Raw genomic sequence first — 144,179 nt, 5'->3', positions numbered from 1 at the left:
CAGTCTTTTTTTGCTCTTGACTAGTAGCTGTTCTGCCTGAAGTTGAAGAACTCAGATGCAGATATGGTGGTGGTTTTTTCTTTTATTACAGTAAGAGACAGCTTAGGCGACACATAAATTAAATTTTATTATTTATTATTTATTATTATTATTATTATTATTCAATTCATGAATCTATCTACGCATACTCGGCATCTCTCTAGAACTACCCAAGTGTGACTTTGCGACTCTAAGACGTTGGCTCAGCAACCGCTCCCCAGGTCCACTTAAGTTGCGCGCACCAACTATCAATGCTAAGAGCATGCTCGTAAGCAAAGGCTCCGCCTTAATTGAGTCTGTTGAATCTCCCATCTCATTCACCTCCTGGCATGAGGTGAAGGCGGGGCTTTGGCCACTTTTTGTCTTCCCCCTCTGATGAAGGGGGGCTATTAACCAACAGTCTGGGTGTGGGAAGGGGGGTGCGCTCAGCTGGGAAACGTCTGATGGGCCAGGTCGAGTTCCCACAGGGGGTCTGGAATTGTGGGGGCTGAGCTGTCAAGGACGGCAGCTGGGGTGCCTTCTAATTTCATTCTACTACTTGGCCCCTCCCTGGGTTGTTCTTCCCAATCCGTCCTCATCCTCTGCCTCGCTCTTGTCTGTCCACCCCCTCCCAGCAGGGCTCACGACATCATCCCCCCTCCATGCCAAATTCCCCACCCACCCTGGAGGCTTGAGTTTGTTGGGATAAGCTTCATAGAACTCTCTCACCAAATCCGGTGCGTGGACCTTTCCTCTGGTCTGAACTCCCACCAGTGGATCAAATACTGCAGCTTCCCTCGGCGCCGGTGAGAGTCAAGGATCTGCTCCACCTCATACTCCTCATACTCCACCTCATACTCCTCTTGCCCATCAACCATGACTGATGGGGGATGGGCATCGGGTGGCTGACAGGGGGCTGGTGGCTTCTCTGGAGTGAGCAACAAAGAGTGAAACACTTGGTGGATCTTCATGGAGGTGGGGAAGCATAGGCAGAATGCAACCGGATTGACCTGTGCCTCTACTTTGAAAGGCCCCACCCTCTGAGCCTCTAACTTATGGAAAGGTACTCTCATTGGCAAGTAGCGTGTGGAGAGCCATACTTTATCTCCCACCTGTATCTCGGGGTCAGGCTGGTGCTGATGCTCAGCAATTATCTTGTAGGCATGCTTAGCTCTGGTTAGTTGCTCCTATAACAGTTGTTGCATCACCTGCAACTCTTGCACAAACTCTGCCAATGCAGGAATGGCCAGGGTAGAGCTGGGAGTAGGGAAAGTATGACAGTGATAGCCAAAGTTGGCAGAAAATGGTGTCTGCTGAGTAGATGACAGAGTTATTGTAGGAGAACTCAGCCAGGGCAATAAAGACACCCAATTATCCTGCTGGTAGTTGATATAGCAACAGAGATATTGCTCCAGGGTGGCATTCACTTTCTCTTTTTGTCCATCTGTCTGGGGGTGGTGTGAGGATGACAGCCTTAACTCGATCTGTAACAGCTGCAACAGGGTGTGCCAGAAACGGGCCATGAACTGGGGCTCCTGGTCCAGGACCAGACTGGTTGGGAGCCCATGCAGCTGGAAAATGTGTTGAAGGAATAACTGTGTGGTGTCTCTGGCTGTCGGCACACCGATGCACGGGAATTACTGAAGGCACCCACAATCACCACAACAGTAGTTTTCCCCTCATACACACAGGACAGGATTGGACACATCTCTTGGCGTCATGCTTTATCCTTGCCCACCAGAAGTCACTTGTGACTGCCTGTAAAGTTTTAAATACTCCAAAATGCCCCACAGTCAGGGAGTCGTGACATTGCTGAAGAATTTTGGCTCAGATCTGCCCTGGAGCCATGTACAGGGCTTCATAATGGTGAAGCATCCCCCCACTCTGGGAGAATCCTGGAGCACAGTCCTGGGGAGGCTGCTCCAGTTCCTGTACCCTTTCCTGGGTGAAAGGCTATGACCATGGTGCAGTTCCGTAAGCTATGGATCTGAACAGGCTACCACCACCAGCTTTTCCAGGGGTACGATGTGACGTAGCAGGGACTGAGGCCGGCCTTTATTATACTTCAGCTTGCAAGACAAGGTGTCGGCCTGGCAGTTTTGTGCCTGGGATATGTAGTTAATGTGGAAATGGAACCTAGCGAAGAACTGTGTCCAATGCATTTGCCATTGGTTCAACTTGTAGGCCATCTGAAGACTCTCAAGGTTCCGGTGGTTGGTGCGGACCTCCACCTCATGTCCAGCCCCTTCCAGGAGGTGCCATCAGGTCTTGAATGAGTTGCGGATCGTTAGCAGCTCCTTTTCCCAAACAGTATAGTTTCTCTTCACACTAGTCAGCTTCCGCGAAAAGTAGGTGCAGGGTTGTAATTCCCCCCTTTTGGGGCTGGTTGTAACAACACTGCTCCGACAACTATGTCTCCACCGTGAAAGGTCGGTGGAGGTCTGCATGCTGGAGTATTGGTTCTGGGCAGAACAATAGCTTTAGTTGCTCAAAAGCCTGTTGGGACGTGTCGGTCCAACAAAAGGGGCCAGGTCCTTTTAGGCAGTCTGTTAGCGGGGCCATCATGTTGGAGAAGGCAGCGATGAAACATTGGTAGTAGTTGGCAAACCCCAGAAATTGCTGTAGGTCTTTTTTGGTTTTGGGGAGGGGGTGCCAAGAAAGCACACAACACAGCTTTCCCGGGTCCATCTCTACACCTGTGGAGGTAATCTGGTATCCCAGGAAGTCCAAGGTGGTCAAGTCGAAGCCACACTTCTCAAGCCGGGCATACAGATGATGCTCTCTGAGTCTTTGCAGCACAGCTTGCACATGCACCTCATGCTGTTCTGGGAAGTCAAAGTAAATAAAGATGTTGTCTAAATAGACTATCATAAAGCGATCCAGGTAGTTCCGGAAGATGTCATTCATGAAATTTTGGAAGACAGCTGGGGAATTCAATAGTCCAAATGGCATGACCAGGTATTTGAAGTGACCATACCGGGACTTGAAGGCAGTTTTCCACTCACCTCTCTCCCTGATCCTGATCCTGACAAGGTTGTAGGCTCCGCGCAGGTCCAGCTTTGTGTAGATATTGTCCATTCGCAGTCACTCCAGCATCTCATTAACAAGGTGTAAGGGGTAGCTGCTGGGGATGATCTTGTTCAACTCTCAGTAATCATGACAGGGACATAGCTCCCCACTTTTCTTCTTGATAAAGAATAGCAGGGCCCCGGCAGGAGACTTGGATGGTCCAATATACCCCCACTGCAGGTTAGCATCCAGGAACTCCCTCAATGACACCAACTCTGGCTCAGACAAAGAATATATGCGCCCAGAGGGGATGCTGGCCCCCAGGAGCAAGTCTATAGCACAGTCATAGGGACAGTGGGGTGGCAACTGGTCGGCCTCTTTCTTATCAAAGATGTCCCAATAGTCTTGGTACTTTGCAGGCAGGGAAACCTCCTTGGGCAGGGAACACGGCTGCCAGCATTGCTGGGGCAGCTGTTTCCATAGGCTTTCAGTGCTGCTCGCAATAGTCCAATTGGAATGTCAAAGATGATAGGATCGTGTTGAGCCAGCCATGTCATCCCTAGTACCACCGGGAATTGAGGCAGGGTGGCTAGATAGAAGGACAGTCTTTCCATGTGCCCTGGCAACTCCACTCACAGCCCAGTTGTGGCCTGAGTGATGATACCCAACGTCAGGGGCTGCCCATCTATGGTTTCCACAGACAGTGGAGTCTCGAGCTTGATGACTGGAATGCTGCGTCTTTTGGCAAAGTCCAAGTCCATACAGTTGCTGGACGTGCTGTTATCTGCAGACACAGCTGGATGAGATCTCATAGGGTGTCCATCTGCAGGGTTCATGACACTTCATCTAGGATCTCGCTGCTAAGGCTGTAAGGTAGCAGTACATCAGGACAGACTCATTCCAGTCCAGCACTTGGGCCAGGATCTGAAAGGTGTTAGTATAAGCTTCAACAGAGTTTATACCCTGCTGCAGAATTCCCAAGTGACAGGCCACAGTGGCCCTTTGCTGAAGGTCTCAAAAAAATTCCGCCATGGCCTCCATGAAGTTGTCAAACTGGGTTAGCACTGGGTCCTTCCGAAGCAACAGAGGTGTTACCCACTGGACTGCCACTCCCTCCAGGAAACTGATGACAAAGGCCACTTTCAAGAAGTTGTTGGGAAGTCGAACAGCCTCATGTGGATATACAGCTCGCACTGAGCGACAAACGTAGCAAACTGCTCCTTATTCCTACTATATGGGGGGGGTAGACCCATAGGCATCTTGACAAGGTGCAGGCATTGGTGGGGCTGGAGCAGCCCCCTGCTGCAAGGTTGCCACTTGATTCCTGAGCTGGTTCACTTGCTAGCGCAAGGTCTGGTTCTCCATTCAGAGGGTCTGGGTCTTGGTTCAGAGTTGCTGGAGTTCAACTAGCATGGTCTTGAAGGCACTCTGGTAGTCCTCCCCTATCTGGCTGCTCGCTTCCATCTCTGTTATGGGGTCGTTGGGTGGAGGAGGTGGTGAGTCAAACTGTCCTGTCTGAAGTTGAAGAACTCAGACTTAGACACTGTTGTAGTTTTTTCTTTTATTGCAATAAGAAACAGCTTCAATTCAGAGCGCTTCATGAATCTATCTACGCTTACTCAGAACTAATCATCTCTCTAGAACTAGCTAAACATGACTTCGTGACTCTAAGACATTGACTCAGCAACTACTCCCCCTCCCTGAGTTCGCTTAAGTAGGCTGCTGCCCACTTGCACGCGCATGCACCAACTAACAGTGCTGACAGTGCACACATAAGCAAAGGCTCCACCTTAACTGAGTCTATCGAAACTTCCACCTCATTCACCTCCTAGCACAAGACGAAGGCAGGGCTTCGGCCACTTTCTTGTCTTCCCCCTCTGATGGAGGGAGGCTACTAACTGACAGTCTGGGCATGGGAAGTAGGGGTGCGCTCAGCTGGGAAACATTTGACAGGCCACAGGGGGGTCCGGAGTTGTGGGGGCTGAGCTGTCAAGGATGGGTGCCTTCTAAGTTTATTCTGCTACTTGGCTCCTCCCTGGGTTGTTCTTCCCAGTCCAAGTCCTCATCCTCTACCTCGTTCTTGTCTGTCCACCCCCTCCCAGCAGAGCTCATGACATTGGCTAACACTGGTTTCCTACACTAGCAATCAAATAGTGAGTTGTACCCAACAATGGCTTTCTATTCATGAATGAGTCTTAGATGTAGCAGAGGCCTCCATTAACATAGGAAGTGTCTGCAAATGGAAGAGAAGGGGAGGCAATTTTCATTGAGTGCCTCATCTGCCTTCAGCCCCCCTTGAACTATCTTCCATGCTAGTTTGGAGGCCTCCTCAACTCTCTGGAGCAGATTTTAAGCTGCAAAGGAAAGGGGGAATTGGTGAAAATCTCCTCCTCTACCATTAGCAGAGGTGTCCACATTATCGGAAGCTCTTCCATAAATGGAAGGGTGCAACTGGATTTGTCCTACAGAGAACAGCTAGAAGGCACAAAAAGTAATGAAGCTGAAGAATTCCAGTGTTTCCTTTCCTTTGCCCATCACAACTAGGATAAAAAGAGAAGCAGCCACTTTTTAATAATGGGGTGCTTTAAAAAACAGTCTCTCTTCCCCACCTGCACAATACATATGGACATCCGGTCATTTTATGAAACCTGCAATCTTTGCTGCTGTTGTTTGCAGATTGTGACAAGATTTTTCTACAGCGAGGAAACCTGAACATGCCTTCCACTCCCCAAATGTTCCGCCATTCCTACATTGTCTGTTTCCTATGCATTGTGGAATCCACACCTCAAAAATGTTTGGCAGATGAAGCCTCATAGCTCTGTTTTTCTTATGCGAGCTCTGCTGAAATTTCCTTTGCTCAGTATGGCCTGTTCATTTCCAGTCCTAATTATACGGTTCACAAAGGAAATAAAAATAGAATGTTACATGCACATCTCCAGAAAGAGAAGGAACACCACAATACATGACTAAAATATTAAACCCCATAATATTGCCAGTCACTTTGCATCATATTTGACTGCAGTTTAAAAATGAATGCCTCTGTTCAGAATGCCCGACTGGGGAAAAATGTACCGCCTGCTTCTGTTATCTGTCAAACTGTAATCATCTTTGGTTGAAGTCCTCTAACTTCTACTATTTAGCTGCGTTTAAGAATATAATATAAATATACAAGTTGAACCTGCTACAAAATGTTGTGGTGTGAAGTGCTGTTCCACAGGATACTCCATTCCATTCCCTCTTACCTTAGTTTTCTCTTTCCCCATTCCAACAGTCAGCCAGCATTCTGTGTCCACTGAGCATGCTCAGTCCTCAATTAATTGTGCATTTTTCCCCTAAAGATTTTTTTGTCTGCAAGCCTCTGAGTTCCCACAAGGCTGTTGATACCTCCCCTCTCTTGTGTGGATGCTACCAATTGGGTTCCATAATGACCCCAACTCAGAGAATTGAGATGGCTATTGGTATATAGACATGCATTTCATCTTAGATTACACATAAAGAATTCACTGAAAAACTAAAAAGTAAGCTCAAGAGGCCCTTGCCAGTCACAGCCTTCTGTTCCTGAAACATTTGTGTATTGTAAGATGCACGTGCTTTCAAGTCCAGGTTTTCTCAACTGGGTAGCTGTAGAAAATACAGGTCTCCTATTGAGTTCATATTTAAACTTTAAACCAATGAAAATTTACTTTTAATATGAACATAAATTGGTTTATGCTAAATAGTTTCTTCTCTTGCATACATAATTATCTACAATGCTTTTTGTTAAAAAAAAAATGAGGTGCTGGTATTCATATCTTGATAAAAGAGCTATAGATGCCAGAACAGAATAGCTATTATGGGCAACAACAAAAAAAGAGGTGCCGGTACTCCATACTGGCGAGTATCATCTCTCTCTCTCCCTCTCTCACACACCGATTATCCACTTCCAGGTTTAGCCTGCATAGGAATTGTGATAGGGTTGAATCTGAAGATATAGCTCACTTTAAGAATGTGTAAGAATGTTTTTCCCCATCATTTTTATATAGTTACAAAGAAATATTGTTTTTGCTGATGACCAGCTTTCATCAGTAACAATGGAATGTTCAGAGACAAATTACAAGACTGTGCAGCCAGCCAGCAGCTAGCCCACTCCCACTACCCATTCAGTGAACAAGTTAGCACACACACACACACTCACTCACTCACTGGCCTCCCCCCTCTGGCAGCAAGTAGTGAGAAAGGGCTTTAATGTATGTACAACAGTATGTTCACAGGGATCTTTGTCGCAGTCAGGAAGCTTTATCAGTCCAGGGTTGCCAATTACATGGAAGAGCTGTAAGCATGTGAGGGCCTTTCTAACTAACATGACAGAAGCTCTGCTGAAATCTCCAGCATGTCCATGATGGACATGGGGCTAGTGACTGCAATCTTCACTATTTGCATATGTGCAGCGGGTCAGGGGATGGACACAGTTCACTTACACAGCCCATAAGCTATTGACAGCAGCAGGTGAAGAAATTGGCACAATGAGTGCCTGACCTGCACATATGGAAAAGATACATAGTTCGAGTACCTCTCATCATGGCCAGCAAAGTTCTCTTCCAGAAAGGTATCATGCCAGGCATAAAGCTATGTCTTTGGATATAAGCCCTGAATAAAATAACACCATAAAGACATCAGAATGGTGGCGTTCTAAGAGCTGAAATAAGTGGTTAAAATTTGGCAGCAGCCATTTTGAAAGATGGCATCTAGAAAATCTTTTCCAGACTATGGTGATGTCTACCAAGTTTTCCTGGGTCTCTTGTACGTGTACTAGGTGGTTTTCTTGGTTAGACAAATCAGAACTTTTTTTTTTTACTGCTCTTCATTACAGGGACTGGATTATGATAAATGTGTTATAGACTAACAGACTGATGGATCGGTCATAAACAGTAATTCAAATGTATTAACACTACTAATTAAGTAGTTTAGTAATGCAGTAGTACTCACTTGGATTTGGGAACAATTTCATTTTTAATACACATATTAACTATCCTGATGTTTTTCATTTATTTTCAGTCGCTCTCACCCTGTTTAACCCGTCACTTAAAAACCTGTTTAAAGAAAGTAGTAAAATTTGGTTTGTACAAAGATTTACGGAGGGGCCTCCAATTATGTATCTTGCCACAGGCCCGGTGTTAGCTGTCAGCTGCCCACAGATGCTTTGCAAAGGCGAAGAAGCCACCAGCACTCGGCTGTAATGTAGTTTGCCTATCATTTTTAGTGTTCAGTGGCTGAGCAGCCTTGGCATAGGGTGAACCTCAGCCTGACAGTAGAAAGAAAAAGGCTTGAAGTCTAGGTCTATATCTTTCTGTCACTCTGTTGTCTATAACCTCCAGGGAGTCCGTTTAAGCCACAATAACTGATGACTCATCTTCACTCATGATCAGTGTTCCTGTGTACTTAAGTTGGCTGCTACTTAGCTAACCATACACATGCATGTATGTGCATGTATAACCATACACACACCTGTCCTGTGTGTCTGCCTCTTGGCATATGCTTAGCAGCAACTCTTCAAAACACACACTCAAAAGTCTACGTTGGAGAGTAGATTCAGAGTTTGTTTCTATAAATTCTGTTGGCAAAAGTCTCCAAGGAATAGTGTTTAAGAAAACAAGGACAAGAGCCCCACTGGATTAGACTAAAGGTCCATCTAGTTCAGCATCCTGTTTTACACAGCAGCTAACCAGATGCTTCTGGGAAGTCCCCAAGCAGAACATGAGGGCAATAGCACTCTAATGGTGTTGTTTCCCAGTGACTGGTATTCAGAGGAATACTGCCACTGTTACTTGAGACAATCATATACAGTAGGGCCCCGCTTCCCGGAGCTTCGCTTCCCGGCGTTCCGCTAATGCGGCGGCTTTGATTTCACTTTTTTAAAGCCGATTTTGCAGTTTTGCGACATTTTGCGACATCTTGGCGTCATTTTCGCATGACAGCACCATTATATTCAATGGGGTTCCGCTTTACAGCAATTTCCGCTTTACAGTGGGGGTCCGGAACGGAACCTGTCGTATAAGCGGGGCCCACCTGTAGCAATCATGACTAGTAGCCATTGATAATATGACTAATCCCCTTTTCAAGCTGTCCAAATTGGTGGCCATCACTACATCTTATGGCAGTAAATTCCACAGTTTAATTGTGTGCCATGTGAAGAATTGCTTCTTTTTGTCTGTCCTGAATCTCCCATCACTTGGCTTCAATGGATGACGCCTGGTTTTGGTATTATCAGAGAGGGAGAAAAACTTTTTTTCTGGTAGAAAACTTCTCAGATCTTCTGGTGAAGCTGAGGTGTCTATAGTCAGATAATGTTGTTATGTTCTTTTGATAACTTCACTGAGCCCTGAATATCATCCATCAATCAAATTGGCACTTGTAGTGATGTCAGTCTCTTGGCACATCTGTGTTCTCAGGACTACATCTCTTCTTGTTAACAGCTTGGTGCCTATCAAGGGTGCTGGTCATGCAATCTCTTTTAGAATACTCAGACTTACATTGGAATTATAATATTTGGCTGAGCAGGCCCTAGCCAGCTGCGGAGGACTAGCCTCAGAGGGAGGCAATGGAAAAACCCCTCTGAATACCGCTTACCATAAAAACCCTATTCATAGGGTAGCCATAAGTCAGGATCGACTTGAAGGCAGTCCATTTCCATTTATGTTTGATGTATTCCAGACATCCCCCAGTCATTGTCTCTTCAGCACCATGAAGCCCTTTCCATAAGCCCTAGAAAGAGAAATTCATCCATACCTCACACCAACACATGCACTACATGCTATCATAACATAAACCACTCTGTTATCAATGGTCTTGGGCAACTAGCTGGTTCTATAGTGTAGATAAGCAATGTAACAGACACTGCACTTTGTTTTGCAAACAATATGGAGAAAGTTATAAACATTCCTGGCTTTATTAGGCACCTAATTCCAAGCACCCACCATGCCAAACCACCCAGTGGCTCCAGAGGTGTTGCTGCACAGCCACCACTGCCTCACTCGCCTGACGCTGGCCCCCTCACATCATGAGGGCACCTCCCCCCCACCAGACCTTCTTCCACACAGGAGGGAGTGAGATCAGTGGAAAATAAGGGAGAAATAATGTTCTTAGCTATATAAGTTGACAATACCTGAAAATCACATGGATCCAGTGCCACCTGTGATATATAGGTGAGATGTAGGTGAGGGTCTTGCACTGTTGCTCATGAATCATCTTCATTGGGAGATCTAGAAATGAGGTTTTGGCACTGGCTGCCCATTAGCTACTGGACTAAATTCAAGATGCTGGTACTGTTGTAAAAAGCCCTTTACAGCTTGAGACAAGGGCATCTGAAAATTGGCTCACTGTGCTCTGCAAGAGAGGGCTCCCAGCAAATCCCATCTTATGAAGAAGTCCATTCCATATGATATAGGAATCAGGTCTTTAGTGTTGTGGCACCTAACATTTGGAATCCCCTCCCGTTACATATTAGACACTGCCTCTGTTGCCTTTTTGGCGCCTACTGAAGATCTTCCTCTTTCTACAAGGCTTTTAAGTGGATATCTTTATCCCAGTCTCCCTCTGTACTGGAACTATTTTTAACTGTTTTTTTTTTCAAATGTGGAATTGCTTTTAAATGAGTGCATTGTTTTTGTATCTGGAATTGTTTTTAATAGTTTTACATATGTAACTGTTTTTAGATTTCTTTTACAATTGTAACTTATTTTACTTATTTTAGAATGGTATATTTTATTACTGTAACCCGCCTTGGGACCTTGTGGTGGACAGCTAAAGGATCTAAATAATAAATAAAAAGATAGAATATATAGCAAATAAATTAAATAGGTTATCAACAAACAACTGTTGCCACATCTGAATCCCAAAAGGTTACAGACCCTTACTACATGATAATGGTGAAAGATACTGGTAGTCACTGTCACATCAAAAAAAGTTCCAGAATCAGTAGATTCTGAAGAAAGCACTGACAAGAGCAATAGGAGACATATTTTACTCATCTATTTGTAAGTAGAGGTTATAAACTAAAGCAGGGTTTGGGAACCTTAGGCCTGAGACTGAATGTGGCCCTCCAAGCTTTTCTATCTGGCCCTTGGAACTCTCCCTAGGCCACACCTCTCATCAGCCCTGCTTTGTACCTCAGGTGCTTTTGCCTGGCTAGAACGCTTCCTTGAAATCTAATGTTTCTTGTTTGTCTAGAAGGAGAATACAGAGGGGTGTGTGGGTGAAGATATTAGCCTACTGTACCAAGGTAAAATGTACATTCAGGGCCGGTTCCAGGTTTCTGGGGGCCCTTGGGCACAGCGGGCCACTCACCACCACCACCAGTGCCAGACCTGGTCACCTCTCACTGCCTGTCTTTGTGGTGGTGGCGGCGGCTCGCTGGCACTGCTATCACTTCCTCCTCCTCAGCATCACATCCATCCCATGGAAGCCCAATGTGTTTCTCGTGGTGATGGTTGTGGAAGTGCTCCTCATGGAGCACCCAGAGCCTTCAGCCACTGAAGAGATACGCAAGCATTGAGTAGGAGATGGTAGCAGTAGGCCCCTGCAGCAACAAAGACAGGTGGCAGGAGGAGGTGACCAGGCCTAGCAGTGGTGAGGGCCCTCTGTGAACTCCTGGGCCCTAAGGCCAGTGCCTGACCTGGTTGTCTGCTGGTGCCAGGCCTGTTTACATTAATTGACCTACCCACTTTTGCTACCAGCTCCACCCACCACTGGCATGTGGCCCTCAGAAGATTGCCCTGAATGGAATGTGGCCCTTGCACTGAAAAAGATTACTTACTCCTGACCTAAAACCACAGTCATTGTCTCAGTGACATGCCCTCTTTTAAAGAATTACTCAAAAGGCTAAAAGAGTAATGCAGTGGAACCTGCAGTTGTAGAGGGATACTTTGGTTTTAATAATTGGCCTGGAGGAACTTTTCCTATCCTGAGTACTTTTATTTATCACATGTGTGCATTTTTAACATCTCACAAGAGATTTCAGCTTTAAAAAAATGTGCAAATATGTATTCTTTCTTTAAAAATGGTAATAATTTTACCCCTTTTTGTATAAAGTAGTAGTAATGCAATAGAATAACTAAAAGCTTATTTATTTTTTATGGATGGTCTGAAGAAACTTAAGCTGTTTTCTTTCTTTGAAGATTACATATTGTGGCAGCGCAGTTTACTATAACTTTTTGTCTTATTTATTCCTGCTTTTGGTAGCATAAACTGGTAGTGTTAAAAAAACCCTTTTCTTGATACGGGAATCTTGATAGATATGGTCAGTTGTTCTCTGCAGTAAGCCAGTGCCTGGATTAAGTGCCATGTATATTTCTCCAAGAGTAATCAAACTGAGAACCAAGAACATTTTGCATGGCTTCTGGAAAAAGGTAATTGCAATCTACATGTTGAAAATGTGAGCCAACTTTCATTGAAATAAACCATTCAAATCCATAATGAGCATCAAAGATATAGACATAAAAGGCAATGCAGTAAATTGTAGTATGAAATAACTGTTTAATTATGTCAAATTCTATATAATTTGAGAGGTTACCTCCGATATGCGTTATTTAAAGTTACGCCTAAATTCACTTCCTTTTCTGAATAAAACATTGTCTGCGGCAAGTCATGGAACTGATCAGACCTCTATTTGATAATTTGGAACTTTAAAATGACTCACAAACTTGTCTGTATTTTGCTGTTCCCTTGTTGCAGGGCAACAGAAGCACCATGTAAGGCTGAGTTACCATACCAGACCTTAACTAGGAAAAGGGCATAATGGAACAACTTTAATTAACGGAATATATGAAGACATGCTTGCTGTCTTTGTATATTACAAACACACAGGGCAAAGCTATTGATGCATTTATAGCTTGACTAAGTGAAGCAAACATCAAGGCATCATTTGTATCCCCTTTCATTCCTGTCCTTTGCCCCCAGGCTGGATTGGCAAGGAGAGGATCACAGAAGCTGGTACAGGTAATCAACCACCAGTTAGTCACATCTTTGTGTTCTCAAAAACACTTTGCTCTGGATTGCAGGTTCAAGAAGACTACTAACTTGGGAGGGGTGGCAAGAGTCACAACCATGTACCTCAATTAGCAAAGAAAAGCATTTAAAGAAAACTCATCAATGAACTGCTCTTAAATGAAACTACAAGCAAAACAAAGAGGGAATGGGGAGGGAAATTTTTTGTAAATTGTTTTGTAATGATTGAAATAGTTTGTTTTTATGTTTTATAATTTGCTTTAAAATATTTTAAAATAAAATAAAAAAGCAACTACTGACTTCCCATTGGCTTGGATTGGCATCTTCCTAATATCACTACCTTTAGTACTCATTAGAAATGGAGAAAGAGACTTCAGAGGCTTCTAAACATGGGGTAGCTAAGCATCACAGTAGTTTGCCAGTAAACCAGGTCCACCCTATATTCTTCCTGGTATGAATTGTTACCTCCCTGCCACCCACATCACCTTCAATGAGACATCTGGAGAAGTGGGAAAGTGAGGTCCATAAGGAACAAGGTAAACAGAAGGAGGAACAGAAGTCACAAGCTCAGCATCCTGAGAGTGATCCCAGGTCTAGAATCTTGAGGAAAATCCAAGACTTCAAAGTCTTCCCGGTAGAAACCATGGGTTGATCCTTGACTTCCACATTGGAAAATGGGCAAAGGTCATCACAGATTTTTTCTTTGGTATCCATTACCATTTCTTTAAAAAGATAAATATTTGCACATATTATTGAGCAGCCAGTCGTCAACAAACACATTCAGTTAATTATCCAATCACTTTGAAGATTTCTCATTGCAATTCAGAGTCAAGCACAACTTTCAATGTTCAACTTCTGACATAACAAATGCTAGTAACTGATCATGTTCAGTTCAAAACAATCTTACACCACCTAGGTTTCTGAAATACTTGGCATACTAGGTGAGACCTAACCAAAGTTAACCACTGATTTCAAGGGGAGATGTTTAAGCACATACTTAATTTTCTTATTGAAATAAATGGAACTAAAAGTGTGAACTCAGTTGGATCATGCCCTCGTTACACAGGATTATACTTAAACAAGGCTGGCTACCTATGAGTAGCTTACAGCCCATATAAGGCCTGTCAAGAGTTTTTTTGTGTGTGTGGCTTGCACACTCCCCCCCACCTTACTGCGACAAAATTAATCTTTTTTTTTTTTAAATCATTTTTATTTTTTCATGGTTTTTTATAGACATTGGGCTTCTGCAAATACCTTCCGCTATAAACTAAGTAATTTCAACCTCTGTACACCCCCAATTGCTCCTTTATCTTGTTTTATTGGGGAGAGGGAAAAACTGCAGTGGATAAAAGCAAGCAAGTTGGAAGGCAAGGGAATATTTTTTTGGGGGGGAGAAGTAAATGAAATGAATGTGGGTGGGGGGAGAGAGATTTACATCATAACTTTGGGGCATGAGCCCTTTAGTGTTTCAGAGATGGAAAGAGCATCTTACATGTGCACACTTGGGGGTGATTTTTTCCACGCGGGTTGTTGTAACATTGTGTACAGGTAATTGTTGTATGAATGGTTGATTGATATGTTTGAGGTAAGTGAATGATGGCAGTAGTAATATGGAATGGATGATGAGTGGTTGTATGAGTGTGTTATGTTGGTTGTCATTTTACTAAACAGCCACAAGAGTGGCTGTATACTATAGTCAGCATGGATTTTCCTCATTCCGCAATGTTAAATTGAAAATACCCCCATACCATTCTGATGCTTTCCATAAGCTCATTTCAAAACAAAACCATACAAAATTTATAGTCCTGAACTCAGAAACGCTTGCTTAACAACCCTCTCAATTTTCAATACACAAAGCAGTCAGAGAGAATCGAAAGTTCAAAGTGTAAAGAGAGAGAGAAACCAGACCCCTCCTGGACTTTTTTTCTGAGTTCTCATAATTGGTTGAAATTCATTAAAAATCAGTCATGTTCACAAAGTACCTGTAATCCTATTACTGATCTTGCCCCATACTCTGACCTTTATCTTCTGTAGTTTAACAGTTAAAAAAATGCCTGGCTGATTTTTAATTAATTTAAGAACCTTAGCATTGAAGTCTATTACAACATCGGGCATGCTCAGTAAGAACCAACTGTCAGTGTTCTAAAAGTCAGACTCACCGCTGCTGGGCTTGCATAATCAGGGGGCCACACCACACCAGACCTTTATTTCACTTCAGACAGGCATGGCTTCCCCAAAAGAATCCTAGGAAGTGTAGTTTGTGAAGGGGGCTGAGAGGAGACTCCTATTCCCGACAGAGCTCCAGTGGCCAGAGTGGTTTAACAGCTGCTCTGATTGAAGCCCTGTGAGTGGAACAGGGCATCTCCTAGTAACTCTCAGCACCCTTCACTAAGTACACTTCCCAGGATTCTTTGGGAGAAGCCATGACTGTCTAAAGTGAAATAAAAGTCTGGTGTGGATGTGGCCAGGGACAGGTTTGGTTTAAATTTGGGTGGAAGGCCTCTTGTGCCTGCCGTAGAATAAAAAAGTGGGGAAAACCCTGAAAAAGAATACTGTTCAGTGTTTTTCTTTTGGAAAGGAAAGGGGCTTCCCCACTGCCCACCCATAGAATCTTGATAGAAATATCTGTAGGCTATAGGTACGTTCTTAAGCTGCAAGGTTTTTTGCCTATTAGTGAATATTATACTGCCTTGCAACACTTTGACTTGTATATTGTGCTTATGGGTCATGGCCCCTTTCGGAGGACTCCTCCGAGGAAGAGGCAGTGACGCCTGACCCAGAAAAAGGAACAAGCGGAATCCCTGAGGACACAACTCCAACTCTTCCCCAGTTGGAGAATGTACCATTGGTTCACCTGAAAGGTGATTTTCATAGGAGGTATCCCATCACTGTGAGTTGTAGCTCCACCTATCCTTGCAAAGGCAAGAATGTTTTTGAAGTCAAGACTAGGGGCGTCAGGCCCCTCCCACTCTCCAGTTCATTCGCAGCGAGTCTAAAGAGAAATATCTAAAAATACAATAACAAGGCCAACAGGCCTGCCAGCAGGAAAATAACACAATAGTAACATTCATAATGACGTGACTCCAACATAGCGAAATAACAGAACTAGCAGTCTTGACTTCACTCTAAAATTTAAATATAATAGCGTAACAGGAATATATAACACATGAGAAAATATCTAGTCATCCTCCAACTGGGAGGGTCGTGATGGGATACCTCCTATGAAAATCACCTTTCAGGTGAGACCAATGGTACATTTTCCATAGGAGGTATACCATCACTGCGGGATGTACCAAAGCAGCCCATACAGGGCGGGACCACCCACATGCTAATCCTCGTTAAGAACCTGTTGCAACACTCGTCTGCCAAAAGAGGCATCAGCAGAGGCATAGCGATCAATTTTATAATGCCTTATAAACGAGTGTGGGGTAGACCAGACTGCAGCCCTGCAAATATCAGCAACAGGAGCGTTGGTAGCAAAAGCAGCCGTAGTAGCCACTGACCTAGTTGAATGAGCTGTTATGCTAGCTGGCACTGGAAGCTTAAGGGATTTGTAAGCTAAGGCAATACAAGCCCGCAACCAACGGGATAAGGTGGAATTAGCTACTTTATGCCCTATAGAACGTGGGTTAAAGGATACAAACAGAGACTCAGTTCGTCGTATATCCTGGGTCCTAGACAGGTAGGTCTTGAGAGCCCTCCGGACATCCAACGAATACCAAGCCTTCTCGAGAGGATGGGTAGGATTCGGGCAAAAGGAAGGCAAAACAATGTCCTGGTTGCAATGGAAAACTGAATCAACCTTGGGACGAAAGGAAGGATCAGTCTTCAGTACAACAGAGTCCTTATGGAAGACGCAGAGGTGGCGAGCAGAAGACAATGCGCCCAACTCCGAAACTCGTCTGGCAGATGTGACTGCGATCAGGAACAAGACCTTGAAGGACAGCATACGTAGAGGCACAGTCCTGATGGGTTCAAACGGAGGGTGTTGCAAAGCCTGCAGAACCTTCGGCAAACTCCATGAGGGAAACCGATGGACAGCAGCCAGAGATCGTAGGGCGACTCCCCTCAAAAAGCGTTTGATGAACGGATGTGAGGAAATAGTCACACCAGAAGAAGAAACTGATAGAATAGACGACAAAGTCGAGGCATGTCGACGTAAGGTGTTGGGTCTAAGTCCCATCATGAAGCCGTTATGGAGATATTGTAGCACCTGTTGCATGGTGGCCTGGGATGGATCGTGGTGGTTTGACTGGCACCACTTGGAGAAAACCACCCAGGTATGTTGATAAATCTGAGTGGTAGATGGTCTTCTCGAGGCCAAGATAATATCAATAACAGCGTCAGACAGGCCAGCCGACCTCAAATGTCCCCGTTCAAACGCCACACTGTTAAGTTGAGACAAGTGGGGTCCTGGTGCCATACTGGACCCTGGGATAGAAGGTCTGGCCTGACTGGGATTGTCCAAGGATCCATTACTGACATTGCAAGAAGGTCCGAGAACCACGGTTGGCGTGGCCAAAATGGTGCTATCAGTACCAGCTGTGCCCTCTCGCTTCGCACCTTCCTCAAGGTTTTGGCTAACATTGGTATTGGAGGGAAGGCGTACAAAAGACCTTCTGGCCACGGTGTTGATAGCGCATCCACTGCTTCCGCTGTTGTGTCCAGGTATCGGGCAAAGTACCTGGGAAGCTGGCAACTGCGACTGGAAACAAACAGGTAGATTGAGAATGCGCCGAACCAACACTGAAGACGATGGAAAATGGCTGGATGAAGTTTCCATTCTCCCAGAAAAACCTGTTGTCTGCTGAGCCAGTCTGCTGTCACATTCCAAATCCCTCTGAGATGTTCTGCTTTCAGGGATTGTAGATGTTGTTCTGCCCAGACAAAGATGAGGGAGGCTAAGTCCTGCAGAGGATGAGACCTGGTGCCCCCTTATCTGTTCAAATGTGATTTTACACACGTGTTGTCTGTTCGAATGAGAACATGGTCCAAAGGGAACAGAGACTGAAAATGAAGTAGAGCTAAGTGGACAGCCTTTAGCTCCAGCCAGTTGATGCTTTGAGTCTGCTCTGCGGTGGACCAAACCCCCTGAACGTACTGGGAGTTGCAGTGGGCTCCCCAGCCGATGAGGCTGGCATCTGTGGTTACAACAGTTCTGTGGGGTTTTCTGAACGGCATGCCCTTGGAAAGGTGTTGGGCCCTCGTCCAGTAGCGGAAGGAGAGGCGCAGTGCGGGGCTCAAGTGAACTTTGCGATGGTTGGAGCTGGCAATGTCCTGTTGAAAGGGCAACAAAGTCCACTGAAGGTGACGAGTGTGGGCTCGAGCCCATGGCACAATATGGATGGTAGAGATGAACATTCCGAGCGCCCTGGCTAGAAGCATGACGTCTGCGGATGTTTGTTGCATCAGGGACCTTGCGATGTTTGTGATGGCAGTGATGCGATCTGGAGCCAGAAATACCACTGCCTGCAGGGTGTCCAACATCGCCCCTAGATGTAGTAGGCATTGGGTTGGTTGAAGATGGCTTTTGTCGAAGTTGACAAGCCAGACGTAGGCCTGCAAGACATTGAGGGTGATCGTTAAATAATGAGCCAGCTCTTCAGACTTTGCCCGTATTAACAGATCATCCAGATATGGGTAGAGATGAACCCCTTGAATTCGGAGATAAGCCACTAGAATGAGTAGCACTTTGGTAAATACTCTTGGAGCAGAGGAGAGGCCGAACGGCATCGCTCTATATTGAAAGTGCTGGTGGCCAAAGGCAAACCGAAGAAACTTTCTGTGGGCTATGCAAATGGGCACATGGAGATACGCTTCCTTAAGGTCGATAGAAGCCAGGAAGTCTCCTTCATGCAGACTCTTTGTAATGGAGTGGAGTGATTCCATTTTGAACCTGCGATATGTTACAAAACGGTTGACGAACTTGAGGTCCAATACCGCCCTCCATGACAAATCTCGTTTAGGCACAGCAAATAGGAGGGAGTACACCCCTTCCGACCTCTCAGTTGCGGGGACTGGCTCTATTGCCGCTATGTCCAGGAGGTGGTGTATAGCTGTCTGCATGATGCTGTGCCTGGCTCGTGCCCTTGGACAAGGGGACGGATGGAATCTGTCTGGTGGGGTCGCCCAAAACTCTATTGCATAGCCATAACAGAAAAGCTCCCTGATCCAGGAGATCGTAGTGAGGCGCAGCCACTGGTCTCCAAAATTAAGTAATCTGCCACCAACGGGAGGTGCATTAATACTGCTTGTGTTGGCGAGGCCCTCCCCTATATGAGGACGATGAGGTACCCCTGCGCCCTTGGTACTGACCTCTGCCCTGGAAACGCCGGTTCCAGGATCCCCTGAAGGAATTGGGGTCATATGATCTGAAGTCGCGGCCTCGTGCTCCTGGCCGCGTTCCTCGAAAGGGCTGGTTAGTGCGGAAGGGAGGAAGTCGCCTGAAAGGCCTGTGGTCGATGTTCTTGACAGTGGCCAAAACCGGTTTGTGGGCGTCTTTGGGATCAACCAGCACTGCCTTTAGAGCTTCCTCGCCAAAGAGTAGAGATTCGGAGTAAGGAGCCCTAGACAGATTCATTCTGGCCGCAGAGTCAGCTTGCCAGTGGCGAAGCCAGAGGGTCCGTCGAGCGACTATCTGAGCCGTCATGGCTCATGCCCCCAGTTGAGTGGCATCCAAAGTGGCATCAGCCACAAACGCTGCTGTCTTACGCAACTTTATCAGTGACCTTCTGAGGGAGACAGGATCCGGGTTAGTGTCCTCTAGAAGATCATCCAGCCCCATCATAGCTGCTCTGGAGAAGACGGAGGCTGATGCGGAGGCACGCATGCAGAAAGCAGTGGCCTCATGATTTTTGCGGAGGGCGAAGTCTAGTCGTCGCTCAGTAGCGTCCTTTAGTTGGGATTCTCCTTCCCTGGGCAGAAGAGATCGTGAAACTAGGCTAGCGATCGGTTCGTCTATGCCAGGGACGGCTAGCTTGGTGGTAAAGTCCGGAGCTAGGGCGTAAAGCATGTCAGCCAGGTTCTTGAAGCGGCGAGTTTGGAATGGATGAGACCATTCTTCAGAGGCCAGTTTGGCAATGGGGTCCGGCACCGGGATGTAGTGCTCAATAGGTGCAGGGGATTTGAGGACCTTGGCCCCTTTGATAGCTGGAGTGGTAGATGTTGAAGGTGCAGCTTGGAGACCAAGGGTGTTAACTACCCTGCGTGCCAGGGGCTGATAATCTGAGGCATTAAACAGGCGATACGATGTATCCTCCTCATGATCCGAATAGTCGCTCCAGTCATCTCCTTCAACGTGGTCAGTGAAGGTTGACTCCTCCCCATACGAAGCTTCGTCAATACATCTGCCTCTGGCTACATCAAAGGGATTTGGGGAACAGGAAGGGTGTGCTTCATGACACGCACGTTGGTCCATAGAGCATTGAGGTATGGCAGGGACTTGTGGTGGTGACTGCATTTGGGTGAAAAATGCCAGCATGGCTTGAAGTTGGAAGAGGAAATCAGGGGACGGCAGCAGCCCAGTTGTGGTAGATGTTTGTGCCTGAGTGGCTATTGGAGCAGATGTTTGGGACGGTAAAACGGAGGGAGGCTGGTTAGGCGAAGGCTGAGTGTGGAAGCCAGCAAAATCTTCCTCGTCAGAGGAAGCAGCAGGGGAATGAAGTATATCGCTTATGTGTGCCTGAGTTGCTGTGGTAGTGGTGGGGGTTGGCACAGAGGCATAGCGTGGCTGCTTTGGTTTGCTATGGCTTGAAAGATGTTTTGTCTTAGCCATTGCTTTAACATGCTTAGGCTTAGTCGCCTTAGAGTGTTGCGGCTGGGCTGTTTGTGACATGCCTGGCTGATCTGGCATCATATTGGCTGTTTGAGACATGCCTGGCTGTTCTGCCATCTTATATTCACTTTGGGTGCAGTACACGGCCACAGCGGGGGCAAGATGTAGGGACCCGAACGGGCACAGTGTACGACCACAGAGGGGGTAGGATACACTGGCAGATGGCTAAGTACATGGCCACAGAGGGGGCAGGATGCACTATGGTATCAGCGTTAGTATTGTAGGCTGGATTTCAGACTTGGTACACGGCCACAGAGGGAGCAGAATGTACAGTATAGACTTCAGGCTTGGTACACGGCCACAGAGGGGGCAGAATGTACAGTATAGACTTCAGGCTTGGTACACGGCCACAGAGGGGGCAGAATGTACGATTCAACAGCTTGTGCAGATTGTCACAGTCTCAGCACACGGCCACAGGTGGGGCAGAATGTACAGTTCAATTTGTGCGCAATATCAATGTTCTCAGTACACAGCCACAGCAGCAGTATAGAGCACAGCCACAGCCTGAAGAGACAGCCACAGAAGCAGAGTGCAGACAGCGTAGATCACAGTCACAGTCTTGAGATACAGCCACAGAAGCTGTAGAGGTCAAATAGTAGCAAGGGGCAGCAGCAATGGCCGCGTGGTAAAAGAACCCTTGTATGTTTACAGGTTCCTAACTGCCCCACAACAATCAGAGAACAGGCACAGTTTAGGGGAGCAGCAGCAGAACTCTCAACAGGAAACGCCCTTTTCAGAGGCACGAGATTCCCCACTGGAGGTACACACGAAGTCAGAAGTGTGGAGTTCAGACAGCCTATTTTGGGGGCAAAGCACCTCAACAGTCTGAAACCATAACCACCACACTACATACAGCCACAAAGGGAGAATGAAGGACAGGGGAAAACCCTAAAAGTCAACAAACCCAACTACCAAACTGTCCATGTCTTGGTTTACTGACAGTTCTTATTGTATTCTTCTTGTTCACCGGCCAGAGAGCTAATGCTAGTAGGGCGGTATCAAAATTTAACAAAATAAATAAATAAATAAACCCTGGCAGCCCTCTATTTATTAGTACATGAGAGGGAAAGAGGACAAACAAAATGGCGCCCGGGGCAGGCGCGGGAAAATACAATGAAAAATGGCGGACAATGGCGAAGGGACAATAGCAGACTGAGGTAGAGCAGCTCGTGCTGCAGCCACGGGGTCCATAAGCGAAGTCGCGGCGCAGAACACAAAGAGGGAACAGCTAGGAAAGAGAACAAAAAAGCCGCAGTCGCTAAAGCAGAGCGGGAAGGAGCCGCAGCTGCCGTCTGCAGGGACCGCTGCGGCATGAAAATGCTAGAGTGAGGCTCAAGAAGACAAAAGCCGCAAAAAAGAGAGAGAGCCGCAGCCGCAGGCTCTCAAGGAGATACTCCAAAAAAGGTACTGCCGTGAGGCGAGGAGCCGCAGCAGAACCCGGGACGGGAACAACTCAAACGGCCAGGTACTGGAGGGAGTAACGCCGGGAGCTGCAGCCGCAAGCTCCCGCTGGGAATAGAGAGAACGCAGCCATGGTCTCTCTGACGGCCATTGGGCGAAAGGCTGGGAAATCAACGGCCCGGCGAGGGAGACCCCCCCCAAGGGAATTCCCCAGGAATGAAAAACGTTAGATACAAGACAGAGGGAAGGGAAACACTCGGTAAACACACAAGTAACAATACCTCCACACCCTGTCAGACAAATACAGCAACAAAAAACAACACAGAAACTTAGCTAAAGCTACGCTATAGAATATCAGACTTGTTCGTACGAAGGCAAGAATGAACTGGAGAGTGGGAGAGGCCTGATGCCCCTAGTCTTGACTTCAAAAACATTCTTGCCTTCGCACGATAGGTGGAGCTACAACCCGCAGTGATGGTATACCTCCTATGGAAAATGTCCAGGTCCTGGCTGAAGCCTTTCAAGCAGGGGATAACAGGAGGCTCCCCTCCCATCTGCAGAATGAAGATGCTAGCAAGTATCACAGCAACGGAGAAGGTCGGGCCGTTTAAGAACAAGCGGCTCTGAGAAGTTGGGAGACTAATCACCTGCACCTGCCTAGGAAATGGGTTTTAAAAGGCAGGTTGTGACTGCAGCAGACTGCTGACTACGTCAGGTGTGACCTCCCCGTGAAACGTAGTTTGCAGACTCCAGAGCTTTCAGACTCAACCCCTGGCTTCCTGAACCCAGCTTCCCCACCTTGACGACGCTTTCAGACACTGCTACTGGTACGGTTGTTAGAAGCATTCCTTTCTCCACCGGCTCCTGTTATCTGCTGGCCTTGGCAGATTTACGGCCCAGCTAACTGCCAGCTGATTAGTTACAGCCCAGCTCCCAGCCCCGAAGCTGACACTTATGTATATGGATATTGTTCACGTATTTTGTATGTAATAATGTGCTATGGTTTTCAGTGTACCTTGTGTGATAGTAAGCAGACTATAAATGGAAATTGTCATCTTGATGTGGGAAGTTAATGGAATGAAAACAAGATGGTGCATCAATTTTCTCATTACTAAGTGCTATGTTCAGTATTCATTAACTCCAAATAGTCCAAGCAAGAGTTTCAATGGAGGCAGAAAACACCAAATTTAATCAGTTGCTTTTAACATTAGCAACACATAATTCCCAAAATATATTTTAAAAAACCAGTTAGACCAGAGGACGCTGTGGTGCCCAAAGGTGCCAGTAAGCTCACCAGTAGCTCCTATTACACCTGTGAATGGTCCCAGTAAATATCTGAGGGACTGTTTGCTGTTCCTGCTCAGTTCATGTTTGTACTGGCTCAGCTTCTCCTACATTGAACTTGCTCTCTTAAACATTCCCACATTTCACTGGATGCCAGGACTGGACACCACATGCCCATCTGTTCTGAACAGGAAGGAGATACACATAACTTCTGTGAATTAGTGAAGTGTTAGCTGATGTAGGTGATTTGTTCCCCATTGATGAGTCATGCCCGTACCATTTTGTGGTCCTCTTTTTCTGCTCCTTTAGGTGTGTCAATCATTGTGTTATGTCATTCCTCCATGGGAGCCATTTTGTGTTATGCCACACACTCCACACAGCAGCAGTTTTGTGACTGATGCCCATGACACTTTCTCAAAATTCCAAATGTGCTCACTGGCTCAAAAAGATTGGATACCCCTGCATTAGGTTTAAGCCATGCATGCAAAATCCATCCCCTAAATTAGAGGTACACAACAAACTTGTTCTGTCAGTGCAAGGATTTTCACTTGTGCAATGGAACTTTCTGCCCTGCTTCTCTCTCCATGAGTGTCTCACTCATTCCCCAAATCTGCTGCAGGGTAGTTGGGGAAAATCCCAGAAGAGAATTTGAGGGGCGAAGAAGGGAGAGGTCCATTGCACAAGTGGAAATCCTTGCACTGACTCGGTCAAGCACAACATGTTATCATATGTTCATAGATACAGTCCAGATCTCATAACAAAGGCAAAAGTAAGACATAAAACTTCAAGTTAATTATTCATGACTGGGTGCCAGAGTTGTGTCACTTAAGGTGAACTACTCACAATATCTAGACAAATGCAAAAACATCATTATGGCAGTTGTTGACTGAAGAGTTTTCAGTTTCATGGCAGACTATAACTAATCTGTTGTGCTTTAAATCTAAGACATTAACAAGGAAATGCAAAACATGCATTCTCCAGGGCCCTGATAAAGAAAAATAAAGTTTTCACTTTAATTTAAGGAACACAGTAAAGCTTTCAAGTCATCTAGCAAATAACTGGAACTGCTTGTAACTCTAATCATAAAAGGCATACAAGCACTAAGTAAACTTGCATTTATTGATACAAGTTAAAACCGAGCAAGTCCAAAGAGACTTTGCCAACGTAGCATAAGAATGTAGAAGTTGGCTGTAAGAGTAATCAAACGGCAAAACTGCCATCCAACCATCTTTTGAGAGAATCCTGGTTGCATTTTTCTTTTTGACAAACCATTGAATTCTAAATCAGAGAAATTGTACTATGCAGGTGGCTGTTTTCATGAGCTTCCTTCATTTTTTAAAGTATTATTTTTTGCATTTGTTCTAAGTCCCTGTTTCATATCCTTTTTTTCTGCTAGCTGAAAGGCAACATCCTCTTTTTTTCAAAATAAAGTGTTCTGGGGAAAAAAGTTTATTTGGGATTCAGTTTTCAACATTAACTTGAGACCTAAGCATTGCGCAGGAATGGTGAAATGGCCATAAACAGAGTTAGGTGCTACCTGGCCCATCTATAGCACTACAGTAAATCAATGCCTACAATATCTAAAAGCAGATGATTAGATTTCTCATTGTCAAAGCCAATCTTTTCTTGGCAAGACAAGACCAAGAAAGATCTTGATACCTCTCCAAAATAACCGTGTGGGTGGATGTGTGGGTGGGAAGAATCTAGTGTCTGTTATATTTTCTTCAAAAAAGTAAAATTTTGTCATACTATCTATATTCATTCAGACTAGTATTGACTGTGCTTAACAATGAAACAGGTGGCTGTTCTTTGAGAAACACAAGTCCAAAGCTTCTGCAGGCATGAGGAACTAGCCATGCACAGAAAACAAAAATGTTGCTTCCAGTTAAAATGGGGGAACTAAGACTCAAAGTAGGACATAGGCCAGGATCCAAGCAGCTGCTTAAGGCTGCAATCCAATACATGTCTACTCAGGTCCATTAGGTTCAATGGGACTTACTCCCAGGTGTGTATTGGACTTCAGTCTAAGTTTATGAAATGATTTTTTTACTTTTTTGCTTTAAACATCTGACCCCTGCACCAATGCATTCAGCATTTTCTTTATATAAATTCCCCTCAAATGCCATACAACATGGGGAACTGCTGCTCAAAACGCAAGGCTAGCCCTAAACCTTAGGCTCATGACTGTTCTTTGGATCCCTGCCATGACTTACAGAAATCATATGGGAACTACAGTGGAGCCAGCAATTCACCTAAATAGTCTCTATTTGAATCCAAGGCTTTGTAAATGACTTTTTTGAAAAAAAGGCAAATACACAGAATGGGTTTTGCACACTTGTATTTGCCTGTGGTTTAAAAAAGTAACGCTTTAAATGTTTCATAAAAAGCAACATGAACGTTGGACATACTTCATAGCAAGCCATAGCTAGCTTTCACGGAGCAATGAAATCATACGGAGTTATCCAGTTGGCTTTTTAAAACTGACCTACAAACACTTCAGTCTATTAGAGATGGGATTCACACATTCTTGCTATTCACAAGGCCATTGGGTGCTTCAAAGCTTCCATCAAGCATGGAACTTCTCATTAGCATTTCCTACAGATATATAGAAACAGAATGGGAGACATATTTGCTCATTTTAAACATTACTTCATAAACAGCTTAGTTCATTCCCTGACAGATGCAAAAAGCAAATGTCTCAAAGACTGCATTCCTATCAGTTCCAAAAATGATTTGGTAGGCAGGCATTGCCAAACCAATTCTAAATTCAGAATACAAATGTGTTTTGTACACTTGCATTCTTCTTTTTATCCTGGCCTACTTTCAGGAATCAGAATAAATTATTTCTTGCAGTGAACTGTGTTTTTATCTTCCAAACTGTAGGCCTGTAGTACAATTTATAAATGAAACACAAACTAGCAAAATATATCCTTATATTTTATTTTAAAAGTTAATGTCAAAATAGAGTTAACAAACAACCCTTATGTTAACTTACATTAAAATGTTATCTTCCAAACTGCTTAGAGGTCTAAGGTATTAGGTATGCAATACTAATTGAGATATAGTCCATGTGTAGCTTCCTAACTGAGTATTTCATTGTCATGTGCTGCATTTTGGCAAAAAGCATGTACAATTTTCACATCTACAAGTATCTTTTGTATGGTAAACATATTTTGAAGGCATTTATCCACAAACACAGGTTGAATAGGTGCACACTGCCATCTAGACAAGGTTTTGAGAGTAGCACAAAAGCTGAAGATGAATTCCAGTCATCCATGCTATGAATCTACTTCTGTTTTAAAGTGCAGGAAAAATGTAAAAGAATGATTGTCATCAGAATTGTATGTTAGCATGTAAAATGTAATGCTTTTGAGTGCTGAGATAAAACAATTTAGAAAAATTCTATTTTTCTTTAAAGACACATTTATTATATAGAAACTCACATTTTTAGCTTTGCATTCAATATAAAATCATAACAGAGAGTAAGAGCCAACATTAATCATACTCAGAGTAGAACCTTGACTAAAGTAACTTAAGCCCATTGATTCCATAATCTATTCTGATTATGACTTAGTTGGATACTACCCAGAAATAACTAATTAGCGAATCAGACTCGCAGGAGTGTTTCTGTGACACACCAAAATATTTTAAAGACAAGAAAAATTACAGATGTTAGTTATATGCATCCATAACGTCCTGGCAGCAGATGCTTTCTGAGGGGCAAAGGGAAGAGAAATAGAATTTACTAATATTTGATTAGAAGAAGAAAAAAGTACTCCTCCTAGACAGCAGAATCAGAGGAGCACTTCCAGCACTATACGAATAACCAGGACATCCCAGTTATTCCTAAGCCTACTAGTAAATTAGAAAAAATCATCATAATTTTGACACATAGTATGCAGGCAGCTATTGCGCCACTACAGATTTCCTTTTATTTGGCATATGACTCCGTTCACATGCCTTCCAAAACAGTCATTTCAAGATGGCTGCAATACAATTATTTCATACTCTCTCACTGATTGCTATTACAGTCAGCAAGAATTAGGAATAAACAATAACAAAAATCAGGCTATACCTGTCAGTTCTCTCAGATCTACAAAGTTGACAGGACAAAGATCCCTTTCACTAAGATTCTAATTGGTTCAACAATGAAACCACTGCACTAGCATTATCTGCCTTCAGGCCCAGTAAATCATGATGTTTTATAACTCTGGTCTGCTGTAACAATATCTGCTTTGTGAAATATCTTAAGCACTAGATTGCTTATACTACAGGCTTCAAATCTTAAAAAACCTCATAGTTCACACTTTACAAATTTTGATGACACTCAACACTAAACATACCATTAGCTTAATTGTTACCACTTGAAATGGCCAGAGTTATTTCAGCATGCAGCACAGGAATGGAAGAGGCCCTGGCTCCTTAATGCGGGTGAGCATGGTGAAAAGGGGGGAAAAGTCTGTTTAACAGCTCAAGTATTTCAAGGTACACTATATATCCATTATGTTTGAAACTTATGACCATCCTCATCAGTTACACCAAAGTACATTCTTCTTAAAAAGCGTTAAACAAGCAAACTGATTTGAGAATCATGTTCATTTTAATTTTGGATCACAGAGTGTCTTACAAAGCCAACTTAAGGATACATGGCTTTTTTAAAAAAGTGTCAGCTTATATCATTGACATAAGGGGGTCTAAAATAAATAAATAAATGCCAAAATGTACAACCACTGTCAATATTATTTTATACACAGAGGTCTATTGTTAAATCAGTGTAAACACAGATTTATTAATTAAGGCAAAAGAAATTGCACACCAAAGGTTTCCTAATTACAGTAGGTGGAATCCAGTGCTGGACACAACAGGGCTTCCCCTCTTCCTCGCCTCTTCCTGTGCATTCCCAAAATCTGCTCCAGAAGATATGCAGGGTACTGTAAGGGAGAGAAGTTCCGTTGCGCAAGTAGATTTTTTTGCGTAAGTAGAATGGCAGCTTTGGATCTAACCCTCCATCTTTACTGAGTGCAACCCAAGACTTAATTGATATGGTATATTATTTTAGCACCCTCATCATGTCCACAATTAAAGGGGAAGATTTTCCAGTAGTCACCTGCCCATTCTTGATTCTGCAGCTGGCAGAAATTATAGCTTTTGATGAATAGCCAAGATGAGTCCAAATTAATGCATTTGAGAAAATAATTTCACATACTTCTCTACATTTTTTTAAAAGATCCCAGTTTATGCTAATAGTTCGGTAGCCAGTGACTGCCTTCTCTTCTTGTTCTTCTTACCTTTGTAGAAACAAAGGACAGAACATATTACAAACAAGTAATGTGAAAATATTTCTACAGAATTTCAATATGCATGCCTATAAGCATTTAGGTTGCAATTCTATACAGATTTAGCTGTAAGTATGTCCCAATAAACACAATATGATTTATTTCCAAGTAAATGTGCACATATTTCATATATACTACTGTATGCAGCACATGAAATCCTGTTCACCATCATAGGTTTCTATATATACACTTTAATTTTAAATCCAGTTTTCCCTTAAGGACAACAGGTTACATAACATGAACAGGCAGGTGCAATCTGTAACTTCTAGTGAACGGTGGTCTTTATTGGAGTTATTTACAAAGACATACATGTCTCATTTTAGAGACACTACCTTCACTGAAATGTTCTTTGCTATGTCTGGAGACAACATGTAAACAATTTTGCTTCTTCAAGCTTGCTGCTTGAAAAAGAAAGCTGAGATGGTGCTTGTTTAGATCGGCTTATATGTAGATACTTCAGTCTGCTCTTCTACATAGCCAGCTGTCTATGAGCAGTTGAATTCCAATCTGTATGCCAAGAAATAAGTTAAAGTCTTGCAAAATCATGGTGGTATCCACCACCCTCAATGATGAAAGAGAGACCTCACACAGCATTCTTTCTATCGAAATGGACAGCAACATTATTCTAACAAAGGATGGAAGGATGTGCTGATTTCCTATATGACTACAGCCAACATATGCAGGGAAACCCAGGAGCAGCAATGTTACTGAGAAAACCTGCTCCTATGCCTCAGCCCTGACTGATAGGAAAATGGGTGGTGGGGGTCCATAGAAACCACTGACTATGGTATGCCACAACTACAAGAAATACGATTGCTGCTTATTGTTCTGGAAACTAGCCAAGAAAATGAATAGTATCTTTTTAAATAAAAAAACTCTAATTTTAATTTGGAAAGAGTGTTGTAGGCATTAAAAAAAAGGAAAATACTGCTACTGCACAGGAATGGATTGGGACACAGAAATGCAAAATTACCACCACCACAAGGCAAAACCTGTGAATGCCTTTAACTAACCCCACTTCCAGACTACAACAGCAAAGTAATACCTTGCTGTATTGGAGCCAAAAAAAGGAAGAGTGCTATGTGAGTTTTCTTACTCATTGTCTGGGATTTAGTTCTCCTATCTCAACCATGCATGTCTAGGGATGACAACTGTTGGAGCTGTCAAAGATAAAATGGTGGGATTTACCTTGCTTTGATCTTGCCCTTGGGTAATCTCTATTCGGCTAGAAATATCAAATGTAACATTACTGGTTATACTATCCCAGAGACACCAAAAACACTGCTTTTTGCCCATTTAAAAGAATGAAAGAAAGCTGATGAATCAGATCTTGAACTTTTGAAGTCTTTAATAGCAAAACCTAGGCAAGTCACTGCTTGTAAGTGCAAATCTTCAAAGTCTATTGATATAACGCAATGACATAATAAAGTCTAAGATATAGGATTTTTAACTAAACTTATAAAAGAAATAAGGGTGCCAAATAGATCTATTGAATGTTGCAGTTTATTTATAAATCATTGCAACATAAAGTTTGAAGACAATGTTCACCCTTGCATTTTGTTTTCATTCATATAAATTTATTGATGTAATTAATATATAGTTTTATACTAAGAATATGCGACGTTCGTTTTCTGCTTCTTTTGTGTGTGCGTGCGCGTGATGTAGATTCTTTGTAGTTGTAGTAGTAATAGTAATAATAATAATATCTTCTTTTTCCAGCTTCTTTGTGGATATTTTATAGCACTTATTTATCATCTATTTGTTTTCTTATGCTATGGGTTTTTCGCTATGATTTTTTGGTCTTAGCAGATTATATTGCTTGCAGTTCACTGCTGCTCTACTGGTTGACTATGTAGAGGTGCAATAGTGGAATAGATGAAATATTTTTTTCACCACCATCACCACCATGCAATAGACCCTAAACCAGACTTTAGACCAGGGCGAGGAACCTTTCCCAGCTGATGGTCCATTCTGATAGCTTCCCCCATCTCTACTGCCCATTTTAACAGGTGGTTGGGGCTGCCCACCTGTTAATCACCTGACATAACAATGACATCAGGTCACCCAAAGTACATTTTTTTCTTCCCAAGCATGGTTTTGGAGCTTGCTGTAAGCACTAATCCCAGTGGGCTCTCAGCTGATCAGCACTTACCACAAGCCTGAAAAGGGGTGTTCTGGGGGCATGTTGGAGGAGGGGCTGAGGGGAGCCTTAAGCAACATCTAACCCTCATTCAGCGCACTTCCAATCCAGGCCTAAGTTACACTGGGAAAAAGATCAGTCTAAGAAAATAATTACAGTGGAAGTCTATGGTGCCACTTACTCCCCAGTGGGGGTATTCATGAGAACTGGCTTTTACTTTCCAGTCCCTGTACGTAGCTTCCAGCTGAGCCCATGTTCAGCCGGCTTTGAGGCTCCCGAATGCAAGATGAATGCTGTGAACCTTCCCGCTGGCTCCTCTTCCACCAGCCCCACTTCCGCCAGTTTCCCATGAGTTGGATTGCTCCGCCCGAGAGAATTGGTGCATCATTTATCACAGCAATCTGACCTAGTTTCAACAGCCAGAAAACATGTGGGTTTGGAAAGTTTTGGAGCTCCTGTTAAGAGAGGCCCTTTCTACTAGCTCAAGAATATTTTCAAGTTTAAAATAAGAATTAATCCTGCTGAATTCAATTATATTTATTCCCTATAACATAGAATTAGGATTGCAGGCTTGGGGCTTCAGCAATTAAAAAAAAGATCAAGATTTTACTCTAACACTTTTTAGGCTTGCTCCAAACTATCTAGATAGATTTTTTTCCCCTTACCTGCATGATCAATAATTTATCATTTTTCGAAGTGCATCATAGCATTTCCATTTGTCTGGGATATAGAATGGCTCAAAAATGTGAGGAAATGGAGTGTCATAACCACACACTCTTGAAATAGGCGCTTCTAGATTCAAGAAGCACTCCTCCTGTTAATCAAAAGAAGAAGAAAGTGAGTAATGCCAACAGTTTTAACGGTCATTCTTGACATTTTAATACTCATTCAACTATGCTTGGGTGAAAGTCCTGGAATTTGAAAAACACAGTTAATTGATGGCATTCACCAACATAAGGTTTGGTGATGACCATTTTCAGGGGCTTTTACAAACTACTTCAGAGAATAGATCTATCAGATTAGCTTTCCAAGAACATTTGGATAGCTTTTGATGGGCAAAATATGCTAAACTAGATGGAGCTTGAATCTGACGCAACAAAGCAATTTTCACATTCTTATTACTTACATCTGTATTGTAATAAACTACACGTATGTTTCACTTAGTGAATCCAAACAAATAATTTGCAACTGAACAGATATTCCAGAAACAGTATACATTTCTTATGACACTTTAAAACAAAGCATTACTGCATGCATATGCAAATGTTACATACTAAGGGACTGTAACTCGATACACTGAGATTAATTCTGAAACATTTATTAGCTAAAATTAGTAACACAAGCATATTCAAAAAAAAATCTTATTATATATTAACACACATAGGTGATGGGCGGTGGCTAAGGCTCCCAGATCAGAAACTCTGCAGACAGAGGAGATTGCCATGAGGAATGGGCTCAAGTTGCAGGAAGCCAGATTTCGACTGGACATCAGGAAAAACCTCCTAACTCTTAGAGCCATACGACAATGGAACCGATTACCTAGAGAAGTAGTGGGCTCTCCGACACTGGAGGCATTCAAGAGGCAGCTGGACAGCCATCTGTCAGGAATGCTTTGATTCGGATTCCTGCATTGAGCAGGGGGTTGGACTTGATGGACTTATAGGCCCCTTCCAACTCTACTATTCTATGATTCTTATCTCCCTATGCATTTAGTCTGCCCCCTTGTCCTCCTCTCTGTGTGACATATGGAAACAACTCATTTCTTGGACCTCATACTTAAAGAAGCCCCTGTTGACACTTTGAATATGTGTATCTGCCTCCCTACCTGTGTGTGTGTGTCTGCCGGCCTGCCAGCCATAATATATTTGTGCGTGCACGCTTGTGTATCTGCCTGCCTGCCTGTTTCCACTCTGCTCTAGATGTGTGCAGTCTGTGTTTTCCTCTCTGCCAAGCCGGTGTGTGTGTGCTCTGTGAGTGTGCGTGTGCTCATATGCTGGCATGTGGCCCTCAGAGGAGTGGTGAACCCTCAGTGTGGCCCTCGAGCTGAAAATGTTTGGCTTGGCTCTCTCTTCTCTGCTTTAAGCTATTGTTTTAATATAGGTATGAGGAACCTGTGGCCCTACAGATGATGTAGGACTACAACTCTCTTTACCCTGGCTACTGGCATGCTGCCTGGGGTGGAAGGGCATTGGATATTTCAAAGCTTCAGGAATAAAAGCCCTATGAGAGGTAGCTGGACAGCCATCTGTCGGGAATGCTTTGATTTGGATTCCTGCATTGAGCAGGGGGTTGGACTCGATGGCCTTATAGGCCCCTTCCAATTCTACTATTCTATGATTCTAAGAGCACTTTGAAGGAGAGCAAGTGTAACAGAACAAACCACAGTTATCCATGCCAAGATGGTCGCTGACCTTGTGGAGAGAAACATGATGAACAAGGTCCCGGTAATTTTTATGCCAGAGAAATGCAAGCTCTCGGCTAAAAGGACAAGATAGAGCTCAAAACCTTTTCTCACAGCTAGCAGGACAATATAGAAACTGAAACCTCCCCCCCCCAAGTTCTTGTATGAAGGAGATGGATGGAGATTCAGGCCAGCAAATGACAGGGGTATGAGAGAGGTAAACCTAGAGAGCCCCTTGCACAACTAATGAAGGCTCAGCCTTCTCCAGAGGATGAGCTGGATTGGAATGAAATGAATTGAGACTAAAAGACCAAAGGATGCCCACTTAGTGAAGGTTGTCCTGGAAACAAAATATAAGAGATGACCAAAACCTACTGACACAGTGTTAGGCTTCAGCCCCATCTTCAAACCAGGAAGGATGTATCCCTTGAGAAAAACACCACTTGGAAGGAGTGACCCATGACTTCTGGTAGGATCCTGGAGAACAGGATTGTAGCAATGATTGCCCTAGAAGAAACCCCCAATGACCTGACTGCTGTTGCTGAAATGACCAGATGCCGGAAGGTTGCCTGGGACTGAAGACATGGCCTCGTTGGCAACCTCCTTGAATCCATGATGGACAGGCTCAGGAGAGCTGTACACTGTGGCTAGCAAGGTCAGTACCAGACGGGAATTCATTCCATCCCACCAGGAGTAATGGAGACCAGGCATAGAGCAGACTGCATGACCAAGGAGCCAGAAAAATGTTGACTACCTCTGCTTCCATCTTGAGACAACTAGTGAAGAAGCGGGGAAAGCTGTGTGTTGTGAATCAAGACAAACAGATCCGCAGACAGACACCCGAGCCTACAAACAACCGGTGGAAGACCTTGTTATGGAGTCTCCACTCTCATGGCCCCAATTGTTGCCTGCTAAGCTAGACCACTCCGAAATCCATGTCTCCACTGATATGCTCCTTGGGCAGCGCGGGGGGGGGGACACGGCCTCCTGGCGACTTAAGGGGAAAAGGAGAGAGATGCTAGGAGAGAAGTCCCAGTAGCCGCAAGGCTGGTGGCCAAGCTTGACAAGGAAGGCCAGCTGAATTAACACAACATTTTTCTTTTAACAACAAGCAATTAAGGGAGATAACAGAATACGTGACAAAAAAGAACACAGAGACAGAGAACACATTAAGGAATGAACTCAGAAGAGCTAAGGCAAAAGCATCCAACCTAGGACAAAGGCAGGATGGACTGGGATGAGCCAGGAACGAGCATCAGAAGTCTTGACTCCCATGCATTCCTGCCTTTGGACACTAGGTGGTGCTAATACCCTCCTGATTGCATGCTATCTGGGGGGTAAAGTATTTTACATTAGGTTAATTTAAGACGCCAGCTGCACTAAATAAATAAATAAATAACTGAGTTGCTAGTCTAGCTTTCTTCCTGACCTATAAGCTTTCCATTTTCCACTTGTATGAATATTTTCACATGGTAGTGCTTTAAAACAAAAAAGAAGCAATTCCCATATGCATTCTGAGGTGGAAGAGTCACATGAGACGACCATGTTAGTAACTAAATCAGCTCAGATTTGGGATACAGAAGATGAGCTGATTGCAATAAAGTATCACAAAACATTTGATTGTCTGGAAGAAATAAAAATAGAAACAAAAACATCTAGTTGCAAACATCATTGTCCAAAATACTGGGTACAGTAGGCAAGTTCTGCAAGTAGCATAATGCATGATGAACATATTAAGGAAGAAATTGGTAAATGAAATCCAAATTCACAAATATCCCAATTTTGTATCTTTTCTACATCACAGCTTATCTATAGCCCTTTTATTGCTAGAATTAATTGCACTACTGGGTATTTTTATAAGCAGCACAAGCGGGATTTTTCTTTAAAATTTCTTCATTATAACACAAACATATGCCAGTAAGTTGTTTTCACAGACAGCATTCATATATCATTATCACAGGTAATGGTTTAAAAAAACAGGTGGCTCTTATTTCATTGCTCCCCTAGCACAAGCAGGAGCAACAAAAGATCCCTGGCCTAAGCATTACTTCTAAAGCAGGGATCATGGTTTATTTCATTCTAAACAAGCCCCAATGTTAAGCCAAGGTATGCTGGACAAATGCTACCTTGAGTACTCTGGGACACTGTAGCTGCCTGGTTTTGGGGGGGGCAGGAAGACATCAACACCAGTGGGCCCAGCCAAGGTCCTGGAGCATTGGCAATTGCCCAAAGATGCCAGGTCCAAAACACTTTACTGATTGATTTAAGTGAACCTTCCAATATAAGCTGATATTTTTAGTGAGCTTTATAAGGTATGTTTCTTAGGGATTATTCACACAAGAGCTTTATGGCTTTCCACCATAAAAGCAATACTGGAACAATGGAAGTACCATGCTACATGAAGTCTGCACAGCACATCATTTCTTTGATGTGGGTTGCACCATATATTCGGAGTTGCTTTATTACCATTAGCACATGTGACCTCCACATGAACATGACCTTATGAAAAATCACACAAGGAAACAACTTCCTTTGCACATATGTTATGTTTCTTCATAAAGAAAACAAGAAAAATCTGAATGAATCTATTTCAGTTATTGTTATCTATGTTTAGCATTAACCCAACCACTTATCAGATTAATTGTGGATTATATTTTTCCTGGATATTTTTACCAACACGTTTTCCTTTCAAACCAATAAAATTAGCTTCTAACACTATATACTGTTTCCAAGATTTTCTTTCAATTTCTTTCTCTCTAGTTAATAAATCTACTCAGTAAGATTTTATATTTTTGCTTCAGTTTTAGTGTTGTATTTTCTTCTACCCAAGAATATTGATATGAAACCCACAATAAAATCATATTTCTGCTGACAAAGTGAAATGAAATTAGAAAGTTTGCTACTTGTTATTTTAAGCAATATCATGAAAACAAAATGTATTAAAATCTGAAGTATTTATATTTACTTGGTAGAATGCAGCATAGTTATACGTTAAAAACTCTAAGGCAGTTCATTCCACAACTGTCTGATACTTTGGCAGCAAATACTTCAGGATTTGTTCCACGCCTGCTGAAGGTTTTCAAATTGAGACACCATGCTAACAATGGAAGTTAGATGACTGATGAAAATTAGTAGTGAATAGCACAGTCCTAACCATGTCTACTCAATTAGATCAATGAATTCAGTGAGGTTACTCCTAGGTAAGTGGAGTTAGGATTGCTGCCTAAGAAACTGAGCTGTGCACCAGGAAATCCCCAATCCCAATCTTGCTTCTACCACAAAGTCCTAGGCAGTCTTAAGCAACAGATCATCAACTAGGGCTCAACCCTTCATCTATAATATCTACACTAATTTTCAGGGAGCAGAGGGAGCTTGAAAAATCCTGTTCACAGTACAGAATCCCAGCCATTGGGTATAAGAATACAGTTGTGCAAATGTAACATTATTTTAGGGGACAGTGGAATTAAAATCTGAGCCCATAACCCAATGGAAGATAAACATGTGAAGATAAGTATCAGTCTACTGAAGGGCAATCTCAAACGACATATTATGAATTGCAACAAGGATTTATCCTAGAACACTTTTCTTCCCATTTCCTCAATAATTTTAGAATAGCTATATGTTCGACTACTGTTGTTGAAACACCCACGTTAAGGAGGAGGGACACATAAAAGGAAAAGGCTACCACTGCATTACCTGGCTGAATATAATATGGTATGTATGCTTCAAGTTAGATCCCTGCACTGAGCAGAGGGTTGGACCTGATGGCCTTATATGCCCCTTCCAACTCTACTAGTGCCATTCATCCAACTGCTTTAAATGCAGAGTAAGAAAGAGTATCCCAAACTACCAACTTCTCATGTTCTATGTGTGTAGAGACCATGAAATATAAAAAAAGATAGGACAGAGGTCAGATTTAATCTTGATGGTTTGCAGGCATGTTGTAATAGGATTGCCAATTTAATTTAATATAACCCCACAGACAGTAGCATAATGACTTTACATATTTTGAAACACATTTTGAAAACCAAGTCTGTTTGTAGTGAGAGCTATCTTTTTACACAAACAGACTTATGGCATTAGAACATGCATGTTTCTTAAATGAAATGTGATGCTAGCCTTTTAAAAAAATAATACACCATCCACTGCTAGCCACCCAAGGGGCCTTCCAGGAATTAATTGCAGAAACTTGGGCTTGTCGATAGTTCCTTTGTGTGACAATACAGAACAGTAAGAGTTTGGCTGTGTTTGGATGAGCAGCCAATCTTCAAATACTTTAGGATTCATACGTTTAAGCTTTCCAATAAAAGCATGGAGCTTTCAAATTATTTTTTTTTCAAAATCACCATCTGAATTGTCCTTGGACTCTCATACACACAAGCTGTTTCTTGTATTCCTTTTGGACTACACTGGTGCTATATATCAGCTGTCCTGCTACAATAAATTATAAAACTTCCGACTTGAATTAAGGTGATTATTTAAAGTAAAACTAAAACTTCAAAATGATTAATTTTCAGGTACATCTGAATGCCTGCAGTAACATTTTAAAACAGATCTCAGAGAAGTTACTTGTATGCAACATTTATTTGCTTTATTATTTAACTTTTTACTTCTGTGTAAGATGCACTGCATTTCATGAAATACATTTCTGAATGTTTGCATCTTTATATATTTTATAACCATTTGTATTTATTTTTAAACTATAGTGATGCTTTCAGATGCTATGGCAAATGCAAATGAAACAAAGCTATGCAACTTTTGGAGTTATTAAAAATCTCTATTTATTTATGCCTTACTGATTTTTTCCATGGGAATTCCACATTCTCACATAAAATATTATTTATACAAACCAGAGATTTGTTCAATATTATTATCCTCAAAGCTTGATCAAATTTTCAGTCTCTGAAAACAAGTTTCCAGTGTCAACGTACTGAATCTTTGGTGAAATAGTTTCCATCCAAACACATCTGTTCTAAAATGTAGGCTAATATTCTTGTTAAGCTTTGTTCATCATTTTCTGAGTTCTAGAAATAGGGGGGAAAGTTTACTTTTCAGAAAATAAGTAACAGAGCAATCAACTTAGTGGATCTTATTTATATCAAGAGTATTTATGTTACACGACATTTTATTTCAAGAAGTCTAACATTTAACTCTTATTTAAACCCTAATAACTTTTAAATTCTAAAAAAATGTGGTTTTATAGTATTAACTTGATCATGTGAAAATAATTAGCTACACATACAATAAATTAAGTTTTGCATATACCACACTAAATAAAATGCCGATGTATGCTTAGCTATTATATTGTTTTAAGAATGCAATAAAAAAAGAACCCCTAGCAATGAAGAAACTTGGTTAGCGCTGAGTTGCAAGCTTTGTTCAGCACTGAAATCTGGAATTCTCTTTTCTTGAATTTATGACAAAAGTAAAATTGTAGACTAGAATCTAGGATTATATACATTTCATTACATTGAAAATCAATCAGACTAAATATGAAGGGAACATTTGAATTCAATCTGAAATAGACCAATTCTGACAAGAAATGCTTTCTGAAATGCTTAAACGAAGCTCTGGACATTAAGTGGATACTTATGTCACAATCAAATACATCAGCAAGTACAGTCAGTTCCTGACAGCATATAGCAATTTGATTTAGGCTCAACTGTCTAAAAGATATGCAGCAACATATTAATTGATTTAGTTCTAACCACTTTTGTACAGAGGAAGCATCCTTGCAGATGTTTCAGAAAATAACAAGTAAAGAACAATGAAAGACTGAACTCGCTGTGAACAGATGTTTAATTAGAAAAAACGATAAAATAGTGAAATTATTCCGTTTGTTAATAGAACTGTAAATTGTTGTTCTATTAGCACCTACAGAATTATCACTGCATTAAACATTCTAATATACAATCCCAAAGCAGTAAATCAATAAATGTCATATTAATATATCATTATTATATAGCATTATTTAGATCAAAGGGAGCTACTTATGAACTAAACACTTCAGAGCCAAAAAACTGCCATGTATAAGGCCTGAAAATTCATGTCCACCAAAAGGTTTCAGTGTGAAACTAAGTACAAAAATAACAGTTGTGCAGCTGTAACGTTTCTTTAAAACATACCTGAATATTAACACACATGATCATAACAAATGTTTACTTAAGTTGATTTATATTGCCACAGATTAGTTTTCAATACCTAGTATAAAGAACGTTCTTCTCTGCTTCACTGAACTTGTTTAATATTACTCTAAATTATATGTGTCAGTTTGAGCAATACCAGAGTCCTGTATTGGCAGATCTGACCATTAACATAACATGTTTAGGCCTGACCGAGATGAGAGTAGAGTGCATCTAACACAATGTCCTGATTTTTAAAAGGCTTACAAGCCTGAACTGTGACCAGCTCTTCCTGTACAATCCATGTTGAAGTAAGATGTGAACCAACATTAGAAAATATAACAAAACCACTCTTTAGCACAGTGTACAACAAAATTAACAGAAGAATATATCATCCATCTTAATGTTGACTACTAGACTGAAATTGATTACAAGGCAGATTTCTATCATACATAAAAAATGTAAAGTGGGAAGTGCTTAAAACTGAGTTTAAGAATTAAGAGTTTAAGAATACACTTTAAGGAAGATTCGAAGTGCTGCAACAGACAAACAAATCTAATTAAATCACCAGGTATCTTTTTAAAGGCAAGTTGTGTACAACTTCAGCGAACTATAAAATCAATCATTAAAAACTAAATAAGAATTCCCAGGTAAACCACCATTTTGAGGGCTAAGAAAATTATTCATAGTAAATGCCTAGCTACAAAAGATTCCTTGCACATGTGTCTTAAATAAACCGTATGAAAAATTTGAAATAAGCTATGATTGGGGATTGGATGTTTTTATTGTAAAAAACAGAAATTAAACAGTCGTGTTCTTATTATATATGATATTTACTATACTATTCCCACAAAATATAGTTTAAACTGTCTCTGTAATATGGACTCTGACATAATAAACATTTTCATCAGCCATTTTCTTGATAATACTGATGGTTAGTCTAGATATTGCTGCTTTTATCCTTAAAGACTATAGATTTTGTACAAAGAGTAACATGACATACAACATTTAAATGTAGTCTGCTGAGTGTATGCATGTCCCTAAGAAAACTGATACTGTTTGTCTCAACTTCTGCACCAATTCTCAGTGCCCAGCAAACAAAAATAAAGTTTGAGTCTATTCTACTTTGCTTAAACAGGTTCAGTTCAAGAAGTTTAAAAATCTCATATCTAAATATGCTATTCTTTGTGAGAGATTAAATCTGTATTTATGGTTAGAAAAAATGTGTGAGTGTGAGACAAGAGACAATATGGAACAATCGAGGTGCCTATCTGTGATTAGATGTGCCTGCTGGTAAGTATCCCAGCATGCTTGCTCAAGCATTGGGCTAATCAAAACTTATTTTGAATGTATTGTTTATGTGTCAGAATCATCCTACAAGGGAACCTACAGAGGTTTCTCTTAGTAATTCCCCCTCAATCAAAATGGAGAATTTCATTAAAGTAGTACTGGAGAAATTTGTTGTTAATTTAAGCTGAGTTGGCAGCTAGAGCAAAGGTGGAACATGGACTTTCAACAATGTTTATTTTCTTTTTATTAAACAGTTTAAATGCCTTTTTCCTTTAAAAGCATGCTACATTCCAAGTCCTCAGGATTCAGCAGGCAGACAATTCAAGTAAAACTATCAGCAGAAAACTATTTCTGAGTCTGATAAATCTTTGATCCGGATCTGCTGTACAGCAGAACTCTATGAAATGGATGTTTCTGAATGCAGAAGTGTGGGGAGATCTATTCCTGCTCCCCCTTGTAGCCCCATTACTGCCTCCTATAGAAGTTACCCAACCCTAAGAAGCAGTTTTTCAGAAGCAGCTGTGTTAAAGATGACTTGTGCTTTGATTTTTTTTAATACTTTGTATCGTGGTGTGCAACCTCACTTTCTACCATCTATACACTTTTGGCAAAACTGCACATTCCATTCTTTTTTCTTTTCTTTTAGTTGATCTGGCTCACACAATTTACATTTAAGATCATTTGTCATAATTTCCTTCAGTCCATGAAAGAATTCTTTTATCTGCCATAATGTCCTCTTAGGAAGCAATACCGTGGGGAGGAGAGCCTGGCTGGGAGTCCAGAGTCTGCAAGTTCAAATCCCCACTTGTGTCTCCTGGGTGTCAAGGGCCAGCTAAAGATCACCCCCACAGGGAGTGGCTCAGGGGTTACGTGCCCTGCCACCTGTGCAGCCGTGGGCAAGCTGCATAGTCCCAAGGAGCCCAGTTGCCCCCCAGCTGGCAGTTGCGGACAAGGAAGGGGCTGGCTTGTGCAGCTGTGGCAAGCTGAGCAGGCCCTAGCCAGCTGGGGAGGACTAGCCTCAGAGGGAGGCAATGGTAAACCCCCTCTGAATACCGCTTACCATGAAAACCCTATTCATAGGATCGCCATAAGTTGGGATTGACTTGAAGGCAGTCCATTTCCATTTTTAAAGACATTTTGCACACACTGTTTTATTCCAACATTGTTTTGCTTGAAAAATGACATTACATAGTTTCAGGTGTATAAGAATCCAGGTCAAGATTAACTATCACATTTCTGAATTTATTTTCAATGTCCTCATTACATTCTAAACGAATTTAAAATTGTTGATACTTGAAAACAGTACAAAGTGGTTTTCTCTTCCCATACTAAATGACCCTCTTAGTGTCAATTTGCAAGTAATTCCAAGTATAAAGCACTTGGACAAATGCACATCATCAAACCTTGCCCAATATTAATGTTATTACCATTTAAATTATCAAGGTTGCTCAGACAATGCATTTTCTTCTGCTCAAGTGCAAGAAGCTAATGAACAGCTATCATTAGTTTTAATTGTCTATAAATTACCCACAGAATTATGCAAGATGATATAAACTAAAAAAAAATTAGGTAACAAGTATTAGTAGTATATTTCAAGCTTTGTTATCTCAGTCCACTTATCACTGATTATTGACCAAACTGCATAGGTAAGGAAGGACTGCAATCTCTTAGGAGAAATTCTAGCCTAATGAAGAAGAAATATTTGCCATTTGATACAGACAGAACTATCTCAGCAACACTTTATCAGTGCATTGAAAAAGGCACCAAAGCCAACGTATGGCTTAGTGAGAACAAAGAAATGTTGTCGGATCTCAGAGGGATTTGCAGCTGCTTTGTTTCTCTTCATGCCTTCCTCCTGGTGCACTGCATGATACTGTATGGCTTAGTGTGCCATTTGAACCTGGGCTCATGGGTTTTCTCTCCCAGACAAACCATGAGCTTACAGCTTGTAAGTCACAGCTTGTGACTACAAGCCCAGGTTCAGATGACATGCTAAGCCAAGCCATGTCATAGCTCAGCACACCACAGCAGCAGAGTGACCAGAGAAGGAGCAAAGTGGCTGTAACCTCCTTTCTGGGAGCCTCTTTCACACTAAGCCAGTGGTCCAAATCGGTCCACTGTTACAATCACTTCATCTCTGACCTTAGAGAACCTGTACTGTACACTAAATGTCAATGTCGGTCAATCTCTCTCCCTCTCCCCCCCCCCTTCCCTCTCTCTCTCTCACACACACACGTGAACATTCAGTGATATTACAGCAGAGCACACAATCCACTTGAGTTATGGGGAGAGAATTTACAGGAAACAGCCATGTTTAAATCTTTGTTAACAGCAGTGTTCACCCATCACCTTAAACTATAGTTAAACTTTAATGGCGAACACAAAGTATACTGGTAAACAGGGTGACAACTGTAGCCATTTCACTCCTTTTCCCCTCCTGAAGCTTCCACAGTGCTGGGAGCTATGTCATGGTTTAGCTTAGCATTATGTCCCAATCTGAACTCATAGTTTGTTTTCCTCAAACGAATCATGAGAGGAAGTAAGATTGGCCTTACCATTGGTCAATCAAAACAAGGCCACTGTCTGGTGATGCTACTGTTGTTATGCACTGATAGCACATGTGGTGCCCTCCAGGTGTCTGATGAACTACAACTCCCATCAGCCTCAGCCAATATGGCCAATGACAGGGATGATGGAAATTGTAGTCCCAATATCAACTGGAGTGTGCCATGTTGGCTAGCCCTGCTGTAATGGTTGAGCTGTTACACAGTATCACAGTTTAAAAAATGATATGGAATAGCTCCCATTAATGTCTTCAGAGTTAACTATAGCTTCTTAATTTCGCAGTGGCGGCTCAAAAACTAAGGAAAACCTTCGTAACAAAATTGGCCGATATGCCAATCCCTACACAAGATGTTTTAACTTTGGATATATCAATTGAATTCTAAAGTATGATTGAATCCTGTATATTCCATATACAACACATGCTAATTTATGCTATGTTATCCAATTCTAAATGTCTGTTTGTACTTTGCACATGGCTTATGGCTAAGTTGGCAATAAAGTTATATTCATTCATATAACTTCTTAATAATTTACACTTATGCTTTCCACATGGTATGTTCATGTTTCTAGGTATTACTTACATATAGTGATTAACTGAAGGGAAAGGTCATTATTCACACTTGGTCATTCCCCCTTCTGGCCAAAATGCAATAAATCTTTTCCATGCATCTTTTCCATGAACTACAAATAACTGAACTTACACCAACCAACCTTTCCAAATTCAAGGATGTCCTTACATAGTTATAAAAGTTAACAAAAACATTAACTATATTCAGAGTGTGTGTGTGTGTGCATGCACAAGTGGGCATGTGTGCGTTTGAACCATTAACATTTGGCACCTACTTTGGAACAAAGACTTTCCTGTGAGTCAACCCTTTCTAATATTAATCCTCCATTAACTTTTGTTTTAGTAAGATAAACGTAGTGGATTATCCCCCAGTCAACCACATATGACTAAAGTTTATTTTTATATATGCTTCATGTCTGAAAGATATAACTCTAAACATAATATGTTTAGATCTATCGGACTTCGAAGGAAACACTCAGAATGTGAGGAACAGCAAAGAGCATTTGTAAACACGTTGGTGGTATCCATAGTCAATGAATTTGGCAAAAATGGAAAATAACTTTGTGTATCATTATAATGCAGCACTGTGTCTAGATATGGATGTTGTTCTCACAACAGATTCAGTTGGCCTTTAGTGTGGCAGGCTCTGCCCTGTAGAACTCCCTACCAATAGAGGTTTGGCAGGAACCATCCTCTTTCAGGTATCTCTTGACAACTGAACATAATCGACAAGTCTTTTAACATGATTTTTTCCCTTTAAGCCAATGCTGTATTTGTTTATACTTTTATTATTATTTTAACACTGTTTTTATTGGTTTTTAATTTTATAATGTTTTTGCATGTTACCTTGATGCATTTTTATGAAAATACAGCTTATAAAAACTTTAATAAATAAATCAACTTGTTTATGAATAAATTCTTCAGGAAACGAATGAAATTCCCTATAAACACAGAGCTCTGTTAGAAAATCATTTTTCTTTATAGTGTGAGACTATATTATGGAATATTACATTTTAAAACTGGCAGATTTAAAACTAACTCTTTCAATTTGGTATTCCAAGCCAATTCTGTGTTTTTTTACAATGCCAAACAAAATAAAATATGCTGTTGAGCCTTACTGTTTTGAACTAGGACATGTTGAATGTGCAATACTTTAGGCATTTTACTGAACATTTTCACAGCTAAGTCCTGTCACATTCAATCTATATTAAGTAAAAGTCAAACATGTAGTCTGAGCCAATTAAAGGATTTTTCAAAAAAACCTAAACTGGAACTGTTGCACATGTTAATGATGTAATACAGTGTAGTATATGATGTCTACTCAAAATAAATAGGACATCAGTTGTAAATGCATACTAAAGAATTGATAGGTCACTCTGAGGCCAAATTATCATTAAGTTTACACACTTAGTCAAAATGCTGGTATTACCAATCTTTAACGGAGCTTTGGTGATAAAAGAAAAATATATCACACTTCATAAAACAAATTGCAATCAGAGATGGTTATTTTGAACCAACAACTTCTAATTTCTCCAGATTAAATTTTAGGAGTATATTTCCAACCATAATGGTTTGAATTAAAATTGTATTTTTTAGCGGTAACTACATAAGAACATAAGAACATAAGAAGAGCCTGCTGGATCAGGCCAGTGGCCCATCTAGTCCAGCATCCTGTTCTCACAGTGGCCAACCAGGTGCCTGGGGGAAGCCCGCAAGCAGGACCCGAGTGCAAGAACACTCTCCCCTCCTGAGGCTTCCAGCAACTGGTTTTCAGAAGCATGCTGCCTCTGACTAGGGTGGCAGAGCACAGCCATCATGGCTAGTAGCCATTGATAGCCCTGTCCTCCATGAATTTGTCTAATCTTCTTTTAAAGCCATCCAAGCTGGTGGCCATTACTGCATCTTGTGGGAGCAAATTCCATAGTTTAACTATGCGCTGAGTAAAGAAGTACTTCCTTTTGTCTGTCCTGAATCTTCCAACATTCAGCTTCTTTGAATGTCCATGAGTTCTAGTATTATGAGAGAGGGAGAAGAACTTTTCTCTATCCACTTTCTCAATGCCATGCATAATTTTATACACTTCTATCATGTCTCCTCTGACCCGCCTTTTCTCTAAACTAAAAAGCCCCAAATGCTGCAACCTTTCCTCGTAAGGGAGTCGCTCCATCCCCTTGATCATTCTGGTTGCCCTCTTCTGAACCTTTTCCAACTCTATAATATCCTTTTTGAGATGAGGCGACCAGAACTGTACACAGTATTCCAAATGCGGCCGCACCATAGATTTATACAACGGCATTATGATATCGGCTGTTTTATTTTCAATACCTTTCCTAATTATCGCTAGCATGGAATTTGCCTTTTTCACAGCTGCCGCACACTGGGTCAACATTTTCATCGTGCTGTCCACTACAACCCCGAGGTCTCTCTCCTGGTCGGTCACCGCCAGTTCAGACCCCATGAGCGTATATGTGAAATTCAGATTTTTTGCTCCAATATGCATAATTTTACACTTGTTTATATTGAATTGCATTTGCCATTTTTCCGCCCATTCACTCAGTTTGGAGAGGTCTTTTTGGAGCTCTTCGCAATCCCTTTTTGTTTTAACAACCCTGAACAATTTAGTGTCGTCAGCAAACTTGGCCACTTCACTGCTCACTCCTAATTCTAGGTCATTAATGAACAAGTTGAAAAGTACAGGTCCCAATACCGATCCTTGAGGGACTCCACTTTCTACAGCCCTCCATTGGGAGAACTGTCCGTTGATTCCTACTCTCTGCTTTCTGCTTCTTAACCAATTCCTTATCCACAAGAGGACCTCTCCTCTTATTTCATGACTGCTAAGCTTCCTCAGAAGCCTTTGGTGAGGTACCTTGTCAAACGCTTTTTGAAAGTCTAAGTACACTATGTCCACTGGATCACCTCTATCTATATGCTTGTTGACACTCTCAAAGAATTCTAATAGGTTACTGAGACAGGACTTTCCCTTGCAGAAGCCATGCTGGCTCTGCTTCAGCAAGGCTTGTTCTTCTATGTGCTTAGTTAATCTAGCTTTAATAATACTTTCTACCAGTTTTCCAGGGACAGAAGTTAAGCTAACTGGCCTGTAATTTCCGGGATCCCCTCTGGATCCCTTTTTGAAGATTGGTGTTACATTTGCCACTTTCCAGTCCTCAGGCACGGCGGAGGACCCGAGGGACAAGTTACATATTTTAGTTAGCAGATCAGCAATTTCACCTTTGAGTTCTTTGAGAACTCTCGGGTGGATGCCATCTGGGCCCGGTGATTTGTCAGTTTTTATATTGTCCATTAAGCTTAGAACTTCCTCTCTCGTTACCACTATTTGTCTTAGTTACTCAGAATCCCTTCCTGCAAATGTTAGTTCAGGTTCAGGGATCTGCCCTATATCTTCCACTGTGAAGACAGATGCAAAGAATTCATTTAGCTTCTCTGCAATCTCCTTATCGTTCTTTAGTACACCTTTGACTCCTTTATCATCCAAGGGTCCAATTGTCTCCCTAGATGGTCTCCTGCTTTGAATGTATTTATAGAATTTTTTGTTGTTGGTTTTTATGTTCTTAGCAATGTGCTCCTCAAATTCTTTTTTAGCATCCCTTATTGTCTTCTTGCATTTCTTTTGCCAGAGTTTGTGTTCTTTTTTATTTTCTTCATTCGGACAAGACTTCCATTTTCTGAAGGAAGACTTTTTGCCTCTAAGAGCTTCCTTGACTTTGCTCGTTAACCATGCTGGCATCTTCTTGGCCCTGGCGGTACCTTTTCTGATCTGCGGTATGCACTCCAGTTGAGCTTCTAATATAGTGTTTTTAAACAACTTCCAAGCATTTTCGAGTGATGTGACCCTCTGGACTTTGTTTTTCAGCTTTCTTTTTACCAATCCCCTCATTTTTGTGAAGTTTCCTCTTTTGAAGTCAAAGGTGACCGTGTTGGATTTTCTTGGCAATTGGCCATTTACATGTATGTTTAATTTAATAGCACTGTGGTCACTGCTCCCAATCGGTTCAACAACACTTACATCTCGCACCAGGTCCCGGTCCCCACTGAGGATTAAGTCCAGGGTTGCCGTCCCTCTGGTCAGTTCCATGACCAACTGGTCTAGGGAATAGTCATTTAGAATATCTAGAAACTTTGCTTCTTTGTCATGACTGGAACACATATGCAGCCAGTCTATGTCCGGGTAGTTGAAGTCACCCATTACTACCACATTTCCTAGTTTGGATGCTTCCTCAATTTCATATCTCATCTCAAGGTCTCCCTGAGCATTTTGATCAGGGGGACGATAGATCGTTCCCAGTATTAAGTCCCTCCTGGGGCATGGTATCACCACCAACAACGATTCTGTGGAGGAGTCTGCCTCTTTTGGGGTTTCGAGCTTGCTGGATTCAATGCCTTCTTTCACGTATAGAGCGACTCCACCACCAATACGTCCTTCCCTGTCCTTCCGATATAGTTTATATCCAGGGATAACCGTATCCCACTGGTTTTCTCCATTCCACCAGGTCTCCGTTATGCTCACTATATCAATGCTCTTCTCTAAGACCAAGCACTCCAGTTCTCCCATCTTGGTTCGCAGGCTCCTAGCATTAGCGTACAGGCACTTGTAAGCAGTGTCTCTCTTCAAGTGTCTTTGGCACTTGTGGTTAGGCCTGTGGTAATTTTGCTCTTCTGAATTTATATCCTGTGCCCCTGCTCTCACAATGCCTACTTCTAGGCCTACCCCTTTTAAAATTTCATCATTTCTTTGGTTTTTATCCCAGGGGGGAGGTTTATTCCGAACCGGACCTTTCTCAGCTCCTGTCGGGTTTCCCCCCTCAGTCAGTTTAAAAGCTGCTCTGCTACCTTTTTAATTTTAAGTGCCAGCAGTCTGGTTCCATTCTGGTTCAAGTGGAGCCCGTCCCTTTTGTACAGGCCCGGCTTGTCCCAAAATGTTCCCCAGTGCCTAACAAATCCAAACCCTTCCACCCGACACCATCGTCTAAAGAGTAAGTATAACCAAAAACATATTTTAGGAGAGTGAACTTTAACAAGAGGGCAGAGGCATGTGCTAAATCCACTAACAAGAAAGGAACTCATTAAAATTGAAGTTCCATGTTTATTCCAGTTCTGCTTTGGCAGATATATATTGAGTTATAAATCACAGTCGGTAAATACAGATGCACCAGTATGACAATCATTATGCCTCAGGCAGATAAATATCTATGGCAAATGGACTATTCCAAAATGGAAATAGGTTCTCAGTAAAAATGGCCCAAATACATTTCACAAGTTATACCCTATTGATCTGGTCAATAGCCAAAAACAATCTGTATCCCAATACTAATGGTGGATGAGCTGGAAGTGTGTGTGTGTGTGTGTATTATCTGGGAAAACACAACATTCAAGAGTTCACATTATACAGCAACATGCCTTTATGCTATTTTAGCTTAAACCTCAAAGGTCCCACAAAGGCTCATGCAACAAACTGAATATGATATAGGGTTGCATTCAATGTAGCACTAAGTAAGTAGTTCCATCAGTGCGAAGATTTCTGCTTGAGCCGCAGAACTTCCTCCCCCTCCCCTCATGAGCTCCCAAGATCTGTTCTAGGGGTTCAGATTTGGGGAGAGTGCGGGTTGGAGGAAAGTCCCATTGCACTAGCAGTAATCCTTGTGCTGACAGGATGGGTTAGTTGAATACCACACACTATGTGTACCCAAAACAAAGGAAGTAAATGTCAGGGAAAGTAACTGTCAGATTTTCTTTTTTTAAAAGATATATCTTGTCTTACTAACTGTGCTACTTTAAAACTGGACAATTCAGCAACATTCATATGCCATGTCTTTGGAATTATTTTAATTAAATATTGTTATCAAGCAACACAGATTATTCTCATTTAATATATTTCAAAATTACTCTGCACATATAGATATTGTTTGGTGGGTGACATGGTCTTACTTTGCAGTGGTCTTCTGCTACTTCTTATTTTTCAGTAAGAAAAAGTCCAATTTAAGTAACTGATTTAAAGCAAGTTTTCTATTGATACTTCTTGATATATTTGCTAATCAGTGGTGTAAATCCTACTTCTAAGCCACATTAATTGACAACTATTAGGAATGGGATTCACTATCTGATTACATTTCATTTTTCAGTTCATCAAATGGGCTGCCAGTTACAATTTGACATAAATTTTGTTCCGTTAGTTATCACAATTCCCAGTTCTCCCTTTATTTTTTCTGAAAAATCACTTAATTTTTTCTGTTATTCCGACTTCCGGGAAGGGTGACTTCGCTTGTGCCTGCTTTTTGAGACGAGCTCTCGTCTCAGAAGAAGCTTTTTCAGTTTTAAAATCAGTCAGAACGTTCTTTTTGACTGGTAAAGATTTTCTCCCGGGCAGGGAGAAACGTAGAGATTAACCACAAAAGCCTGTTTTTGTTGGGAGGACTGGATTTCATTAATTTATGAGAGAAGGTTCAGCCAGCAATGCCGGACGGACTTCCAACAAGCTCTAACTGATTAAGCGACACGTTTATCTTTTCTTCAAAGAAAAACGGACTTTAACAGGCAAGCATCCTTCTTTCTATTTTTTTTTCACTTGGTTTAAATTGTTGCAGCAAAAAGAGATTTGTCAATGAATCAGCTATAAAGAATTTCTGGGTGAGTTATAACTCTTCTCTTTTATTCACGAAATTAAGGAAGAAAGAAATTGAAAAAGCTTATCTTTGTTTTTATTGCAAAAAGCTGGCCTGGAAGTGCATTCTAAAGATACAAACGGAAGAGGGATTTCTATTCCGAGGAGGAAAATAAATAAATTTGATTTATGAACTTTGGAATATTATATGTCCGGGACTATTTTCTTTTTGGTCTATTTCATGTTGACGAATCTGCTTGTTCACGACGCCACTAACTGTTTTGATGCTGGGAACTAAATTTGTTTTGTATTCCTGAACATATAAGAGATAAGGCAGGCTGTACTGTCTACACTGTGTTGTCATCAAGCCTGGAATATTAACCCAATTGTTGCTGAAATAAGAAGTGGGTTTTTTTGTTTGTTTGTTTTGTTTTCATGGTTTTAAGAATGGCAATTAAGAAAGTGGCTGAGATTCTGGAAGTAAGTATGTTTCAGAAAATAATGGATGAGATTGAGATAACGAAACAAACCCTGAGACAGGGTAGACAGGAGATGAAAATTGAATTTGGCAAAATGACGCAGGAGCTTAAAGAAATAGGGGATCTTATGAGAGAGGAGATTGATGGGACCAGAGATGAGAAAAGAAAAATTAAAGGGAAGATACAAGCTCTGGAGATTGGAACAAATGTGGAATTGGAAAAAGATCTGGAGTTTATGGATATTAGAAACAAAGTTTACTGTTTGGAATTTAACGTTGTCTCTGTAGAAATTAATGAAGATATTAGAGATAAAGTTATCAATGGCTTGGATAATTTTTGGGACTGGAATGATGTGATGGAGCTTGACATAGAAAAAATCTATGGAATTAACTACAGATATGTGACAATGGAAAAACTCTCAAGAGATGAGCCAGTGCATTTTGTAAAAAAGAAGAACAGAGATATGACTTTACAACAATATTTCAGCAACATATTCAGAATTGATGGCAAGGAAATATTTGTGATAAAGGAAATTCCCATCAGACTCTTACTATATGACTATGGCTATGACAGCAAGATTATTATGGGATACTGATAATGGACTATGGCTATGACAGCAAGATTATTATGGGATACTGATAATGGAAGAATGGCTACTGAAATTACTGGACTTAACAGGATTATTGAAGATGGAAGATGGAATTGATATTGATAATGGAAGAATGGCTATTGAAATTATTGGACCTAACAGATTTGAACGAGATGGATTAATCGACATGCTTATTTGGAGAAAAATTGATAGATATATTTCTCAAAGAATTGAAACCTCTCTTTGACTTTTTGTGGAAAGAATAAAGTAATGTTTATGAGATTTGATGATTAATTAAGATAACTACTGGAGGAAAGTGATTTTATAATATAATTTAAGAGACAGGATTGTTATATACTGTAGACCTATAACTGATCTGCAACAAATCGGAAGTCAACATTTTATTTTATTGTTTAATTATTTGTGTTTTGTTTTGTTTTTTGTCTTTGAAAATTTGAATAAAAATTAATGATAAAAAAAAATTTTTTTCTGTTATTTCTTATGCAGCTGTATAAATGTATATAGCAGCAGTTGATTACAAAAATAAGTACATAATTCTCAGTGCAGATTTTTTAAAAAATTACCATGTCACCAACAACCGCAAACGCACGCAAAGAACAGGAGCCGTTGGACGAGACGAACTTGCACGTTATCCCAGAATTCGATACAAAATTCAATTTTGTAAATATTATAAACCATCTCTAACAACTATCTAAGAGTATTATTTACAACAGGCCCTTACATATCTTTGTTACAATTTGCATGCTTTCATTTTTATCTATAGAGGGAATGTCTTTAAAATATCCCCAATATACAATCTTTCTTATGACCAGTACTGTTACTTTGGAGGTTAACAGCACAATCCTAACAGCAGAAGCCATCAGCCAGAGACGAAGATGCACTTAGGCACCTCTCTATCATGCCCTCCAGCTAAGAGCTCCCAGCCCATTACTCAAGCAATCAGAGGGAGACGCATCCACCTCCTCCTCCATTTTGCTTAGATCCAGCTCCATGATCTACTGAATCATGAAGGGCTTTGGAAAACAGAAAGTCAAGACAGGCATCTGATCTTCCAAGATAGGAGGTGCAGGAAGGCTGGAGGAGATATAATTGCTGGAATCAACTTTTGGTGGAACACTGGAGAGAGTAAGGGATGGCTAAAGCCATGAGGTGCAAGGTGACAATTCAGTTACACGCTCACCATTTTTTTGTGGCAGAGGCTCTGAGGCTTTTACCACTCCATGACAGGCAGAAATTAACAAGTGACATTTCTCTCATCACTGCATCTCCATGCCATCCAGTTGATTTCTGCCTGGCACACAGTTGTTGAAGATACAAAAGCCTAGAATGTGAATCCATAGATCTTCCAGTGCTCAGATTGTCAGGACAGTACATGACAAGTAAACCAAACCTGAAATGGTTCATAGCAAGTGCAGCCATCTGGTAAACCTAACCCAAGGGCCACATCAAATTCTAGTGCAAGTTCTCTTAGCCACTCCTTCCTTGATTAATTTATTTTATTTTTATTTATTTATTAAATTTATTAGTCACTTTTCTTCATAAAAATGAACCCAAAGTGACATACAATGAAAAGATTAAAAACCAATATAAAACTAACACAAAAAAAAAGTTTTTAAAAACACACAATACATAGATAAGATGGTGGAAAACCTACCCTCTAAAAGAGGCCACAACATCAAAAGCCCCCCAAAAACCCTCAGAATAATTAATAGCCAAACATCTGGGGAAAAGAAGAATATTTTGTCTGACACCTAAAGATTGTGAGAGCAAAGGGCATCACTTGTTTTTACCTGACAGATGTCACCTCTCATCACTGTTAATAAACAGTGCCTTGTCCGGTCACAAATTGATAGCTGAATATGGGGGAAAGGAGTCATACTCCGCTTTTTCCTGGTAGATTTCCTTATGTGGAATGCAAAGTCACCCCAGACACACAGAAGAAGAAATGGTGCAGCTTTCTTATACTATTCTTTATCTTTCAGTTGTCCCTGTCAATTTCATGAGCCTTTGTTGTTATGTGCCTTCAAGTCAATTTTGACTTACCGCGACCCTATGAATCAGTGACCTCCAATAGCATCTGTTATAAACCACCCTGTTCAGTTCTTGTAAGTTCAGGTCTGTGACTAGGGAACAGGAAAGGATTCTGAAGGCTCCCTGGCCAGGCTACAGTCATGTCATAGCCAAGGTAGGATTCAGCAGTTTGGCCAAGAATGATCCAACTCTGACTAAAGACACTGACCATCATGATGCTGGGATAGTAGTATTGCTCTGTTTACTTCCATCCCAGCACAGGAAAGATGAGAGCTTCCAGGGGAGCACTGCACAGCTTTCCAAAGCTACATTTTATAGCTTTGGAAATATGCATCAAAGTAAAGCAAAATGCATGGCACTGGAATGCTTCCCCATTTCAGGACAATTTTGGCAAACCTGCAGACACTTCCCCACCCTACAATCCTGCATGTTTACCAAATCACTTCTGTTAACAACCCCAATAATTTCAGTCATGTCCCTATTATCATCCACAATTAAGCAATATGACACAAGGATTGTTTTGTAAGCAAAATCTTAACAAAATGCTTTTTTGTAGTTGCCTTAATCAGAACCAATGCTATCAATGTTTTACTTTCACATGGCTCAATTATTCTTTGTGATCAACATCCCTCAGGCCACCTTTTTTACACCTTCCCCCCTTTTCTATCTGGCTTCTGTTCAATTGTGCATATCTATTTTATTTCTCTACACTTCATTAATTTTGTACGCCAACTCAAGGACACTAATACTGTGATCTATGAAACTGTGACAATCTTTTAGAACTTGTGATTATTGCCAGCTGAACTACAAAAGATTGAAGAAAAAGACAGAGCTATATTGCAAATTTTGAGTATCTAGTCATGTTTTGGAGACTGAGATTTTAGAATGTGCTTCAAGTGGAGAGGAGAGCCTGGCTGGGAGTCCAGAGTCTGTGAGTTCAAATATCCGCTAGTGGCTCCTGGATGTCAAGGGCCAGCTAAAGATCACCCACACAGGGAGTGGCTCAGGGGTTACGTGCCCTGCCACCTGTGCAGCCATGGGCACGCTGCATAGTCCCAAGGAGCCCAGTTGCCCCCCAGCTGGCAGTTGTGGACAGGAAGGGGCTGGCTTGTGCAGCTGTGGCAAGCTGAGCAGGCCCTAGCCAGCTGAGGAGGACTAGCTTCAGAGGGAGGCAATGGTAAACCCTCTCTGAATACCGTTTACCATGAAATCCCTATTCATAGGGTCGCCATAAGTCGGGATCGACTTGAAGGCAGTCCATTTCCATTTTCAAGTGGCTCCATGTCAAAAGAACCTAGGAATCACTTATGACTAGCAATAACTATTACCTTATCATGCCAACATAAAACTGGAGTCCAACTCTGTGACAGGTAGCTATCATCAATTACCATTATTTTAGAAACATTTTAAGGGTGAGAAATTATCGAACTCTCACAATTTGAGAAAAGCATTACCAGCAAGACTTTCTATTTTACAGTACCAGAAAATCTTGACACAAAATATTATGTTTGGGCAACCTCCTCCTACCCCCAATAAACTTTGTGCCACATGAAGTCATACTCCTAGTACTTCAGGAAATATAAAAATGCCACCAGCCAACAGGAAATATGTCTTATTACTATCTGCATTCCACTAGCTCAAATGCTAGTTCAGGCATTACTTTCTTCCATGTGACTGCATACAAGGAAAGACTGGAACTGCTCACATGGACAAAAGAAAAAAAGTGAGGGCTGACTCTCAGCTTCTGCATATGAAGCTCTAAGAGCTTAAGGATGTTTCAGCAGATGCACCCTACTGAATGATGTGTGAACTATTTCTCACATTTGCTTAGATCATTAGGTACCGTATTTGGATTGGAGAGCCAACCTGATTTTGTGTAAGTTATGTTAATTTCTACCTTTGTTGCAGCTTGTGGAGCGAGAGGAGGCTCATTATATAAAACCCACACTCTCCAGGGCAAGACCACATTAAGGGGACTCCGGCAAGGCAATAATAATAGTAAAAAATTCCTGAGCCAACAAGAAAAGTAAAAGGTAGGCTCAGCATAATATCACAAATCATATAATCAGTCCCTCTTGGAAATTATTTCACTACACAGAGAACTTAAGGCTCTCAAAATTAAAAATGAACACCAAAGGAGAAGGTGTAATTCATCTTTTGTTCTATTTTCATTTTAATAGAACAAAGGCTATTAAAATAAAACCATCTTACATTTAAAGTTCCAAGAATAAGTCACCGCCAGCAGGCAATCTTTACATCATAATCATTACTGTAATATATGGGGGGGAAATGTAAATTTTTCCTTCAGGATTACACCAATGCAGAATATAATTTTCCTGGGAGTAAGCTCCACTGAACTCAGTGTAACTTACTTCCAAGTAAACCAGCACAGGATTATCCTGTCCATTTTTTTATTTAAGATCAATTCTGACTGCATGCTCTTTTATGTGTACACTACTATAAGATGCAAAATAATAAAACTTTTATCATAACCTGGATATTATTCCATTTTTTCTAGACCGCACAGTTAGGATGAATGATATGGAAATTTTCTACTCCAACTGGATCCTCTTTATTTAAATTTTATCACTTCCATGTGCAAAAACTAAGAGCCAGCTCTGGCATACCTACTATGCATTTCATCCAGCAAAAAACTGATTGAGGAGGGGGGTGTTTTCATGATACAGACATGCCAAACACTAAAAAAGTACTTACATTGTAAAGTGAATGTGTTAAAAAAAATAAAGCTGAATCTTTTGTGTGCCTAAAGCAACATTCTCCCGCAACACATTTCATAAATCACACATCTGTTTTTACATATGTGTTTTATGAAAAATGACAACTACAGAAGTAGGTTAAAAAAACCTCACCATTTATATCTAATGATAGTTTTTACCCACTTTTGTAGTTGTCATTGTCATTTTTCACAAAAAAATGTAAAATTCACTGTGAAAAAAATGAATGAAGCAGTACAGAGTAGAAACACAAGTGTCATAAATTCTCTGCCAAAAGGGTACACTAAAAAAATGACAATGTAAACAAGTGGTTTCCAGGTTTTTAAAAATGTGCTACATGGAACCAAATTTTTCAAAATAATTTTTGTCATAAATTACTGTTTAAATAAAATTACCTATTTCAAAGATAAAGTCATAATTTCACAGGAAAAGTTTTACCTTGAGAGCTTTGAAAATAGAAACCATAACCAATATAAATATATCACCTTTATAAAATATAATCCATTGTGAAAAATAATCGGGTGTGGAAAATTAAATGTACAGAAATGTTAAAAATATTCCATAAATCCAGGAAATACAAGGTAAAATATTGTTTGACAATATTTATGCATTGCAGACATAACTGTGGTTTATGCATAGTGCTATTGGTTCTGTAAAAGCACAACCACAGTTTTACTTATGTGCTTGCAAATCTTTCAGTACAGTTCCTCACCTACCATTAAGACAGTATACTGCTTAGATTACTGTAGAGTTTCCTTTCTCTGCATATTTGTAATGGATCCAAAATCAACTTTAAACACTTCAACAATTTAAAAAATTAAAAATAAAATTGCCCTATACTCATTAGAAACCAATGCAAATATTTACATATGCATGTAACAGGGACAATAGACATTTCTCTGCATGTCCACTGAAATTCACTTGCCAGCTTGCTATAAACAAGTACAATCTTTTAATCTGATGGAACCTCAACACAAGCTCAGAGAGAGCCCTCATCCTTCTCCAGACTTAGAAGATGGGCAAAAACACTCCCTTGCCTGAAACTGACACTCAGAGAAGAACAAGGACTTCCTGCTTTCCAAAAACCTCCAAAGCTTAGTGTAGGTTCAGGAGTGGTAGTGAGCAAAACTTCTGGCTGACTACTAAGGCCAGCCAAAATTTATAGGGTCCCACGTCTACCATGTGCATTCTGGTGAAAACCATTGGGCTCTAGGCACAGCAACAGATTCAGGAGCACACCATGTGATAAACAAGAGCGACTATAGGTCACTGATCCTCCTCCCACTCAGACCCAAAGCAAGCAAGCATATCACCACTGTTCAATTAATACTCTGCAATTTGAAGGTACAACAAGAAGAATGTAGTTGGTCTTGGGCTATTCAAAGGCTACTAACGCCTTTCTATGTGTCCCCACACCTAATTCATTAATCAAGTGGCACAATCCAACCGTGTTTGGGCACAATTCAACTTCCATTTACACTGGGCTGAGGGGAGTTGGATGCAGCGGATCTCCAGCTGAGCCAGCTGGGTCTTGGCTCAGCTGGGCTACCCCTGTGTAAGTCCCTCAGCCCGGCCAGCCCAGCTCAGCCGGGACCCAGCCAACTCAGCTGAGATTGGTGCAAGTGGAGCCAGTGTAAGCCGGCGTAAGGGCATGTTGGGGGCATGATGGGGGAGGGACTGATGTGAGGGGACTTAGGCCACATCCAATTCCTGTTCAAAGCACTCCTGCAGGTCCCAATCCAGGCAAAAGTTACAGCAGGAAAAAGGCTGGTCTAAAAAATAACTGTAACAGAAGTCAATGGAGAGGGCTTACTCAACGGTAGGGGTATTTGGGAGACCAGGGTTTTACTTTCTGGTCCCTGCACACAGCTCTGGCTGAGCCAGCATTCAGCCAGTCCAGAGGCTTCCAAATGGCAACTGGATAGAGTGGAACTTTATGCCAGCTTCTCTTGCTCTAGCATAACTTATGCCAGCTTCCCCTGAATTGGATTGTTCTATTTCTTTTGCTGTCTGAAATCATTCTAAACCTTCCTGCATAACTTTAATAGGTCAAAGCCCAAGAGAATCCCATTTTCACACATTGTTACCTATTTCTTCCAAATATTTGGCCTTACTATACCTATATGTGACAATTTTAGAATAAACTATCTTAGGAAACTGTGGCATGATATTTTAAAGGAAAACCAATGTTGCTGAACTCAGATTTGTTCTACAAGTGACTTGAAAAGCACTCAAGAAGCATTTAATTTGTTAAACCCCAAATTATTACCATTATTGTTAAACTGTTTTAAAACCAAACACATTTAGAATAACTAATCACTACATAATTAAGCCTGAAGCAAAGCTCCATACAGATTTCTCCTGTAAGTAGATGTGCTGTTGTATATGTGAAAACTTGCCCCAATTTTTATTTCTTGTTATTTTAATGTGACTATTTCTACAATGTCTAAACATTACAACTTCACATTTTTGTTAGCTCTAATTTTCCCCTCAGACATGCTATATTATTGGTACTTGCACTTTGATTATTTAAATCCCTTCGGCCTTAATGCTTATATTGCAACAATTATTCAGAGCTTTTTAGATTGTCAAGAGTTAAAGCACAAGCAGAAACAGCAAGAGATAGCCACGTATGTAGATGCACCTTTATTTGTTTTCACTGCAGCAGTTAATGTTATTCCAAACATTCACAGTTCTCCCAGTTTCTTAAAGTCAGACAAAATACAGTTTAAATACTATAGGATTTTGGAGTGGTATCCAACTATCAGGTCCCATCAGCACTAGGATTTCCACTTGCACAACAGGACTTCCCTCCTTCTCCTCCCCCTACATACGCCTTTTGTTCTCCCCTAGAATAGATTTAGGGGCATGAAGGGGGAGGAGAGTGGGAGAACACTGTTACGCAAGGAGAAATCCTTGTGTTAACAGAACGAGAGACTTAGTGCTACGCTGAATTCCACCCTTGTAACCAAAATGTTGTTCTACATTTTTAGAATTACCAGAGTAGTGACATTTGGTAATGAATAGTTTAATTCTGTATTCCACCAGTACAGATACTTATGAAAAAGTGCCTCTTTACACCTGCTCCTTCACAACCCAACCACTAGTCATTTCCAGAAAACAGATCATCCTTGTAGTTGGGACTATTACAACTGAAGGGTGGAGGAGAATGTCAAAGGTCATTCACTCTGAGAAAGGTTAAGCAAGTAACTCTCCCACCGAAATCAGTGCCACTTAAAAGTACTTAACTTTAGCTCAGTCATGTCCCATTGTTTATGTTCAGCTTCAATTTAAACAATGTTTTTGTGACAGTCACGACCGTAGAAAGGTTTTTAATCAATTGGCAAGGGTAGAATTATAAAACAAGACATTTTCCACTTTTATCAGCAAATATTGCACATTTTTGAGTGACAACTTTGGATGGAAGCCTTTATCCAAATTAACCTTGGCAGCAGCCATTAGAAAACAATTTTATTGCATCATCTGTTCTTTGATAAACAAAAGTTATTAACATTAATCTCCTCAAAAATGTTTTAAACTCTAAATGACTGCTATGTTAAGGCTCCTTTATTATACACTGCAGTGTGTTAGAATTACCTATTTCTGGAGAGAACATGCTAATGCACTAAACTGACACTAATTAAAATGCTAAAAAAGAACTATTGATTTAAAATAGTTAGCACCCATCCGTCATTTATATAGATACCAGGGTGGGGTACATAACATATCAAATTAAAAAAAAAAACAACAATTAATGAAACATAGAATTAAAAACAAATGAAAGCATCTGAAAACAACAGAGCAGGGTAAACAGCCATCAACTTAAAATGCCTGGGCAAATAAATAAGATTTAACCTGGCATCAGAATGATAACGAAGTCAGTGCCAGTCATACTTGTGAGGGGATGACATTCTATAATCAAGGTGCCACAATTGTGGAACAAAGAGAAAAGCCTCTTAAGAAAATTTCAAATCACCAGCAGGCTGGTGTAGGAAAAATTGCACCTTCAGGTATTTGGGTCCAAAGCCTCAGGGCTTTAGTAGTACACACCTGCAACTATAGAATCTTGTCTATTTTTCTCCCCCAGTCCACACTGAGACAGAACTGTAATTTCTTAATCATCTTTGTGAAAACCCCATTCTTAACACAAATACCCTTCTAGAAACAGTCTTCTAGAACTTAAAACTAGATTACCTGGACTGTGGAGCTAATTTCTGATGCAAAACCTCCTGTAACAGGGGCTTCATGGCTAATCAGCAATCGTCCAGTCTTTGCCACTGACTGAAAAGATAAATATTTTAAAAACAAAGAACGTTTATACATATTATAAAACAGAACATATAATTTCATGTTTTAATAAATACATTTGCAGAAACATTCTTAAAGGTAAACTGATGTTTCAAAATATCCAAAGCTTATCCAGCAACAGTCAAATTAATGTAACATCATTGTTCCAAGAACTTAATTAAATGCAGAGCAGAAAATCCTGCAAATATATCATAGTCTCAATTTTATATAATACCAGTAAATCAATTAACAAGTCAAAAGTTCCACATTAGTTTTTTAAAGACTGCAGCTATCATAGTTATGTGCAGCCAATGTTTGCTAGTTTAGGAGCAATGATCTATCTCTGCGCCTAAGAAGTGGTATTCTCATGGCCCCAGTTTCATTCACGATTTACTGTCTTTAAGCAACACAACAGCAATAGGTATAACATTGGTCTCCAAACAGGGCTGGCTCCCTCAAACAGCCATCAAGATCCTACAGAAATATCTCATCTTTTGCAGGGTTTAGAAAGCTACCATATAAGCTGTATTTGCTAACTGCATGCTGTGTTCCAGCTCTATACTACAATGTTAATTAAACAAAAAGACAGTCAGGAAAATAATTCCAACTTTTCAAAACCAACCTGACTTCAAAGGTTCCTGGATTCATTTTCATTTGTTGTGCATGTTCATTAAAAATCAGGATACAATTACAACATCAAACTACCCACAATGTATTTTGCACTGTGGAGGTTTTTTGGGGGGGCGGGGGGCTCGTTATAAATAATCTGAAAGGGCTGTATCTCCAAATGCAAAGCAGAGGTGTGATATCATTACTTTAAATGCAAAACAAAATTCTTTAAGGCAAAAATGCTGAATGTATATTTAGAGCCCTACATTCAAACCCAAATGATTTATACAGGATTGCTTGGTTATGCGAGGGGCACCCCCCTCAAGATAATCTGCCCTACATTAACAACACAATACTACACGTGTCTGTTTAAAAGTAAGTCCCACTGAGTTTAGCAGGACTTGCTGTGTGAAAACTTGGTATGGATAGCAGCCTAAACATTGTATTTAATATGAGACACACACATTCACTCTGTTGTGCATATATGTGGCAGAAATCTACTGCTCTCTGAAGCTTCCCTCACATATATCAACCTTCTCCAGCCGGTGATTTGGACTACAGCTTCCATCATCTGAACGACCAGCTCTTTTCCTACAGACGCTCTTGAGATCAGCAGAGGAGCCTCTTTTGGTAGTTCCACCACCCTCAGAAACTCGGAAGGTGGTGGCCCAGGAAAGGGCACTCTCTGTGGCAGCCCCTAAATTGTGGAACTCCCTCCCCACCAAGATGTGTCTGTCAACTTCACTGTACAGTGAATGCTGAAGATGCACCTCTGTACCTTGGCCTTTGACACGAGACGTATATCTTTAGGATCCACCCTATTTTTGTGATGTGATTTAGGTTGTTTTTAGCAGTTTTTAAAGATGTATATTAAAATGGTTGTGACCCACCTTGAGACCTTTGGATGAAGGGGGGGGCAATAAATTTAAATCCTCATCCTCGTCCCAGAACATTGGCTATTTTTTAATTTTTATTAATTTATTATAATATTTACATCCCACCTTTCCTCCAAGAAGCACAAACATGGTCTCCCCCTCCTGATTAAATCCTCACAACAACCTTGTGAGGTAGGTTAGACTGAGTGACCATTACTGGCAGAAGGCCACTCAGTGAGCTTCATGGCCAAGTGGGGATTTGAACCCTTGTCTGCTAGTGTCCAATCCAACATGCTAACCACTGCATCACACTGGCTCTCTATGCTAGCTGGGTTGATGGGAGTTATAATCCAAAACATCAGGAGGGCACCTGACTGGTAAAGGCTGAATGTCAAAACTCAAAGAGAATTGAGGATTACAGCAGTCGTTTTGCATTATTTTGTATTCTTTGAAGTCTTTCTTGTATATTTTTTTTGCTAGCATTTTTTTGCTAGGATTTTCTTGCTTCCTTGTTCAAAATCTCATATTTCAGGAAGGTTTCTCTTCAAATATCCCAGAATGGCATTAGGAATTTACCTAACCAAAGACTCCTGAGTAAGCTTAGCAGTCATGGAATAAACGAGGTCTTCTTGTGGATAAGAAACTGACTAGGAGACAGAAAACAGGAATAAATGAACAGTTCTCCCAATGGATGGATGTGGAAAGTGGAGTTCCCTCAAGGATCAGTATTAGGATCTGTTTTTAACTTGTTCATAAATTATCTAAAGTTAGGGGTGAACAGTGAGGTGGCCAAATTTGCTGATGACACTAAATTATTCAGGGACTGTGAACAGCCTCAAAAGGACCTCTCCAAACTGAGTCAATGGGAAATAAAATGGCAAATGTAATTCTATATAATCAAGTGTAAAGTTATGCATATTGGAGAAAAATCTTAATTGCATATGTGATCATGGGGTCTGAACTGGTGATGGAAACAAGACCTTGGGGTCATAGCGTGTGGCAGCTGTGAAAAAAGGCAAATTCCATGCTAGGACCATTAGGAAAGGTAATGAAAATAAAATTGCTGATATAGAATCAAAGAATAGTAGAACTGAAAGGAGTCTAAGGCCATCAAGACAAACCCCCTGGTCAATGCAGGAATCCAGCAGGCTCTTATGTTCTTATTATCCAAGAGATACAGGTTTCCTATCATTGCCTAAATAGGTTATAATTCTATTTTAAATCAGAACTGTGTATGTATTTTCTCAGATTGTCATTGCCCGCCTTTGTAGGCCATCACTCATGCAAGGTTCCTGGACAAACAGTCTGCTTGAACCTGGGTTCTACTGGATTTCTTTTTACAAACCCTGGTTGCGTAAAGCAGGGTGGGAGAGAAAACGCTCCCAATTGAAACTGCTCCAACACCCCCCCACTTCTACTCTCTCAGTGAAGAATGAATGGAAACTGCATCCTAGAGTACTGAAGGAAGTGATTGAATAACTCTCAGAACCACTGTCTATTATCTTTGCAAAATTGTGGAGGATGGGTGAAGCACCGGACGATTGGAGGAGGGCTAATGTTGTCCCAATCTTCAAAAAGGGCAAAAAGGAGGAACTGGGGAACTACAGTCACCCTGGCATAAATCCCTGGGAAAATTCTGGAGCAGATTATAAAGTAGTCAATCTGTAAGCACCTTGAAAACAATGCAGTGATTACTAGAAGCCAACATGGATTTGTCAAGAACAAATCCTGCAGACTAATCTTATCTCATTTTTTGATCGGGTAGCCTCCCTGGCAGACTGTGAGAATGTGGCGGACATAATATATCTTGACTTCAGCAAAGCTTTCCACAAAGTACCCCATGAAATTCTGATTAGCAAGCTAGCTAAATGTGGGCTGGATGGTACTACTATCAGGTGTAACACAGTTGACTGCAAAATTATACCCAAGAGTGCTTATCAATGGTTCATTCTCAAAGGGGGGGGATAACAAGCAGGGACTGCAGGTCTCAGTCCTGGGCCCAGAGTCCTTCAATGTTTTTATGAATGGCTTGGGTGAGGAGGTATAGGGAATGCTTATCAGATTTGCATATGATATAAAATTGGGAGAAATAGCCAATACGTTGGAACAGAAACAAAATTCAAAGGGATCTTGATAAACCGGAATATTGGGCTGAAAACAACAGAATGAAATTTTACAGGGATTAAGTGCAAAATTTTACACCTAGGAAAAAGAAACCAAATAAGATAGGGAATACTTGGCTCAGCAATACTACATGTGAGAAGGATTTTGGAACTGTTGCTGATCACAAGCTGAATATGAGCTAACAGCGTGATGTGGCTGCAAAAAAGGCAAATGCTATTTTAGGCTTCATTAACAGAAGTATTGTTTCCAAATCATGTGAATACTAGTTCCCCTCTATTTGGCACTGGTTCAGCCTCATCTTGTGTACTGCGTCCAGATCTGGACACCACACTTTAAGAAGGATTCAGACAAACTGGAACAGTTTCAAAGGAGGGCAACAAGTATGATCAGGGGACTGGAAACAAAACCCTATGAGGAGAGACTGAAAGAACTGGACATATTTGCCTTGAGAAGCAAAGACTGAGCAGAGATATGATAGCACTCTTCAAGTACTTTGAAAGGCTGTCACACAGAGGAGGGTCAGAATCTCTTCTCGATTGTCTCAGAGTGCAGGCCATGGAATGATGGGCTCAAGTACAGGAAGCTAGATTTGACTGAACATCAGGAAAATCCTCCTAACTGTTTGAGCAGTATGACAATGGAACTAATTACCTAGGGAGGTGTTGGGCCCTCCAACACTGAGGCATTCAAGAGGCAGCTGGACAGCTACCTGTTGGGTATGCTTTAACTTGGATTCATATTTTATGATTTTATGAAACTGGGTAGACCTCTTGTCTAAGGGGGAAAACTGCATATCCCTCCCTCTGTCAAGACTGAGGGAGGGGCAAGGAGACAGAACAAATCCATACAAGGACATGGGTTCTGCCAAAGAGGAAGAAAGCCAAGTTAACAGTTGGCATTACAGAACAGGGCTTCCAGCTGAGGCAGGATAATTGTACTCCAGCTCGTCTATGTAATGAAAACTTCAACCTGAAAGCATGCACATTATTTCCATCCGATAATTTTTCAACCAGATAGACAATTATTTACTTTATGCATCTTGCTAGGAGTTGTTCATACCCACAGGTCTTTTAAGAACTGTTTTGGGAGTTGCAGATTCATCCCTGTTTATTGGAATATTGGGTTGGTATGCTGTTATATAAATCTATGGTGTGGCTGTCACCTCACCTCAAAAAGGATACTGTAGAGCTGGAAAAGGTTCAGAAAAGGAGCAACTCCTTTGAGGGAAGATTGCAACATTCGGGGGGTTTTAGTTTAGAGAAAAGGTGAGTATGCATGGCATAGAGGGTTTTTTTTCTCCTCTCATAACGCAAGAAAACTCGTGAACATCCAATGAAGCTGTATGTTGGAAGATTCAGGAGACAGAAAAGAAAGTATTTTTTCACCGTGCATAGTTAAATGGAAATTGCTGCCACAAGAAGCAGTGATGGCTGCCAATTTGGATGGCTTTAAAGGAGGATTAGCCTTATCCTCCAAGAATTTGTCTATCAATGGCTTCTAGCCACGATGGCTATGCTCTGCCTCTATAGTTGGAGGCAGTATGCTTCTGATTACCACTTACTGGAAACCGCAGGAGGGGAGAATGCTCTTGCACTCAGGTCCTGCTTGTGGGCTTCCCATGGGCATCTCGTTGGCCACTATGAGAACAGGATGCTGGACAAGATGAGCCATTGGCCTGATCCAGCAGGCTCTTATGTTCATAGTCTTGGATTTAACTGCACCACCATTAAAAACTGGTCATGAGTTATGTTGTTACAGGAACTCAAGAAATGTTAAAAACCAGTGTGGAAAGGGGAAGCAACCTCAGAAAAGGGTAATATTACTCAAGGAGACCTACCAGAAAAGCACAAAGAGCCTTGTGAATCAGCCAGTTTAAGAATGTAATTATTTACTGACAGCTAGGGGACAACACAGTTGCTGCTGCAAACATTCCTCTATTGAGAAATGTGCTCTAATATGTGCAAGTATCAATATATAGATATATAAAAACATGACAAGATTAATTACTCTTTAGAAGAGTATAGCAGCAGCTGGACAGAGCATGAGCAATTAGGGGCAGAATACACAGTTCTGTACTTGGACGAAGCAAACAGAAAAGCACGAAGTGAAGGAGGCAACAGTATACCCTTCCCCACTGCTTCTATCTTGGACCCACTCAAGCCTACAGACATTGTATATCTTTGCATGCATTTCCAAGCATTTGAAGACACAGTACAAGACTCTTAAAATAAAATAACTAAACTTTTACTCATTCCAAAGGGGCATCTCACAGTTGACAAGGTCACACTTGTTTTCCAAATGCTGAGAGAGAGTCAGAAGGCAGGATTGAACAGATAGGACACATTTGAAAATGAATCCCAATTTTTTTTAAAAAAACGTAGCAATTAAGCCTCAGTGTGCAAAAATACTAACATCCTCTGATCAATCCTTAACACAGTACAGATGATTCTACTCTTCACAATTAAGCCAAGCAAGTGAGTCTTAGAATCATAGAATAGTAGAGTTGGAAGGGGGCTATAAGGCCATCAAGACCAACCCCCTGCTCAATGCAGGAATCCAAATTAAAGCATTCCCGACAGACGGCTGTCCAGCTGCCTCTTGAATGCCTCCAGTGTCGGAAAGCCCACTACCTCTCTAGGTAATTGATTCCATTGTTGTATGGCTCTAACAGGAAGTTTTTCCTGATGTTCAGTCAAAATCTGGCTTCCTGCAACTTGAGCCCATTATTCCATGTCCTGCAATCTTTAGTGCAGGGATAGCTATCATGATGTCCTCCAGATATTGTTTGATAATGATTCCCATTAGCCCCAGCCGGTATGGCCAATGATGATGAGAGCTGTACTCCAACATCTGGAGGGCACCATGTTGCTACCCCTACTTAGAGATGTGAAACCCCGCCAAAACAAAACTCAGAAAAATTTGGAGAAAAACTTTTTTCAAAATTTTCTGGATTTTTTTCCAGGCTTTCACATCTCAACCCCTACTGTAATTTCTTATCAGTAAGCTTTTTTTTAGGACAAGAACTAAAATAGTGTTGTGCACTTCCCCAATCTCTGAGCGGGGAGATTTCAGGGGTCCCTGCGCTCACCCAGGGTTTGGTTTCCTTTGGGAAGAAGATCAGTGGAGACTGTGGTGCCTTTATGAAATATGGTTTGTTTATTTACGCACATTCCAACCTGAGCTTAAGATGGAGGGGTTCAAGGCATCAGCAGTCCAATATCCAGCTTTTCCATCTGGGTTGCAGGAGGCATCCTAAAGCCATGGTGCAGAGGGATAGCCTCTCTGCCTGCCTCCAGTTCCCAACCTTTCTTTGAGACACTAAACACACTCAAAGCACAAATGTCTTCTAGCCACAGGAAGGGGGGCTCTCCTGCAGAGTTTAAATGACAAAAGGATCTTCCTGGCCCATTCACCAGTTGCTGGGCACTTGAAAGACCCATTCGCAAACTGGCCACTCTATTAGCTTAACAAAAGAAACTCCAGCAGAGCCAGCCCCTCACCCCAAGGCACAGGATTCTAAATCAGAGGCTGGAAGGGGACTCATAGGGATCATCCATTCCAACCCCCCAACTCACAACAATAGAATGCAAGTCATGGGAATGTGTTAGAATCCCCACTTCACCAATATATATCCACTGAAATGGCATGTTGGGAGAGGAGTGAGAGCCCACTCTTCTACCACCCTACCCATACGGATTTGCAACCAAAGAGCAACATGCCTTAAAACGCAACTATGCTACATAAAGCTACCTTTGGGAGGTCCTAATTGAGAATCCGTAATTTCTCAATCGCTGTGTTCCATTAACCCAGCGATTCCCAACATGGGTGGTAGCGCCCCCCTGGGGGGCGTTACAGCCTTTCAGGGGGGTGTTGGTGTCTCTACAAACTTTAGGGGGCATTTGGGTTCATTAGGGGGGCGTTGACATTTGGCGGTCTGAAGTTGAAGCATTTAAGTTTGTCGTCCACAGATAGAGTAGAAAGAAGGGTGGAAGCACAGCGTCATTGTTTGCCCCACACTAACCTACCACAGCTAAAGTACTGAAACATAAGGAGGATGTAGCCAATCCAATCCAGGCTTACTTAACTGTACCTCGAGTCACATGTATGCTACTTCAGAGTAAAGCGGGCTATTTTGCCAGTAACATCGATGTTGGCTATAGATATGTTTGGGGGAATGGAGGCAAGGGTTGCCTGCAGGAGTTCTTGAGCTGTAGGGGAAAGGCCCCACGATCAGCTTATATCCCCAGAGACAAAAGAAGGGAGACTGAAGGCTTGGTCTGGTAAGTAACCTACAGATTTCTTTGGGCAGGGTGGAAAAATGAGGGGGTTCTATTATTACCTTACGGTGTTGATTTTGCCCTGTTCTTTGAGGTAGGTTTCTCTCCTACGTTCTGATTCGCCCTAGTTTAAATATCCTCATACCCTCACTCCTTCTATGAGGATTTAATGAGAAGCCAGGATAAGAAGGCATTTCAAAGCTGAGAAAGCTGTGTTCTTTTGGAGGGTCGGGGTGAGAAGTATGTTTATTTATCTGCTTTGCAGCTGTTTTCAAAATGTCTCGCCTTCTCAAGACATGTAAGCTGGAGGCTAGAACTACAGAGCTGTGAACTCATCAACATATGAGGAGGTCTGAGTCAGATGGCAAGACTCTGCAGGAGCAGCATGCGCCTTTGCAGTAGGAAGTTTTTGCGGTACGCAGTCTCTTGCCGCTGCAGATGCTTGCAAATCTTGCAACTCACGCACCTCCGTCTGCCTTCCTCCCAGGCTTAGTAGCACTAAGTCTAAGAAGTCGTTACTGTGACTGACAAGGCGTTATTTGCTCAGGCTGTTGTAATTCTGTCTGTATCATTGTGCCCTGTTTGTGGCAGTGAAGAGACACGGCGCTCACTTTGCTTGTGTTAGCAGGTCTTTCCTTGCCCCCGCATGGATTTTTCTTCCCAGTAAAGGCCTTATGTGTGTTCAGGTGTCTCTAGGTCAGCGATTCCCAATGCTGAATAGCGGCCAGTGTCATAAGTGTGGACTTAATTAGTGTAATCTAAGTGCAATAAAAAGGCATGATAAAAACGATCAGTAATAATCATTGAAAATACCTTTTATGCATTACTCATATTTTAAGGGAAGAATAGGAAGCATTGGCATATACTTAATCTGAGGGGGGCGTTGGGCACAAAAAGATTTTGCAAAGAGGCGTTGGGTCGAAAAAGGTTGAGTAACGCTGCATTAACCCATTCTACTTTTTTTTAAATCAGTCTGCCTAGCCTAGCCTTCCCTCTTCTGCAACTTTCTTCAAGCAGAACTGTTTTCCCCATATGAGTTCATTTCAAATGCTCACATAGGCCCATAGTATTGTGACCATAAGATGACTGCATACTCACATCAGTTGTGCATTCTGTAAAAATACTCCAAGTCCGTATATAACAATAAACACATAAAATTGATAAAACATACGTTAAAAATAAAACAAAAAAGTCCCATAACAGAAGACAAAGCAAACAAAAACTGAAAGCCGGCACAAACTACCTACAATTATACAGTAAGACAAACTAGTAGAGTATGCTTGATGAGAACATATCACAACTGTGGAATGCAATTACAGAGAACCGATACGAACTTCTTCAGATCTTTCTTACTAAAAGCTTTGTATGGGAGAGCATAGGTAAGCTGGACCTAGGCCATTTAGGCTGAAATTCTTTGTACACTCACACTCCACTGACCACAGTGTAACTTACTTCCGAGGTAATACATATCAGATTGGCCTGTTAGTGCCTTTTTTTGTTTCTATTTGGTGGTGTTTTATACATTATCATCATTTATTACCCGCCCTTCACCCAAAGGTCCCAGGGCAGGTTACAACAGTTTAAAATTACGACATTAAAAACAATTTAAAAACAACCCAAAATCTCAAAATAGGGTGGATCCTAAAAGTACATGTCTCAGGTGTCAAAGGCCAGGGTAAAGAGTTGTAGCTAGTACTTAAAATGTGGTGGGAACTAATTGGACTGGAGTGCAGATATGCAAGAATATAACATATTTCTTATTCCCAATACAAGCAAGTAATATTAGCTCTGGAAAGATGTTAGAACAAAGTAGGGAGTAGGACCCGTCTCCGAGCCAGGTGTGATCTCACCCTTCTCATTTCCACATGTTTCTAGGCTACAGCATGAGAAATCAAAGGAGCAAAGAGGGGAGGGAATATTATTTTCTCTGTCTACAACCTTATTTTACTATTGGCAGAAGGAATAACTATCAGTTCTGCAGAGGAGAAGTGCCGTCCTGAATATTGGTTTCCCAGGGCAGATGCTACAATAGCTGAAATGTTGGTGTGGAATGTGGGAGCGGTTGTCAATGTTGCTAACTAAGTTTCATTCTTTCTGGTGTTCATTTGAATAAACATAGGTATTAGGGACCGATTTGCTTACACCAATGCAAATAGCAATGCAGGGTGGGCCATCTTGCCAGGACCAAAGTATTAAGTTATAAAATCATCCCTTTTCTTAAAGCTCAAGTATAAGGATGATTGGATTAAAAAAAACGCTAAACTAGAAATGAGACATTTAAATAGAGCTGCTAATATTGTTAGGGAGGATAAGTAAATTAACAGGAAATGATTTAGGATGGAAAGGTAAGTGACTAGAAATCATGAAGTAAAAGGCTTGTTTCTCCGTGAATGCTTAGTGTACACATTCCTATGTATTGAAGATGTCAAGACTTAGAAAAAACAGAAATCAGATTTAGTGTTGATACAACTAAGGGACGTGACTCAGGAACTGGCTAAGAAATGCCTGGGCCATCTTTCTTCATCTTTCTCTGTGATGTCCAATCAAATAAATAAATATCTACACACATACACACACACACAAACATATATAACCATATATAGCAGAGTGTTATTAAAAACACTCTGTGACTTTAAGCTCAAATTTACATTCTTATAATTACATCTATCTAATGCCTAGTTAGAACTACTTTTATAAAGTGCAATGGATGAAAAACTGTTTCATACTGCAATACATATACTTAAAATATTCATAGTATATTTGCCATACTATAAGTGACAATGATTGTCTTTTCCTGAAAGTTTGAAAGCTGGTAATAAAATAAATTCCAGTAAAACAAATTATACAGAAACTAAAATTTGAGTATGCACTTGAAGTTCTCAAGGCTAATAGCAGCCACCATAACACTTAGATATCAAAAGCATATTCTTCCAATAATATTTTGGGGGAAAAATTACCTTTATGTTTATTTCAGTGAAAACTATTTAAGAATCATTTTTCCACATACCTAAGCACTACATTTTCAGAAGAATAAAATCTTGGCACTTCCCTCTGCAACACATTTTCCACCATGGAGAACAGCCCATTTTACAGTTCTCTTGTATAAACTAACACAAAGACTCAGCAAAACCCAGGATTGCTATTTATTCCAGTTATCTCCACTGTATTTTTGTATTGTTTTCTGCCATATTTATTGTATGTACGTCGCCTAGAGTGGCCATCGGCCAGATAGGCGACACATAAATTAAATTTTATTATTATTATTTATTATTAGTTCTTTCAAAAAAATGATTGTATGATAGTCCATTCTAGTCACAAACTGAAGCAGAGAGTAGATTTACAATAACTTATCTCCGTAGCCATTGTTCATAAGGACAACAGCCTCCAAATAATGAATTTATTGGGTGTCCCAAGTGAACTGCAAGTCAAAAAGCTAACACAGAAACAGAAAACTTGGTGTCCTCCAGAGGTGCTAGAAAGTGCGGGACTACAACTCCTATCAGTCCCAGTCAACATGGCTAATTGCCAGAGATGATGGGAGTTGAAAGACACCAGGTTGCCACACCTGAACTAAAGCCTCTTGACCAGTAATTACCACCTACGTCTATCTTTTTTTTTCAACGTTTGAAATCAGTTCAACAGGCTTCTGCCATCTAATGTTTCTGCAACTTTAACAGTCAAATACATACTCCTGAATCTACAATGCAATTGCCAATTTTATTCCCACTACAAGATCAACTTAGTATTTGACTAACTGAAATATATATATCTCACTAATGGGAAAAAAGCATGGAAGACAGTGACAGGTTAAGATGATCACAAACAAACTTTTATTAGAACCAAACTACAGGATTACGTGGGGTCTCTCCTTTCCTTTCAGTAACCTAGAATTAAGAATGCCACCAACTATAAAGCACACTAAGAATTTCATCTAAAATGCACTGAGCAATCTGATATACAAAGAACTCACAGTATTCAATGCACATATCAAAGCTTTCTGAGCTCAGTGTTCATATTCACTGTCTAATATATGAGAAATTCTTTTGTCTCTTAAACTGCAATCCTACATTGACTTATTCAACAGTAAATCCCACTGAGCAATCCTATACCCACTATTCCAAGAGTAATTCCCATTGAATTTCTGCGTAGACATGCACAGGATTACATCATTAGGCTGCAATCCTAACACACACAAAGAATAAACAACCCTCTACTCTGGGCAATAAATATTCCCTAACAGGCAAAAAACCTTGCGGTTTAAGAATGTACCTATAGCCCACAGCTATTTCTATCAAACTTTAAAAAGCAGGGAAATTGGGCAGCTATAGTGAATGCACCAGGGGAGCAGGAGACCTGAACTCCTCTCTGAGATATTGGACTGCCTACAAATTTGTCAGAATGCAAACACCATTTGGGTTGGTCTTTCACAGTCCAATGCACTTCCTGTGTAGCTTGGAAGAATTTGGTAACATGTGCCTCTGAGCATATGGTGAGTGGTGGCAACACCCGCCATCTCCAAAGATAGAGAATTATATTTTTGTATGTTTGTTAGTGTTCTTCCTACTTTGCTTCTTCTCCTGTGTTACTAATGTTTCTACAGAGAATCTAAACTAGAAAATTTTATTTCCCTCATTATTCATCCAGTAATCTGTGTCAAATTTATTTTATTAATTTCAAAGCCTTTTCATTGGTCAATGTCATATGATGGTGAAGACAGCCTTTTGTGTTTCAAATTGGAGATTATGTTCTATTTCGATTTTGGGCACATTGTTGAATCTGAAACTGCAGTTTGATGTAAAGTCAGACTGATTACAATATGCTGCTACTTCAGCAATGACTCTTAGCTGTGGGGGGGAAAGGATGCATGTTTTCAGCCTGCTGTGTTTAAATCACTTCATTTAAGGCAAGGTGGGCACGGTCAATTAAAAACATAGAGCACACCTAGAATTTTGCTAGAATATATTTCACCTCCCACTGTTTTATCTTGTGCAAATTGAGACACTCCTGAGATCCATTGGAGACTATTCTACAGAAGTCAGTGCCATTATTCCACAATTATGTTCGGAGTTTAATTAGTGCAAATTTTGCTCTACTTCACATATTCACAGAAACAGAAACAAAAGAAAATGATTTCCTATAGGAAACTTCACCAAAATTGCAAAGTAAATCAGACATATTTAAAGTGACCATCTGAACTATATCAACTGTCTTAATAATGTTGCTTCCTCCCTGCTAAAACAAGATCAGCACAGCACATGTCTTCTTTCTATTCTTTGGGCTGATTGCAGGTGTTGCCACCACTCACCGTATGCTCAGAGGCACATGTTACCAAATTCTTCCAAGCTACACAGAAAGTGGATTGGACTGTGAAAGACCAACCCAAATTAAGTTTGCATTCTGACAAATTTGTAGGGCAGTCCAATATCTCAGAAAGGAGGTCAGGTCTCCTGCTGCCCTGGTGCATTCACTATAGCTGCCCAATTTCCCTGCTTTTTAAAGTTTGATAGAAATACCCGTGGGCTATAGGTACGTTCTTAAACCGCAAGGTTTTTTGCCTATTAGTGAATTTCCCTGCTTTTTAATCAGGGAGGTAAGAAATGGGATCCTGTTCAAGTTTGCTGAGAATGGATTGATCATTTGCATGCTTATTGAGTTCAGTGGGATTTACTCCCCTGTAATCATGCTTAGGATAGGTGAAACTGACCACAGGGGATGAGGGGAGGAAACACAGAGGGGAGAACTGGGATGGGAGCAGGCAGGACGGGGAGGGGAGAACGTCAAGTTTGATCATTTGCATGTTTATTGAATTCAGTGCAATTTACTCCCGTGCAATCATGTTTAAGATAGGTAAAACTGACCAGGGAGGGAGGGCTGGAGTGGGCAGGAGAGGAGGAAGAAGGAAGAGGGGAGGGAAGGTAGAAAAGAGGGAAAGGAGGGAAAAAAGCAGGTCTGTTCATTTGCATGCTTATTGAGTTCAATGGGATTTACTCCTATGCAATCATGGTTAGGACAGGAAAAACTGACCATGGGGGAGGAGGGGGGAAAGGACCGTATTGGAGGGGGCAAAGGAAGGGGGAGGGGAGGGGAGGTTTGATCATTTGCAGGCTTATAGAGTTCAATGGTATTTATTTCTGTGCAATCATGCTTAAGATAGGTAAAACTGACCATGGGGAGGAGGAAGGGGAGGGGGAGGAAGGAAAGGATTGGAAGGGGGAGGGAATAGGAGGGAGGAGAAGGGAGGGTGGGTTTGATTGTTTGCATATTTTTGGGGTTCAATGGGAATTATTTCAGTGCAATCATGTTTGAAAATGGAAATGGACTGCCTTCAAGTCAATCCTGACTTATGTTGACCCTATGAATAGGGTTTTCATGGTAAATGGTATTCAGAGGTGATTTCACCATTGCCTTCCTCTGAGGCTCAGAGGCAGTGACTGGCCCAAGGTCACCCAGTGTGCTTCACGGCTGTGTGGGAATTCGAACCCTGGTCTCCCAGGTCATAGTCCAACACTGACCTGGGGGACGGGCAGGGAGGGGAGGGGATTGGGTGGGTGGGCACTTGGCAGAAGGGAAGCCCTTTCCTTTCCAAAAGGAAAGCATTATGAACAGTATCATTCCTTTTCAGGGTTTCCTCCACCTTTTTATTCTACAGCAGCCACATGTAACCTCCCACCCAAATTTAAACCAAAGCTGGCCCTGGCCACATCCACACCAGGCCTTTATTTCACTTTGGACAGTAATGGCTTCTCTCAAAGAATCCTGGGAAGTTTAGTTAGTGAAGGGTGCTGAGAGTTGCTAGGAGACACCTTGTTCCCCTCACAGACCTTCAATCAGAGTGGCTGACTGTTAAACCAGTCTGGCCACTGAAGCTCTGTCAGTGGAATAGCAGTCTTCGCTCAGCATCCACAAAACTACACTTCCCAGGATTCTCTGAGGGAAACCATGACTGTCTGAAGTGAAATCAAAGTCTGGTGTGGGTGTGGCCCCGATTAGCCAAGCCAAGCAGCTATGAGGCTTTTAGAACACTGGCAGTTGGTTCTTACTGAGCATGCCCACGTTATCATAGGCTGCCAGCCAAAATTTCTTAAATTAATTAAAAATCAGCCAGGCATTTTTTTTTTAAACTGCAGAAGATGAAGGTCAGAGTATGGGGCAAGGTCAGTATTAGGATTACAGGCACTCTGCCAACATGGCTGATTTTTAATGAATTTCAACAGATTAGGAGAACTGTGATGTCACAGGGTGGGTTTGATTGTTTGCATATTTTTGGGGTTCAATGGGAATTATTTCAGTGCAATCATGTTTGAAAATGGAAATGGACTGCCTTCAAGTCAATCCTGACTTATGTTGACCCTATGAATAGGGTTTTCATGGTAAACGGTATTCAGAGGTGATTTCACCATTGCCTTCCTCTGAGGCTGAGAGGCAGTGACTGGCCCAAGGTCGCCCAGAGAGCTTCATGGCTGTGTGGGGATTCAAACCCTGGTCTCCCAGGTCGTAGTCCAACACTGACCTGGGGGAGGGGCAGGAAGGGGAGGGGGAGGATATTGGGTGGGTGGGTACTGGGCAGAAGTGAAGCCCCTTTCCTTTATTTATTTATTTACTATTTGATTTATATCCCGCCCTTGATCTCAGCAGTAGCCCAGGGCGGCAAACAGAAATGATAAAAACACTTTAAAACATCATAAAAAACCTTAAAATACATTACAACAAAACAACATTAAAAACGTTTTTAAAAAAGCTTTAAAAACATCTTTTTTTAAAAAAGGGTTAAAAACATTATTAAAGAAAACATTAAAAGCAATTCTAACACACAGACTGGGATAGGTCTCAACTCAAAAGGCTTGTTAAAAGAGGAAAAGTCTTCAAAAGGCGCCAAAAAGATAGCAGAGAGCAAAAGGAAAACACTGTGAACAGTATCATTGCTTTCCAGCGTTTCCCCCACCTTTTTATTCTATAGCAGGCACATCTGGCCTCCCACCCAAATGTAAACCAAAGCTGTGCTTGGCCACATCCACACCAGGCCTTTATTTCCCTTTGGACAGTCATGGCTTCTCTCAAAGAATCCTGGGAAGTGTAGTTAGTGAAGGGTGCTGAGAGTTGCTAGGAGACGCCTTGTTCCCCTCACAGACCTTCAATCAGAGTGGCTGACTGTTAAACCAGTCTGGCCACTGAAGCTCTGTCAGTGGAATAGCAGTCTTCGCTCAGCATCCACAAAACTACACTTCCCAGGATTCTCTGAGGGAAACCATGACTGTCTGAAGTGAAATCAAAGTCTGGTGTGGGTGTGGCCCCGATTAGCCAAGCCAAGCAGCTATGAGGCTTTTAGAACACTGGCAGTTGGTTCTTACTGAGCATGCCCACGTTATCATAGGCTGCCAGCCAAAATTTCTTAAATTAATTAAAAATCAGCCAGGCATTTTTTTTTTTAAACTGCAGAAGATGAAGGTCAGAGTATGGGGCAAGGTCAGTATTAGGATTACAGGCACTCTGCCAACATGGCAGATTTTTAATGAATTTCAACAGATTAGGAGAACTGTGATGTCATATGTTAAAACCTGTCAATATGGTAAGTGCGGGTTTATTAAGGGATATATGGTAAGTGAATTGAATGAGAGGGGGGAGAGCATGGGTTGAAAGGCTGGAGAATGCTCGATGATGACTGGCTGAGTGTTTGAATGGCTGAAGGTATAAATGGGAGGATGACAGTTGAGAGGGGGTCGGTTGGTGAGAGTTGTTGGAGAGTCGTTAGTGGAGAGTTATTTGGATGGGTTGGTTGGCAGAGTTCTGAGGGAGGGTTCGATTATATTTGGCTGATATTTAGACAGTATATATATGACCAGAAACATAAAGAGTGACACTATGTGAAATCATACGCTTGTTAAACATTCCTAAAGTAATCTTGTTATTTCCTGGTGTTATCAAATAAATACTTTTATTGGTTTACCAAAAGCCTGATCCTTGGCTGGGAATACACAGACCAGAAGGGAGGGCAGGGTAATTACCAAGGCTGAAGGGAAACTGTATCTAATGGTGGCAGCGGTGAAGGAAGAAATTATAACATCATCAAGTATCCAGAGCAACCCAGGATTGTATGCTTTATAGAGAAAGATACAGGGGGGTTGCGGAAAAGGGCACCCAGACACAAAGTAACGATAAGTCATAGGGAGACTCAGGCGAAGTCTCCAGAAGTATTGTTTACAGGGAGTGGCTGGTGGTGCTGCCTAGCAGTGGGATCTTGAGGGATCTGTGCTAGAGCGGAGTGAGAAAAAATAAAAACAACGATCCTGACTGGTGGTGTCCTGAGGTGGTGCCTAGTGAAAGGCAGTAGCCACAAGCAGGTGGGAACCTGACAGGTGGAGCCAAAGGAGGGAACGTCACAAGAACTCTCAGAGAAAAAAGTCCAAAAGGGCTCTCACTTTTTTCCTCTCTTTTTAGACTTTGAACTCTCGATTCTCTCTGACTGTTTTGTGTATCACCATGAAAATTGACAGGGTTGTTAAGCAAGCGTTTCTGAGTTCAGGACTATACGTTTTGTAAGGTTTTGTTTTGAAATGAGCTTATGGGAAGCATCAGTATGGCATGGGGGGTATTTTCAATTTAACATTGCAGAATGTGAAAAATCCACGCTGGCTATAGTATACAGCCACTCTCGTGGCTGTATAATAATAGGGGAAACAATCTCAGTTACAGTACATATTGCAAGATAGCCATTTATTCTAAAAGTTCTGAAAAAGATTCACATCCAAATATATCCAGAAATATATCCAATGCAAAAAAACGCACATACTATTTTTAAGACAATGGGTAATAAATTTCTGTTCAAGTCAGTATTCTGAATGCAGGTGCCCTGATTTTGCACCCATCTCCATCAAAGAAAGCTAATACACCACATTTTTTATAGTTTCATATTACTGAACAAGTATAGGTTAGATTTTCAAATTATTTTGGAACAAGCTAAAATTCTGTCTTCACAGTACAGTAGTCAATCAAACAGAGCCAAAACTCAGTTTAACTTGAGCTAACAGAGGCCTCTAGTGGTAGTTATTCCATAATGAGATATGATATGAGAAAATAATTGAAATGGTTGGAGGCACTAATGCATTATATGTTCCTACCTTGCATATAGTCTCTGCATCCCAAGGCAGAATAGTCTTCAGATCAATTACCTCACAGGACACACCAAGCTTTTCTTGAGCCATAGCTGCTACCTCTTTGATAACATGAACCTAAATATTGGGTGAAAACATGCAATAGTATATTAGATATATAGACTATTAAAGTAGCATTTCAACAACACTTAAGGCGTACGTCTGAATATTCCACCTCATGCAATAAAACTGAACATGCTTTGTTGTCCTAACTCCCCTAGAATGCCATGACCCTAGGATTATATGAATATTTGGAAGTTAACTTGATAGCAAACATGATATCCTTCTGAAACGTCAGGTAGGATTGGATGCTGGGGCACTGCATTGCTGATCTTCTGCTATCTTCCAAGACAATTCCAAATAGTCAGGGATGAGGATTATTTTTCAGGCTGAGAGCTACATCACCCTGATGGAAAGATGGCAGTAGCTGCATTCACACAGTGAGTGGGTGCAGATCCACATACAATCACCACCCTTAACAAACAGAAAAATATGTACACAATCACACATATAGCCCCCTTCTCCCCCCACTCAACTCTTTTCATCAGCTCATCCAAGCAGATCAGTTGAAGAAAGGAGGTCATCACTGTCATGGGTGCTGGATAAGGGATCAGGGCACTGCAATGGGGATGAAAATCGAGCCCTCCCATGGTCCTTAACTAAGTGGTATAGGTCAACAGGTGTTTAAGTTAAGACCTTGCCCAGTCTGCCTCTGTGCTGGAATTGCTTTTTAATATGCTTTTAAACCTTTTTTTAAAAAACAGTATGTTTAACCTTTTTTTTAAAAGATGTCTTGAAAGTTTTTTTAAAATGTTTTTAAAGATGTTTTGTTTTAATGTATTTTAAAGTCTGTTTTCCTCCGTGGCACAGAGTGGTAAGCGGCGGTAACGCAGCCGAAGCTCTGCTCACGGCCGGAGTTCGATTCCAACGGAAGGAGGAAGTTGAATCTCCGGTAAAAGGGGTCGAGGTCCACTCAGCCTTCCATCCATCCGTGGTCGGTAAAATGAGTACCCGGCATATGCTGGGGGGTAAAGAAAGGCCGGGGAAGGAACTGGCAATCCCACCCCATATATACGGTCTGCCTAGTAAGCGTTGGAAGACGTCACCCTAAGAGTCAGAAACAACTCGCACTATAAGTGCGGGGACACCTTTACCTTTTTTAAAGTCTGTTTTTATGGTGTTTTTAGTGCTTTTATTTGCCGCCCTGGGCTTCTGCTGGAACGGTGGGATATAAATCAAATAAACAAACAAACAAAGGAATGGGGAGAGTCCAATTTTCATCCCAATCACAACAGGCTGGGCAGAGAAGTTTAAACCTTTGCATCTGGAGTACCACAGTGGTGATGAGAAGTATCATTTAGGTCCCCATCAAACTAGGGGATGACAAATGACAGCAGGGTGGAAAGGGTCTGGGCAGGGTGCTGGGGCCTGCCTCGGGACGCCTGGTGGGCCAGAGCTTCCCCATCTCTTCAGAAGTTGATTCTGGGGGAATTTTGTTTCTCCAGTTGGGAGCTCTGTTGCAGGGTTCCCCATGAATCTATACTGTGCCCCATGCTGTTCAATATTTACATGAAAACACTTAGAAAGTTCATGCAGAATTTTAGAGCTAGCTGTCACAAATGTGCTGATTCCCAACTCTGTTTCTCCTTTCTGTGTGAAACTGGTGTAGCAATAAAAAAAAAGAGTAATTGATCGTCTGGTTGAGGGTGAGCAAATTTAATTCAGGTAAGACAAACTTATGCATATGGGACAACCCTAGTACTAGTAAAGTGATGGAAATATTTGTCTTGAATGGGATCATCCTTCCCCAGTGATACGTTCTCTATTTGGGAGTTCTGCTGGACCCAGCTCTGGTGATGCAGTAGCCAAGAGAATGTTTTGTTTATTCTAGCTGATTTATCAATTACACCTTTTCATAGGGAGCCAGATTTGGCCACTGTGTGATGTGGGACCACCTTTAAAAATTGTTCAAAAGCTTCATGGTATAGAATGTGGGAGCCAGATTGATTGGTGTTTGCCACAGGATGCATATAACATTAATTCTGTATGTCCACTGGTTGCCCATAGGTTTCCCTGCTAAATTCTAGGTGCTGATACTTATTTTTAAAGCTCTTTACAGTCTGGGTCAAGGATATCTGAGGGTGCATCTTGTCCAAGATGTACCTCCAAGATAATTAAAATTGACTTCCGATAATTTTTTGATGGTGTCATCTATCAAGCTGGACCCAACTTGCTGTCCTGGGCTCCTACAGGGTGGAAGGGTGGGATATAAATCTAATAAATAAATAAATGACCACTGCAGAGGCAACTTTCTCTATGGTAGCCTCTCGAGTCTAGACTATGGAATGAACTACTCTTGAAATTTACTAAATTCATTTTGGTCCTTTTAAAGGGGAACTAAAGATCTTTTTACAATGACTTTCTATGGTTGATGTGCTTCCATGTTATTTTATTGGTTGCTGTATAGCATATCTGTTTCTTCAGCTCACTTGGATTTATCGTTTTTGTTTTTATTGTATTTTAACCCTGATATTAATGTTTAATTATTGTTCCTCACCTGTGAACCCTCTGATTGAAAGTTTAATAATAAATCTCCAAGATGTATAATGAATATAAGAGTTAAGTTCCATTTCAATTATTATTAGAATTTATATACTGCTCAATCATTAGCATTTCTAAACAGTGTACGTAAAAATAAACTATACAGAGAATAAAACAATAAAATTTATCATAAAACCAAACAGGAATTTGAATTTGTTTAAATGCATGGAGATAATCAAACAGAAAAAGTGCATAATACCCTCATCTTAATGCTATCTAGAGTCTCATACCAGATTTTTCCCAAAAAAAAACACAAGAAAAATGGATGGTATTTCTATCTAATTTAAAGGTATTCAGTGCAGCTAAACCCACAATGTGCTGCAATATATTTTTTCTTATTAGATAAAGATTGTGGGATGGATCCAGACTAAACTGCATTTGGATCCCAGTGAAATTAACAGGACAAGTCTTAATTAACTTTTCACATTTGTTGCAATGAAACCTAAACACAAGAAACTAGCAGAGCAACCCAAACACACTGTATGCCAGGCTGGGCTGGATCAGGCAGAGATGTCTCTCCATTCAGCTTTCTTGGCTCAGCAAGATAGCCGCCAAACATGTGGGTGGGAAGCCTGCTGAAAGGGGACACCAGATACCCCCAAAACAGGGCATTCTGACAGCAGAGAGGGGGCAGCTCATAGTCAGCTCAGTATGCTGAGCCAGTCTCACAGCAGCTACACAATGGCATTTGGCCTGATTATACTATGCCCCCCCAACTTCTGCTGCACCTGCCATGAACAGGAGGACTGTGGATGCTTCACAAAGCCCTATCCGGGGGGGGGAGGTAGGACTGCACCATAAGTCTGGATCAAATCTCTTGTATTTTATTTTTTGCCAATTTGTGTTTAATACAACTCCCAAAACCTTTGTTTAGAACAGAAGTATCCAATGAAGTACCCTCCAGACACTATGAATAACTCCTGTCAGATCTAATCAGTGTGGGCAATGGTCAGGAATGATGAGAGTTGTAGCCCACAACATCTGGAGGGCACTATGCTGGCTAACCCTGGTTTAGAAAACAAAATCCAGAAAACAATCTAACATAATTTTTTAAAAATGCATCAATCGCTCACAAATCTCACTTGCCTGAGTACCCCAGGCCACCAGTGTAACATCACTTCCATTCTGAAGCACTTCTGCCTGAGAAAGTGGAATGTAGTATGGTTCTACAGGGACTTGCTCCACTGAATGAAATGAAAGCAAAAGTAGGTTAGATTCTCAAACTAAACATTTACATGCCAAATACTAATTATTTGGAATTTGCTTTGCATTCACCATGCTTTACTGTATTAGGTGAACACGATCTAAAGTGCAAGAGGAAACCATTTTCCCATAGACAAGATCTAATGATCAAAGTAACATGACAGATGAATGTGATGAAGCACCAAAACTATAAAGAACTGACAAAGTACACAAGAACATAAATTCAACAGATGAAGCTAAAAATACAAGAATATGCAGGAAATGAGGGCTCCATGGTGGCCAGACACCCCCAATACCATATGGAAGCCACTGCTTACCTTACACATATTAAGATCTGGGAAATAAGTTGGGGTTTTTGTGTTTGTTTTCTTTTTGGTACTTATTTAAAGTTCTAATGCCACACTGAAAGCTAACGTGAATGAACCATTGGGTTAATACTGCTATATAAATCTACCAGCAAACAAGGAACTACTCCAAAAATTTTCCAATGTACATTTCCAGTATCCATTCAATTCAAGCCCATCTATTAACAATTTAATCTATCAGAAGCAAAACAAAATCTTGTAATATGTTTCCACTTGAAATTGTATAGGTGGACTTCTAAGGAACAGCTATGATTGAGAACAACACTTCTGAACGACATGGCTTTGGATCCAAAGGGCTCACTGCACAAAAGTTCTTCTGCTTGAGAACTGGAGCCACCCATTTCCAATACCCTTTTCCCCACCTGCTGCCCCTGCCAAATCTCATGCCATTATGGAGAATCCCCCATCCTCAATAGTGGCCTTTTGAGAGTGAAAAGCATAGCCAGAAGTATGAGACATTCAAATTTTCATGGAATTATCTCACTCCATTTAATATTCCCTATTATTGAGCATTCTTAGCTGACCTTTCTGCTAAAATAAAATAAGGTACTTATCCAGCTTAGAGAATTCCCATTTGCCTCATTAGCTTAACTCAGTACAGTGAAGGACCAAAGAAATAAAGAAACGGCCTAGAAATATCAGTATGCATATGTGAATGCTGGTAATTTTAGATGTGAATGTCCTTTCACACTGTTTTCTCACTAACAATGACATCTGTGCTTAGTTATATAATACCGGTGGAAGCAATTATTCTAGCCTGGGCATTTTCAATCATAGTTTCCAGGTGTAATTTTAGTCACTCTAGCAACCCACAGAATAACACACTGCTATATAGTAAATTATTCCAGGGGGGGGGAATTCAGCCTCTCCTGGTATGTTTCAATTAAAGCAGCAGAGCTCTTTTGTCCATTAGACAAAAAGGCATTTTTACACACCGCTTCTTCAAAATCTCCTATTTGGCAGCAGCTCTGAAAAGCTATGTTTATGTAATCACAAGATATCACCTGCTCTAAATTGGCTGAACCAGCTTTTCCTTGAAGAGATAAACACATGGCTAAATCAGAAATTCTGTTACCATCATGTAGGCTCTACCTTAATGGCAATGCAGAAAACAGCAGAAAGAACCCAGAGTGCAGGTTCCTGAGTATTTGTGCTTTTATTTAACAAAAAAGAGAAAAGAAGCAAACATCTGTGCCATATGTCTGTAAAGATAGGCTTATAAGTTTGTAAATAGAGCCCACATTCAGACATCCATGGACAACCACAGCAAGTCCCAGGCTCTCCTCTTTCACTGTGGCCGCAAGGAATTATTATGCCATCAAAATCTACAAAATATTGTTAATTTTGGCTATGGTTTGACTGAAACAAGCCAACGTTTCCCCCTCTGTACTAATGAGCAAAAACGATAACATACCCAGGGATTTTTGGCTTACAAGTATTTTATGTCAAGCGGAGTTCAGAACAGCATAATCCATTAACTGCCTTTAGCATCAAATATTAGCTTTTTACATCATTCAACATCTTGATTGAATATTATTTTCAGTATAGTAATACAGTGAAGTCATATTACCCAACTTATCACTTGCTCATTACTGCCCATAAAGTGACCCAAACTATTATTTATACTTTGTGTCATGCTTTCTCAAGGGATTCCAAGCAGCGTTTTACCTCATAACAAACTTGTAAGGTAAGTCAGGCTGTGAGAGTGAGACTCAAAGGCCACCTAAGGAATTTCACTATATAAGGGTCTGAACCAAGATCTCCTCCGCTTCAAAAGCCAAAATCTGCAAAATATTTATCCAATGATTTTAAACATATATTGTTAACAGGAGGATTGATGACACCTGAACATTAGAAGAAAGTTATTCAAAGTAAAAGCAGTTTATCAATGGAACCATCTACCTAATGTGTCTAAGATGCTTGGTTCAGCTAGAACTTTGCACATGCTCCAGAACAATGTGACTGGGCTTTATTCTGAGCAATCAGTGCAGTGCCAGTACAAAGAGATCAGAGAAAGCTACAACACTTTAAGTCAAATCTCATTCCACAGCAGTAGCTGTGCAAGAAATTGTGCATTTGCACGGCCTACAAGCCTAATTAGTCCCTAGAATGTTCGTGATCTCTTATACAAACATATGCCTTTATTTGGTTCTGCGGACTTCCTCTAACCAGTATCTTCCACCAGTAACTGCGTAAAGACTAAATCTGCATTTCCTGGGAAAGGTTACCACCTTTCTCCACCAGCAACACCTTAGCCATCTTGCTATGAGTTCTAATTGGCTAGAGAGCCCTTAAGACCCTCTGCAACTATGCAGTAAGAAAACTTGTATTGATATGTCTGAAATGACAAATTAATTAGCATTCTATGTCCCTTTCAATCCAGCACTATTGTTAATTTAATCACCCTTTGTGTTAAAACTAATGTTAATCAGGAATCTTCTTTACTATAACTGGACATCTCCCAGATTCCAAAACTGCCCAGTCTTCATGGGCTTAACACATTTTAGGAGGCTCCATGTCTCTCTTCTTTAAGCCAGCTCATACCTCTTGCACAAGCAAGACTTCTTTAGACTTAACTACAGCTCTTACCCTTGCCTCTTCTCTCCCCTGGCCTCTCAGCTGTATTTGTTATTTTCTTTTACGATTTGCCAGGGCTACCAGGCCTCCAGCAGGTAATTATTAGTTTTCTCACTTCTCTCTCATTTTTTAATCTCTCTTTCAGATTATCTAAACCCCAGTCATTTGCATTCAAGATTCCCCCCCTCCCCAGTGTGTTTAGGCTTCTGCTACAACTCTGATGGCTCCCTAGTGCCCATCTACAATCTACGTAATGTAAACCTTCCACCTCTGTCTATATCTATTTCTGTAATAGGAGCTATTTAAGCTTATGTTCTATGCATCATAGGCTTGGGTAGCCTGTGTAACTTCAACCCTCTTATTTTATATTTCTGTACTACCATTGCAAGTTGTAAAGCCATTTTCATCACTGGCCACCATTTTGTGCAAATAAAATTTTTAATCATAGTGGCATTCTATTTCTTGTTAATTCCCCCAAGTAAACAAGACAGTATTGGAATTTCTAAATTAGTAGTATTTAGTGCAGTAACCACTGTGGTGCACAGTTTTATTCCAAAATGATACTTCCATAAACATGTATGTAAGATACAAGTTCATAGGTAGATATGAACTGACACACAACCAGATCTGTTAACATTAGGGGAGTGGTGGCTTTCTCTTGCTAGAGTTTTTTAAGGAAAAACTGGGCAGCCGCCTGTTGACAATGATTTGGGTTTACCCTTCCAGCAAAGTGTTGGACACTCAACCAACTTGGGTCCAATGATTGGCAAGGGATGCCCTGTCGGTGCTGCTGCTGCAGGATGCTGCCCGATTGATACTGACCCATGACAGAGCCCTCTCAGTGGCAGTTTCCCATTTGTGGAATGCCATCCCTGAGGCAAGTCTGTCTCCTCCATTCACAACATTCAGGAGTAAGTTCAACACATTCCGGTACATCCAAGCATTTGATGGATGAAAGACACTGTTGCTGACAAACTTGAAATTATTAGCTGTGAGGATGTGTGGCTGGTTTTTTAAAATGTTTAATGTTCTCAGAGTTTTTAAAATGTTCTTAGATTGTTTTAAATGTTTTAGATATGTTTTCATTTTATTTTTAATTTTATTGGTTATATCCAAAGCTAGTCCTACTCAAGGTAGACCCATTGAAATTAATGGACATGACTAATTTAGGGGGATATAACCCATTGTTTTGCTACTTAGTTGTTTACCACCCTGGGCTCATTTGGGAGGAAAGGCATGATAAAAATTTAAAAACAACAACAACAGATAGCCTACAAGGCTCCCTCCAACTCTATGATTTTATGAACATTCACAAATCCCAAGTCGTGTGTTTGGAAGATCAAAATTTTAAATTTATTTACAGTTAATTGTAAATTGCATACATTTGTGTAACAGGATATTTTCAATCCTGAATAAAAACAAACTAGTTTTCCCATCTTACCTGCCATGTCACTATAACAACCACTGATGCAAATCATTTCTACACCATTCATGTCATATATGGTAGAATTAAATGAAATTGAAAAGGTCCTAACACATAAGAATAGACTCTCTGCAAGAAACTTAAACCTGATAATGTCAAGGTGATTCATTTTTTCTTTTGAATTACCACTATGCACTCTTGACCCACTAAGCAACATTTTTTAAAAAAAATCATACACCTCTATTTAAAATGTTGTTTAAAACAATTCTTGTATTTTGAATAAAGCCACAGTAGCAACATTTTAAATTTGTTTTAGCAAAATCAAGCCACTCCTATAATCGTCACAGTACAGTATTTTGTGTTGCATCCTCCTGCATCGTCATTACAGATCAACTTACATTAACAAATCTTGGTCAACAGTAAAAAATATTAAAATCTCCTTTGCTATTCAAGGCGACAAAACTGTATTTTTACCATTATTATCCATTCTTTACCTTGTAAACAAGACAAAGGACTTATATACTTTTATCTCATTTTTCACACAAATATTTTCAGCATGTAAATACTATAAGGAACACTACCTTTCTTTTTTGTTGTGATACCATGAAAGATTCAATGAGTCCTTGGTATATTCCATAGAGGCCAGCAAGGTGTGCATGCCTGCACCTCCAACCTGGCTTCCCAATGTTGTGTGCTGCTGCTGTTATTGAGGGCAAGAGGCAACGCAGTGGAGAGCTCAGCATAGTGCAGGCGCAGCAGCAGATCAAAACTGATGTGCCTGCATGAAGCTTCCTGTTCCCTTGCCATTCCAACTCTTCCTCTTGGTAGCCAGCAGTGGCACATGGCATTAGGAAACTAGGTCAACAACACAGACATGCCACTACTGGGCACATTAAGCATCCATGCTACTTTAACACAAATGCATTATAAAAACAAAACCCAATAGATGCTGAAAAGCAGAGAAACATTCTCAATCTCTGGGAGTTTCCCTATGCCAAATGTGCACACTCACACCGTGGAGTGAAACTCCAGATGCCTACCAGTAGCTGAAAAATCTAATGCCTACCAGTAGTTATAGAAGCCACAGACCGAACTCCTTTCATTACTCTTTAAAGTAGGGGGCCAGGCATCAACAGCTGCATAATTTTTCCATTGACTCCGTGCCAGCTAAGCTGAGAAAGCAGCCATCTCTCTGTAAAAGCTGACATCGATGCTGAAATTCAACATCATCTGAGCTCTGCGAGTGCCACATTCTCCGGAATGAAGCGTAGAGTGTTAGAGGATCGGGATATTCGCAGGGAGACCAAAATGCTTGTTTACAAAGCCACTGTACTACCGACCTTACTGTATGCCTGTGAAACATGGACCACTGATAAACGCCACTCCCAATTTCTTGAAAGATTCCACCAATGCTGCCTCCGGAAAATTCTGCAAATTACTTGGGAAGACAGACGAACTAATGTTAGCGTTTTGGAAGAAGCAAAGACTACCAGTGTCGAAACAATGATCCTTCAACATCAACTTCGCTGGACCGGTTAAGTTGTTAGAATGCCTAATCAACATCTTCCAAAATGGACCATTGGTCTCACCTGAAGGGTGATTTTCCTATGAGTACAGACATCACAGCGGGTATTAGCTCCACCTATCGTGCGAAGGCAAGAATGTCTTTGAAGTCAAGACTAGGGGCGTCAGGCCCCTCCCACTCTCCAGTTCATTCGCAGCGAGTCTAAGGAGAAATATCTAAAAATACAAGAACAAGGCCAACAGGCCTGGCAGCAGGAAAATAACACAATAGTACCATGCATAGTAACATGACTCCAACATAGCGGTATAACAGAACTAGAAGTCTTGACTTCACTCTTACATTTAAATATAATAGCGTAACAGTAATAAATAACACATTAGAAAATATATAGTCATCCTCCAACTGGGAGGGTCGTGATGTCCGTACTCATAGGAAAATCACCCTTCAGGTGAGACCAATGGTCCATTTTCCCTATGAGTCCGGCCATCACAGCGGGATGTACCAGAGCAGCCCATACAGGGTGGGACCACATGCTAATCCTGATTAAGAACCTGTTGCAACACTCGTCTGCCAAAAGAAGCATCAGCAGAGGCATAGCGATCAATTTTATAATGCCTTATAAACGAGTGTGGGGTAGACCAGACTGCAGCCCTACAAATATCGGCAACAGGAGCATTAGTGGCAAAAGCAGCCGAAGTGGCAGCTGACCTGGTAGAATGAGCCGTTACACTAGCTGGAACTGACAGCTTCAGAGACTCATATGCTAAAGTAATACATGCCCTTAACCAACGGGGTAAGGGAGAATTGGATACTTTATGTCCCATAGACCTTGGATGAAAGGATACAAACAGAGACTCCGTTCGCGAATCTCTTGGGTCCTAGACAGGTAGGTCTTGAGAGCCCTCCGGACATCTAACGAATGCCAAGACTTCTCGAGAAGATCGGTAGGATTCGGGCAAAAGGAAGGTAAAACAATGTCCTGGTTGCAATGAAAAACCAAATCAACCTTGGGACGGAAGGAAGGATCAGTCTTCAGCACAACAGAGTCCTTATGGAAGACGCAGAGGTGTCGAGCAGAAGACAATGCGCCCAACTCCGAAACGCGTCTGGCAGATGTGATTGCGATCAGGAACAAGACCTTGAAGGACAGCATACGTAGGGGCACAGTCCTGATGGGTTCAAACGGAGGGCGTTGCAAAACCTGCAGAACTTTCGGCAAACTCCATGAGGGAAACCGATGGACAACAGCCGGAGAGCGTAGGGCAACTCCCCTCAAAAAACGTTTGATGAACGGATGTGAGGAAATAGGAGCTCCAGGAGAGGACACTGAGAGAATGGACGACAGAGTGGACGCATGTCGACGTAGAGTGTTGGGTCTAAGTCCCATCATAAAGCCGCTATGGAGATATTGCAGCACCTGTTGCATGGTGGCCTGGGATGGATCATGGTGGTGGAACTGGCACCACTTGGAGAAAGCCACCCAAGTATGTTGATAAATACGAGTGGTAGATGGTCTTCTCGAGGCCAAAATAATATCAATCACAGCATCAGACAGGCCAGCTGACCTCAAATGTCCCCGTTCAAACGCCACGCTGTTAGATTGATCCAAGTAGGGTCCTGGTGCCATACTGGACCCTGGGATAGAAGGTCTGGCCTGACTGGAAGTGTCCAAGGATCCATCACTGACATTGCCAGAAGATCTGAGAACCACTGTCAGCGTGGCCAAAATGGTGCTATCAGAACCAGCTGTGCCCTCTCGCTTCGTGCCTTCCTCAAGGTTTTGGCTAACAATGGTATGGGAGGGAAGGCGTACAAGAGACCACCTGGCCACGGTATTGTCAAAGCATCCATTGCTTCCGCTGTTGAATCCAGGTATCGGGCAAAGTACCTGGGAAGCTGGCAATTGCGACTGGAGGCAAACAGGTCGATTGAGAATTCGCCGAACCGACTCTGAAGACGATGGAAAATGGCTGGGTGAAGTTTCCATTCTCCCGGAAAAACCTGTTGTCTGCTGTCACATTCCAAATCCCTCTGAGATGTTCTGCTTTCAGGGATTGTAGATGATGTTCTGCCCAGACAAAGATGAGGGAGGCTAGGTCCTGCAGAGGACGAGACCTGGTGCCCCCCTGTCTGTTCAAATGTGATTTTACACACGTGTTGTCCGTTCGAATGAGGACATGGTCCAAAGGGAACAGAGACTGAAAATGAAGTAGAGCTAAATGTACAGCCTTTAGCTCCAGCCAGTTGATGCTTTGAGTCTGCTCTGTGGTGGATCAAACCCCCTGAACGTACTGGGAGCTGCAGTGGGCTCCCCAGCCGATGAGGCTGGCATCTGTGGTTACAACAGTTCTGTGTGGTTCTCTGAACGGCGTGACCTTGGAGAGGTGTTGGGACCTCGTCCACCAGCGGAAGGAGAGGCGCAGCGCGGGGGTCAAGCGAACTTTGCGATGGTTGGAGCTGGCAATGTCCTGTTGAAAGGGCAGTAGAGTCCATTGAAGATGCCGAGTGTGGGCTTGAGCCCATGGCACAATATGGATTGTAGAAATGAACATTCCGAGCGCCCTGGCTAGAAGCATGACGTCTGCTGATGTTTGTTGCATCAGGGACCTTGCGATGCTTGTGATGGCAGTGATGCGATCTGGAGCCAGGAATACCATTGCCTGCAGGGTGTCCAACATTGCCCCTAGATGTAGTAGGCGTTGGGTTGGTTGGAGATGGCTTTTGTCGAAGTTGACAAGCCAGCCGTAGGTCTCTGCCCTGGAAGCGTTGGTTCCAGGATCCCCTGAAGGAATTGGGGTCATAGGATCTGAAGTTGCGGCCTCGTCCTCCTGGCCGCGTTCCTCGAAAGGGCTGGTTTGTACAGAAGGAAGGAGATCGCCTGAAAGGCCTGTGGTTGATGTTCTGGACAGTGGCCAGAACCGGTTTGTGGGCGTCTTTGGGATCAACCAGCACTGCCTTTAGAGCTTCCTCGCCGAAGAGTAACGATCCGGAGTAAGGAGCCCTGGACAGATTCATTCTGGCCGCTGAATCAGCTTGCCAGTGGCGAAGCCAGAGGGTCTGTCGAGCGACTATCTGAGCCGTCATGGCTCGTGCCCCCAATTGAGTGGCATCCAAGGTGGCATCGGCCACAAAAGCTGCTGTCTTACGCAACTTTACCAGTGACCTTCTGAGTGCGACAGGATCAGGGTTAGTGTCCTCTAGAAGATCATCCAGCCACATCATAGCTGCTCTGGAGAAAATGGAGGCCGAAGCGGAGACACGCATGGAGAGGGCAGTGGCCTCGTGATTTTTGCGGAGGGCGAAGTCTATTCGTTGCTCAGTAGTGTCCTTTAGTTGGGATTCCCCTTCCCTGGACAAGAGAGAACGTGAAACGAGGCGAGCGATTGGTTCATCTATGCCAGGGACATCTAACTTGGTGGCAAAGTCCGGAGCTAGGGCGTAAAACCTATCAGCCAGGTTCTTGAAGTGGCGAGAATGGAATGGGTGAGCCCATTCTTCAGAGGCCAATTTGGCAATCGGGTCCGGCACCGGGATGTAATGTTCAGTAGGTGCAGGGGATTTGAGAACCTTGGCCCCTTTGATGGCTGGGGTGGAGGAAGTTGAAGGCGCAGTCTGGAGACCAAGGGTATTAACTACCCTGCGTGCCAGGGGCTGATAGTCTGAAGCATTAAACAAGCGATACGATGTATCCTCCTCATGATCTGAATAGTCGCTCCAGTCATCTCCTTCAACGTGGTCAGTGAAGGTTGACTCCTCCGCATACGAGGCTTCGTCAATACATCTGCCTCTGGCTACATCAAAGGGGTTAGGTGAACAGGAAGGATGAGCTTCATGACACGCACGTTGGTCCATGTTGAGTTGGGGTATGGCAGGAACTTGTGGTGGTGACTGCATTTGGGTGAAAAATGCCAGCATGGCTTGAAGTTGGAAGAGGAAATCAGGGGATGGCAGCAGCCCAGTTGTGGTAGATGTTTGTGCCTGAGTGGCTATTGGAGCAGATGTTTGGGACGGTAAAACGGAGGGAGGCTGGTTAGGCAAAGGCTGAGTGTGGAAGCCAGCAAAATCTTCCTCGTCAGAGGAAGCAGCAGGGGAATGAAGTATATCGCTTATGTGTGCCTGAGTTGCTGTGGTAGTGGTGGGGGTTGGCACAGAGGCATAGCGTGGCCGCTTTGGTTTGCTATGGCTTGAAAGATGTTTTGTCTTAGCCATTGCTTTAACATGCTTAGGCTTAGTCGCCTTAGAGTGTTGCGGCTGGGCTGTTTGTGACATGCCTGGCTGATCTGGCATCATATTGGCTGATTGCGACATGCCTGGCTGTTCTGGCATCTTATATTAACTTGGGTGCAGTACACGGCCACAGAGGGGGCAGGATGTAAAGACCCGAACTGGCACAGTGTACGACCACAGAGGGGGTAGAATACACTGGCAGATGGCTAAGTGCACAGCCACAGAGGGGGCAGGATGCACTGTGGTATCAGCGTTAGAATATAGCCTGTATAATATAGGCTGTATTTTAGGCTTGGTACACGGCCACAGAGGGGGCAGGATGTACAACATATAGTTCAGATTAGTGCTGTAGGCTGGATTTCAGGCGTGGTACACGGCCACAGAGGGGGCAGGATGTACTGAATATAATTCAGATTTAGTACAAGTCAGCTCCAGCCTTGATAATACTGAATATAATTCAGATTTAGTACAAGTCAGCCACTGATATTAAAGCTCCAGCCTTGATAATACTGAATATAATTCAGATTTAGTACAAGTCAGCCACTGATATTAAAGCTCCAGCCTTGATAATACTGAATATAATTCAGATTTAGTACAAGTCAGCCACTGATATTAAAGCTCCAGCCTTGATGATACTGAATATAATTCAAATTTAGTACAAGTCAGCCACTGATATTAAAGCTCCAGCCTTGATAATACTGAATATAATTCAGATTTAGTACAAGTCAGCCACTGATATTAAAGCTCCAGCCTTGATGGTACTGAATATAATTCAACTTTAGTACAAGGCAGCCACTGTATTAAAACTCCAGCCTTGATGATACAGTCACAGTAAATTTGTGTGTGAGGAAGCCCTGTTTAAGTCTGTCTACAACACACAGACAACACACATAGAGATAGCTTGCAGGGAAGGTATCCGTTGGTTAATAAAGGGGTAACAAAAAAGGCGGGAAATTTGAATCCAACAAAAATGGCGCCCGGGAAAAAAAAATGGCAGGAAAAATGATCTAAAAATGGCGGAGATAGACGGAGCAATGGCGGCCGTCTGGTAACGAACTGGGGGAAGGGTAGCCCAGCACAGTCTCGCAGGGGGAGCCGCGGGGCCGATAGCCGCGCTTGCGGCTCTAAAAAACCCCAAGAACGAGACTTCCAAGAGAAGCCTGTGACGGATGAGGCAGCAGGAAGGCAAGCCGCTGCCGCCGCCGGCTGCAGAGCTCTCTGCGGCGAAAATTGAAGTCACGGAGATAGAGGGAGAAAAGGAGCCGTATCAACAGGCTCCGGAGAGGCAGAACCCCGGCAGGCTGAATTAAGGCGGCAGGCTGAAATTAGGTGTCTGGGAAAAAGGGCAGGGAGCCGCAGCCGCAAGCTCCCGCCTGGAAGAGAACCGCAGCCGCGGTCCCTTCAAAAGCTCCACAGAGCGCGGCTTGAGCAGGAAAAGCGCTACGGGAGAGACAAAGCCGCGAGCTCCCGATGGATGGCAAAGCCAGGGAGGGAAAGGCTCAAAAACGGTCAAAAAAGGTAGAGAACCGCAGCCGCGGTCTCTGTGGGGACCCTCAGACAAGCAAGGGAAATAAAAGTAAATGGAAGGCTAAACACAAAAACATGGAGAACCGCAGCCGCGGTCTCTGAGGGAACCCTCCAAAGAAGTAGAAATAAACTTAAATGAAGTTAAACAGAAAAACAGGGAAAGGATGGACTGGGGAGACACACAAGTAACACTAGGTTCGCACCCAGTCAGAACAAATAAACAGACAAATACGAAAAAACTTAGCTAAATGCTACGCTATAGTATCTCAATCTTGTTCGTACGAAGGCAAGAATGAACTGGGGAGTGGGAGAGGCCTGACGCCCCTAGTCTTGACTTCAAAGACATTCTTGCCTTCGCACGATAGGTGGAGCTAATACCCGCTGTGATGGCCGGACTCATAGGGAAAACAGCTACTTTACTCCCAACTTAAGGATGGAAAAGGGAACATCAGTGGACAGCAAAAGAGGTTTAAAGATGTTCTTAAAGCGAATCTAAAAAAATGTAACATGAACATTGACAACTGGGAAGTCCAACTGGAAAGTCTTGGCCCATGAATGTCCCAAATGGAGGTTGGCTATTATCAAAGGTGCTGTGGACTTTGAAGAAGCATGAATACAGGGCGAACGGGACAAACGAGTTAAGCGGAAGGCACGTCAAACAAATCCTCATCTTCCATCTGGAAACATTATGTCCTCACTGTGGGAGGCTTGTGGATCCAGAATTGGCCTCCACAGTCACTTACGGACCCACTGTTAAAGACCTTATCTTGGAAGACAATCTTACTCAGCCACGAGTGATTGCCAATGATTCTTTTTCAGGACAATGTGCTTTGTCTATTCAAGAGGCTACAGTAGGGCCCCACTCATACGGAGTGTTATGTTCCGGACCCCCGCTGTAAAGTGGAACTCATTGAATAGAATGGCACGTGATGCCCGAAAACCACCGTAAAAGCAGAACAAGAGCCGTATGAGTGGGGCTTTAGTCTAATTGTGTATAACTGAGACCGTTGTATCGCCGTAAAGCAAATCGCCATAAAGCGGGGCCCTACTGTATACTGTTTGCTTCCTTCTGTCAACTTTTCAGTTCTTGCAACATGTGAATAACCAAATTTCTACAAATTTCTACAATGCAGTATACACACTTGAGTCCAAATAATATTGCTGAACTTCAGCCAGCATAAACTGAGGAGATGCTTCGATCCAATCCCTTTCCTTCTATCCTTCATTGTCCCCTGCCCCACATGAACTGCTCTGTGCATGGGACTCCCCTTTTAAATAGCACTTCACTCTGCTGTCCTCTCCTGTGCAGAATGCTCTGCCTGTGACCAAATGCATGTAGGGAAGATCTGGATCATACCCCAAGATTCTAGCTTGAAAACTGTCAAAAGCCTCCATTTCTAGCGTTGCTGAAAATTGAACACCACAACCACAAGGATACAACTCATAATATATTAACCCCAGAGTTCTCTTGATTGCTTGTAATAAAGGAATTGCTCATTCCTTTCATAAGAGAAATTTAACTCACCTCTTCAACTAACACTGTAACATATATAGACTTAGTTCACATGTAACATCAAACTATGGTTTAGTGCTATAAGCATGAGCCACAGAAAGCCTCAAGCTCATGCACACTCCTCCTTTCTTTCTCTCCTTGAAGCTGTTTTGGAGGAAAGTAGGCATTTCCATTTTTTAATAATTACCATTTATAGTGTCTCTGTGATTAATCTTAATTATGATTAGTGAAAATAAGCCAAATTCATAAATTATGGTTTGAAATAGGCTTGTTTTCATTAACCATGGTTAAGACTAACTGCAGTTTGTTTGGGTTCAGATGTCACAACAATCTGCAGTTAATCTAAAACAGAAGGAAAAGCTCCTCCTCACTGCCACCCTGGAGAAGAACAAAGTTGACAAGTTTAAAGGAAGCACATGAGCTCAAGGCTTGCTAGACCTCTTCTTCACAATGCTAAACCATAGTTTAGTGTTATATGCAGAGCTTGGAAAAGTTACTTTTTTGAACTACAACTCCCATCAGCCCAATCCAGTGGCCATGCTGGCTGGGGCTGATGGGAATTGTAGTTCAAAAAAGTAACTTTTCCAAGCTCTGGTTATATGTGAATGAGCCCATAATATAAAGCTAAAAATATGGCTACATCCATAATTTTCAAGTTTTGAAGATTATCAAAATAAGGCTAGATCTTAGCTCCTCTTACCTGAAACATAAAGCTCCCCAACTACTATAAATAGGTTCCTTGGCCTATTATTACAGCAAAATTCCCCAAATACCATTAACAGTAAAATGAAGCCATTGCCTTCTGGGTGGCATAAACCATGCCTACTGCATTCTTCAATCCTTAAGAAAATATTACCTTCCAGACTGTCACACAACCTTTAATCTGTTAATAAGACAGGGGAGACAAATCCATAGCTATCAAGCAAGAAATCTTTGTTAGAATCAAATAAGAGCTTCAAAAAACTTCAGCAAACTGTGACTCCAGAGGAATCACCACCACCCACTTTAATCATCAGGAATCAACACAATGGGACTTACTTTTGAATAAACATACACAGGAGTGTGCTTTAAGTAATCTATTTCTTAGTATTCAGGCAAATATTACAAAAACTACTTAAACCAGGACATGAGAAAATGAACCTGGCTACAAAACTAGACCATGCTTCCTAACATGTTTATACAGAAGGTCATCTTCATGTTTTTTAACATTATGCACAGATGGAAAACCTTTTACCTGCTGCTCGGTACAGTATTTTAGGTTCAAAGAATATACAAGGGTTTTTATCTTCTATGCATGATAGCAATAATCCTTTGGCTTCAACAGGACCTCTTGGAACAACAATCTGCAAATACATATATACATACAAAACAAAGTATTAAGAGGTTAATTACAGCAACAAAGTACTATGCCTGTCACCTACTTATACTACTACTTCAATTCAAATGTTAAGAACTACCATTACTCAGGCATGAAAGCAGATTCAGAAATAGCCTACAATTCTATCATGATCAGCATATCACAGAATAAAAAACCCACATCAGGTCATAGTTCAGAGTTTATTATTTATGAAAAATATTTGTATATCACTTTTCATAAAATCAAAGCAGTTTACAACATACATATATACAACACATGTAAATGTTTAAAATCACAGATCACCGACTATTACATACATGATATATATACATTAGTTCATTAGTGAATTTCTCTGCTTTTAATCTGGGAGGTAAGACATGGGATCCTGTGCAAGTTTGCTGAGAATGAATTGATCATTTGCATGCTTATTGAGTTCAGTGGGATTTACTCCCATGCAACAATGCTTAGGATAGGTAAAACTGACCATGGGGGAGGAGGTGGGGAGGCAATTGGAAAGGGAGGGGGAAGGGGAGGGAGGAAGGAGGGCAGGTTTGATCATTTGCATGCTTATTGAGTTAAATGGGATTTACTCCTGTATAATCATACTTAGGATAGGTGAAACCAACCTGGGGGAGAGGCAGGAAGGGGAGGGGAAGAGATGCGGTTGGTGGGCACTGGACAGAGGGAAAGATCCTTTCCTGTCCGAAAAGAAAACATTGTGAATAGTATCACTGCTTTTCAGCATTTCCCCCACCTTTCTATTCTACAGCAGGCAAATGTAGCCTCCCACTCAAATTTAAACCAAAGCTGTCCCTGGCCAGACACATCCACGTCAGACCTTTATTTCACTGTAGACTGTCATGGGTTTTCCTAAAGAATCCTAGGAAGTGTAGTCAGTGAAGGGTGCTGAGTATTGCTAGCAGTTACCCTCAAAGAGCTTCAGCCAGAGCGGTTGACTGTTAAACCACTCTGGCCACTGGAGCTCCATCAGGGGAATAGAAGTCTCCTCTCAGCACCCTTCGCAAACTATACTTCCCAGGATTCTCTGGGGGAAGCCATGACTGTCTAAAGTGGGCGGTATTTTCAATTTAATATTGCAGAATGCAAAAAATTCATGCTGGCTATAGTATACAGCCACTCTCATGGCTGTATAATCTGTTGGCTATAGGTACGTTCCTAAACCGCAAGAGGTTTCTGCCTGTCAGTGAATTTCTCTGCTTTTTAATCCAGGAGGTAAGAAATGGGATCCTGTGCAAGTTTGCTGAGAATGGATTGATCATTTACATGCTCACTGAGTTCAGTGGGATTTACTCCCCTGCAATCATGTTTAGGATAGGTGAAACTGACCACAGGGGATGAGAATGGGAGGAAAGGAGGAGGGAGGGCAGAGGGGAAGAGAGGAATGAGAGGAGGCAGGAGGGCAGGTTTGATCATTTGCATGTTTATTGAGTTCAGAAGGATTTACTCCTGTTCAATCATGCTTAGGATAGGTAAAACTGACCAGGGAGGGAGGGAGTGGGCTGAGGAGGAGGAGGAGGGAGGGAAGAAAGAAGGGGGGAGGAAGGCCAATGAGAAGGGAAAGGCAGGTTTGAACATTTACATGTTTATTGAGTTCAATGAGATTTACTTCCATGCAATCATGGTTAGGATAGGTAAAACTGACCATGAGAGAGGAGGGGGAAGGGAGAGGAGAGGAGGGGAGAGGAGAGGGAAGGAGGGAGGGGGGAGGGGAGCAGGAGGGGAAGGAGGGAATTGGAAGGGGGAGGGTGAAAGAAGGGGGAAGGGAGGGGCAAAAGGGAAGAGATAGGAGGGAGGAGGGGAGGGCAGGTTTGATTATTTACATGCTTATTGAGTTCAAAGGGATTTACTCCCTTGCAATCATGCTTAAGATAGGTAAAACTGACCATGGATGGAGGGAGGGGGAGGAGGGGATTGGAAGGGGATAGAGGAGGAAGAGAGCAGGTTTGATCAGTTGCATGCTTTTTGAGTTCGGTGGGATTTACTCCTGTGTAATCATGGTTATGATAGGTAATTTGACCAGGGGAGGGGCAGGAAGGAAGAGGGAGGGGAGGAGATTGGGTAGGCGGGTACTGGGCAGAGCGGAAGCTCCTTTCCTTTCCAAAAGGAAAACATTGTGAACAGTATCATTGCTTTTCAGCATTTCCCTCATCTTTTTATTCTACAGCAGGTACATGTCATCTCCCACCCAACTTTAAGCTGTCACTGACCATATCCACACCAGACCTTTATGTCACTTTAGACCAGCCTTTCCCAACCAGTGTGCCTCCAGATGTTGTTGGACCACAACTCCCATCTTTGCTGACCATTGGCAATGCTGGCTAAGGCTAATGGGAGTTGTGGTCCAACAACATCTGGAGGCACACTGGTTGGGAAAGGCTGCTTTAGACAGTCATGACTTCCCCCAAAGATTCCTGCCAAGTGTAGTTAGTGAAGGGTGCTGAGAGTTGCTAGGAGATGCCCTGTTCCCCTCACACAGCTCCAGTGGCCAGAGCGGCTGACTGTTAAACCACTCTGGCCACTGGAGCTCTGTCAGGGGAATAGGAGTCTCCTCTCACCACCCTTCACAAACTACACTTTCTAGGATTCTTTGGGAGAAGCCATGACTGTCCAAAGGGAAATAAAGGCCTGGTGTGGATGTGGCCAAGCACAGCTTTGGTTTACATTTGGGTGGGAGGCCAGATGTGCCTGCTATAGAATAAAAAGGTGGGGGAAACGCTGGAAAGCAATGATACTGTTCACAGTGTTTTCCTTTTGCTCTCTGCTATCTTTTTGGCGCCTTTTGAAGACTTTTCCTCTTTTAACAAGCCTTTTGAGTTGAGACCTATCCCAGTCTGTGTGTTAGAATTGCTTTTAATGTTTTCTTTAATAATGTTTTTAACCCTTTTTTAAAAAAAGATGTTTTTAAAGCTTTTTTAAAAACGTTTTTAATGTTGTTTTGTTGTAATGTATTTTAAGGTTTTTTATGATGTTTTAAAGTGTTTTTATCATTTCTGTTTGCCGCCCTGGGCTACTGCTGAGATCAAGGGCGGGATATAAATCAAATAGTAAATAAATAAATAAAGGAAAGGGGCTTCACTTCTGCCCAGTACCCACCCACCCAATATCCTCCCCCTCCCCTTCCTGCCCCTCCCCCAGGTCAGTGTTGGACTACGACCTGGGAGACCAGGGTTTGAATCCCCACACAGCCATGAAGCTCTCTGGGCAACCTTGGGCCAGTCACTGCCTCTCAGCCTCAGAGGAAGGCAATGGTGAAATCACCTCTGAATACCGTTTACCATGAAAACCCTATTCATAGGGTCAACATAAGTCAGGATTGACTTGAAGGCAGTCCATTTCCATTTTCAAACATGATTGCACTGAAATAATTCCCATTGAACCCCAAAAATATGCAAACAATCAAACCCACCCTCCCTTCTCCTCCCTCCTATTCCCTCCCCCTTCCAATCCTTTCCTTCCTCCCCCTCCCCTTCCTCCTCCCCATGTCAGTTTTACCTATCTTAAGCATGATTGCACAGAAATAAATACCACTGAACTCTATAAGCCTGCAAATGATCAAACCTCTGATTGACTGTCTACAGTGAAATCAAGGGATGGTGTGGGTGTGACCCCGATTAGCCAAGCCAAGCAGCTTTTAGAACACTGACTGTTGGTTGTTACTGACCATGTCTTGGCTTATCATTGACTCCAGTGCTAAATTTCTTAAATTAATTAAAACTCAGCCAGGCATGTTTTTAAACTTTTGAACTGCAGAAGATGAAGGTCAGAGTATGGGGCAAGGTCAGTAATAGTATTACAGGTACTCTGTGAACATGGCTGACTTAAATAATTTCAAAAAATTATAAGAACACTGACAGAAAAAAGTCCAACAGGGGTCTGGTTTTTCTCTCTCTCTTTTTACATTTTGAACTCTCGGTTCTCTGACTGGGCAACCAATTATGCTCCTGGAGATGACCTCAGTGATCAAGCTGGGATATAAAGGTTCAAGCAATCTCTAAGGTATCCTGGACCTGAATTGTTCAGGTCTTTGTAAATCAATCCAAGGACCTTGAAGGCAGCAGATGTGCAACCAGTGCAATGTTTTAACAGTGGTGTCACATGTTGTTGGTCATATCAGCAGTCTGGCCACTGCATTTGGTACCAGCTGGAGGTTCCCAAACAAGCTGAAGGCAACCCCAAATAGAGTGCATTGTAGTAATCCAGCCTCAAGGTTACCAACACATGGACTACAGTGATCAGGCTATCCCTGTACAGGAAAGGCTGTAGGTGGTGAGTAAGAGAGAACTGGTAAAAAACACTCCTGACCACAGAGGAGACTTGGGCCTCTAATGACAGAGAGGCATCCAGGGACTCCCAAGCTACGCAGCTGTTCCTTCAGAGGGAGTGTGACCACATCCAGATTGGGTAACTTGCCTATCTCACAGACACAGGAACCATCCACACAAAGAACCTGTCTTCCCAGGATTGAAGCAGTTTATTAGCCCTCATCCCGTTGACTACTGCATTCAGACATCAATCCAGAGCTTTCACAGCCTCTGTTAATTCTTATGTTATGAAGCACACTGATGATACCTTGCTCCAAAACTCAACCACTTCATATAAATGTTAAATGGCACAGGACAGACGATACTACTCTGCAAACACCCTAGCACAAGTGCCAGGGGAGCAAGAAGTACTCACCCAAGTGCTACTCTCTGAACACAGCCCTGGAGTTAAGAACAGAGCCAACGTAAAACGCTGCTCTGATACCCATCCCACTGAGTCAGTGCAGGAGAAAATCATGGTCAAGGGTACCAAAAGCCGCTGAGAGATCAAGCAGAGGAAACAGGGTTTCATCTTTCTTACATGATACAGGCCATCCATCAGGGAAACCAGATAGTAGTGGATCTACATAATCAAGTCTGATCCAGCAACGCCTGCAGTTGCTCCACAACTTGTTAGGTATATGCAAGTCGACAACACAAACAGTTGGGAGTCTCTGCAGTTTTCTTCACAAGAAATGAATAATTAATGGATCAATCTACGTTTTAAACTCAACTGTGGCTTGTTCAGTAGCTATCAGAATTGGTGTAGTGCAAACTAGCATGGTACAAACCAAAATTGAACAAGCTTATAAAAAGAGCCTCAGAATCACAGTACTGAAGCATCACCATATCACAATGTTGCATAAGTTGTCAAAATCAATTATGTTTAGGACTGGTTTGAATATAATCCTCAAAGTATTATTCTGTGCCTATGCTGCACCTATATACTTTATGTACTATTTGCCCCCATAAATTGAGGGCAGAAGGCTTAGGCACATCTGAAACTAGATTCAGGACAATGCAGTTTAACCTGGATATCAACTGAAAATTAGATTGTGGCACTTGTTCAAAACCAATACTTTTAGACTGATGGTATAGTAATACTTCAGTTAACAAAGTAGATGAGCTCCTAGACATTACTTTTTTAACAAAACCTTTGGTACCAAAGGGAGGAATAACATGGAAAGAAAAAGGATAGGTTCCTACACTCACTCATAGATGGTAAGGGCAGCTTCCACAGGGGCTTTAAAGGGTGCCTACCCGGCACCCACCCACCCACCCACTCCCTCCCTTCCCCCTCCCCTCCTTTGAATCCTATTGGATCCTTCCCTCCCCAGTCCTGGGAGAAAGCAAGAGATCTCTTTAATGCAAAGCAAACACACAGGCTTACCAGTTTCACACAAGCAAAGCAAAGGCACAGGCTTATCACTTTACTGATAGCAAAGCAAAGACACAGGCTACTCAGTTTCACCTTAAAGCAAAGGCACAGGCTACTCAGTTTCACCTTAAAGCAAAGGCACAGGCTACTCAGTTTCACCTTAAAGCAAAGGCACAGGCTACTCAGTTTCACCTTAAAGCAAAGGCACAGGCTTGAAAGGTTATCCATACCAAAGCAAAGCTAGTCAGTTTCATCTTTTAAAACAGCCTTCCTTAAAAGGAGCTTTGTTTCTGGAGGATTTGTTAACGAAGGTATTACTATATATCGTCTTTTGACAATTCTGTGAGATCTGGGCACACCTGTCTTTGATCTGTTAGTGTTTAACAGCAGCTTTGATCATGACTCTTCCATCTTGACAGCATTAAAAGATCCATTCTCAAGTAGCCATGGTGGCAAAAATTTCCCAGATGATAGCTCCTTAGGATCTGCCCCTCGAGGCTTTGCAGGTTCATCTCTAAAACCTGCTAGTTTTCTTATGCTGCATTTTGTTAATGGATAAATCATACAAAGATATGATCCCCTATCTGCAGTCTGAATTGATACACTCCAGCAAGAGCTGCAACAAACAAATGTTGACTGTGTAGCTCAGCTTTCAAAATGTGCTGCAACTTTTCCTCATGTGTGCATGAAAGGACAGCACTTCCTTCTCCAATAAAGACATAAGCCCAATTCAAATATTTAATTTTGGGGTGTTGGAAGTCCTTGCATCACCAGATTCACGTACAAGGTAGTGCAGCCATTACTTAAGTCACAGAGGGCCTCCCATGAGGGACAGCTACTGTAATGATAAATCCATACCCATTAAAATAAAATCCATGTATCTAATTACTGTACCTTTAGTCCTGGACAATGAGCAAAAAAGGCTTCAGGGCTTTGAGAATGATATAATGAACCATGACCCACACAACCCCAAGGGGCTCTTATAGTGAGGCTTCCACAGTCAAAGAGATTTCCAGAGCGATACCGATACTTTGCTGCCTCATTAACGATCTGGAAAAATATTTAATATTTAATGTACTTAGGTATTTTGATAATTCATGTTCTGTTACACAGTATTAAGCAGACAGACACCCCAAATCTTAAAACCAAATATTTAAACATTTTGACATTGTTTTCTTTGTTTTAGAACTCATTTCCTTGAACCAGCTACAGATGTAATACAGTTATATAGTAGTGTTGTTTGTAGCGCCCTGACCCTGGCCCTTTGGGGTGGGGTTAATGTTTAAATAGGGGTTTTAGAAAACTGCATCTCCTTCCATCCCCCCCAAAAGAGCAGGAGGATTCAATCCTGCTAAGCTATTCTTCCCCAGAGTGTTCTCTATGGGGAACACACTGGCAAAGCAAATCCTTCAGCATACGCTTCTGAAGAACCCCAACCCAACCTGAGGCTGTCTCAACATGTTTCAACCCAAGACTGGATTCCCCACACACACCAATCGCCCTGTTTCAGTTTGGGATTTGGGCTTGGTCAAATCTGGGGTACAATCCTAATTTGTCCTAAACGTCTGCTGCAACTTCTTGGGAATGGTTTCAATTGATGTGACCCGATGACATGGACAAGGTGCTTGCGATGATGTGGCCAGCAACGTGTCCTCTTGACCCTTGCCCTTCTTGGCTTATCAAAGCTTGCCAAGAGGGTTTGACCAAGTGGATCCAGAGTGTGGTGAATGCATTGTTGCAGAGGGAGTAGTACCAGCTGCCCTGAAAGAGGTGGTGATCCAACCACTTCTGAAAAAGTCCATCCTGGACCCATTGGTTTGTGACAACAACCAACCAGTCGCAAATACCCCCTTCTTAGGGAAGGTGATAGAGAGGGTTGTGGCGCAGCAATTGCAAGTACTCTTGAATGAAACAGATTATCTTGACCCATCCCAGTCTGGGTTCAGGCCTGGGCCTTGGTCACCCTGACAGATGACCTTTTTCAGGAGAAGGACGGGGGAGTGCAACCCTGTTATTCTTACTTGATTTCTCAGTGGCTTTTGATACCATTGATCATGGTATCCTTCTGAGCTAACTTGGTGAGATGGGTATTGGAGGCACTGTTTTACAGTGGTTCCAATCCTATCTCAATGGTCATTTTCAGAGAATAGCACTGGGCAATTGTCTTTCGGCTCCCTGGCAGTTGTGCTGTGGGGTGCCGCAGGGTACCATCTTGTCCCTCATGCTGTTTAACATCTATATGAAGCCCTTGGAGTGGTCATCAGGAGATTGGGGGCAAAGTGTCAGCAGTACGCTGACAATACCTAGCTCTATTTCTCTATAACATCTGAATTGGGAGAGGCCGTGCAAGCCCTAGAGCACTGCCTGGACTCGGTGGTGGGCTGTAAGAGAGCAAATAAACTGAATCTGAATCCTAGCGAGACAGAGACACTGTGGGTTGGTGGTTCCCAAGTTCGGATAATTGGTCAGTTGCCTGCTTTGGATGGGGTCGTACTCCCTCTGAAAGAGCAGGTCCATAGTCTGGGGGTGCTCCTGGATCCATGTCTGTCACTAGAGGCCCAGGTGACCTCAGTGGCTAGGAGTGCCTTTTGCCAGCTTCGGCTTGTAACACAGCTGCAGCTGTTACTGGACCAGGAACCTGGACTAGCCTGACCACTGTTGTCGATACACTGCTAACCTCCAGGCTGGATTACTGTAATGCACTCTATGTGGGGCTACCCTTGAGGTTGGTCCGGAAGCTGCAGCTGGTGCAAAATGTGGCAGCAAGACTGCTCACTGGGGCAGGGTATTGCCAACAAGTCACCCTGCTGCTGAAAGAACTGCACTGGCTACGTTTTAGTGCTGGGCTAAGTTCAAGGTTCTAGTTTTGGTGTACAAAGCCCTATACAGCTTGGGACCAGTATACCTGAAAGATCATCTTATACCTTATATACCCAGTTAATCACTGCGCTCTGCAGGTGAGGGCCTTCTGCAGATACCATCATATCAGGAGGTCCGTTCCACACAATATAGGAAACAGATACTTAGTGTAGACCTACCCTTTGGACTTCCCTCCCCTTAAATATTAGACAGGCGCCATCTCTGTTATCCTTTCGTTGCCTACTGAAGACTTTCCTCTTTCAACAAACCTTTTCAGTTGAGACCTTATCCCAGTCTGCAACTATACTGGAATTGCTTTTTAAAATGTTTTTAAAAATGTGTTCTAATATATTTTAAAGTCTGTTTTTATGATGTTTTAAACTGTTTTTAGTGCTTTTGTTTGCCGCCCTGGGCTCCTACTGGGAAGAAGGGCAGGATATAAATCTAATAATAAATAAATAAAATTTCCAGTATCTGCTCCCAACACACAAAAGTTGTTGATTACTCCAGAACCTTAAATATTGCTGTTTGTTATTTCCGTAACAGAGCACTTTTTGAACTCAGAAGCTCAACTCCAATTACTAGAGGAAGAGAGATATTACAATTTTCAGAGTTCAGCCTTGTTTCAATATTTTTTCATTGAGGGCTCCCTCACATTATAAGAAGCAAAAAGTAGCATTAAAAATGCATTCACACCTATACTTTTCACCACTTTTTGAAATGTATACAAAGGAACTCGCACACTTTCCCTTTGGAGAGAAACATATTGAGCTTGCACTATATGCCAATGGGAAAGCTGTACATTCTCTTTTTGCCATGTTAGAACAGCAGTAGCAAGCAAAAGCATCACAGCATTCACATATACATTTTTGGTGCTTCTTGTAATATGTAAAATGCCAAAAACTTCACTGAAAGTCCCATACTGACGAAGTTTGCTTCAGCCCTCCTCATGTTCAATCCCATTTCTGTTCACATTTTCGTTACCACTTAACAATTAACTTTTATTCTCACATTCAACATCCTAAAATAGGCACCAACCTGATCAAAGGCAGGATAAATATAGTCAGCAAACTGTATTTCTGCAATGGCTGTAGCACCAGAGACTGCAACTCCAATGCCAAATCCTACAATTCCTTGTTCACATAAAGGAGTATTGAACACTCTGTCTTTACCTACAACAATAAAAGAGGTCATCTTAATAACTTTTAAAAATAAGTATATATGGTGTACATGTACAGCATACTTCTTTGAATACAAGGTATCTGATGGAATACAGGGGTCTACAAGATGATCATTTTTTTAACTAATAGCTTCTAAGTTAGAAGTAGTGGGAACAGAGAAAAACAGTGTCTGGGAAGTGTAAAGCCATGCAGAGGGAAGTTATCTCCAAGATTTTTTTTTTAAAGTAGCTATTGCTAACTTTTTTTTAATCAAACACAAGCTTAATTTACTAATTTTAAAAACATTTCGTGCATCATGCATAGCTTGGCACATAAAATCATAGTTATGATATATTCATGAATTTTTAATATATGAGTGCCTTAGTTTTATTTAGAAAGTTAGAAATATAACCAGTGTAAAATGGACTTAGAAACAATTTTACAAATATTGGTATTGATAGGTAGACATAAGAAACTCATGTGTTCTAGAGAAAAGGCTCAGAAAAGGAACTAGTAGCTATTTATTAATGTTGCAGTGAAAAGTAATTACAAACAGAGCAATCCTAAACCCCAATTCGGACTGCTGGAAGGAGTTAGGATTAGGTGGAAGCATGAAGCGGTTGAAGGGGCAGCAACGTGAAGTTGCACATCTGGCTTCTCGATGCGGAGCATCACTGTCATGTACCAAAAGGGAGAGAGGTGAGGCATGGGGAGCTCAGCACAGTGCAGGCATGGCAATGGAGCAATCCATATGCAGCATGCTATGCTCCCCACACCTTGCCCCTCCACCTTTCAGTAAGCAGCAGCAATACTCAGCATTTAGAAGCCAGATGCATAATGCTACCCCATTTTTGCCACCCCACCGACTGCTACGAAACACTGTGCTGCCTCAGAAGTCCCTGCTGAAAGTGCAGCGGAGTGCACACTATCACCAACAGTGTTCCCATTAGCAGTAGCCAGACAAACCCCACCACCAAAAAAAACCCAGGGGATTTCAGTGACAGATCCAAAGCCAGCCTGTTCCCTCATAAGGGGTTCAATCTGGCTCCTGTACTGCATTAGCATGAAGCTGGCTCAGTGAAAATGCCCCTCTCCCTTCTGCCTTGGTCTGTAGGAGTGAACAGGGCAAAGAATCAGCAATTCTGTCTCCCCAATCCCTAGTTGCTCCCTTAGTAATTTACAGAATAATTTCTGCAAATCTCAGATTCTGCTGAGCATGCTGATAGCTCCCCTCTTGTGCCTCAGCTATATTAGCTCATCTTGGCACTCATCACCTCAGTTTATTAGTAGTTGGAGTGATGATAACTGATTTCTGACTGAAAACGGTTTGGTATATTAAAGCATGCCAAGAAACATAGATGTGCATGGAGGGAATATATACAAGTTCACTTCTCAGATGTAAAATGTGATGTGCAAACCAGAAACCTCCAAACATGCCTGCAGATATACTTTCCTCCACATGTTATGGTATACAAAGCCATCATAGGCCAGACATAGTTAACAACAAACATTAACTTACTTGCTTTATTTGCAAACAAAAAAAGCTCCAACACATCAACCTGCAAAGTGTCATTCCTGGCAATTATAATATCCTCTCCCTTGTTTGGTAAATGGAACTGTTGATCTCTCTCAGCGTTATACACACTGACCCTAAATAAAACCATCCCAATTCGGTTTCAGAAGTACCCATTTAAATCTACAACAAATAAAAGCACTGTGCTAACACCAAAGCTTAACCTTTAATGAAAATATGCCACATGCACAGAGAAACACAATGATGAAGCCATACATTTCCAATTCCTGCAGCTACTGTGATTTCTAACAAAAAATATACTAGATTAAAAGTCTGTACGTTTAACCAATTATAATACAAATGTATAAAACAGTTCATCTTGGTCAGTCCACACCTGCAGAATTTTGTTCTAAATCTGAAACCTAGATGAGATTCCCAAGAATCCTTTCATTTGATATGTATTTTAAAATGGGAATTTCTAATGCCACAGCTCCAAAATTTGTGTTAAAACTTGTTATTAAAAAGCAGGTGCATTTCACAGCTTCATACAAATAGATTGATTAAGAATGGTATAACTTTAAAATGTCAAATATGGGAATCCTTGATGCAGCAAATTAAAAGTTCATTATTTATTTATTTATTTAATTTATATCCCACCCTTCTTCCCAGTAGGATCCCAGTTCTGTCTACAACCTGCCTAACGGCAAAGAAATCTTAAGTGAAAGCACTATCACACAGCATTAAAAAGGCAGAAGAGGCTTTCAGAAGGCAAGGCAGCGATCTTAACAAATTAGGCTGCAATTCTATACCCACTCTCCTAGAAGGAAATCCCAATGAACTCCATGGGTGTACTTCTGAGTCGACATGTACAGAACTGTGCTCTAAGCCTATTTTTAAACTTTGGAGCCAGCTGCCTACATCGTCTGTTCAGATCACCACTACCAGATGGAAAGACCAACTTCGCAAGTGGAATCAAAGATATGGCCTCTATATATTTTTTTAAATGTTGATGTATAACAAGAAGAGAAACAACTATCTGACATATGACTCACATAAACTGTAAACTCACCATATTTATCTCTCAAACCAAGAGTGCACCTGAAGACTCCACCAAAGGCTACATCTTCACCAAATATTACTGTAAGTAAACAGTAAGAAACAAAGTAAAATACTTGCTCAAGAATGCAAAATGGTTGTCGGTAAATAATAACGATCAGCAATTAAAAGGAACCTCAGGGTTAATCTGACAGTTTCTCCATGGCATACATTTCACTATATTCTACAACACTGGCAGAACCATCCAAACCCCACGTAACCAGCAGGGTCTGACAGAGCAGCATAGCCACCAACACATTCACAGGTCTGTTGGTCACATCAGCCAGGGTGGAAGGCGAGGAAGAGAGGGGGCAAAAGCCTACTCCAAGCTACACCAGCCTGGAGCTGGCATAGCAACCGGGCCTGGTACAGGCTCAATAACAAGTGACAGCTACAGATCCCAGGTCACCTCAGCCCTCCCCACCCACGAAATGACCCATTTTGGGGCTTCCTGCTGTCAGTAACTTCCTGCAGTTTTGGCAAACAGGACATGAATCCCCACAGGCAGAGGCCAGTAGAGACCTCAGCTCCATCCATTCCCCCCAAGCATAGTGAATCGGGAGACTGGATTGTACCCTAATATATAGATATGTTCTTCTTCCAAACATACTTCAACAAAAAAGAGAAACAAAAATTTCATTATATTCCCAATATGTATTACCATTGCAAAAACTGATGCTAAAGCCAGAGTACAATATACCACCTAATGCTGATGAGCGATGAAAATCTATTCAGCAATTTTCATTAAAAATATGAGAAGCACAAGTGGCTAACCAGCAACAGAAAACATTAGAAGAAATGGGTACTATTTTTTCAACAAACTTAAAGTCCTTCCTCCTCTTCATTTCCTAAATGCTAGCAGCAACGGTCATTTTAATATTTTTCATCAAATACAGTGCCTTGCAAAAGTAATCAGCCCCCTGACCAATGCTCTCATATTACTGAATTACAAATGGTACGTCGTAATTTCATTCTGTATGATATTTTATTTTGAAACACTGAAACTCAACATCAATTATTGTAAGGTGACACTGGTTTTATGTTGGGAAATGTAAGAAACATAAAAAACTGAAACATGTTGCTTGCATAAGTATTCAACCCTCACACATTAACATTTGGTAGAGCAGAGCTTGGAAGATTACTTTTAAAAAGTAATAAATTACTGTTACAATTACTTGGCCAAAAAAGTAGTAATTACAGTTACAATTACAATTGCTCTGAAAGTAACTGATTACTTTACTTTTTCTCAAAAGTAATCACTACAATTACATTTCAGTTACTTTAAAAAAATGCCTACAAGGTGCTGGCCTTGGCTGCTTCCCATCTAAGTAGCCTAAAACAATATTAAAACTAAACACACACACAGGGGGTAGTAGAAGGGTTTGAATCCCCACATAGCCATGAAGCTCACTGGGTGACCTTGGGCCAGTCACTGCCTCTCATGAAAACCCTATTCATAGGGTCACCATAAGTCGGAATCAACTTGAAGGCAGTACATTTATTTTTTATTTTGAAGATGATGATTATGATAACACAGCATTTCAAATTAATTCTGTATGACAAGCATTCCATGCCAAGCTTGGAAAACCAAGGAGGAGGTATAAAATGTAGACAAAATGCCGTTTATCCTTTATATCTATATCTATAATTAACAATACAGCTGAATGATGTATGTAAAGTATTTTTTTCTCTTTCCCTTTTTTATTAGTATTTTAGTACTACTGCTAAAGTTCTGATGAAAGAATAAAGCATTCATTAGCCAAATTCAAATGATTAGAACACATCACATAAATTCCACTGAAGTTGGAGTTTTTGCCATAGAAAAGGCAAAAAATACATACCCTATGATAGCCCAATAGACAATCAGAACTAATATAAAACCCTATTGCTTCTCATTTGCAAATGTTGCAAGATCTAAGGTAACTCTAGATCATGTGAGTTCAGGTGATGCATGTTATGTAAATTTGTATAGATATTAGCAGAGATTGTCAACAGTCTGAGATGTGTGTGTGCCAATGTGTGCGTTTACCTAAGTGGCAGGCTTTTACCCTGCACTGAGATCACTGAGACTTAAGACTTAGTAAAATAAGAAAAGCTATTTTATTTATAGAAATACATAGTAGATAGGAAAGGCATACCTAGTTCTAACTAACTTGGAGGCGCAACACTCAGGTTTGGGAGTTGCCCACATGGCTCAGGAGGGAGAGAGCAGAGACAAAGGTGTCTCCTCTCTCTTGGATTACTTTATTGCTTAACTGCATTCTGTGTTTGCCTCTGTAATTCTCACTTATGTTTACCCACTGTTTGAATGTCTTTTGGGAATGCCTACTGATTATTTGTTATCATTTTGGGCTGATTACCCTCAGCTATTATCTCACCAAAGTTGCATACACACGACAGATTTAAAGCACATTTCCACCACCACCCGAAAAAAGGATCCTGGGAACTGTAGTTTGTTATGGGTGCTGGGAATTGTAGCTCTGTGAGGAGTAAATTACAGTCCCCAAGATTCTTGGGGGAAAGCCATGTGCTTACATGTATGGTGTCTACTGGGAGACTCTTACGGATTGATTCTATGCTCCCAGAAGTAAATCCTATTTACTGCTATGGGAATTACTTCCAAGTAAGTATGCTTGGAATTGCAGCTTTTAGGTCATGCTTAATAGCCACCTTGTATCAAATTGAACAGTTTCCAATCAGATTTAAATACTAACCACTTAAACTGGTCAGAGTGTCATTCCCTCTATTTCTGAGGCTCAGGCTGGAAGTGTTGTTGCTTATGTAGCCATGGTATCACCATCCATACCACACATAATAAGGAGTATTAGTGGGCAAGAGGGAACCCCGAGGGTTGCAGAATACAAAAAAGTGAGAGAGAAAACAGAAAGGGGATGACTCCCAAAACCGCACAAATAAGTACTGAGCATGCTCTGTTATGGAATGCTCAGTGGCTGAGTGAGTGAGTGAGTGAGTGAGTGAGTGAGAGAGAGAGTGAGAGAGTGAGAGAGTGAGAGAGTGAGTGAGTGAGTGAGTGAGTGAGAGAGAGAGAGAGAGATGTCTCAGCTAACAGAAAATTAAAGAACAGTAGAGTTGGAAGGAACCTTTAAGGTCATCGAGTCCACACCCCTGCTCAATGCAGGAATCTAAGTTAAAGCACACCTGACAGGTGGCTGTCCAGCTGCCTCTTGAATGCGTCCAATGTTGGAGAGCCCACCACTTCCCTAGGTAATTGGTTCCATTGTCATACTGCTCTAATGACTGACAGTCCTTTTTTGAGTGTTGAAAGGTGTTTCAAATAAAATTCTAACTTTTATTATAGTCCAGATTTTTTTAATGTCCATATGATTGATGGGCAGGCTGGAAAGAAAAATGACTCACTAAGGCTACATCCACACCAGACATTTATTCCACTTTAAACAGTCATGATCTCAGAATCCTGGGAAGTGTAATTTGTGAAGGGTCCTGAGAGTTGTTAGGAGACCCCAATTCCCCCCACAGAACTCCAGACACAGAATTGTCTGAGAAGAGGGGCTGACTGTTAAACCACTCTGGACATTGGAGCTCTGTCGGGAGAATAGGAGTCTCCTAATAACACTCAGCACCCGTCACAAACTACACTTGCCAGGATTCTTTGGGGGAAGTCATGACTGTTTAAAGTAGCATAAATGTCTGGCATGGGTGTGGCCAGAAGGTCATCCAGCGAATTCATGGCTGTGGTAAGATATGAACTCAGAACGTCCCAGCTGCACCTAGCATGGAACTACACTTTCAGCAGCAAATACCAGAAAACTAACTAAATGTGTGCTGTCAACGTGCAAAGCATTTGCTGGGGTGCATTTGGGTAGGTGAAGCAGAAGATAGATGGAAGGGGCTGTTTTCCATGCCTGCCACTTTACCAGTGCAATGCCCCATATTTTTCCTTATTGACCTCCATCAGCTATGGGAAAGTGGTCAGGGAAGGGGTTGCAGATAAAAAGTTTCAGCAGCAAATTACCCCCTCTCATCACTTCTCCCTAACAAAATGCCCCCCACATCAGTAGCAGACACCAGCAGGGAAGTTCTTTTTTGAGTTGTAATTCAGCTCTCATTCTGTTAATTCCCAAACTACACCAGTTGTCATTTTGACCTACATGCATAGGGAGAATGACAGTGTAAAGGGTGTGCACAAGGGGGAGGGGATGACAAAGGATTTAGGACTTAAAGATTTAATATTCCATGAGTAGAAAAAAATACCCTATGCAAATGTCTATATTATTGCAGAAAAGTTCAGTTCTACATGTTTGCCATCTTTTCCTCAAGCACAACTGTTTTTGAGATAACAGTCTTATTCTCTCTTGCCCTTCACCAAAAAGCCATGTTAGTTGTCCAGTATGTGAAATGACTGCAAGCAGGTGCAGCCCAAGACATTTTGCTACTTGAAGCAGAAGAGCAAATGGTGCCCTGCCCCCAAGTCAAGGTCATAGTTCCATAGCTTGAAAAGTGATGTTGGCATTTGAGGCAGAAAATCTCACAAGTACCTCTTCCTGGCAGTAAATATACAACAACCAAAAATTAAAATAGCTAATAATTTGTTGCATGGTGCCCCAAATTAGTTGCTTGGGGTAGTCATCTCTTGCTGCCTAGTGAAAGTCGCTCTATGAGAGGCACATAACTGAAGCAAAACACACAAACAGAAGTATGAGACTGCACCTACCTCCTAGTCTCTTACCAGTTCCCAATTTTCACCCTCTCTGGAGGGGTGCAAGGACAAGCAGAGGGGGTGCAAACAGGGTGCAAGGACAAGCGGAGGGGGTGCAAACAGGGTGCAAGGACAAGCGGAGGGGGTGCAAAGAGGGTGCAAGGACAAGCGGAGGGGGTGCAAAGAGGGTGCAAGGACAAGCGGAGGGGGTGCAAACAGGGTGCAAGGACAAGCGGAGGGGGTGCAAACAGGGTGCAAGGACAAGCGGAGGGGGTGCAAACAGGGTGCAAGGACAAGCGGAGGGGGTGCAAAGAGGGTGCAAGGACAAGCGGAGGGGGTGCAAAGAGGGTGCAAGGACAAGCGGAGGGGGTGCAAAGAGGGTGCAAGGACAAGCGGAGGGGGTGCAAAGAGGGTGCAAGGACAAGCGGAGGGGGTGCAAAGAGGGTGCAAGGACAAGCGGAGGGGGTGCAAAGAGGGTGCAAGGACAAGCGGAGGGGGTGCAAAGAGGGTGCAAGGACAAGCGGAGGGGGTGCAAAGAGGGTGCAAGGACAAGCGGAGGGGGTGCAAAGAGGGTGCAAGGACAAGCGGAGGGGGTGCAAAGAGGGTGCAAAGACAAGCGGAGGGGGTGCAAAGAGGGTGCAAGGACAAGCGGAGGGGGTGCAAGGACAAGCAGAGGAGATGTGAGGACAAGCAGGGGGTGCCAGGAAGAGCAGGGGGTGCCAGGAAGAGCAGAGGGGGCGGGCGAGCAGGCTGAGGGAGGCAGGACGAGCGGGGGGCAGGGAGAGTAGGCTGGAAAGGTAACACATACACTCACCTCCACAGCTCTTCACTTCCATTCTGCTGCTTCTGCCTTCTACTCCCCCTTGCCCTCCAGCACTGACTGACTGTCCACTTCCTCCCTCGTGCCTCCATAGAGCACGAGGGAAGAGCTAAACAGCGCAGAAGCCCAGTTTGAGGCACATATCTTTCCTCCACCATTCCACCAATCACAGCAGCAGATGATTTCCCCTGCTTTCCCCCCCAGTAACGTCCAAATGTAACGCAAAAAAGTTACATTTGCAGCTCAAAAGTAATGAAATTACCACTCGTGTTACATACAAAATGTAACAAAGTTACCCACTCGTTATGCAAAATAGTAACAAATTACAAGTAACTCGTTATTTCTAACGAGTTACTTCCAAGCTCTGTGGTAGAGCCACCTTTTGCTGCAATAACAGCTTTAAGTCTTTTGCAGTAGGTATGTACCAGCTTGCACACAGTGTCAGAGGGATTTTGGCCCATTCTTCTTGGCAGTTTCGCTCCAGATCTTTCAGGTTGGTTGCATATTGCTTGTGGACCTCAATTTTCAAAGAGCGCCAGAGAATCTCAATGGGATTGAGATCAGGACTTTGACTGGGTCACTGTAGGACATTCACCTATTTGTTATGAGCCACTTCAGTGTTGCTTTGTGCTTGGGATCATTGTCCTGCTGAAAAGAGAATTTCCTCCCAAGCTTCAGTTTTTTAGTGGATTGAATCAGGTTCTCTTGCAGTGTTTCCCTGTATTTTGCTCCATCCGTTTTTCCTTCCATTTTAACAAGATGCCCAATCCCTGCTAATAAGAAGCATCACCATAGCATGATGCTGCCACCACCATACTTCACTGTAGGGATGGTGTTGTTGCGGATAATTTGTGATCTTCTGTTTTATGGTACTATAGTTTACTTAGGCTAACACCAGCTTCGGCTTTATGGGAAATAGAACCAAAGTGGCCTTTATTTGGGCTTGATATAAAATGTCGGTTTATTTCCTGGTGACCTGACCCTTACCTACATTCCAGTGGCTTGCATAATAAAAGCCGGTTTAAGCTGGAAACCTCCCTACTATGCATTTCTTATCACATTCATGTAACCTTGCTTATTGTTGCTAATGTGCCTTACACAAGAATGTCAAATGCTGTTCTTATGCCCCTCATATCCTTGAGTTGTTTTGTACCTTTGATATGCAAGCAAAGCAATATCATGCCTGTCTCCAATTTAGGGGGCGCCCGGTTGCAGCTGGGCCTCCCCTAAATAGTTGTCTTTGTCTACTGTTACATAGTGCTTATCTCAAGGACATGTGAAATGTGCAGACAGAGTCTGGAAGATAGTCTTGATGTTTCCAATTGTGCTTCTTTTGGGTACCCCTTTACCTCCTTTCATATGCTCCTAGAACTGTAATTATTGGCAATTGCTTCTTTTATTATTATGACGCACACCCGATATTGTAAACTTCGGGGTGAGCCTATATATTCTCCTGCACGCAAATAAACGAGGTTCCCATGCTAGCAAGCTTCGGCGTGTAAGTATTGGGTCCCCTTTGCAAAGGTTTTTGTCTTGTGTTACTTGATCTTTGACAGTGGGTTCATTGGCACCCAGCTCCGCACTCTTCCCGGGTGTAATAAGAGAGTTGGGGAGACAGGGCGGCTTGCGTGTTGGGTTTGGACCTAACAGTGTCTTGAGACATGGGCAGTGTTAAATTTGTGCCACACACAACACTTTTGATCTTTGGCCAAAAAGCTCTATCTTGGTCTCATCTGACCACAAAACCTTTTCCCACTTCGCAGCTGGACCACTTTCATGCTTTCTGGCAAACTCCAGACATGCTTTCAGGTGGTACTTTTTGAGCAACGTCTTCTTTCTTGCCACCCTCCCATACAGGCCAGTGTTATGACTGGTGCACCATTACTCCATTCCCAGCCACTGAACTCTGTAGCTCCTTCAAAGTGATTGTTGGCCTCTCTGTGGCTTCTCTCACAAGTCTCATTTTTGTTTGAGCGCTGGGTTTTGAGGGATGGTCTTTTCTTGGCAGTGGCTGGGTGGTGTGATGCAGATTCCACTTCCTGATTATTGATCCAACTGTGCTCAGTGGGGTATCCAAGCACTTGGATATTATTTTGTACCATTTTCCTAATCTGTGTATTTGTATTACATTATCTCTCACTTCTGTAGAATGCTCTTTGGTCTTCATTTTCCTTCAGATCCACAGCTTGACCAATGATCCTGTTGGGGAAGAGCAACTCCTGCTTGGGTTCTTTTGTTTGTATTCCAGAAGAAAGATAGAGTGAGGGTCCTCTAGCTAGCTAGGCTTGCCTACCTTTACCTGTGCTCTTCTCTACCTAACTTCCTTCCATTACAAACTGATATGCTCAGAGAAGCTGACTTGCCCCTCCTTTTGTCTTCTTCCACTGCCCAAGGAGAAAGGAGACATCTTTGTCTTTGTTCTGTCTCCTGAGCCATGAGGGCAATACCCAAGTCTGGGCATTGTACCTCCAACATAGTTAGTTAGAACTAGGTATGCCTTTCCTATCTACTATGTATTTCTATAAATAAAGTAGCTTTTCTTATTTTACTAAGTCTTAAGTCTCAGTGATCTAAATGCAGGGTAAGAGCCTGCTACTTAGGTAAATGCACACACTGGCACACATGCAGCTCAGACCGCTGAATCACTCTGCATAAGTATTTCCTTAACAAAGGGTTAATGCACCCAGTAAGCTAAATTGAATTGTGAGTTGTGCCTGAAAGCTACAAAGGCTAAATACTTTGTGTGAATTACAAAAGATATCAAAAGGAGACTTTAGGTTAGAGAAAGAAAAGCAGAACAAAAGATAGGAAACCATGGCTGAAGAATCAACATTTAAGACAAGCATCCCAAGGCTGGATAAAGACAATTATGCAATTTGGAGTCTTCAAACGATGGCACTTCTGGAAGGGGAGGATCTGCATGAAATCCTGACTGATCCTGAACGCAGGATGAAGCAGCCACTGCATCCTGGAAGCGTAAACATGCCAAAGTGAAGTAATTTCTGCTTTATCAGATGAGGCACTAAGTGTTTGCACGGGCTGTAGAAAGGCTAAAGAAATATGGGGAAAGGTGGAAGGTGTATCGGAGAAAATGTAAAAATCAAATGATGTTTCTCTATACAGGCATACCCTGCTTAACGTCGCTTCACTTAACATCGCCTCGCTATAACGTACATGCTCCATTTGTCCCCATACCCCGCTTAACGTTCGCACGCTTCGCAATAACGTACACTTTATTGGCATGACACCACTGCCATCTAGTGGTGATTGTGTGCAGTACAAGTGAAGACAATTGCTTCACTTAACATTTATTTTTGCTTAAAGTATACTCTCCGGTCCCATTGCAAATGTTAAAGCGGGGTATGCCTGTACGTCACTGTACACACTGAAAAAATCCAGCACAGATCTCACATCTGGAGAGATTTACAAATCTGCTCCTAGAATTAGAAGGCTGTGGGAGATCTTTAAATGAAGTTTTACAAAAAGTAATGCTCCTGGCCTCTCTAAACGAACACCATCATATCACAGCTTGCATACTTCAACAGGCAGATCAGAACTTGGATCAGATTATGGCATATCTGAAAGATCAGGACTATAAAGAGAGGCAGGAACAAGCTCTGTCTGAAAAAGCAAATTTTACTGTGGGCAGAAACAGCATCCAAAGGCAGGATAGAGAGATGAGTCATACCCCGAAGCCACATCAGGGCACAGACAGACGAAGGAAGAATTGCTTCAAATGCAAATCTCCTAATCACCTTAAAGGAGAGTGTCCTAGAAGGGAAAGGGGAGAAAGAGTTGCTTTTAAACAGAAGCAAGCTGAAATAAAATCAAATAGCCAAACTAAAGTGAAGCATTCCAGATATCATGTATATGATGGAAAGAATTATGATTATAAAACCGGATTTATAATTGACACTGCGGCTACCACACATTTAATAAATAATAAAAAAATGTTTAAGAACTTTAGCCCCCATACACTGAATGTAATTACAGCTTCAGGATATGTGTTCTGTTCTCAAGGAATAGGCACTGTGGAGCTACCTTGCAAAATGCCAGAGGGTGCCAGAGAGCTTGAACTGAAAAGCTGCCTATTTGTTCCAGTATTTAAAGATAATTTAATAAGTGTTACCAAAATAATGGAGCTTGGAAGTCAACTTTATTTGAGTGACAAAATTTGCCAAGTTTTAGATGGAGAAGTATAGCGTACCGCAAAATTGAAAAATGGAATTTCGCATTTGGAATATCTTAAAACTATGCATGCAAATACAGTCAAAGAAAACTGTGATTCTGGATGTTTACTTGTTTGGCATTAAAGAATGGGACATGCCAGTTTAGACAGAATCGATGCTCTAGTAAGGGAAATTTTTGCTAGAGGCATTAAAATTGGATAGTGTAAATCCACAGAAAAATGTGAATGTTGTATAAAGACAAAAAGTGTAAAACCAAACTTTCTTAAGAAAAGTGAAAAGAAAACTACAAAACGTCTAGAATTAATTCACACTTACCTTTGTGGACCCATTAGAACACAATCACAGGGTGGAAATTTATACATGCTCACTTTCATAGATGATTACTCGAGGTATACTACAATGTACCTACTGAGAGAGAAAAGTCAAGTACTTCAAAAACTGAACAACTATGTCAGAATTGTATCAAACAAATTTGGCAGAAAGCCACAAATTATAAGATCTAGCAATGGAGAATTTGTGTTCAGGGCTATGCAAGACTTTCTACATGCGAAAGGCATAGAGCACAGACTACTGTTGTTTATACTCCAGAACAAAATGGGGTCATGGAACACATGAACCAGACTCTTGGACAGATGATTCATTCCTTGTTGGAAGATGCAGTTACCACAGAAGTACTGGGGGGAAGCAGCAGTTACTGCCACCTATCTGCAGAACCAACTTCCGGCAGCTGCAACCAACAAGACACCTTTTCAGCTATGGCATGATTGCACACCAAGTGTGTCTCACCTTAGTGTATTCAGATGTAAAGCTTTTGTACACATCCTGAAACAGAAGAGGACAAAATTTGACAACACTGCCAAGGAAGGAATATTCATTGGGTATTCTTCAACGCAGAAGGGATACTGAGTCATAGATCCCAAAACTGACAAAGTTGGAGTATGCAGAGATGTCCACTTTGATGAAGGAAAGGGCACACACCAACCAGAAGGGGCACCACACCAAGCAGACAGCGAAATAGAAGAAGAAACTGAGCTATTCTTCCACAATAGAAGGAATCACAGTAATACACCAGCAGAGGAAGAGGAGAAGTCTGAGCCAGAAGGGGCAGCCGAAGTACCAGCACCCAGATGCTCTGAAAGCACCAACTAAGGTGTTCCACCAGAAAGACTTGCTTACCTTGTGAGAGATGAACTTCCAGAGCCGGAGACCTGGAAAGAGATTGAAGCCTTACCCAAAGCTGAAGCTGAGAGGCAGAAGTAGGCAGCCCAAGGAAGAGCTGGAAGTGCTACATAAGAATAGAACTTGGGACACTGACCAAGCCTCCACAAGGAAGAAAAGTTGTAGGCTCCAAGAGGATATTCAAGAAAAAGCCAGACGCTGAAGGAAACATTGAGATATACAAGGCAAGACTAGTAACCAAAGGGTACTTTCAAAAGTATGGACAAGACTACTATCAAACATTTGCTCCTGGTCAATCACACAACCATCAGAACTCTTCTGAGTGTTGCTGCTAACAAGAAAATGCAGGTGGAGCACATGAATATAAAAACAGCATTCCTACATGGAGAAAGAGAAGAGGAAATCTACATGCAACAGCCGCCAGGGTTTGAAGTTCCAGGAAAATAAACCCTAATGTATAAACTTCAAAAATCAATCTATCGACTTAAATAGGCAGCCAGAGCCTGGAATGAGAAACTGAGCAAAATGATCTTTAAAGGAGGCTTAGTACAAGGTAGAGCAGAGCTATGCCTGTACAGCAGATTCAGGAACAACAGATGATCTACACTGATGATCTACTGTTGGCTTATCAAGACCCACTGGACAAGCAACAACTATGAATCATCTCAACAAGGAGGCTGAAGTGCTTAGGTGATGTCACTCACTACCTCAGAATTCAAATTGAAAGAGAAGATGTAGCCTTCTTGCTGAGTCAAAAGACAAAAGATCCAAGACCTTCTTGAGAGTCTAGGACTGAAAGATGCACATCCAGCACCTACTCCAATAGAAGTAGGATACCTGAAACCTGACCACAGCAAACAACCATGGGAAGACCATGAGAGCTACAGACAAACCATTGGGAAACTTCTGTATACCAGCACTGTTAGCAGGCCAGATGTGGCGGAAGAAGTGGGATACTTGTGCAAAAAAAAACCAGCTCCCCAACTAAGGAGGACTGGGAAGCAATCAAGAATGGTGAGATATCTGAAGGGCACTGCAACCATGAAACTGAAATTAGTGGCTACCCGAGTTCCCAAACTAGTGGAATATGCAGATGCTGATTGTGCTGAAAACACTACAGAACAAAAATCCACCAGTGGAAACATCTACTATGGAGATTCAGTGATCAGCTGGGCAAGTAAGAAACAAGAGACTGTAGCACTCAGACTGAAGCTGACACATACTCTGCTTGTGTGGAAGCTTCTGAAGCAATTAGACAGCTGACATGGCTACTTGAACTGTTCAAAGTTTTAGGCATCTCTATACCTGAGCCTGTTGTGATGCATGAAGACAACCAAGGATGCATCAGACTCATGGAGTCAGAAGGGGTAAGTTCATGAACCAAACACAGACATGAAGCACCATTTCATTAGATACCTACCGCAGAGAACCACTCAAGATGGAGTATTGTCCCACGAAAGACATGACTGCAGATGCTCTGACGAAGGCATTGGGCAACCCAGTGTGTGACACTGTCAGATACTGCAAGCTGTGAGACAAGATGAACCTCGTGGGCTGAACCAAACACTAGCTGAGAAAGAGTGTTGGAAGTGGGACAAGCAACTCCTCTTTGGGTTCTTTTGTTTGTATTCCAGAAGGAAGATAGAGTTAGGGTCCTTCAGCTGGCTAGGCTTGCCTACCTTTACCTGTGCTCTTCTCTACCTAACTTCCTTCCATTGTAAACTGATATGCTCAGGGAAGCTGACCTGCCCCTCCTTCCTTTGTCTTCTTCCACTGTCCAAGGAGAGATGAGAAATCTTTGTCTTTGTTCTCTCTCCTGAGCCATGAGGGCAATACCCAAGACTGGGCATTGCACCTCCAACTTAGTTAGAACGAGGTATGCCTTTCCTGTCTACTATGCACTTCTATAAGTAAAATACGAAAAGCTACCTTATTAAGTCTTAAGTCTCAGTGATCTAAAATGCAGGGTAAAAGTCTGCTTCTAAGGTAAATACACACACTGGCACACATGCACTTCGCTGAATCACTCTGCATAAATATTTCCATAACAGATCCTTCAACAGTGTGGGTTTTATCCTGACAATGTGACAGCAACTTTAATGGTTCACAGGTGGAGGCCAATGGTAAGGTAATTGTGTTCCTCGATGGGGCAATTTCTTTCATCTGTAAACTGGGAGCTTCTACAGCACAGGGGCTGAATACTTATGCAGGCAACATGTTTCAGTTTTTTATGTTTCTTACAAACACTTCCCAACATAAAACCAATGTCACCTTACAATAATTGATTTTGAGTTTGTGTTTCAAAATAAAATATAATACAGAACAAAATTACAATGTACCATTTGTAATTCAGTAATATGACAGCATTGGTCAGGGGTCTGATTACTTTTGCAAGGCACTGTACATGAATTCATTACAGCAATAGAGCAGAAAAATGCCCAAAAAAGAAACTGCAAGGCTACCAATATTGTGAAAGTTTCAGAGTACAAAGACATAGCCACAATTCAGCTAGAGCAGTGCTGAAGTAGAGATTAGTGTGATCCTGTCCCACTAACAATACAATGTAGGGCCCTGCGAGTACATGAAAACCCAAGAGCCATTCCTCCTCCTCAAAAAAGGGGGAAGAATCTTGAGAACCTAGGTCTCCATGTACTTACTTGGTGGCCTAGTTCACACTAGAGGCTGTGTGGTGGAGTCAGGGAGTGGCCCCACTCCTAGGCCACACTATTTCAATACAGCCTATGGATGAATGTATGAGCCAGGGATACCGACAGAGACTTAAATAGCACACAGTTTCAGTTGTCAATTATTGTTATTACTAGAAGAAATATGTGGTTAGAAAGAAAACATTTGTCACTTTCTACAAAACCAACAAGGTCTAATGCAAGAACAGGTTTCTCCTCCACAGACACAAATTGTATTTTTAGAGGTTCAAATTCCTGCCTTTCACCCAGCCCTTTGACCAATCCAGGCAGCAACCAGTACGTTCAGAAAGTCTCCCCTCACACATCTTTCTCCCCAGCTGCAGGAGAAGAAAACAAATCCAGCAATCTGTGTGGTAAGCGAAAGGAAATGTGTGGGGAACAATTACACAAGGATATTTATTTATTTTACTTCATGCTTTTCCCACACAGAAGAATGTCCCAAAGCAACTTGCAGTATAAAAGACATGAAGAACCCATATAAAACAATAATAAACCACAAAGCCTAAGCATGTTCATCCAAGAATATTTATAAAAGGACAAATCCTGCACACCCCATTAAAAAGAATGAGCACTAAAAAGGCCAAAAACTATCACAACACACCAAATTCAGAACATAAGAGCCTGCTGGATCAGGCTAGCAATCCATCTAGTCCAGTATCCTGTTCTCATAGTGGCCAACCAGCTGCCCATGGGAAGCCTGCAAGCAGGACCTCAGTGCAAAATACAACAACTGGTATTCCCAAGCAACTGCCTCCAACTATAGAGGCAGAGCATAGCCATCATGGCTAGTAGGCATTGGTAGCATTATTCTCCATAAATTTATCTAATCCTCTTTTAAAGCCATCCTAGTTGGTGGCCATCACTGCCTCTTCTGGGAGAAAATTCCATAGTTTAACTATGCAATGTGTGAAGTAGTACTTTATTTTGTCTGTAATGAATCTTCCAACATTCACATTCATTAAATGTCCACAAGTTCTAGTATCGTGAGAGAGGGAGAGAAATGTTTCTCTATCCACTCTCACCATGCCATGCTTAAGTTTACACACTTCTATCATATCACCTCTTACTTGCTTTTATTTAAACTAAAAAGCCCCACATGCTGCAAACCTTCCTCATAGGGAAGTCACTCCATCCCCTTGATCATATTGGTTGCACTTTTCTGAACCTTTTCTAGCTCTACAATATTATTTTTGAGGTGAGGTGATCAGAACTATATAAGGTATTCCAAATGCAGCTACACCATAGGCTTGTATAATGGCATTACGATATTGGCCGTTTTATTTTCAATACAGTAGGGCCCCGCTTTACAGCGCTTTGCTTTACAGCGATTCGCTAATACAGCGGTCTAAATTAGACGCAATTAGACTAACGCCCCACTCATACAGCGCTTGTTCCGCTTTTACGGTGGTTTTCGGGCATCGCGCACCATTCTATTCAATGGGTTCCGCTTTACAGCAGTTTTCGCTTTACAGCGGGGGTTCAGAACGTAACCCACCATATGAATGGGGCCCTACTGTACCTTTCCTTGTGATTCCTAGCATGGTATTTGCCTTTTTCACACCTGTCGCACACTGGGTTGGCATTTCCATCAAGCTGTCTGCTATGATCCCATGGTTTTGTTCCTAGTCAGTCACCACCAGTCCATACCCCATCAGTGTATATGTGAAATTAAGGTTTTTTGTTCCAATATTCATAACTTTACACTTGGTTACACTGAATTGCATTTGCCATTTTTATCACCCATTCACTCAGTTTGGAGAGGTTCTCTTAGAGCTCTTCACAATTCTTTTTTGTTTTAACAACCTGAACAACTTAGTATCATCAGCAAACTTGGCCACCTCACTGCTCACCCCTAACTTTATGAACAATTTTAAAAACACACATCCCAATACCCATCCCTGGGAACTCCACTTTCTAAATCCCTCCATTGGGAGAACTGTCCATTTATTCCTACTCTCTACTTCCTCTTTCCTAGATAGTTTCTTATCCATAAGAGGACCTCTTCTATTATGCTATGACTGCTAAGCTTACTTAGGACTCTTTAGTGAGGTAGCTTGTAGGAAGCTTTTTGAAAGTCCAAATACACTATGTTAACAGTTAAATGCCTGGGTAAACAGAAATGTTTTAGCCTGGCACCTAAAAGCAGAAAGTTATATAAGAACAAGATAAAAAATATAAAATTTCTACTAGAAGAAATAGAAATGTGTCACTTAGACAATATGTTCAACGTTTCAAGCCAATTAAAAGCTTGGACATGATTTTGTGAGATTTTGGTTGATCCTAATAAAGGTCTTACCATACTATGGTTTAGACTATTTTCTAATGCAGCAACATCTTTGCCTACAATTTTTAGAATTCCATTAATGCATTTATATATATACATTTTACATGATTTCAGATTTACAGTTTAAGAGCGTGCACTCAACAGAAGAGGCTCCTCACAAAATAACCTCCATGGATATCACACAGATGTAATTTAGATATAAAATTATACCTGCTGTTGGATCTCTGGACAAGGCATTATCCAAGGCACTTGTTATAGACTGGAAGAGGTTCATTTTCTGTGTGTGGCCTGTGCAAAGAGACAATTAAGTTACACAATGCTATCGTTAAATACTAAATATGTGAAATATCGGTTTCTAGCTCACATAGACAGCATGATGTATTTTAAATCTTCAAGATTTGCCATGACCCAGTGCCTTCAGTTATTCACAGTTCTTTTCACTGTCTATACTTCACAAAGGGTACATGAGATAAGATTCCTTGATGGCTATCTCTATTCTGTGTTACTGACTGTAGTTGGATGCAGGGTCAACGTCAAGTAGCCCTAAGTATGGAAATGTGTAATGCTCACCAGTCATCAATATCTAGTTGTCCTCCTTGTACATCATATAGCTTCTGCTACAGTAGGGTATCTAAACTTTGAATTCTAAACATTCAACATTGAGAATCTTTGGGAAGCTCAATTTTGTTCAAAATCTTTACCTAGATCCTAAGGTAACAATCTTAACCCCAGATACCTAGAAGCCCCAATGAATTCAATAGGACTTACTTCTGAGTAGACATGGTTAGAATTGTGCTGTTTAAATCACTGTATGCTTTTCAGTAACAGCCTAAGATGGTGCATCCGCCTAGGCCTGTGGGGGATGACTGGATAATACACAGACCCAGTTCCCCTCTGCAGTATTGTAATGTTTCATTGTTGGGAATGTGGTTGAAATGTTTGAAATGGTTTTCTGATGTTTTACTTGAACTTTTATCTAATGGTTTTGTTACAATACAATGAATGTGCCTCACTTTGGGACCATATGATAAGCCACAGGTTATAAAACCAATTAATAAAAACAATAACCACTTATTATTACTATTAACTTCTGATACTACAATAAAAATAACCAAAGACATTTGCATATAAATAAGCTATTCCCATAGACACTGATGTAATAACAAGCAAGGATAAAACACATATTTGGAATAATGAAGTGTCACTATCCCTGAATGTTCTCACCCAGCCACACATAACTTTTTCATTTACAGTACACATTTCTACAGTAGCACCAAAACCAGCTTTGTGCTACTACAACAAGGGGCATCCTAAAATGGAAACGAAGGCTTAGCCATCAAGCTGTGATCCACCTGCTGTAAAATAACACAGTCCCCTTTCCCACCAAGAGTAACTCAGTCTCATGAGCAGCACAAGGATAGGTCAGTGTGGTGTAGTGGTTAAGGTGTCGGACTACAACCTAGGAGACCGGGGTTCAAATCCCCACACAGCCATGAAGCTCATTGGGTGACCTTGGGCCAGTCACTGCCTCTCAGCCTCAGAGGGAGGCAATGGTAAACTTCCTCTGAATACCGCTTACCATGAAAATCCTATTCATAGGGTCACCATAAGTCAGAATCGACTTGAAGGAAGTCCATTTCCATTTTCACTGAGGTCAAGCTCCAGCAAGAGATGAAACTATGCTGGAACTCAAAATAATCTGGCAAACTAACAAAAATAATAGGCCACCATCATGATTTATGGCAGAGATCACTCGGACTTTTCTGCAGTGGAGTACTATTGTATAACTACACTATACCATTTTCATACCATAGAAACAGTATTCTCCAGAGTAAAGAGCAAGTAAACAGTATAGAGATAACATGCCCTCTAGAACAACCCACACAGAAGTACTCAGTTGTTTGCCTTTGTTCATGTCAACATACCTATATGTTTATATTATATAGAAATTAAAATATTTGTTATACATGTGCATATATTCAGAATATCCTTTTCCACTTCAATGGGATTTAGGATTGCAGCCTAAATATGTAAATGGAATTACACAACAAGGTGCAGTGTGTCATACAGGAGAAGTCTTCCTTTCTATTTTATCATTCTAACATACAAAATTAAACTATAATTCTGAAGCCTTGTTAAAGAAATTCCTATTTGCTAATAGTGACCTCATGAACAAACTCTAAAGCAGCGCTGGCAGTATTTCCAAGAATTTATTTGAGCATTAAAAAAGATTTTGTGTAGACTAAGTATGAAAGATGAATGCCACTGCAGAGCACCAACAGTGCCATTACTTACTGCTTGATATATGTCTGTGTGCAGGTTTTCACGATTTCACTGTTAATCCCACCCTCAGGTATGTGTGCTTTTCAGTAGCATCTCTCACTCTCCAGCAGTAGGATGTACAGAGAGGCCTAACTGAAGGGGTGGGGGAAGAGACCCCTTCACAAAGGCAAAGAATAACTTTCTGCTAAGATGGACAAGATGCTAAGAAGATGGGAAGACTAGCAGCTGTCTGTGACTAGATGCAAAGGAGGACAACATAATTTCAGCAGATGCAAGATGTAACTGCCCAAAATCACTCTTCTACATAACTGTTTAAAAAGGGGGAGTGTCCTTATGTCCTCCTTGGCATCCGGTTACCCTGCTGTCCTTCAGTACAATGAAGCAGGAGGGGGGCAACCTAAATTTCAAAAACGAAGGAGAGTTAGCACCAAGAAAAGAAATAAGCTTTTATTTATTGCACCCCATTCACAAAATAAACAACTTCTAGGTTCGGAGTTTTACCCGCCCCAGGGCAACATGAGGTTAAGTCTACACACGCAGGGGAGCCAGGTGAGAAATGAGATGGTAGGTCAGACTGCACCACTTGGGGAGGTACCATTTTTTTATTTCATCCGCACATAAAATTCCTTAAAAATAAAAGGGGGAGATTAGAACACTGGGAGAAACGTTCTACCGCAGCCCTTTGCCTGCTGTGCAGGTTTTTTTAGCCAGAACATTCGGAAAAGACTATTCCTCTCCACCCCTCCCCCGACCTCCTGAAGTGGTGCAGCCGATTCTACCACTTCAGCGTCCTGCCTCCTCAGTCCCACATGGCGCGTAGATCAAGGGCGTGGGGGAAGGGGGTGTTCCAAGCCGGCTAACTCGCCCGCTTCTCAACCCCGGAGAGTCGCGGCATCTCCCTGTAATAACAGCCCAGAGCGACAAGGAGGACGGAAGCTCTCACCATACTCGGTGGGCTCTGGGTCCGGCTGAAAAGTGAAATGCGCCGCGTGCCTGCGGAACAAAGACCCTGAAGCGAAACGTAGCCGTGGCCTCGGGAACGCCACTACACTGCGCAGCGCGAGCCCAGTAAGCGCCATGTTGGCCGTTAATAAGAAAACCGGCGCGCGGCCTAGCTATCTCACACTGAGACGTCAAGCACCTTGTTAAGAGGCGGGGACCCGCGTTAGACATTCTCATTGGAGGTTGTGTGAGTGAGGAACGGGCTAATCAGAACCTTCCCTACTGGGGCGGTGGGGTTATGTTGGAGCAAGACTGGGAAGAAGGGTGTTGTACAACGCATGCGCAGAGCTGTAATATTGATTTGTTGGTAAGGGAAACAGCGGATTAAAAAAAAGAAAAATGGGAGGAGCATGTATAGCTTAAAGAGGAGCTGTTGATGTCATAGACTTTAAAAACCCTTACAATGGTAAGTCATTGTTCGGAGACGGTACGTCTTAGTTGGGTTTGATGCCGTTTTTGTCTATCTCACATTGTGGCCATTCTGCCAGATAGGAATAGATGGACCGTCTAAAGTCCGATTCATCCTGGTTACTGGTACCACATGGAGATGGCAGCAAGTCCATTCTGTCCTGTTTCTGGGTTGTTTTGTAGTGGAAAATCATTAAAAATCTGTGCAGAAACCCGTACTTTAAAAAGAAGAAAAATTACTTATGAGGTGGTCTGAGAATTGTATGCTGTCTCCATTTTTTTATTTAAAAAAACTTATTTTAAACGTTTCAAAATAACATATCTCAGTGGCGTCACCAGGGTTGGTGTCACCTGGTGCGGTAACTCATGGTTTCACCCCATGGACCTCCTCCCGTACCAGACCATACAGAATCCTTAGTAATGTTTTTTGTACTAATGTTACTCGTAAATCGTAATTCCCGTATATCATTGAATGTAATGGCAATAGCAATACCTTCTGCATGCAAAAGAAATACTACCACTGAACTACAGCTCTTCCCCTGTCATGCTTTTGTACTGTCTGTGATTATTCCATGTGGATTAAAGGTATCTGTAAAAACAAGATTGTAAATTTACTGCCATCCTTGGTAAGTATGATGACATGTGTGATCATGTCTATCAATTTCATGGGCATGTATCCATCTGTTTCTTTCTGTATGTATATTTCTCTCATACGTATTCCATCACATACTCAGGAAGCCTCTGGTTTGAATCTTACCTTTGACATACATCTGGATGAAATAGAAATGGACTGCCTTTAAGTCGCTCCTGACTTATGGTGACCCTATGAATAGGGTGTTCATGGTAAGCGGTATTCAGAGGGGGTTTACCATTGCCTCCCTGAGGCTAGTCCTCCCCAGCTGGGTTGGGCCTGCTCACCTTGCCACAGCTGCACAAGCCAACCCCTTCCCTGTCCACAACTGCCAGCTGGGGGCAACTGGGCTCCTTGGGACTATACAGCTTGCCCACGGCTGCCCAGGTGACAGGACACGTAACCCCTGAGCCACTCACTGTGGGAGTGATCTTTAGCTGGCCCTTGATACCCAGGAGACACGAGCGGGGATTTGAAGTCACAGACTCTGGATTCCCAGCCAGGCTCTCCTCCCCACTGTGCTATACCAGCACTACATCTGGATAATGTGTGTTAAATTTGAAAGTGCTATAAAAATGTTAACTACTACTACTACTCTTTGGTGCTGGTTTTCACTCTCAGTTCTTTCACATGCATGCACATCATCAGCTTGCAGCATGCATAAATTATGCATTTACAAGACCACTAAACATAGATTAATCACCTGTCAGATTTAATGTATGGGTACAAAGATAGCTATTTTCTCCTCTTGGACCACATAGTTCTGGATGAAGTGGGGACTGTAACATACACAACAAATTGCAGAGCAAACACATACTATACAGATTGTGACACAAGTTTCCATAAACTAGAGCCCACTCATCTTACCCACAAAAGCTCATGCAACAACCAGTTCTATAAACAATTATTGTATAACATTATTATTATTGCATCGAAAGTTTGTATAGGACAAGAGAAGTTTCTAAATAAAAATAGGATTGTACACACATCTGCTTTTTAAAGGACCACAAGCCTCTTCTACATTTGTTGAGCCAGAACAGGGGTTATGATAGCAGAAACAGGGTCAGGTAATTCCTCACATTACTTAATATGATGTATGAGTTTAGGATTTTATACACCACAGCAGTTCTCCCAGTCCCAAATCAGTCACACGCATACACTATTATTTTCAGCATTAACAGCATGTACGCCTTTTTTTAAAAAAGCAGTGTGTGTGTGAGAGAGAGAGATTCGCTCCCTTTTCCAAATACACACACTCATTTACATGCTCCCAGGGGCTGCTGCTCCACCCGAGCGAGGGACGGTCCCCTCCTGGGCAAGCCTCGCCCAGCGGGAGTCTCTCAGGAGTCAGGACATGCCAGCCCGGCCTGGGCCGAGGGGGAAAGCGGCACGCCAGGAGGAGACAAAAGGCTCCCCGTGCAAAGCACCTTTCTCGGGCAGAGGAGGAGAAGGTTGGCCGCAGAAGGGTTAAGGAAAGTGAACTGGGCTCCTAGAGAGGAAGGGGATTTGGGGTGGAGGGCGGGTGGAAGCTGCGTCCTCCAGTCCAGAATGACTAGAGAGCCGCTTCCCTGCCCGCCCTCTCCGTGGACTCTTTGGTGACGGGCTGCGTCGGTGCTTCCCTTCGGGGATCTGGTGAGCAACTCGTAGCTCAGTGAGAGACGCAGGCGGCGCGGCGGCAGAGCGAGGAGCAGACCGCTCGCTCGCTTACTCTCCTTACCGGGACGGAGGAGGAGAGGAGTTCTTGCCGGCTGGAGGGGGCGGCTTGTGGTGTCACCCCCGTCTCGGGGTGTCACCCGGTGCAGCCCGCACGTGCGGCACTGCCCTAGTGACGCCCCTGACGTATCTGAACACTCACACCCCTAAGCAGCTAGTGCACAGGGCCCGGGGCCCCTGCATGCTTTGAGTGCAAATACAGCAAGTCCCCTTAGGAGGAATGAGACTGGATGATCTAGCACTCTTGAGGGGAATTGTATGGGGGAAACATGGCTACTGTAACAGAGGTTGGACTAGATGACCTGTAGTATCCATTCTATTTTGGCTTTCTGTGTGGATGGTACTGGTTGCCAGCTGCGTAATGCTGAATGGCTTCAGCAAGATAGCATCAGTTGCACAGACTCTTATGTGTCCATTCCAGTGAACAGACAGATCTGGGACTTGAGTCCACCACACCAACACTAACAGCTGTCCAGCTCTGAGGTAGTGGTGAAGCTAGAATTTATCACAGGATAGGATACCATGCCATATCAACATTGCCTAAGTAACAGTTCTGTTAAGGGAGTGGCAGCTGTAATTTAGCAGCATTTTGGAGCCTGAGTGCACGATAAACCGTTAACACGATATGTTAAACCGAAAGGTTTTTTGTTAATTTGTTTGCATTGCAACAAGGAAACCTGTTAAGTTGCTGTGTTTAACACTGAAGCACTGGAGGTTATTCCGTTAGGGTGGATGGGAAAGTGTCCCCTCAAAAAACCTTAGTTTGCCTTCAGTCAGCTCCCCACGTGCCTGCCTTCTTTCTTGCATCCGCTGCAGGGGGCAGCCCTGGCTGTCAGCTGCCTCTTTAAGTGTTGCCTTTGTAGAACTCAGCAAAGAGGAGGATGGGGCAAAAACAGAATAATTGATTCTGGCACCAACCTACTGTTGGTGCCTTCCACTCTACCAGTCCCAATGGGCACCAGCCACCACTGCTACAACATCCCATTCAGAAATTCAGTTGCAATGTATTCTGTGAAGAGCATTATTCATGTTGTAATTCTCTAACAACCCACAAGATGGCATAGAAAATTAAGCAACAGCAGTACAGTAAGTCAAAATCTTTCAGTGTTCTCTAGTGATGTATTGGAGGAAGCTAGAGCGATGGGGAGCCTGTGGCTCTCCAGATGTTGCTGGACTCCAGCTCCCATCAGCCCCAGGCTAGCCAGCATGGCTAACGGTCACGGGTGATGAGAGCTGGAGTCCAACAACATCTGGACAGCAACAGGTTCCTCATCTCTGCACTAAATCGTATTCAACTTCTTTTCTTTCCAAGCCAGGAACTGGAACTTTATTTATTAATACTGCAAGATTTATTAAGCAACTCAAGAGCTTCCATAATTCTTCCATCCCACAACAGAACTTACTTGTGCCACATTGTCACAGCCATTATCCTGCTACAGCAATGCAAGCCAACTTGTGGTGGTGGTGGTAGTTGTAAGCAAGCATATGTGAAACTTGAGAATGTGTTTTCACTTCACACAGCAGGGATGTTAAGATGGGGCACCCTAATTTATAATTTCCATGCTTTTCTGATGCATGAATGAATTTGTAAGTGCCCTACAATTCTCTTAACTCTTCTTTTTTAAAAAAAAAAATCCTAGAATTTAATCACTGAAAAATATGGCTCTTACACACACATACACACACACACAGAGTCACTGTGTATCCTACAGTGTTTTCTCACTATGGCCCCATTCACCCACATGGCTAGCAGCATGGGAACCACTGTGAACTTCAGTTGTCCAAAGAGCCACAGCCAGATTGTTAGCTGGGGCTGGTTTCAGGGAACACACAACTCCCTTGTTATAACAGCTTCACTGCCTACCAGTCTGTTTCTGAGCACAGTTCAAAGTGCTGATTATAACTTATAAAGCCCTATACAGCTTAGGTCCAGGCTATGTGAAGGTCCATATTTTCCCATATGACTCTCCGAGCCCTGAGATCATCGGCGGAGGCCCTTCTCCCAGTCCCTCCACCCTCACAGACACGTCAGGTGGGAACACGGAAAACAGCATTTTTGGTGGCTGCCCCCAGACTCTGGAACTCTCTTCCTAGAGAGCTTAGACTGGCTCCCTCCCTGCTGTCCTTCTGTCGGCAGGTGAAGAGCCTTCTTTTCCGATAGGCTTTTGGGAACTAATTGCAAGGGCTATTAAATAGGGTGCTATGTTTACTGATTTGTATTTTGTGTATTTTTTAATCACTATGTTTTAAATGGTTTTAATATTATAGAATCATAGAGTTGGAAGGGGCCTTGTAGGCCATCGAGTCCAACCCCCTGCTCACAGCACGAAATCCACAGCTAGAGCATCTCCCGCAAATAGCTGTCCAGCCTCTGCTTGAAGACATCCAGCGAAGGGGATCCCACCACCTCCCTAGGCAGTCGGTTCCATTATAGTTAGTTTAATATCATTTTAATTATAACTTCTGTATGTTTTATTTATATGTTTTGATCTTTAATTGTTTTAATTTTTTTAAGCTGCCTTGAGTCCCATTTCTAGTCCCATTTCATTATAAATGAATATTTAATAATAATAATAACAATAATAATAATAATTTCCTGTGGTGAGATTTATGCCACTGTGGTGTGTATAACTAATCTGTGATTACCAGAACTAACAGACCAATCAAGTACAGGCAGGCCCCGCTTATACAGCAAGTTCCGTTCCGGACAGCCGCTGTAAAGCGGAACCCATTGAGGATAATGGGGAGCATTGTGCAAAAATGACACAAAAATGACGCAAAAGCCCCAAACTGGCTTTAAAACGGGGAATTTCCCCCCACCACATTAGCGGAACGGTGGAAAGCGAAGCGCCGGTAAGCAGGGCCCTACTGTAGATCCTTTTGAACAAACTGGTATCTTCCATTCTTATAAAGCAAGAATCAGGTGGGATAGATCCCTATGACTGACCCTGCCTATGTGGTTCCAGTCTCCATTTTATTTGTTCAGTATAGTTATAGTCTCCCTTTATTCCATTGTGGAACTCACATCCATGGGGCTCCCAGGTTGTCTGCCATACAAACACTGACTAGATCTAGGCCTCCTTTAACTTTTGCAACATGGCTGCAGCATGGTCCCTTATACCATGTATTTCAGCCTTCAGACACTTAGCACAGCAATGCTGGATCTTTCAGTGGGGAAACAGTGTGCACGACACTAGTAGTATTCATTCATTCATTCATTCATTCTATTTCTATGCCGCCTTTTGGCCGAAGGCCCTCAAGGCGGCTCACAAAAAATAAAATAAACACAAATACAAAATACACATCAGAAAAGAATACAGTGCACAGAAATTCAAACAACAAAACATTAACATTGTTTAAAAAACAAGGTTCTTTACAGGCCTGGAGATAATCTGTCCTTAAGATGTAGCACTGCCACTCCAGGAATTTTAGTCCTCAAACATTGAGCAGCTGTTGTAAAGGATTTGCTCACTAACACCATCTGATTCTTGCCCGAAATCATCGTCCGTAGACTTGAAGTAGAACTTGTAGTTGGGCCGGTTGAGGAGCGCCTTGAAGTCGCCCAGTGTCACCCGCTCAGCCGGGATGAGCAGCTTCACCAGGTACTGCTTCTCCTGGTTGTCCAGATGGTAGATGATCTTGGTCTCCACCACCGCCGTTGCCGCCGCTGCTCTTCGCGGAGGGCACCGCCGGCTGAGCCCGGACCTTGCTGTCTGTAGCTCGGACGTCATGGCTGTCCTCGTTAGAAAAGCCCAGCAGCTGTTTTTCTTTTTCATTGGGCATGTGTATTTCATGTACACAGAAGAAACATCACATGGACTCTCCCCGTTACTTCAAATCACAGCAAAATATGTGGTCGTTCCCCAGACCAACACATGGGTTACACAAAATAAGATCATGGCATAGTCAAAACCTGAAAGGTTGCCTGTCTTGTGTCATGCATAAATACTCCCATCCTTGGCTCACAGAAAACCATATAATAGGATATCTGGGTCTATGTGCCATGCTCATATCTCAATGAAACCTATGTTAGGGTGATTTTTTGGTTCCCACCAAGGGTGGGCTAGCTCACCTTACTACCCCGAGAAGGAGTGCGAGCAGTGAGGATTCCAATTACCTGCTTGGATGTTCAGCCAGATATCATGTAAAGACACACGCACACTTCTTGATCAAAAAGTGGGTCTCAAGCTCACACAGACACGAGAGTCTGGCAAGGAAGAGAGCCCTGTTTATTATCTGTTTCACCATTTTATAGGTTTCTCAAGCAAAAATATTAGCAGACAGAATATATCATAACATAAAAGAAAAAATAACAAGCCGAAGCTACATATCACTTGTTGTATTTCAACGACAGGATGTTGTTTCTTTGAAAATCAGGACTATGAACAGTATTCTAAAATAAGACAAAGAGAAGGGGCTTGGATTGACGCTTAGAGATCATAAACATGGAAGCACATACATATAAAGGGTCACTCTGACTGCTACAATTTTAATGGGAACTATGGAATTGTTTTGCTGATTTTGCAACAAAAAGATATGTGGGCGCGAAATGGGGTAAAGGGCAAGGAGAGTAGAACAGAATGTAGCTATCTTCTCAAAACAATGCTACAGCCTCGCAGGCACCTCTGAGGCTGGGTTCCCATGCAAGGGAAAACGAAACCCAGGGAGCTTAAGCTTTCTAGGTTTGCCTATTAGAGTCTATGAGGTTTTTGTTTTCTCCAGGCCCTGGGTTCAATTATTCCCAACAATTCCCTCCTCTCAGCCCTATTAGATGTCATACATCTAATAGATGGCTGCTTCATGTGAGTCAGGGGAGTCTCGGTGGAAGGAGACCCCATACGCGTGTGTATGTTTCTGCATGTGTGCTTCTAAGTGACTAAAATTGACAAAAAAACTAAGGCTCTTGCTAACGAACAATGGAATTCACTGTGGGTGGGGGTGTATATGCCAAAGAATAAGATAACATTTATGCAACAGCGTTTAACTCAGCCCTTGTTCTCCTTTGCACAAAACCTCTGGAACGCATCACCAGCCATGCCATCAGGTGGGTGTGTGTGACAGTTGGGGTGGGAGTTATAGCTCTTGGCCTTGTACCTCCTGGATTCCACTTGAACCAGGATGGGGTTAGCCAAGCCGTAACACTCCCCCGTTGAAGGGCATACTTATACAGATGTCCTTTCACACCTCAGTCACGGTCTTGCCCCCGGGCTCTAATGCTGACTTCTGTTCGGTGTAACTGCCATTTGATATGGATACACATTACAAGGGTCAGTTAGACAAAGACCAGAATTATTTGAAACATCAAAATCACCACAATGGGGTGCATTATAAGGGTTAAACCCCCCTTCGGCATCCTCACCCCAGCCAAACAGGAAATTCCACCATCCATGTGCTTCTATCTGTGAGAGCTTTTCTATGATGTGAGTGACTGCATGACGATCATGTGTTATCTGAAGTGTACCTTGCACTCCTAAACATTGCACTATTCCTAACCATTGTTATAGAATAGAATGGGAAAGTCAACAAATGGGCGAGAAAATGATGATGCAATGGGCCAATACTCTACACTGGTGAACCCCACATCTGAGGGATTTGAAAAGCAAACACATCCTAGGAGCAAAACAACCATGACAATTATAAATTATGAAAGGAAAGAATAACAACGGTCAACACATCCTTAAAAGACAATGCATAAATAATTACATTCAATATTATAATGGACATAAAACAAGTATCATGGTGTTGAAACATGCAGTGGGATGGCTTGCACAAAGTTCATCTTCTGGAAACCAGCTGGTCATGTTCAGTGGAAGCTGTAACTGAACTGTGTATGGTTTGCCGATGCTAGGCAGAAAAACTTGAATAATGAAAAGAATACTCATTCCCGCTCCCCCCGAGTGACTGTGATGAAGATTGCAAGCTTGCACAACATGGGACATCTCGCCAGAAGAAATAGTGGCGTCCATTTCAGGTCGATGGCCAGAGTAGACCTGTCAATTTCTGTAGCTGGGGAAGAAGCAGGCCCCTATGCTGTTATTGTAGCACATGCTGGGGAATGGCACGCCAGTTGCATTGCTATGTCCAGGCTCAAGGCGTTGGTACCGGCTTCATGTCAGTGATCTGTGAGGCCCCAGTCAAAAATGCCTGTAATAAAATTTCCTGTGACACATGCAAAAAGAAAACGTTCCTTGGGGAGAAAATGCTTCCTTTACAAATCATTCAGCGCCGGAAGGAAGATATAAAAATAAAATAAAACACATTCATGGCCACAGATGAGACTTCTGAACAAAAGTGGACAAAAACCAAAATATTTGTTGCAACTAATAATTTAGCAGCTTTGTACCTTGCATTAAATATTCCCACTAGTAGTGAAAAAAAATGTAATTAAAAGGTTTCAGGCAGAAGAACACATAACGATACTACACATTCTAACTTTCGAGTTTCCCTGGCCTCTGGCCATGTACAGATGTTGCCCAAGACAGTAGCCACGAAAACCAGCCTTCAGGAAGAAGGGGGATTACTTTGCAGCTTCTACACAGACTGGAGAAAACAACTTTAAGAAACTTAATAAAAGAAGGGAGCTCCGGAGGAAATAAAATCTTGCACAGAGGAATACAAGGGGAGAGAGAGAGAGAGACAATTTGCAGCTGCATTCTTAAATTACCAAAATATACTTATGCTGTAAATCAGACAGTAGAAAACTCCTTAATTTCTTAACACTATACGAGAGTGACAAAAGGGAGATCCTGAAGGTTCTCCTTTATACCCATGTAAAAACAAAAGAAACATTGTTAACTTTTATCAATCAAGACAGACAAATCAAAACCCGTAATAATAGGAGATTCCTGGCTTCTGCTTCATCCTATAATCGGAAAGGCAAATGGGATAAAAAGATTAGACTTCTGATCATATACAAATGCATAAAGAAAACCCTCTGTCCGCGCAGTTATCAGCAGAAAATCTCGGGTCAGTCAAGAACTAATTCCTGTAATTAAATCATGATTTATATGCACAGAAACACCACAATCACACAATGAACTGAAAGATATAATAGAATTATACCGGGCTGCAAGGGGCAGCGGCTGCGTTGCTCTTTTGGCTGTTTACCTGTCAAATGGGGGAGAGGAAGGAGGGGTTGTAATTTTACACAGAGAACAAGCTGCAGTAATGAAAACAAAACCCAGGACTGGAGCAAAGAAAGAAAAGGGACTCTGACATTATAGAACAGAAATTATTCTCTTTTCTTCTCCCGAGAACAATCCACTATTTTGCCCAAGACATTTCTTACCCATCACAACTGGCTCTTTAACCTTTTCAACTGTCTGCGTAGCTCAAACCTTCTGTCTACATCCTGTATGCCACAATCTTACAACTGCCCCCATAGAAACTGGGGATCCTTCCTTCATTAAAGGTTATGTCACTATGCTTTTGCCTGCTGTAGGGAAGCCTAAAAGTTCCAGGACCATCTCTGTACTCCCTTTTCCTCACCCTCCCCTTCTCTATCTCTCTTAATCACTTGCTTAAACAAACAGAGCAAATCTCTTCACACTAACTTAAAAGATTGCTAAAAGCTACTAAAAGAACAGATTAGGTTCTTTAAATCCTATGAAAAACAAGGACAGCCAGCAGAAATAGTAGCATGGACGGCACAGCCGATCCAAGCAGCAAGGAAAAAACAACATGTTTTAGAAAGTGACAGTAAAGGGAGGAAAGTTCCCTTATAACATTCCCACAGAAAACCTTCACACAGACACTCAAAGAAACCTTCACACATATAACCAATTCACACTTGAGTACTTAATTCATACACGTCTATTTTAACAAAATCATTCCTAATACCACTCTAGTTTCCCGGGAAAACACTACAAACCTTACTCACCTGGGAGCCTGACAACTGACTCCATTCCTTAAGATTCCATTCCAACCACATCTTGTGCTCAACCACCATCCAGGTTTAAGAGACAGCAGAGGAGTACGTGATTGACAGGAAAAGGATGCGGGAGAGAGCCGCCTGTGGCAGGGAGGGATGCTGTTGCTGAACAAAGGCAGAGAGGGGTAGAGCCGCAGGAGTAAGAGGATTAAGAAAATGGGCTTGGAATCCGATGAGGTAGAACTGATTGAGGTAGAGCTGAGGGCTGCCTCGTGGCTGTCCATGACTTTAGGGCTTGCTGGGCTTGCTTCACCGGGCGAGAGACTCGGGTCCTTGAATGGGATTATTCTCAGACAGCGCACCACCGACCTTTAGCTGTGGGTCGGGCGCCTGCCCCGATGGGGAACCACCTTCCTGAGGTGAAGGTGGCAGGGCAGACAGAATTATGGTGCAACCAACAGGCTGCTGTCTGGGGGGTCGTTGGCAAAGTAGCCAGGAGGAGGGTCATTGCCGGTTATAGTTCTCCCTACCATCACATTGAAGCCAGTCCATTTCTGTGCTCCTGCTTGCTACAAGAGCCAGAAATCCAACTGCTCTGGGCTATCCTTTTCTAGCCGCGCCCTTACCCCAGCTAAGCACGCAGCATCAAAGGACCCAACCTGAGGCCACCTCTGGTCCGTGGCCCCGACCGCAGTCATCCGTGTCCATTCTCGGACACACAATCTCACCATGGTTTCCTTTTCCATACCTACCTTGATAGGAAGACGTCCTTCGTCCCAGTACCTGCACATAAGACTTATTGGGGTTACAGCATCAATAGGACCAACATTACATGCTTTGCTTTTCTCTTGTCCCATGATATCTGGCAGGAACCACCTTACTGTCCCTTACCCCAACAAAACCGCAGCTCAGCTCCCAGCACCGACTGAGAGAAATCTCTCCTGGCGCCTGTCTGCAATTGGGAGCCAGCCGCCAGCTCGTGGGAGCGCACTCACCCCGAACGAGCGCCCAGATTGTTAGGGTGATTTTTTGGTTCCCACCAAGGGTGGGCTAGCTCACCTTACTACCCCGAGAAGGAGTGCGAGCAGTGAGGATTCCAATTACCTGCTTGGATGTTCAGCCAGATATCATGTAAAGACACACGCACACTTCTTGATCAAAAAGTGGGTCTCAAGCTCACACAGACACGAGAGTCTGGCAAGGAAGAGAGCCCTGTTTATTATCTGTTTCACCATTTTATAGGTTTCTCAAGCAAAAATATTAGCAGACAGAATATATCATAACATAAAAGAAAAAATAACAAGCCGAAGCTACATATCACTTGTTGTATTTCAACGACAGGATGTTGTTTCTTTGAAAATCAGGACTATGAACAGTATTATAAAATAAGACAAAGAGAAGGGGCTTGGATTGACGCTTAGACAGAGCTTGGAAAAGTTACTTTTTTTAACTACAACTCCCATCAGCCCATTCCAGTGGCCATGCTGGCTGGGGCTGATGGGAGTTGTAGTTCAAAAAAGTAACTTTTCCAAGCTCTGGAAGCACATACATATAAAGGGTCACTCTGACTGCTACAATTTTAATGGGAACTATGGAATTGTTTTGCTGATTTTGCAACAAAAAGATATGTGGGCGCGAAATGGGGTAAAGGGCAAGGAGAGTAGAACAGAATGTAGCTATCTTCTCAAAACAATGCTACAGCCTCGCAGGCACCTCTGAGGCTGGGTTCCCACGCAAGGGAAAACGAAACCCAGGGACCTTAAGCTTTCTAGGTTTGCCTATTAGAGTCTATGGTTTTTGTTTTTTCCAGGCCCTGGGTTCAATTATTCCCAACACCTATCAATTTTGCAAAACATTGGCCTGGCTCCCATAACATACACCCACCAGAATAAATGTTGTAGTCTGAGCCATCACTGATAAATAATGCATAATGGGCTACCACACCATGGCTGCTACAATACAGCTTCAATCATTCCCTCACACTCTCAGACAGTGGATATCTGTGTGCACTACTAACCAGTTTACACATGCATATGTCCTATCATTATTTCAGCAGAAGTTCAAATATTTACAAATATAGACCATACTTTGCAAGATATATACAATATTTTTTTACCTATAACATTTTTGAGCTATAGCCTTCTTCTCATGCAGCTGGATATTGTCCTATAATTTTAAATAAAGTTGGCAACTTTAAGTAAGTTATCTTGTTTCCCAAATGATTGCCATGCAGTAAAATTCTATGTAGGTTTGCACAAAACTAAGTCCTGCTATGCTCAGTGGGAGTTGCTTCTTGTTTAAATGACCATACGATTGCAGCTTCAATCTTCCCAGTAGCAAAATAATATTTGTATGCAATCTGAAAACGCCAGCATCAGCCCAATTAATTAAGAAGGAAACTGACTGTCAACTTTAAGAGTCAGTTAATACTATCAGTTTGGTCTCCATGGTTCTTTGTAAAGTGGCCTTTTCTCAGAGAGTTGCAATTGTTGCAATCCCATTATCTGTCTTCAGGAAGAAGAACCGATATCCATGAGGATCATAGGAAGCAGCTTCATATCAAGTCAGTTCATTTGTCTATCTTGCTCAATATTGTCTACTCAGACTGACAGCAACTGGCCCAGATTTTAAACAGCGTTCTCTTCCCAGCCTCCCTGGAGATGCCAGGAATTGAACCTGAGAACCTCTGCATGCAAAATAGATAAGCAACCACTGAACTGCAACCCTTCACCTGAGGGTTCATAGGAGGTATTCTCTGTATCAATGTTTCTCAGGAAGCATCACATGAAGGTAAAACTAACCATATAAATCCCACCCTTTTCTGACTCCACCACCACCACTGCCCTTTTTCCTAACAATTGTCCATTGATTCATGGAGAGAACCCCCTTTGTGCTCTATCTCTCCTTGATTCTTCAGTACCTTCCTCTTACTGCAGATACTTGGTCTTTTGCAAACAAAATGCTTGTATTCTGAAACACTGACCCCATATCTGCCCAGTGTGTGTGCCATAAGTAGGTACGCCTTGTGTACTCAGTAGTTATGATTTATGAGTACCTATTCAATTGGTTATCTACCAGGACTAAGCATTTGTCTAACCATCCAGCCTTCTTGTCCAGTATTTCATCATTCATGCCTATTGCTTGATTGATTTGAGAATAACTTATGATAAGCTAATCAGGGCTTCATTTGCCAAATTCTGACAGGGGACTATGTCTTTTACTAGCTCTGTGCCAACACTCCCCTCATCTGAGAAACAAATGGCTGCAGCCAGAAATGGAAGGATTGGCCAACGTTTGTGGGAGGATAAAAGGCCATTTAAACCAATACAGCCCTTTTGTATCTCAGTTGATGGTTAAAACCCCCTCTGTGGCCCTAACCCTCTTTTTGACTCTCTTATTCTTCAGTACTTTCCAGTATTGGCTCTGCTATGACCATGAAGCTGAGTGGGTGTGACTGGCACAGGATTTGCTGGATCCTGAGCCATCCCTGCTGCCATCATGTGATGGCAACAGGTCTGATCTGGTTGTCTTTACTTTGCCAACCTAGGAGTAGAGTTAAAGAGTAAAGCGATGTTAGGTTACCAGTTAAAATCGGAAAGAAATATACACTTAAGTATACAGTGGGGAGAGTGTCGCAGGAAAAGATCAGACCGGTCATTGTGGACATTTATATACCAATGTGCTTTATTTCATGTATTTGTTCCAATATGTATTTAGCTTTCTTGAGAATTAAAATTGGTGCCAAGTTCAATCCTACCTCCATTAAAAGATGTGAAAATAAAACAAGCAGCATGTTGTAACCATCAAACTGCTTTTTCTATTAAAAAAAGAATGAAGACAATGCAGTATTATCTGAAAATTTGCATACTGATGTTAATATGTGAAAAATAAAAGGCAAATTCTTTATATAGGGATGGAATTTAAAGTGCAGAAATAAAACACGTTACACTAAGTATATTGTAAAGCAGCAAAAACACCCATTTCAAAACATCAAAGCCAGAATATACTACCATAAAACCTATTTAATTAGTACCTAAGAGATTAACCGGCATGTAGAAACAACCACTTAAAACTTAATGCTGCTCAATAAGGACTTTTAGGCCTGTGCTCACAAACATGGAGACTACTGTACAGAGCAACCAAAAGTTGTGATAGCCTTTGGCCAATAAATTCCCACCATGCTCACAAGAACTTTGTGATTTTCTTGAATAAATTATATAGACCAGGAGGGGCAATAAAGTCCTTTAAAAGAACCAAAGAGGATCAGAAGTGGGAGAGTTTTATTGAAACAATGCGTATTTGATAAAGGCATCCAAGGAAACTTAAGATGAGTTCTGCAAGACTCAAGGATGCCAACCCAAGAGCTGAATCCCAGGATACAATATACTATACCAGGGATGAAAAACCTGTGGCCTTCCAGATGTTGTTGGACTCTCACTTCCATCAGTCCCAAGCAGCATGGCCAATGGTTAGGAATGATAGGGGTTGAAGTCCAGCAACACCTGGAGGGCCATAGGTTCCCCATCCCAAAAGGGCATATACAGAAATACCTGCAAACAGGGTGTGTTTTTCTGATGCAGGTGAGCTGTCCTTCACTTCACCTTTTTCCTCAAGGATCACACAGATCAAATGCATGTTTCCTCTTTCTCTTTGATCCACTCCCATGCCCTGCCTGCTTTATTGTTCTGTTCTCAAGATCTTTAGCTGGTCAAAGATTTACTTAGTGTTTTTTTAAAAAATCAGTTTGTTTAAAACCTAACAATTGCTATGAGAGTAGGAATCTTCATGACTGACAGACGAAGCAGCAAATCAAAATTTCACACAGCCCTTTGGCTGCAAAAGCAAAAACATTTCTCCCAGCAACTTCATAGCACTCTTAACAAACTACAATTCCCATGATTCTTGGGGGGAAGTCATGTACTTTAAATATGCATTGGATGTGATTTAAATGGATATTATGGATCCAGGGATACAATATATCAGCAAAAGGCCAGCAAATCATCTGAGTGACAATTAAACAGCCAT

The 144,179-nt window shown here is 42.0% G+C and overlaps 1 protein-coding gene and 1 long non-coding RNA gene across 4 annotated transcripts; both read right to left on the bottom strand.

Annotated features, from left to right (window-relative positions):
* Nucleotides 1-12,517: 12,517 nt before the first annotated feature.
* LOC133383121 (uncharacterized) lies at nt 12,518-26,110 on the bottom strand. Its single transcript, XR_009762181.1, has 2 exons — nt 26,013-26,110; nt 12,518-13,730 (listed from the first exon to the last, which is right to left on the bottom strand). It is a non-coding gene; the product is annotated as an uncharacterized LOC133383121 (long non-coding RNA).
* Nucleotides 26,111-28,108: 1,998 nt separating this feature from the next.
* On the bottom strand, nt 28,109-128,746 carry BCKDHB (branched chain keto acid dehydrogenase E1 subunit beta). Of its 3 annotated transcripts, none has more exons than XM_061623206.1 (11): nt 128,672-128,746; nt 125,458-125,535; nt 109,366-109,434; nt 106,662-106,795; nt 103,659-103,814; nt 96,942-97,050; nt 82,434-82,531; nt 78,714-78,824; nt 60,621-60,707; nt 31,669-31,817; nt 28,109-28,815 (listed from the first exon to the last, which is right to left on the bottom strand). In XM_061623206.1, the coding sequence occupies exons 2-10, from the start codon at nt 125,519-125,521 to the stop codon at nt 31,677-31,679; spliced, it is 969 nt and encodes a 322-aa protein (XP_061479190.1). In that variant the 5' UTR covers nt 125,522-125,535; nt 128,672-128,746; the 3' UTR covers nt 28,109-28,815; nt 31,669-31,676. The 3 variants fall into 3 exon arrangements, with proteins under 3 accessions (XP_061479190.1, XP_061479187.1, XP_061479189.1); XM_061623203.1 differs by lacking the exon at nt 128,672-128,746 and adding an exon at nt 128,474-128,664; XM_061623205.1 differs by lacking the exons at nt 109,366-109,434; nt 128,672-128,746 and adding an exon at nt 128,474-128,664.
* Nucleotides 128,747-144,179: the final 15,433 nt, after the last annotated feature.

Source organism: Rhineura floridana, chromosome 4, assembly GCF_030035675.1.
Source record: "Rhineura floridana isolate rRhiFlo1 chromosome 4, rRhiFlo1.hap2, whole genome shotgun sequence".
NCBI lineage: Eukaryota > Metazoa > Chordata > Lepidosauria > Squamata > Rhineuridae > Rhineura > Rhineura floridana.
Note: the sequence above shows the minus strand (reverse complement) of the source record. Positions and strands in the feature narration are given on the sequence as shown.

Excerpts from the sequence above, each read along its gene's own strand:
- BCKDHB (XM_061623203.1), bottom strand. The coding sequence starts at position 128,609 with ATGGCGCTTACTGGGCTCGCGCTGCGCAGTGTAGTGGCGTTCCCGAGG. Across the intron at positions 106,796-109,365 it reads TGGTTTGAGAGATAAATATG|GTAAAGACAGAGTGTTCAAT; the intron begins GTGAGTTTACAG and ends TTATTGTTGTAG. Across the intron at positions 97,051-103,658 it reads CTCATTGTCCAGGACTAAAG|ATTGTTGTTCCAAGAGGTCC; the intron begins GTACAGTAATTA and ends ATGTATTTGCAG.